General features: G+C 40.4%; 2 protein-coding genes across 3 annotated transcripts; one reads left to right on the top strand and one right to left on the bottom strand.

Annotated features, from left to right (window-relative positions):
• Window positions 1-26,528: 26,528 nt before the first annotated feature.
• On the bottom strand, window positions 26,529-104,633 carry heatr5b (HEAT repeat containing 5B). Of its 2 annotated transcripts, none has more exons than XM_052090189.1 (36): window positions 104,267-104,521; window positions 103,991-104,118; window positions 97,039-97,250; window positions 93,780-93,888; window positions 93,549-93,698; window positions 93,209-93,380; window positions 73,198-73,352; window positions 71,735-71,984; window positions 71,031-71,186; window positions 69,766-70,016; window positions 62,649-62,760; window positions 62,343-62,495; window positions 62,147-62,246; window positions 60,263-60,372; window positions 60,011-60,174; window positions 59,673-59,848; window positions 59,098-59,203; window positions 58,807-58,997; window positions 55,977-56,136; window positions 55,705-55,894; window positions 54,632-54,801; window positions 53,524-53,671; window positions 52,091-52,270; window positions 47,898-48,158; window positions 45,606-45,787; window positions 45,076-45,144; window positions 44,524-44,703; window positions 42,696-42,927; window positions 42,385-42,612; window positions 42,173-42,300; window positions 41,923-42,067; window positions 38,995-39,252; window positions 38,672-38,896; window positions 35,793-35,950; window positions 34,675-34,888; window positions 26,529-27,830 (listed from the first exon to the last, which is right to left on the bottom strand). In XM_052090189.1, exons 2-36 carry the CDS (start codon window positions 104,114-104,116, stop codon window positions 27,523-27,525), a joined length of 6,129 nt encoding a protein of 2,042 aa, XP_051946149.1. In that variant the 5' UTR covers window positions 104,117-104,118; window positions 104,267-104,521; the 3' UTR covers window positions 26,529-27,522. The 2 variants fall into 2 exon arrangements, with proteins under 2 accessions (XP_051946149.1, XP_051946148.1); XM_052090188.1 differs by lacking the exon at window positions 104,267-104,521 and adding an exon at window positions 104,566-104,633 and having other exon boundaries at window positions 26,530-27,830.
• Window positions 104,634-113,866: 9,233 nt separating this feature from the next.
• fbxo28 (F-box protein 28) lies at window positions 113,867-132,740 on the top strand. Its single transcript, XM_052089983.1, has 5 exons — window positions 113,867-114,079; window positions 114,602-114,711; window positions 122,097-122,235; window positions 127,075-127,270; window positions 131,430-132,740. Exons 1-5 carry the CDS (start codon window positions 113,891-113,893, stop codon window positions 131,894-131,896), a joined length of 1,101 nt encoding a protein of 366 aa, XP_051945943.1. The 5' UTR covers window positions 113,867-113,890; the 3' UTR covers window positions 131,897-132,740.
• Window positions 132,741-144,179: the final 11,439 nt, after the last annotated feature.

Here is a 144,179-nt window from a genome sequence, read left to right as displayed (position 1 = left end):
ACGCATCCGAATGCTAGTGGAGGTCAAAGAGAAAGAGAAGCCGATATTGTTTTGGCTGCGGGTAGTACAGTGAGCAACACACACAGTTTAGTTCCGGCTGTAGAGTCCCTGCAGCAGAGCATTTGGGTGACGTCTCGGTAGCATAATTGCTCAGCAAATCAACACCACTCTCTTGTTCCTCTTAGGGTTTTCAATCGATTCTCCCCACTCAGTGATGCACCCACTGAGAATCATGTTGAAAGAGCCCTAATAATTGGTGATACTTTTGTAAGGAACTTTTTTAAATGCATTTCGGTTGCCAGAGCGTGTGACATCAGATCAAATTTGCAAGTGCTGGCTAATGCTAAAAGTACATTTTCTAAAATTGTTATTTATTTCGGCACTAACGATGTCCAGCTTCGCCAGTTGGAGATCACTGAGATAATATTATAGAGGTGTGTGAACTTGCAAAAACTATGTCAGACACTGTAATATGCTCTGGCCCCTTCCTGCTCATCGTGATGATGAGGTTATAGTCGATTAGTGTCACTGAATGGCTGGATGTCTGAGTGGTGTCTGAAGAATAGCATAGGATTTATAGACAATTGGAAGAGTTTTTGGGGTAGACCTGACCTGCTAAAAAGAGACAGACGCCATCCCTCCAGGGAAGGTGATGCTCTCCTCTCTAGTAATTTGGTTCATAGTCTTAATAATGATAATATTTGACTAACTGGGGCCCAGATAAGGAAGCAGACAAACTGGTTAATCCGAACGTCTACTAGCTGCCTTAAAACATCACACAGGTCACATAAACTACAACACATACAGACAGTATCACCTAGATATCACATAGAGACTGTGTTTGTTCCCCGAACTACCAAACACAAAACTCTCACTAAATCATTTAGAAAAAATGTCAAAAGGTCAAACTTGGAAAAAAAACCAGAAGATAAATATCATATAAAGGTAGGGAAACTAAACATTAGAACTCATTCTACCAAAGCACTAAACACAAATGATTACAGATCATAGTTTGGATGCACTCTGTTTGACTGAAACCTGGCTTAAACCAGATGAATATATTAGTTTAAATGAATCTACTCCCCAAGGTTATTGTTATAAACCCGAACCTCATCTGAAGTGTTGAGGGGGTGTTGCTACATTTTACAGGGACGTTTTTGGTGTTACTCAGAGGACAGGATATAAGCTTAAGACTTTTGAACTAATAATGCTTAATATGACACCGTTAGATGTAAATAAAAAATATATCTGTCATCATTTGCCCTTGCTACAGTATATAGATCAGTATATAGGTGAATTTGCTAATTTTCTATCAGATCTAGTAATTCATATAGATAGAGCTTTAATTGTTGGTGACTTCAACATTCACATAGATTGAATGACACATTGGAATTAGCATTTATCTATATTCTCAACTCTCTTGGAGTCAGACAAAATGTTGATGTTGATACTATAGAAATTCTGCCACAGAGCGATGACATCTCAGATCAATACCTCGTCATCAGCAAATGTCACTCAATCTACACCATGCTATCGTTCAGGTAGAACGTCTAAGTTACATATGTAACCTCAGTTTCCTGATGGAGGGAACGAGATGTTGTGTCGAAGAAGCAACACTAGCGCAGAATATGCGCAGAATATGCCTCTGATCTATGAAAAAAAGGCCAATGAGAATTAGGCAGACAGTATTTGCATACCCCGCCCCCGGACATACAGGTATAAAAGCAGAGAAATACGTCGAGTTCATTCAGGAGTTTTCTGAGGAGCCGGAAATGGTCCGGCCACCACAGTGGCTCGGCTCAGCAACGTGGCCGGAAGGACACAACGTCTCGTTCCCTCCATCAGGGAACAGAGGTTACATACGTAACCTAGACGTTCCCCGTCTGTCGCTCACTTCAACGTTGTGTCGAAGAAGCGACACTAGGGGTCCAATTTAAATCACACCATGTGCTGAGCCATGTACTACTGACACAAGAGCAGGCAAGTACTTCACGTGCAAAGGCGACCAGTTGTGTCAGACTGCACGTACCCTTCCCCAATGCCCCATAAAAGTTGCCGGAATCCTTCTGGTTACCCTAAACAGGGGAACAAGGTGATGCTTGCCAACCTGGGAACGGGCCGAGCCTAGCCAGGCCTCTTTTCTCTATATATTTCTCGCATAGAGCCAAACGACTGGGGCCCTTACACGCATCGTGGGAAGGGGGTCTTACCCAGTTTCCTATTCTTTCAGGGGGAAAAGACCCTGCGGAGACCACACCTGCCCAGGGACAGGGAGGTAAAAGTGGCGAAAAACATCACATGGGCCACTCAGGTCACATGTGGAAAAAATGGCGCAGTGGTAGATCCAGCCTCAAGGAGGGGGGAGTTGCTACAGCATGGCGACTAGAGGGCAGCTGGAACTGCCTAAGGGAGACGCGGGTCCACTCGTAAAAGGACCGTACCACGGAAAATACACACAGGAGGAGTCCGACCTGTGGAGCACCTATTCCAGTACAGGGTAGATTTGAGTACCCGCAGTGGATTGGGTCGGTGAATTCCTCCACTGAATTGCAGACCCATAGGGCTAGGGAGGAGTCATCCAGGGATCCGAATATACGGAATCTCCTGGGAGAGAAAGAGCACCATTTTACCTTGGCCGAGGGAAAGGGCACTCCTGGCCGCATGCAGACGTCAGCTCATCATGCACTTCCAGGAAAAACGGGACCGTGGGGGCGCAGCTGTGAGCGGCGCGGAGCCCCCAGGAACCAGTCATCCAACTGCGATGGCTGTGGGGAGGACGGAGGGTTCCAGTCCAGCCCCACGCTATCGGCGGCCCAGGCAAGCATATCGGACATCTGCGTGTCAGCCTCAGCCTGGGCGTGCTGGCCTGAAGGCGGCAGCCCAGGGTAGTCATCAGCGTCAGACGCTGCGCTCTCCGATGCAGCGGCGAGCTCATCCACCTCGAGCTCTAGAGGATAGGCAGGCTGGCTATAAGGCGAGCCTTATAGCCAGCGGACGGGAGTCAACGAGCGTGCCGGGGGGGCGGGTGGTCCGAGGGGGCATACCCGGCAGAGCTGCACCCGCTGCCGTCCCCAGATCGCCTCCATCGCCAGCCGCATCGTCCTCAATCCCGTGGGAAGTAGGAGCAATTCTGGAGTGGCGTGCTTTCTATTGAAAGCGAGCCGCGACCACAACATTGCCATGGTAATATGGCATAAACATTGCCATAACTCCGAAGTATTTCCTTTAATTTTTCACTTCTTACAAATGGTGGAACGTTTGTAACGCTAATAAACAATCTTCCACCGAGACAGAGGCATCAGTCATAACTTTACAACCATGCCAAAAGTCAGCCAAAAACCCACAACAAACCCACTCCAAAAGTACAACTTTTATCTAACTCAATAATACTAAAGAAAAAATATATATAAGAAAGTAGAAACTCACTCAGACACGCTCTCACGCACACCAACTTCGCTGTTCTCGCACATGCGCACACACATAGAGAGAGAGAGAGAGGGGGAGAGAGAGCGAGGGAGGGAGAGAGAGAGAGGGAGGGAGAGCAATAGTCCTATATGGCTTTGAAATCTGGGGCCCCAAATATAAATTAAATTATGAATCTTTTCCACCTAGAATTCTGCAAACATATCCTGGGAATTCACAGAAATTAGGTTCCCTCTCCTCACTGAAATCCAGAAGAGAGCAGCTAAATTCTGGTTCCATTTGTCCGACACACCTCCAGATAACTACCATCACTGTGCCTTTACACACAGGACAGGACACCCAGAGAGTGACCCTATGCACTATTTAGTCGAAATATATATATTATCTGAATTCATCCATCCAGTTCAGATTGGCAAAACTGAAACAGACAGAAAGAATAACGCAGGAAGAATACATTCATGATTGGCAGCACAAAGTCACACAAGTACATAAATTAAACTACTTCCACAGAATCAAGACTGATTATAAATTGGCACCATATTTGATCCATATTAAAGATTATGCTACTGTCAAAGTATCATCTGAGTGAGCACAGTCTGTCTGTAGAGACGGGTCAACACAGACAGAACCGGAGACCCAGAGAGGACAGACTGTGTTCACACTGCACTGAACGAGTCTATAGAGACGGGTCGACACAGACAGAACCGGAGACCCAGAGAGGACAGACCGTGTTCACACTGCACTGAAAGAGTCTGTAGAGACGGGTCGACACAGACAGAACCGGAGACCCAGAGAGGACAGACTGTGTTCACACTGCACTGAAGGAGTCTGTAGAGATGGGTCGACACAGATAGAACCGTACTGAGTTCAGACTGGGTCTCTGGTTCTGCCTGCACTGAAGGAGTCTGTAGAGACGGGTCGACACAGACAGAACCGGAGACCCAGAGAGGACAAACTTTGTTCACACTGCACTGAAGGAGTCTGTAGAGATGCGTCGACACAGATAGAACTGTACTGAGTTCAGACTGGGTCTCTGGTTCTGCCTGCACTGAAGGAGTCTGTAGAGATGGGTCGACACAGACAGAACCGGAGAACCAGAGAGGACAGACCGTGTTCACGCTGCACTGAAGGAGTCTGTAGAGACGGGTGGACACAGACAGAACCGGAGAACCAGAGAGGACAGACTGTGTTCACGCTGCACTGAAGGAGTCTGTAGAGACGGGTCGACACAGACAGAACCGGAGAACCAGAGAGGACAGACCGTGTTCACGCTGCACTGAAGGAGTCTGTAGAGACGGGTCGACACAGACAGAACCGGAGACCCAGAGAGGACAGACTGTGTTCACGCTGCACTGAAGGAGTCTGTAGAGACGGGTCGACACAGACAGAACCGGACTGTGTTTAGACTGGGTCTCTGGTTCTGCCTGCACTGAAGGAGTCTGTAGAGATGGGTCGACACAGACAGAACCAGAGACCCAGAGAGGACAGACCATGTTCACACTGCACTGAAGGAGTCTGTAGAGACGGGTCGACACAGACAGAACATTGGAACTCCACAAAGTCTCATTTCCCGACCTGATATTTAGATTTTTTATTCAATAAATAGATTTGTTTGACAGGGAAGCTGTGCGCAAACAGGAATGTATATATATTCATTTATTATATATATATAAAAAAGCACCCCACTTTCTCTCGAGGAAGAAAAAGGGCAGGTGCTCAAGCCCCCTTTGATGTCTATGTGTGCACGTGCCTGCTTGAATACTGATACTGCTGTTAAAAACTTTAACATCTGTTAACAAAAGCACTGTTTTCTTAATTTTGTATTTTTTGTTTGATTACTTTTATTTTATTTCAATTCATTGCTGTATTGTTATTTTATTATCTACTGTTTAGTAGTCTTGAATAATTATTTGAATACAATTCTTACATTACAAATGAGTTAGTGTCATAATTTGCTGTGAAAATCTTGTTTCAAGAATTGTCAAATTTCACTAACAACTACAGAAATATTTGTTTTGTGACTATGTACATATTGTGCATGGTAGATCTTGCTGCAAATTGCAATAACATGAAAAAGTAGATCTAAAGAAGTGGAGATGATCTTTATTTGACGACCATATGACAATAGTCTCCTCTCCTACCCAGCACAGTTTACATTCCTGTCACAGATTATTAAGTTCTTGCATAAGTGTACTTTCAGCAGGGCCGTTGCTGTGGATATGGGGGACCAAAGTGAAATCCTATTTGGAGGGCACCACCAATAATATTATCTAAAAATTGGACATTGGGGAGTCCAGCTATACAACCCTTATTACACAAATGCCTGTTTTCCCCATTCTCCAATTAACCCTTAATATTAATACTTAAACTGAAATAAAAACTAAATGTACTAAAAAACTATACTAAAAGAAGTCATTAAAAAAATGTAACCACTCCACAGATTTCATATTAGCAATCTATAGTTTTGGCAAGTAGTTTAGGACATCTACTTTGTGCTTGACACAAGTAATATTTCCAATAATTGTTTACAGACAGATTGTTTCACTTTTAATTGACTATATCACAATTCCAGTGGGTCAGAAGTTTACATATATTTATATTTATGCATTTGGCAGACGCTTTTATCCAAAGCGACTTACAGTGCAATTATTACAGGGATAATCCCCCCAGAACAACCTGGAGTTAAGTGTCTTACTCAAGGACACAATGGTGGTGGCCGTGGGGTTCGAACCAGTGACCTTCTGATTAACAGCCCTGTGCTTTAGCCACTACACCACCACATACACCACCACCACTCCCCTACATACACCTCCCTACATACACTTAGTTCCCCGTCTGTCACTCACACAACGTTGTGTCGATGAGTTGACACTAGGGGTCGCTCCTGCGGAGCCCAGACATCTCTGATTTTGAGAAAAGGCCAATGAGAATTGGCGTGTGGAATTTGCATGCCACTCCCCCGGACATACGGGTATAAAAGGAGTGATGCTGCAAATACACATCAGATATCTTCTTCGGAGCCGAGAGACCAGTTACAGAGCTGAATTCCTCTGCCGTTCATTCATCTCTACAAGCTGTTGGTTTTAAGGTGCTTTCCAGCGGTCCTCCCCCTCGCACACTACGTTGTGCTGAGCACACACCCCTGTGCGCTTCAGCAGCAGAAAAAGAGCTCACGGAGCAAATAACTTCGTTTATATATACAGTCAGGTCCATAAATATTGGGACATCGACACAATTCTAATCTTTTTGGCTCTATACACCACCACAATGGATTTTAAATGAAACTAACAATATGTGCTTTAACTGCAAACTTTCAGCTTTAATTTGAGGGTATTTACATCCAAATCAGGTGAACGGTGTAGGAATTACAACAGTTTGTATATGTGCCTCCCACTTTTTAAGGGACCAAATGTAATGGGACAGATTAACAATCATAAATCAAACTTTCACTTTTTAATACTTGGTTGCAAATCCTTTGCAGTCAATTACAGCCTGAATTCTGGAACGCATAGACATCACCAGACGCTGGGTTTCATCCCTGGTGATGCTCTGCCAGGCCTCTACTGCAACTGTCTTCAGTTCCTGCTTGTTCTTGGGGCATTTTCCCTTCAGTTTTGTCTTCAGCAAGTGAAATGCATGCTCAATCGGATTCAGGTCAGGTGATTGACTTGGCCATTGCATAACATTCCACTTCTTTAACTTAAAAAACTCTTTGGTTGCTTTTGTAGTATGCTTCGGGTCATTGTCCATCTGTACTGTGAAGCGCGTCCAATGAGTTCTGAAGCATTTGGCTGAATATGAGCAGATAATATTGCCCGAAACACTTCAGAATTCATCCTGCTGATTTTGTCAGCAGTCACATCATCAATAAATACAAGAGAACCAGTTCCATTGGCAGCCATACATGCCCATGCCATGACACTACCACCACCATGCTTCACTGATGAGGTGGTATGCTTTGGATCGTGAGCAGTTCCTTTCCTTCTCCATACTCTTCTCTTCCCATCACTCTGGTACAAGTTGATCTTTGTCTCATCTGTCCATTGGATGTTGTTCCCGAACTGTGAAGGCTTTTTTAGATGTTGTTTGGCAAACTCTAATCTGGCCTTCCTGTTTTTGAGGCTCACCAATGGTTTACATCTTGTGGTGAACCCTCTGTATTCACTCTGGTGAAGTCTTCTCTTGATTGTTGACTTTGACACACATACACCTACCTCCTGGAGAGTGTTCTTGATCTGGCCAACTGTTGTGAAGGGTGTTTTCTTCACCAGGGAAAGAATTCTTCGGTCATTCACCACAGTTGTTTTCCGTGGTCTTCCGGGTCTTTTGGTGTTGCTGAGCTCACCGGTGCGTTCTTTCTTTTTAAGAATGTTCCAAACAGTTGATTTGGCCACACCTAATGTTTTTGCTATCTCTCTGATGGGTTTGTTTTGATTTTTTAGCCTAATGATGGCTTGCTTCCCTGATAGTGACGGCTCTTTGGATCTCATATTGAGAGTTGACAGCAACAGATTCCAAATGCAAATAGCACACTTGAAATGAACTCTGGACATTTTATCTGCTCCTTGTAAATGGGATAATGAGGGAATAACACACACCTGGCCATGGAACAGCTGAGCAGCCAATTGTCCCATTACTTTTGGTCCCTTAAAAAGTGGGAGGCACATATACAAACTGTTGTAATTCCTACACCGTTCACCTGATTTGGATGTAAATACCTTCAAATTAAAGCTGAAAGTCTGCACATCTTGTTCGTTTCATTTCAAATCCATTGTGGTGGTGTATAGAGCCAAAAAGATTAGAATTGTGTCGATGTCCCAATATTTATGGACCTGACTGTATATATAAAAACACCAATAAAAGAGTATATTTCTCTAAAACAGTGGCGCAAACTGTGAAGCGTCTTTTTCAAGATGTCTATCCATTTGTGTGTATTTCCTGGTTGCGGTCTTTCTCTCTCCCCGTCTCATGGCCACGATCACTGCCTCTTGTGTCTGGGTGCTACCCACGCAGAGTCAGCATTTGTGGATGGTTCATGCCCTCACTGCGAGAGCATGGCCATGGCTACGTTGCGGTCGCGGCTCGCCCTCGTAAGAGCGCGAGCCACCCCAGCCGCTCCCCGACTCGTTCCTTCTACCTACGGGTATGAGGCAGTGTCAGTTAGCGCTGGGGGCGATATGGGGACCTCAGTGGGAGCCTCTCTGCCGGGTATATCCCCACGGATCTCCCACTTCCCGCCACGCTCGTATGCTCCAACCGAGTGCTGGTGCGCGGTTGCAGGTTCGCTTCACAGCGGACCTGTGATGTCGTTCGGAGCGCCTGACGACAATGAGATCTCGATCGTGACATCGGAGAGCGGGTTTGTCATGTCTGACGCTGAGGACTCGGCTGGACTCCCACCCTCGGGTGCGGCGGCTCAGTCGCAGGATGACGCGGAGCTGATGCTCGACGATTGGTTCTTGGGGCCAGAGCGGCGCTTACGGCCACGCTCCGCCCCCGTTCCTTTGTTCCCGGAGGTGCATGAGGAGCTTACGGGCTCGTGACAGGCACCTTTTACTGCCCACATGCGAGCGGTGAGCTCCTACGCTCTCACTACCCTCGACGGCGGGGCGGCAAAGGGGCTACACGGCGATTCCCTAGGTGGACCAAGCAGTCGCGTGCACTTATGCCCGCAAAACCCCCAAAACAGAGGCTTCCGTCCAGGGCCTGTGGGCTGACGTCATCTCTGACGGCTAAAGCCTACAGCACCACTGGGCACGCCGCCTCCGCCTTGCATGCCATGGCACTCCTGCAGGTGCACCAAGCCAAGGCACTTAGAGAACTACACGAGGGTAGTCCTGACCCGGGTCTAATGCAGGAGCTGAGTTCGGTGACCGACTTCGCCCTCCGGGCAACAAAGGCTCTCGGGCAGGCGATGTCCACCTTTCTGGCTCAACCTGTTCGAGTCGCGAGAGGCTGACAAGGTACATTTCCTTGACACCCCATCTCCCAGGTTGGGCTGTTTGGCGACACTGTTGGAGACTTCGCCCGGCAGTTCTCAGTGGTGAGGAAGCAGACAGAGGCTATACAGCACATTCTGCCCAGGTGGAGCCACAGACCCCGCACCCCATCTGCTCGTCACCCAGCGCGTCCCCCTGCGGTACCAACACCAGCCCCGACACAGCCCACCCCTCAGGGCCGGTCCCGACGTGGAGCTACCAACAGGATGGCGATGCCCCCCGCCTCACGGCCGGCCGCCAAGAACTCTAAGAAGGCTTCGAAGCGCCCCTGAGATGGGCAGCCCTGGGACTCAGGAAACTGCACTTCGGGAGCTGGTAAGCAGACCACTCCCTCCCCCGCTGGAGGGGCGGGTGGAGAATCCTTTTGAAATTTATAGAATCTTTTAGAGTGTCTTATCCAGCCTCTCCAGGCATCTGCTGGGATGTCATCACACACTGCATCCATGGCAGCCAGAAGGGTCATCTGTGTATGTGGCTGGCGATCATATACTTTCCATCTCCATGCTGAGAAAAATTCCTCATTGGGGTTAAGGAATGGGGAGTAGGGTGAGAGGAACTCCATCAGCATCCTGTTGTGGGCCGCAATGGGAATATGCAATGGGAATATGCGTTAGCACACCATTCTCAGAGATAGCACCACCCATGGTTATGTTCCTGTCCTGTTGGCATGGCACATCAATTGTAGCTCTGTGGCCGATGATATTCTGACCATGCCTTCTGCGTTTCATTAGGTTGAAGCCAGCCTCATCCATGTAGATGAAGCTGTGCGGTGGTTCACTTGCTTCCAGTTCCATTATATGCTATATCCAGAAGACACAAAATGAGTTTTATTAATTACAAGCATTTTCATTTTGGGCAAGATACAGTAACATCAAATGTATACAGCACATATTGCATCTTCTTTTCTATAGCCATAGCAAATGTGTAAAGGTCACACTTACTGTACTGTATATCACTATATGATGTTGTGCTGTTTACTGTGAGGTACAGTTGCTGCATGCTCATACATGTTTTACCTGTACATACTGGTAGCACAGCTTTTCTTTCAAATGTAACAGTGTACAGCTGCTTCATATTCATTTGGTGTCTTTTCAGCAGCCTGTCAATGGTTGAGATGCTGACTGTTTGGATGTTTTCAAAGATGTTGTTGTCCTCTATAATGGCACTCTTTATCTCCCTTAGTCTTATGGCATTGTATTCTACAAACATGGTGCAAATAGCCTCCTCCTGTTCAGGTGTGAAAAGGGGCCCTCTGCCACCCCTGTGAAGTTGTCTTGCAGTCCTACGTGGAAAAAATATAGTAATGCAAAACACAAAATTGAGTAAGATAAAATGTCACTGTTTACATGTAAAGTATACTTACTGTATATTGTAAAATGCAAGTGGAATACTGTAATATTGTATGAAGCATTACAGAAAGTATACAGTATTACAGTACAGTGCCTATTATTAGATTACATACCTGTTCTGTCGACAAAAAGTCTGAATGATTGAGGACACAGTTGTTCTCCCAACATTTGGCTGCACCCTTCAACCAGCCTCAGCCATTGTAAGCCCATGATTGAGAACATGGTCTACAAGTGTGGCTCTTATCTCATCAGGAACGCGCATATGTCCTCGGCCTCTTCCTCTGTTTTGCCTCCCAACTCCTCTGCCACGCAGCCTCACTCCTCTTCCTCTTCTTCTTCTCTCTGGCTGTTGACCCCGTCCAATTCCTTGTCCTTCCATTGTCAGACATTGTAACATTGTGTTGCGCTCCGGCCAGGGGCGAAAATTTCATAAAAATGTTGGGGGGGACAATAACCATAACAATTCTCAAGAACAATTTTTGAAGGGGACACAAAGTTTTTTTTTGTTGTTGCCCCGTTTGCATTTGTATTATTATATTTCTTAAACAATTATTTTAAGAATATATCATTATATTATTTACAATACAAATATTTTAATGATATTTTAGGGGGGGACATCCGCCTATGGCTCCGGCTATATATATACTTGCCAGTTGATGGTTCATGAGATGTACCTTCATTAGAGAAAGTCAAGATTCAACCGGGAGCCATTTACCAATTCAGGACAGATTTAGAAAAAAGGACAACTTATTCAACCATTTTGCCTGTAAAGACTTATGCTATGAACTAATGCCTAAATGTTGTGGGGGGTGAGACTATTCAACAGAGACCATTATAATACATTTTGATCAACATGACATAAGCGATTGATAATGTAGGAAACAGCAGAGAATTGTACATAATCATTTGCATGGATGTACCAAAGCATTTGCAACTTGTTCAGAGAAATGAGAAACTGCTTTTTTGATGTGCACAAGTGACACAATGATGTGAAGAATGAACAGGTAGTTTTGAGAATTTCAATTCTGATCTGAGAAATGTACCAAAGCGACTGAGAAAAACTGTAATATGAAGTGGGGCAGCTATCTGACCTTTTTGGAAGGCTCTCGTGCAGGGGAGAGGGATTTATAGTTTAAATGTGCGTGATTATTTTTGTTATTTTAGACAGACAGACAGACAGACAGACAGACAGACAGATAGATAGAAAAGACAGACAGACAGACAGATAGATAGATAGATAGATAGATAGATAAACAGACAGACAGACAGACAGACAGACAGATAGATAGATAGATAGAAAAGACAGACAGACAGACAGACAGACAGACAGACAGACAGATAGATAGATAGATAGATAGATAGATAGATAGATAGATAGATAGATAGATAGATAGATAGATAGATAGATAGATAGATAGATAGAAAAGACAGATAAATAGATAGACAGACAGACAGATAGACAGACAGACAGACAGACAGACAGACAGACAGACAGATAGATAGATAGATAGAAAAGACAGATAGATAGACAGACAGACAGACAGACAGACTGATAGATAGATAGATAGATAGATAGATAGATAGACAGACAGACAGACAGACAGACAGACAGACAGATAGATAGATAGATAGATAAAAAGTGTTAATCGGAAAATCATTTTTGTTAATTGTCACAACTGATGAGATTTGGATCACAAATGTTGATGTCTACAGGTGTCAACGTTGGTTCCATATAACAAAATTCCTTGTGTCACAAAGAGTTATGTGACCTGTATCAATAACAATTCTCAATATTAACAGTTAACAGTTCAGTCAAAACATACAATCTTTTCACGGATATCACATTATCCTCAATAATAACACAATAAGTGTTGATTGGGTGTTAAATTGGTTTATAGGAGACCTATTAGCTATGCCCCTTTTTACAAGATGTTACATACAGTGCATACGGAAAATATTCACAGCACTTCACTTTTCCACATTTTGTGATGTTACAGCCTTATTCCAAAATGGATTAAATTCATTATTTTCCTAAATTCTATAAACAATACCCCATAATGACAACGTGAAAGAAATTAGTTTGAAATCTTTGCAAATTTATTAAAAATAAAAAAAATCTGACTTCCGCTTTTGGCCGAATGGAGTGAGCAGAGAAGTTAGGCAGCTCCGCAAAAGTTTCAAGAATTTAATTATCCTGGGTCAACGAACATCGCCCTCTATCAGCAATTCACCTATAAAAATAATTTAGAACAATATTTGATATGAAGGGCACTCGGAAATACACACAAAAAACTTTACAAGCTACACCTGCACCGGTTAGCACTGCTCCGGTTAACGAAGTCTCGGCTAACAAGGCCTCAACTGGCACGGCGAATACTATTGAAGAACAGGCTAACAAAGCCCCGACTGACACCGCTCCAGCTAGTGAAGCCCGAGCCTGCTCACAAGACGAAAGCGCAATGGCGGAAGAAGAAACACCTCTCTCTGTGGGAATATTTCGAAGCGAGCTACGTGCATACCACGAAAATTTTAAGAATGATATTAAAGCGGAAATCGAGATTATGCATCAAGATATACGCAAAGACATCACATCGCTAAGGGAAGAAGCTAATGCAGACATTAACACGCTCCGAAACGAACTTTCACAGAAAATAGAAACACTACATAGAGCCCACACTGAAACGGCAGACACACAGAAAGAGATGGAAAGATCTCTCTGTGATGTTTCGGACAAAATATCCGCCATGGACAAAGCACACGCAACCTTACAGAAAGATTACAATAAACTGCAGGAAAAATAGATGGACCTGGAGAACAGAAGTCGCAGGCAAAACCTACGTGTGGTGGGAATTAGCGAAGATATAGAGGCAGGGAACCCAAGCCACTTCATAGCAGAGTTTTTTTCAGAAGTGCTCGGTGAAGAAAACTTTGAATCACCAATTCTTTTTTTTATATATATATATTTTTATTGAACAGATTTTTAAAAGACAATATGTGCATGACATATACGAAAAACATCACAACCTGCTTTTTTACATCCATAGAAATAAATAAAGAAAGATTATACAAATATAGAGAACACTTTTTACTCTACCCAACCTAAAACATCCCACAGAAAAAAAGAGAGAAAAAAAAAAGAAATAATAATAATAATAAAAAATAATAATAAAAACAAATAAATCAAATCAAATCTCCAATGAAGGTATAGTCTCAACAAAGGAAAGGATAGGATTCCACATTTTATAAAATGAATTAACAGATGGAGTGTTTAATTTTTTCCAGGTGTAGAAAGGACATTAAGTTCTTCAGCCAAGAAAAATTAGAAGGGGGGCATGAGGATTTCCAATGCAACAGTATTCATCTTCTGGCTATCAATGAAAGCAAAAGCAATAATATCAGCATGACGCTTGTTGTACAAGCCATCAACAGGTGTTATTCCAAAAATTGCAATTATTGGGCAGGGTTTCACAGAGACACTGAGAGCCTTTGACAGTGTATCAAAAAAAGAAGTCCAGAATGAGTACAATTTAGGACAGGTATAAAATGTATGAGTATGATCTGCTGGGGAAAGCGAACATCTATTGCACCTATCATCTTCTGTTAAAGAAAGTTTCTTCAATTTTGCTTTGGTGAAATGAATTCTGTGAACAACTTTAAACTGAATAAGATTCAAGCGAGCACAGATGCAAACAGATTTAATTTTAGCAAGAGCATTATTCCACAGCTCCTCGTCAAGCTCCAGTCCTAGCTCTCTCTCCCAGGTTCCCTTGAGTGCAAAAAGAGGAGGGAACTGCGAAGATCGTAACAGGCCATAAATTGAAGAGATATGGCTATGTGATTTCGGGAGTTGAATCACCAATTCTAATAGATCGAGCTCACAGAACCCTGGCCCCTAAGCCCCGAGCAGGAGAATGCCCAAGAGCGATGATAGCTCGCCTACATTACCACACCGACAGGGAGAAGATTCTGCAGCTGTCCAGGAGTAAAGGCAACCTATTCTACAAAGGATCACCGGTACATATCTTTCCGGATATGAGTCCAGAGGTCAGCAAGCTGCGAGCCTCTTTCAACCCGGTTAAGGTGAAACTACGCAACGCTGGAATACCCTACAGTCTGTACTACCCGGAAAAGTTGATCATAACGATAGACAACACCAAACATTCGTTCACTGACCCACGGGCAGCTGAAAACTTTATCAAATCCCAGGCCCCAACTGCACAATTAGTAGAGGATTAAAGGTATTTGAGTATTTCTTTCAACATACAATTGGGATGCCACCAAGGAAAACATATTAAAAGACACTTCTATTTTGCCTGTAACACATGGTTTTTAGTGGATATTGGAGAAAGGTTGATCTGACAGATAGAAAAGGAGGGGGAAGAAAAATTATGTGTTGACGGGTGGATTAGCTGGAGGTGTGGGTGTATATGCATAGTAGGTATGTAGGTATATGTATAAGTATATTTATTTTATTCTGTTTTATTTATTTCTTCTCCTACCCCTCAGGTTTTCTTTATAACAAGGTTGGTTAATTATTATTATTTATTTATTTATTTATTTTTTACGCATATTGGACAACAATCTGATTTAAATTTCATGTTTAGGGAAGGGGGTAAGGAGTTAAATTTAATTACTATACTAGATTTGATTTGACTTTTATTCAATAAGTGTGGGCCACAAATACAAGTGATCTGACCCAGGAATATATGGTATACAACTTTAGGAGTTAAGTGGTAAGTCAAGTGTCCATGGACTTAGGGTTTAGGAACTTATTGATCTTTATGAAGATCATTTTTGTTCTTTGTTTTTACCCTAGCACGTTTAGTTTAGGGATGTTGAGAAAGTTCAATTGTTCAGTCTTTGTTCTACTTCAGAGGATATCGTACAAGATAGATTTCACTGCCATGCATTAATTAAATATGACCAAGGATAACACCATGTTGGCTAAAACAATTCCACACAACTTAGTCAAATTTGTGACTTGGAATTGCAAAGGGCTTAATGGAGCCATAAAACGGGGTAATATTTTAGCACATTTAAAAAAAACTAGATATGGATATCGGCTTTCTACAAGAAACACACTTGAAAAATCAAGATCACAACAGATTACGCAATAAATGGATTGGACAGATATTTCACTCTAACTTTGGTGCAAAGAGTAGGGGTACAGCAATAATAATTAAAAAAACAGTACCGTTTATCGCTTCAAAGATAATACCGGACTCTCAAGGCAGATTTATCATTGTCACTGGTAAACTTTATGATAATTTGATCACATTAGTTAACGTATATGTGCCCAACGTTGATGACGAACAATTTATCAACTCATTGTTATCAAAAATACCCGACATGGACTCTCATCAACTGATAATTGGGGGAGATTTTAATTTAGTGCTTGATTCTGACCTGGATAGGTCATCACGTAGACCGGTTAGTGTGAATAAAATGGCAAAAAGTGTTAAGAAATTCATGAATACTTATAAAATAATAGATCCATGGAGAACCCTGCACCCCAACACTCTGCAATATTCTTATTACTCCCCAGTTCATCAGACTTATACCAGAATAGATTACTTTTTAATAGATGGGAAATTCCTTCAACAAATGAAACATTGCAATTATGAAACACTAATGTTGTCAGATCACAGTCCTCTAACTATGCATTTAGCCTTTGGATATAATCAAACATCGAGGAGCTGGAGGTTTGATAACAGCATATTATCACATAAAGAAGGAATAGAAGAAATTAAAAAACACATACATTTGTATTTATCATTCAATGACACCCCAGACGTCACAAAATCAACACTCTGGGAGGCACTAAAGGCATATATTAGAGGCTAAGTAATTTCATGGAAAAGCCTGAAAAATAAGCAACAAAGGGAAAGAGAAACTCAACTAAAATAAGAAATAACAGAAACGGATAGACAACATTCACCTAGTCCCTCAGTAATTCTGCATAAAAAAAATTTGGCTCTGCAGACAGAACTGGAATTAATATACACTATATATAAGAACGGTTAAAATGTTGACCAAAGCAAGGCAAAGATATTATGAACAAGAGGAAAGAATGGGCAAGATTTTGGCTCAACAAATTAAAAAACAAGCTGCAGCAAGGATGATTACGGAAATCCGCACGGATTCAGGCCAAGTTACAAGAGACCAACAGGAGATAAATGATACATTTAAAATTTTTTATAAAAAACTATACACTTCAGAATCTAAGAAGAACCCCACACTCATAGTTATGTTTTTTGATAAAATGTCTATTCCAACAATTAGTTTAGAAAATCTAGAACAACTGGAAAAACCCATAACAAAACAGGAAATTGAACAAGCTATAAACAGTATGCAAAATTCTAAAGCGCCTGGTCCAGACGGCTACACTTCAGAATTTTATAAAGCCTTTAAAGAGCAGATCTCGATGTTGCTGTTAGATGTATTCAATGAAGCCTTACATAGGGGCTCTCTACCTCCAACACTTTACCATGCAAGCATTTCTCTTATTCATAAAAAAGATAAACACCCCTTAGACCCCGCGACTTATAGACCGGTGAACTTACTCAATGTGGACAATAAACTACTTGCAAAAATTGTAGCTACACGACTGGAAACAATCTTGCCGACAATCATTTCACAGGACCAAACTGGGTTTATCAAAAACAGACAGTTGTTTTTTAATATTAGAAGATTACTAAATATAATTCACACTCAGGACAAAAAGAATCTACATCCTGAAATTTTACTCTCCTTGGATGCGGAAAAAGCTTTTGACAGGGTCGAATGGGATTATCTCTTTTCGACCCTGTCAAAGTTCAGATTTGTATCTTTGGTAAAATTATTATATGCCCAGCCCCAGGCTTCAATGCGGACTAACAATGTGCAATCAAATTATTTCCCTCTCAGCCGATCGACTAGACAGGGCTGCCCGCTCTCACCATTACTTTTTGCAATAGCCATTGAACCCCTGGCTCTTGTATTACGGGCAACGGAAGAGTACATTGGGATTAAAAGAGGAAAAACGGAACATAAAGTTTCTTTGTACGCGGACGATCTGTTACTTTTTATTTCAAACCCTGTTAAATCTGTTCCTGTGATAATGGAAATGCTGAAGGAATTTGGGGCAATATCAGGTTACAAATTGAACTTATCAAAAAGTGAACTTATCACCTTATTCCCAATTAATTCTAAAGCCCGTATGAATACTAATATGTTTAATATCTTTCCCTTTTCAATCTCAACTGAATTTAAATATCTTGGGATAAATATTACACAGGAATATTTTGGCCTCTTTAAGCACAACTATTTGAAATTATATGATCAAACAAAAAAGGATATAGATACGTGGATGAACCTACCAATTTCATTAGCAGGTCGAATAAATATTATTAGAATGAATGTTCTGCCCAAGTTTCTGTTCTTGTTCCAGTGTGTTCCTATTTGGATAGCCAAGGCATTTTTTAATAAACTAGATTCCCTCATGTCATATTTTATATGGAATGGAAAAACTCCAAGAATCAAGAAAGTGTTCTTACAAAGACCAACTTATCTGCGAGGTATGGGATTACCCTGTTTTCGACGTTATTACTGGTCATGTAATATCCGCTCAATGTCTGTGTGGTTGTCCACTCAGGGGGCTGATTGGAGTAGGATGGAGAATGAAAGCTGTTATCCCTCCTCGTTAAAAGCATTAATTTATTCAGCTTTGCCTATTTCAAAACAAAAACTTGAGAATCCAGTAGTTTCTCATTCAGTTAAAATCTGGTCCCAGATTAGAATGCATTACGGATGGAGAGGCGCATCTGCTTTAAGTCCATTGACAAATAATCACACATTTCCTCCATCAGTCTTAAACACAACATTTCTTCAGTGGGAACATAAGGGTATTCGATGTATAAAAGATTTATTTATTGAAAATATATTTCCCACATTCAAACAATTACAGAGCAAATACAAATTAGAAAGTAAAGATTTCTTCAAATACCTACAGATCCGAAGTTTTGTTAAGGGCTTATTTCCGTCTTTTCCTAATCGGCCCCCAGACTCCGCAATGAAAACAGTGTTTTTGCCTGATCCATTTAAAAAAGGGCTAATTGCTAAAATCCACAATGTGCTAACACAGGAAGAAACAACACCTACATTGGACCATTTGAAAAATGCCTGGCAGGATGACCTAGGGGTGACTATTACAGACAATCAATGGTCAAAAGCCCAAAGAAATGTTCATTCTACCTCTGTATGTATTAGACATGGTCTTTTGCAGTTCAAGGTGCTACACAGATTGCATTTATCCAAATTGAAATTGTCAAAGATGTTTCCTTCCATTAGTCCTTCTTGTGATAGATGTTTACAAGGGCCGGCCTCTCTTGCACATATGTTTTGGAATTGTCCTCGCATTACGACCTATTGGAACACTATATTTCAAACCCTTTCCAAGATCTTGAAAAAACAGCTTAAGCCAGAACCAATCTGGGCTCTTTTTGGTGTGAAGCCAGTCAATGTACAACTTTCGGACACCCAAAACAGCATGGTTTGTTTTATGACCTTGATGGCGCGGAGATTGATTCTCTTGTGTTGGAAACAGAAAATGCCCCCTGCTAACTCAGCCTTAATGAAAGACATAATGGATCATTTGAAATTGGAGAAAATTAAATATTTGTTAAGGGGGAAGTCTGAAATATTTTGTTCAACGTGGCAAACTTTCATAGATTACTTTGGTGAGAATGTATAATTGATTTGTTTAGCACGGCAATGGCAATGATGTCCTCTGATGTCTGTTGTTTGTTATTGTGGTTTTTTTTTTTTGTCTTTCTGTATTTTATATGCAAAAACCTCAATAAAGAGAAGGGAAAAAAAAAAATCACATGTACATAAGTATTCTTTGGCACCAATTACAGCCTCAAGTCTTTTTGTGTATGATGCTACAAGCTTGGCACACCTATTTTTGGGCAGTTTCTCCCATTCTTCTTTGCAGGACCTCTCAAGCTCCATCAGGTTGGATGGGGAGCGTCGGTGCACAGCCATTTTCAGATCTCTCCAGAGATGTTCAATCGGGTTCAAGTCTGGGCTGTGGCTGGGCCACTCAAGGACATTCACAGAGTTGCCCCGTAGCCACTCCTTTGTTATCTTGGCTGTGTGCTTAGGGTCATTGTCCTGTTGGAAGATGAACCTTCGCCCCAGTATGAGGTCCAAAGCGCTGTGGAGCAGGTTTTCATCAAGGATGTCTCTGTACATTGCATCACCCTCGATCCTGACTAGTCTCGCATTTCCTGCCGCTGAAAAACATCCCCACAGCATGATGCTCCCACCACCATGCTTCACTGTAGGGATGTATTGGCCAGGTGATGAGCGCTGCCTGATTTGCTCCAGACATGACGCTTGCCATTCAGGGCTGTCATTTGCCTTTTACTGAGGAGTGGCTTCTTTCTGGCCACTCTACCATACAGGCCTGATTGGTGGAGTGCTGCAGAGGTGATTGTTCTTCTGGAAGGTTCTCCTCTCTCCACAGAGAAACGCATCGGATTCTTGCTCACCTACCTGACTAAGGCCCTTCTCCCCTGATCGCTCAGTTTGGCCGGGCGGCCAGCTCTAGGAAGAGTCCTGGTGGTTCCAAACTTCTTCCATTTACAGATGATGGGAGCCACTGTGCTCATTGGGACCTTCAATGCTGCAGATATTTTTCTGTACCCTTCCCAAGATCTGTGCCTCAATACAATCCTGTCTCGGAGGTCTACAGGCAATTCCTTGGACATCATGGCTCGGTTTGTGCTCTGACATGCACTGTTAACTGTGGGACCTTATATAGACAGGTGTGTGCCTTTCCCAATCAAGTCCAATCAACTGAATTTACCACAGGTGAACTCCAATCAAGTTGTAGAAACATCTCAAGGATGATCAGTGGAAACAGGATGCACCTGAGCTCAATTTTGAGTGTCATGGCAAAGGCTGTGAATACTTATGTACATGTGATTTTTTTATATTTTTATTTTTAATAAATTTGCAAAGATTTCAAACAAACTTATTTTATGTTGTCATTATGCAGTATTGTTTGTAGAATTTTGAGGAAAATGTATTTAATCCATTTTGGAATAAAGCTGTAACATAACAAAATGTGGAAAAAGTGAAGTGCTGTGAATACTTTCCAGATGCACTCTAAGTCTCAGATGTCCCCAGAATGTGTCTGTGAAGTTTCAGCTCAAAATACCCTACAGATAATTTATTATATCATGTTGTAAATGCCTCTTTTTGGGTGGAATCAAAAACACGCTGTTTTCTTGTGTGTCTCTTTAAATGCAAATGAGCTGTTGCTAAAGAAAACACTTATCTACTTAAAAAATGACCTCAGGACGCTTTCTTTCGAAGTGTCCACCACATTTCGGACTGTGTGTAGCTCACTCAGGGGAGGATCTATGATAATAGGGTGGAGTCGGTCACCAGTCATGGGCGTGGCCTCCTCTAATGTGATGTCATTTTAGAGCAGAAATGAAAACCATTCATTTTGACACACTGTTTTTGATGAATATAAATATAAGAAAGAGGAGCGGGTGGACTTTTAACATTGTAGGGTGGTTGTGTACACACACTGCCGACTCACATTTACAGTCAGGTCCATAAATATTGGGACATCGACACAATTCTAATCTTTTTGGCTCTATACACCACCACAATGGATTTGAAATGAAACTAACAAGATGTGCTTTAACTGCAGACTTTCAGCTTTAATTTGAGGGTATTTACATCCAAATCAGGTGAACGGTGTAGGAATTACAACAGTTTGTATATGTGCCTCCCACTTTTTAAGGGACCAAAAGTAATGGGACAGATTAACAATCATAAATCAAACTGTGACTTTTTAATACTTGGTTGCAAATCCTTTGCAGTCAATTACAGCCTGAAGTCTGGAATGCATAGACATCACCAGACGCTGGGTTTCATCCCTGGTGATGCTCTGCCAGGCCTCTACTGCAACTGTCTTCAGTTCCTGCTTGTTCTTGGGGCATATTCCCTTCAGTTTTTTCTTCAGCAAGTGAAATGCATGCTCAATCGGATTCAGGTCAGGTGATTGACTTGGCCATTGCATAACATTCCACTTCTTTAACTTAAAAAATTCTTTGGTTGCTTTTGTAGTATGCTTCGGTTCATTGTCCCTCTGTACTGTGAAGCGCCGTCCAATGAGTTCTAAAGCATTTGGCTGAATATGAGCAGATAATATTGCCCGAAACACTTCAGAATTCATCCTGCTGCTTTTGTCAGCAGTCACATGATCAATAAATACAAGAGAACCAGTTCCATTGGCAGCCATACATGCCCACGCCATGACACTACCACCACCATGCTTCACTGATGAGGTGGTATGCTTTGAATCGTGAGCAGTTCCTTTCCTTCTCCATACTCTTCTCTTCCCATCACTCTGGTACAAGTTGATCTTTGTCTCATCTGTCCATAGGATGTTGTTCCCGAACTGTGAAGGCTTTTTTAGATGTTGTTTGGCAAACTCTAATCTGGCCTTCCTGTTTTTGAGGCTCACCAATGGTTTACATCTTGTGGTGAACCCTCTGTATTCACTCTGGTGAAGTCTTCTCTTGATTGTTGACTTTGACACACATACACCTACCTCCTGGAGTGTGTTCTTGATCTGGCCAACTGTTGTGAAGGGTGTTTTCTTCACCAGGGAAAGAATTCTTCGGTCATCCACCACAGTTGTTTTCCGTGGTCTTCCGGGTCTTTTGGTGTTGCTGAGCTCACCGGTGCGTTCTTTCTTTTTAAGAATGTTCTAAACAGTTGATTTGGCCACACCTAATGTTTTTGCTATCTCTCTGATGGGTTTGTTTTGATTTTTCAGCCTAATGATGGCTTGCTTCCCTGATAGTGACGGCTCTTTGGATCTCATATTGAGAGTTGACAGCAACAGATTCCAAATGCAAATAGCACACTTGAAATTAACTCTGGACCTTTTATCTGCTCCTTGTAAATGGGATAATGAGGGAATAACACACACCTGGCCATGGAACAGCTGAGCAGCCAATTGTCCCATTACTTTTGGTCCCTTAAAAAGCGGGAGGCACATATACAAACTGTTGTAATTCCTACACCGTTCACCTGATTTGGATGTAAATACCTTCAAATTAAAGCTGAAAGTCTGCAGTTAAAGCACATCTTGTTCGTTTCATTTAAAATCCATTGTGGTGGTGTATAGAGCCAAAAAGATTAGAATTGTGTCGATGTCCCAATATTTATGGACCTGACTGTATGTACAAACACCATGTAAAAGTGAATTTTGCATAAGAGGTCCACTTTAAAGTCAGACTTTAAACATACTATCGATAATGAGCTAATGATTTCACTTGAAACTTTTTGGTAATGGCTGGAAGTTATAATAAAGATGGTCTAAAGACCCCAAGTAGGGTAACACTAAACACTATAATGGTGACTTTGAACAAGAAACATTTATTGTAAATATATACCATTTTATTGTCAAGTCATTTTTATTTGTATTTATTTGTCACAACACACATTTTCAAAGCAGCTTTACAGAAAATCATGCATTAACAAAAATGTAATATCTATAAAGTCTTAGAGCGATCATTGTGTATGTGATTAAATATGAGTGTAAATTGTGTATTAAATAATTCAATAATAATGGGTTAGAACCCCTGTGAGCAAGCTGAAATATAGAGCTAAATCTTCAGCCTCTAACATTTATGCATTTGCCATTATCAAAAGAAAGTAACTTTACATTCCAGGAACATATTTTACCAGCTGTTGCCGGGATTCAAACCAGTTACCTCTAAGAAGAATCGTTAGTGCAATCATTAGCTGTTGTTGTCTTTAACTTTGCCCAAGCATCCCAAGGGAAATCTGATTATTTCTGTTTTTACATATAATAATTATATAATTTTTATATAATTGTGTTAGAAAATAAATATCATAGCAATATTAAACAGTATGTCAACAATAATAGTTTAAAATATTAGTTTACAGGTTAGTTCTGTGTTATCCCAACATTTAACCAAACATCCCTTATTCAGTGCTGGTGCTACTATTTTGTTTTCAAATAAATATTTCTTTTTCTAAGACTTTGCCATAAATTCTACAGTACAATAAACTTTCAAGACTGGACGCCATCTCTCAGAATTCATAGCAAAATACAATAACAGACTGTTTATAGAATACAGAATATTATTGTAAAAGTTACCGTGTACACTTTCATCGTTTACTAATGTTTGTAACTTATTAATAAATGGTTAAAATGGGTTCACTTTACATTAGGGCATACTTTCATAGTTCACTGATGTCAGTAACTCAATAAATAGTTTACTTGTGTTGACTTTACATCAGGGGTGGGGAACCTGTTTCCCATTAAGGGCCATTATTTAGTATTTACGAAATTAGTTGCGTTTTTTCCACTTTTTGCTTTTCAGATTATTTCTCAAATGGCCTCGCATACGGCCCTGATGCCTCACATTCCCCACCCCTGCTTTACATTTAGGAACACTTTCAAAGGTTATTGATGGTAATGGTTAATGTGTAACTCATTATTAGTTATGGTTTGCATTTTGGCACCCTTTTTTATGTCTATGACTTAGATAAAACATGCAAATTACATTAAATCATTGCAAGGTACAATTAATGATAGTTCAGGTATATAGCCCATAACATGAAGGCTTTGTGGGAAATCAATATATTTTTGATATAGCGAGAATCAGAATGATTATACATTGCTATAGAAGAGCATCAAGATCATAAGTAGCACAATCATTTTGACATGAAATAGACAAAAAACACAACTCCTTTTAATCTCACTCCTAGTACTCTATTTTTGCTGCATCATGACATAAATCGTGAATTATGACATTTCATGATTTTGATTCAAATAAGTATTCATAAGAACCTTTATTAAGCATTTATAACATGTGAGAGTTTAAATTGGCTCACTATTTGGCAAGTATCACATCCTCATTATTTGTGTTTTTATAACTGCATATCAATGATTTACAATGCATTTGTAGATTAGCTATTAGTCATTAATGAACCCCTTTATAAACCCTTAAAAAAAAACTTAATGTAAAGTGTTACCCATATGTTTTAGGACCCCTGTGGGCAAGACACGTATCTTTCGATTCCCACCACCAAGTTTACTCCTCGCGATAGACACTTGTAATTGCAACCTATCAACTATAACATTGGCGTCGCTTTGCTTTTTTATTTATTTTTTTACGTTTCCCTACAAGGACATCTACGCTGTAGCCGTTAGCAGACGGAAAAACAGCATCAGATAATGTCTCAGAAGACTGAGACCTCTGGGATGTTGACGAAATATGTTTGTCTTGACCAACAGTTTTTGAGATTTCAGTCTTTCCTCATTCAAGTGGATAAGAGCTGCTCTTGTATGTCATTTGTTAAGTTAGAAAAATAGCTGCCCAGACAAGTTCCAAAGATGGCCGCTGAGTGAACTGACTTGCTAAAGAGACTTTGTTACTGCTCTGATTGTCTGCCATTTCTTGTCCTTGTTTTTTTAATTGGATTCCAGGGGGGAAATGCTATTTACCTCTGAATGAATTCTTCAAGGTGAGTTTTGGAGTCAAAAGAAAGTCTTCACCTGCTCAAATGAGCGTTTGTGTGATGACTGATGCTAAGAGACATCGCCTGTGGATGTTAAATTACTAAAAAAGATTTTGAAAGAATAAACGTCATTTTTTATTAAAATGACCCGATCTGCCTGTTTGTTGAAACACGTTTTATCCTACCACATGAGAGGACGTTTTATAATTTTAAACATTTAAAAGCAACATAACATATATACAAACTTTAATAAAACAATCAATAAAATAAGACGGGACTGCCTAATAAATAACAGATTTGTTAAATCTGTATATTGGTAGTGTTTTTTATTTTGCTAAATTAAATAAATAAAAAAACCTTTATGCTGTTTTACAGTATCCTTGTACATGTGCGTCCTAACGGGATAGAACTAAACATTTATTCAATAATAACAGTGAATCATGTACATCTGAGAGGAAACAGATGTTTATGGGCTTTTCTTGTTTTGAAAAAATACAAAAGTACAATTTTACCTCTGGATAAGATGTCTTTGTGTGCAAGTTCAAAGACTCTGTCTGTGGGGGTATGAGACACCATACATACCCTAAAGTAACAACTACCTAGACGTCTCACACACTCTCTTTGATACACCTTCACCCCTGTAAGACAGAACTCAACACTCTCAGGGCTTGAATGTAGTTAGTGGCAGGTGTGAAAACTGAAGAGGATGAGACGATCATCATTCAATCACACTGAACAAAAATATTGATTTTATATGAAGTTATTCACTGGGTACACTTTTACCTTCTGTAAAGCTGCTTTGAAACAATGTGGATTGTGAATAATAACTTGACATTTTTGCATGTGAATGCATGAATGAATTATAGCTACAATTACATTTTCACTAGATACCTTTTTTTTTTTTTTTTATCAGGATCTGAGAGGAGCAGAGACTCAAAGAATATATAAATCAATACCCCACTCAGAAGCAGAGCAAAAATAAATGTTCTTTTCTGGCTTTCAATTAAATTCAGCTTTATAAAGAATAACGTCTGTGAATAAGGAACATTCTAGTTTAAACACCACTTAAATTACCGTTGGTATGCTGATAATTTAAAAGGAGAAATGAGAGGCTTGTATTTTTGATGGCGCACTTCTGAATCATTAAAGCATATAAATGTATCTGACAGATTTTGAATAAACACTGTCATAAAGGATCAGGATCATCAGTGGTAACAACACGTCTTTAATTGAAGTTAAATGCATTTATCTTTGGATAATTTAATGTAAACTAAGTTATGAACCATTTGCAAATACCAGTTGTGTCATTTATACTGTAAAATTCAAGAAAAGTAATACACGTCTGATTCAGAAGATTTTGAAATAGACAACAATATGATTTCTGGACTAAAATTTCAACATTTTAATTTAATTTATGAAAAACAGGCCTACAATCAAGTGCTTAAAAGCTCAGACTATATGACAAAACACCATCATAAAGTTGTTTCAGCTTTCATATTGAGCTTCTCTAAAATGTACAAATACTCTCACAGACTGCCATAACACCTCAGACCATTATTTAGCTAAAAGTTTGGACATCTGTATACAATGACATTCACAGCATAAATGAACAGCAGTCATCAAAAACAAACCAACATTAAAACCCACAAATAAACCATTTACCTTCGATGTGTTGAATTATGACCAATGCCGGGCTGGGGCCTCATCATTGAAAAAATGAACAAACAAAACAGCTAACTAAAACTAGTGTAAATCATACAAGATCAGTTTAAAGAAAACATTGATTTATCAAGATAAATAGATCATAACACATACTATTAAACAGCAGTTAAAAAAATAAAACATGGGTGAAAAACATGTGAATATATTCATGGGAATATTTAGGTGAAATTGATCTGTTCACCTTTGTTGTGCCCTCTGAAACTTAAATATTTAAGTTGCCTTTAAAAGTGCAAAAGAAAAGTAAAACTACACAAGGCAACTAGAAGACAAACAATAATGCTGTTATACTGTATAATACAACCACATTGTTTTACAGACCTGAAAGCTTTATAATGACTTCTCCATTTCCCTTAAACATTTATTGGCTTCATATGGGAATTCAGTAAAAAAGTAACATTCAGGCTTAAATAATTCCATGCTGTGGATTGATAACCGTGTTTGACCTAATGAGTGAAACTGTGTGTGATCTAGAAGAAACTGGTCTTGAGTTTGATGGTGGGTGATGCTTGCACCGTCTGCTGTGGCGGTCTCGCTGTAGTCTTGGCTTTACTGTGGGCTTGACTGGACCTGATCGCCGCCTCAAGGCGAGTCTTCAGCTCTGGTGCCGCTCCGATAACAGTCTTGAAGGCAACAGGGTACAAAGGACCGATGTGCATGAGGTTCTGAAGAGCAAACTCATGCAGGCCTTTAGAGCTGGTGGATGCAGAGGACATCACCGGCTCATCCAACAGGTATGAAATGAGTGTGGGGACCAGCAGAGCCAATAACTGAACTCCTGTTTGAGACACGTGAGTTTAGAAAATGAACAGAAGGGTTAATGCTTGGTTGTCAATACTTATTGTAAGTTAATACTTATTGTATCTTGATTACTTTGTTTCCAGTTAAATCACAGGGATTGTTTTTAATCAGGATATTTGAGGCCGATACCGATCACAGATTTTGAACATATAGATTTGTTAACACCGATCTGATCACCCATTTTTAACACAGAGATCGGCAAATACCAATCACCGATTTTTTACACTGAGATAGACCAATACCTACCCAATCACCAATTTTTAAACATGAGATCAGCCAAAACCAATCAAACAACTGATTTTTTTTTACTAAGATCGGCCAATACCGATCCAAATACTGCCTTTAACTGAGATCCAATACCAATCCGATCTCCGATTTTTAACACCGAGATACTGATCACCGATTTTTAAGCTTGATATCGGCCAATACCGATCCGATCACTGATTTTAAAGCATGATATCGGCCAATACAGATCTGATCACTGACTTTTTCCGATCACCCATTTTATACCATATATACAGTACTGTGCAAAAGTTAAGCACTAGTGAAAATCTTTCAAAGTGAGGATTTCTTAAAAAAAATAATGACATACAGTTTTCATTAATCAATTAATATCAAAGTCCAGTAAAAAGAAAAAGAGCTAAATCAAAATTTGGTGTGAACACATTTGCCTTCAAAATAGTACCAATTCTCCTACTTACACCTGGACACAGTTTTTCTTGGTTGCTGGCAGATAGGATGTTCCAAGCTTCTTGGAGAATTCACCGCAGTTCTTTAATTTATTAAGGCTGTCTCAATTACTTCTTTCTCTTGTGTAATCACAGACTGACCCAATGTTCAGTGGGGTGGGTGGACTTTGAGGGCCATGCCATCTGCTGCAGGGCTCCCTGTTCTTCTATTCTATTCTATTTGCAAAATGAATGTTTGGGAGTATAAAATTTGTATTCCCTATTGACACACTATAGCTGAAGATATAAATAACCATCTTATGACAAATGTTTTTGTGAAACATCTTATGTGCCTTTTGCACAGTACTGTACATGGAACCAACATTTAACATTCTTAGATAAATTTGTTTCTTTATGTTTTTGTTCCCATGATTGATCCCCACCACTCAAAACATAGAGTCTGAGGCAAAACTAAATCCGAGTGCCCAACACATCACACACAACATTCTGAACCTTCATCCAAAACCCCTGGATCTCAACACACCACCAAAAAACATGGGCCATAACTCTATCCTCTGATTGGCATTGCCAGCAGGTGGGTATGTCTTTAAGACCGAACCTATTCAATCTAGAGGGGGTCCAATCGATGTATCATCTTAAATTGCATAAGCGCACCCTTGCATCTCTATTGCACTTGATATTTCTAGTCCTAGCCCACACTTCTTCCTCTATTACCAAGTTTAAATCTTTCGGGGTGTATGTTACTCCCAAAAATAGTACAGAGCAGGTGGTGCAGCAGTAAATGCCTAAAAAACTGAGATCTAGGAATAACAGAATGTTGAACCAAATCTTCAAAAGATCTCAACACTCTGCTCTCATACAGGTAACAGAATGTAGAACCCAATCACAATCCATTCTGACCAGCATTATCAATGCATACTTTAGGGTTCAGACATATGCTTGAGGCAACACTTGAATAAATGTCTGAATTAAACACTCTGGACACTTTTGTCCATACTGAGTGCAAATGCAACATAACGAGGGGTAACTTAACTTTGATAGAAAGGGTTGCAATGGCGAAATAGGGGCAAGAACTTCCCGTTCAATACAAACCCAGGGAGGGGCTCTCTCAGGTGGAAATGACCAATGAGACAAATGTCTAAGACCGATTGCATAATAATAAAACAACATTTTGGGTAGGCCAAGCAGACCTTTGTAGATCGGCCTATGCAATTTATTAAAATGTAATATAGGATATTTACAATTCCAAATTAAGGACTTCGCTATGCTATCGCGTCGAAAGGAGTCAGTTGAGGTGGTTTGGGCATCTGGTAAGGATGCCCCCTGGCTGCCTCCCTAGGGAGGTGTTTCAGGCACGTCCAGCTGGGAGGAGGCCTCGGGGAAGACCCAGGACTAGGTGGAGAGATTACATCTCCACACTGGCCTGGGAACGCCTCGGGGTCCCCCATTCAGAGCTGGTTAATGTGGCTCGGGATAGGGAAGTTTGGGGCCCCCTGCTGGAGCAGCTGCCCCCGCGACCCGACTTCGGATAAGCGGTTGAAGATGGATGGATGGATGGCTATGCTATGAAACTGCTTGAAATAAGAGAGGAACTAACTGATAGGGAGTGACCGTATCAGTTAGTTGAATTTTGGAATACAATTCATTATTATAACATTAACCTTCCCAATCATCGATTAATGTAATGAAGCCCACTTGTCCACATCGCTCAAAAACTTTTTTATTAAAGGGTCAAAACTAAATCAGACAGATTTGCTGGGAATAAAATACCAAAATACTTAATGCCCTGTTTGGGCAACTAGAAGGCACCTGGCTGGAAGACCGTTACTGAACAGTAGGCTGTCAGAGCCAAAGCTTTGGATTCAGACCAATTTACTTTGTATCCTGAGAACTTTGAAAAGTAATTAATAATTCTGTGGAGGCAAGGCATAGATCTAGTAGGGTCAGACACAAATAATACAATATAATCTGTGTAAAGTAGAAGCTTATGTGCCACACCTCCCGCCATCACCCCTGGAAAATCATCCTCCTTATCGCGGCTGCTAATGGTTCCAGGGCAAGACAGAACCATAATGGGGAAAGAGGGCAACCCTACCGAGTGCCCCTATTCAGAGTAAAATAATCTGAATCTGCTAATGGTTCCAGGGCAAGACAGAACCATAATGGGGAAAGAGGGCAACCCTGCCGAGTGCCCCTATTCAGAGTAAAATAATCTGAAATTAATCAATTTGTTTTTACCGCTGCTACAGGGTGTCTATAAAGTAAATTATTCAAACCAATAAATGTACTCCCGTGCCAATTCTGTAGCATAAGATCTAAAAAGCAGCAAAACTGGAGCCTTGCCTGTAGGTAAGGCCTTAATAACCTCATCAAGCTCCTCCAAGGATATCTCAGAATCAAGAGAATTTTTTTGCTCAACAATTTGGGGAGTTCTAATGGTTCCACAAATGTTTTAATAGCTTCATCAGTAGACGAAGACGTGGAACTATAGAGACCAATATATAAATCTTATAGCCATTGTTAATATCAATGGTCGAGGTAAAAATTGGAATGGTAGAAAAAGACTCTCTCTGTTTTATATATCTAGCCAAAAGTTTCCCTGCTTTATCCCCCGACTCAAAGTATGACTGTCTTGTCTGAATAATCGGGTCAATTCTCTGAGGCCATCAGACGACATTCGATGCTTCTGCTCTGCCCTTTTAATATTCCCTTCCAACTCCACGAGTACTCATGCTTTGGATTTTTTGGTAAATGAGGCAGTGTATGCTCTGACCCCTAAGAACCGCCTTAAGTGCCTCCCAAGCCACGCCCACAGAAGATACTGAGGACCAGGTGGCCTCCATAAAAATATAGATTTCAGTCTTTAACATTTGTTGGAAATCAGGATTTTGACAGAGGGATACATTAAAGCGCCAACTATACGATTTCTTTTTCTCCGTATGTGGCAACATCTCTAAACTCACCAGGGCGTGATCTGAGACCAAGATGTTTACAATTGAGCAATCAACAACAGATGAAATTAGGGACTAAGATTAAAAAAAATATATTCTAGAATAAATCTTATGGAGTTCATAAAAATCTCATTTTTTTTATAGTCCGTACCAGATGGATTCAAACGTTGCCAAATATCTACAAGACCAAGATTTTTACACATCCTGTGAATGTGTAAACCAATGTTGCTCTAGGGGGCTTACACATTTTTGCTTCACTATGATCAATGACTGAGTCCATCAAAAGATTAAAGTCTCCTCCCAATATTACATAATGTGGGTTGCCAGCGGCTTGCATGTTAGCCAAAACTAACCTTTGCCCCTGAATTTCTGCTAAAACAATAATGATTCACCCTAATTTATCTTTAAACTGTTTGAGAGATTTTAATTGTATATGTTTATTTATCAATGTAATGACTCCCCTGCTCTTACTTGAGCCAGCAGTAAAGAAAACATGCCCACCCCATACCTTCACAAATGTTTTAGCTACGTTCGAGGAAAGATGTGTTCCTTGAAGAAACACAATCACATTTCTTATGCTTAAGAAAATAAACAACCTTCCTTCTTTTTATGGGGTGCCCCAACCCATTCACATTCCACATGGAGAGAGACAATCCACTCATATTACATTTTGACATATTGATATAATAAATAATAATTAAAAAAAAATGATTGTGTCAAAAACAAGATTATACAGACAACCTTCCAACATTAGTACAATAATCAAACCCTGAACCTCACCCCCAAACCAAACAAACAGAAAAAAGAAAAACGTGCACATTAACACCGTGCACGACAGGGTGTCAATCCCTCTAAACTCAAAAAGGTCTGTGTATGCCTACGAGAGCCCCCACGACAACTTTGCCAGTCTAGTGCTTCTGCACAAATTTTGTGAGGCAAAATTACATAATAGAAAATACTTTTGAAAACAAACCCCAGCCAATAGGCAGAATAAACACAAAGAATGTGTAGATACATTCACATTCACAGTCTCGAAGATGTCTTCCTCCACAAAACAAATTCCAGCCGATATAAAGCCGTTAAGTTTCCTCAGACAGACAAACAAGTGTTCAGTGAGCCGGCTGTTTATGAGTGCAGCAGATGACGTAATCACTCCAAAGTCCCACAAAAATACTCCACAAATCAAACTCCAGCCAACAGGAGGCATAAGCACAAGGAATGAACAGATTCATCTACAACTGTTCCGAAGCAGTGTTATTCCAAAAAACAAACTCCAGACGCTAGGCGGAACCATCACAAAAAGAAGCAAAACATTCATCCCGGTTCCTCGGATGGTCAAGAGTAAAATTACCTCGGAGGCTAAATAAAAAAAAATAAACCATGACTTACTCAGTCTGTCAACTTTATAAAAGACATCCTTTGTGTGGGCATGTAGATATTTTGCAGCCATCCCCAGCATCCAATTTCAATTCAGATCCACTGGTCGGGAACACCAGTGCAAAAGCGATCCTTTGTCAATGCAAATGTTTCTTGAAGGAGTGTTATTCCACAAAACAAAGTCCAGCCACATGGAAACAACACAAACAAAAATGGTGCCCAGCTTTCTCAGACAGTCGAGTTTATGTTCAGCAAGTCAATCCACTCACATGAGAAACACCAAATGGCTTACTCACTCCAATGTATTTATGAAGGACAATGCTTGCTTGGGACACGTAAATACCCAGCGGCCATCCTTCATTTCTATTCTCAATTTGGCCAGAAATATCAGTGCAAAAGCGATATTCCGTTGATGCAAGAGTTTCTTACACTCCTTGAATCAATCGCATTTCTCTCAGGGAACAAGAAAATGTTGTGATTCTTCAGAGAAAGATTTCCTTTGCTCCTCGCCTTGCGTAACACAAGATCTTTCTCGGATGATCTCAAAAATGTGTCAAGAATCAATCATGGCCGTTTCCCTCAGCAGATCCGTGAGCCGGGACACTGAGCATGCTCACTCATCAAGCAGACTCCGGAGGAGCTCATCTAGGAATTTCACTATATCTCTGCCTTCATGCTCAGTAATTCCAACAATCCGTAAGTTGTTTCTTCGGCTGCTATTTTTGAGATCTTCCAGTTTTTCCAAACATTTTCCCACATCTATTTTGGTCACGAGCGGATTAGCAGATAATTCACTTTCAAATGACTCCAGATAATCAATCCATTTCTCAACATCTGCCACTCTTGTAACAAACTCAGAGAATTTTATTTCCATCGCCGTAATCGATTGACGTATTACAGTGAGATCAGTAGCAACAGCCTTCGTCAGCATCACTGACATGTTGGACAGTAGACGGCCTGCAGGCCCACCAGATGTTTCAGCTTGAGCACGTAAGTGTCTTTTTATATCTCCAGAGCCCGAGGATTTTTACTTCTTTGCCATGTTTACCTCACAGAACAAATGGGACTGGGTGCATCGAATCTCACCTGATGATAACATGAAGTGTGCAGAGCTCATCGCTCACATGTCTGCTCCTCGCATGGCGTCACATACAAGCCTGTTCACCGATTTTTAACACTGAGATCGGCCAATGGCGATCAGATCACAGATTTTTAAGCATAAGATCGGCCAATACCGATCCGATCACAAATTTTTAATACCGTGATCAGCCAATACCGATCACCGATTTGAAACACTGGAGATCGTCTTGAGATGGATGAGATCCATCCACTGCGGCATCCACCCTCAACTCACCACGTGCCCCACTGAGAATTAACCACATTATAGGGACCACGAGGACATTACCCCATGTGACTCTACCCAAGCAACCGGGCCAATTTGGTTGCTTAGGAGACCTGGATGGAAGTCACTCAGCACACCCTGGGATTCGAACTAGTGAACTCCAGGGGTTGTAGTCAGTGTCTTTACCACTGAGCTACCCATTTTTGGTGGTATTCTTGATCAATTAAATGCTACCATGGTAAATAGAATCATAAGCTTCTTTTACATTGTCTCAGGGATTCCAAACATTTGAACAGAATTTGAAGTATATTTAAAGGCATCTTAATCTGATCTCCAAATTAAGCATATTTGATTCTTTCAAAGTACTGTTTTATTAAGTCAGATTAAATCACCAAAATAATGGGCAGATCATTGGATTACCAAAATAATCAATAGTAATGAAAACACTTGAAGAACGCTTACGAGTGTGTTCCTCTCCCATGGCCACAAGGCTCTCCAACACTTTCACTCCTTCTTGTACAGCTTGTAGTTCAGCGGGTGTGTTTGGTCGACTGTGCTCAACATTCTTGAGCTTCTCCACCAGCACAGGAGCCAGCGTGTGGATATAGGGTGTGGAGAGACTGCGACATGAATGCTGAAAGACGGACAGCAGCAGCTGATAACAGCGAGCCTGAATCTGCGTAAACACACACACACACACACACACACACACACACACACACACACACACACACACACACACATTTTCAGGAATACAGTGTCTACAGTCTTAAGAAGTCATCTAACATCTTTTTAAACTTTTTTTTATATTTTGATGTGTTACACATAAAACCAGGAGAACATGTGGAAAGATTATTTTCTTTGGTACAGTAACAGTACATGTCATGCCAACTGCCCATGTGCTATTTGGCTAAAGTTCTCTATAAAATATTAACCCTTGTGATGTGTTCCTCATTAAAACCTCCTACAGTGAGCATTAGTGTATGAAATTCCCACTGACACGCATAAATAAAATAAACAGAAGTGTCTTTGTCACGTTTTCCCTTATTACTTCCCGTAACATACATATAACATAGACAATGTCATATTATAACGTACAGCAGATTATCCCAATTCAAACAAGCCCAAATACAACATAATATGAAAAGTAGATCTTGAAATATTCCTCAAAGAGTGTACATGGAAATGCTCAACACAGGTTTTTTTTTTTTGTGTGTGTGTGTGTGTAAACATGTCTGAGGACTTTCACACATCTACATATTTGCAAATCTAAAGGATTGGGATTATCCTGAACACTTAATATTTCTGTATTTTGAAGTCTAATCCATTCATTTCCAATGGCCGGCCATTTTTGACTGGGAACACAAGTGTAACAAAATGAAATAAAACCAATAAAATATAAAGAAAATGGTCCACATTTTTTGGTTTTCAGATACCATACGTGAAAAAAAAGTCATGGAAATTTACTCGTATAAAAAAAAAAAAACGAAGAAACATAAATGAAACCATCTGAACTATATCTAAATCAGTTTTCTTATTTAAACATCTGAGAAACTCAAATGTATGCTGGTAAAACTCACCCAAGGATCAGCAGAATTAAGTCCATGTCTGAAGCGCTCAATGCAGCCACTCTGCAGAACAGGGACGCCGATCAGCTCGCTGCTGGCCGACAGCAAAAACAGAGTGACGGCTGTCAGCAAACTGACCTCATCCACACTGCACTCAGATCCAGACACATCTAGGAGGGGAGAGAGTGGTTATGTCAAAGGAAGTCTCAGCCTCAGACGGCACATCCACAGTGCAAAAAAGCTAGACAAATGTCCCTTTCACACTAAGAGCTGTGAATGGCTGTCATCTGCAAATTCCTATCGGTACAGTAGGTGGTGCAATGCCGACCCGACTGCAAGTTCAAGACAAGACAAATATCCCGACTTTGACTCAAATCAGCATTAAAAATAACCTGTTCTAAGACTCGAGATTGAAAAGGGTTGTACTACATCAAAGTCACAGCAATAACTGTGAAGAAACCATTAAGAACAAAAAACACTGGTGTCTGTTCAATAAACATTCAGCAAACAGATAATCAGTACGCTCATTTACGGACAATTTATTTATGAATGAACACTGATAGGACATTTGCGTTTTTTGTATGGTGGAATATTATTTTCAGCAAATGTTAAGGTGAGGAGCAGGAGATTTTATATAATTTTATTATTCCGTATTATTTAATAATTGCAGATTTCTATTTATTTTGAGGAATATAGATTTTGTTCTTTGTGCGATTAAAAAAGTACAAGTAAAAAGTACAGTTGCATAAGTGTACTTCTATTTGATCATGTCATTGTGTGCATACAGTGGAAGTCAGAAGTTTACATACACCTTAGCCAAATACATTTAAACTCAGTTTTTCACAATTCCTGACATTTAATCGTTGAAAACATTCCCTGTCTTAGGTCAGTTAGGATCACTACTTTATTTTAAGAATGTGAAATGTCAGAATAATAGTAGAGAGAATGATTCATTTCAGCTTTTATTTCTTTCATCACATTCCCAGTGGGTCAGAAGTTTACACACACTTAGTTAGTATTTGGTATCACTGCCTTTAAATTGATTATCTTGGGTCAAATATTTTGGGTAGCCTTCCACAAGCTTCTCACAATAAGTTGCTGGAATTTTGTCCCATTCCTCCAGACAGAACTGGTGTAACTGATTCAGGTTTGTAGTCCTCCATGCTCACACATGCTTTTTCAGTTCTGCCCACAAATTCGGGTTGAGGTCAGTGCTTTGTGATGGCCACTACAATACCTTGACTTTTGTTGTCCCTTAAGACATTTTGTCACAATTTTGGAGGTGTGCTTGTGGTCATTGTCCATTAGGATGACACCTTTTCGACCGAGCTTTAACTTCATGGCTGATGCCTTGAGATGTTGCTTCAATATATCCACATAATTTTCCTTCCACATGATGCCATCTATTTTGAGAAGTGCACCAGTCCCTCCTGCAGCAAAGCACCCCCACAACATGATGCTACCACCCCCATTTTTCACGGTTGGGATGGTGTTGATTTCTTTTGATTTTCCAATGATGTCAAGTAAAGAGGCACTCTTTACAATAACAATGATGTCATTAATCTGGCCCAGTATGTTTTTTATTCTAAGAACCGACTCATAGGAGACATTTGTTCGCAAAAAAAATAAAAAAAACACAGTTCGAGCAGCATGTTTCTTGCTGTAAATTCAGCAACGGCGCTGAATAAAAAAAGCTGAATAGTGATTCCAGAAACACTTTGGGGGAATTAAAAAAAAGTAGTGGAACTAATGAGCACGGTATGTCAGCGCAAATACCTGCGTCTTATTCACTAACCACCCACAACCGGTTTTAGCATGCGCAATCAGTACTGAAATTGTGCTGTGTCTTCAATATTTAAGTCATAGACATTCCTTTCTGCGCAAACATGCCTCTTTCTATGTAAATTAGGCTCATTGTAAGTTGTGCTTCATTGATAAAAATTGCCCGGCACAATTTACATCACGCGATGAGCCACAATAAGGCGGTAAACCAAATTTTTTTAAAAGAGATGTTTGTGTAAATTCATTATCGAATATTTCAGAAGTAATTCATCAAATAATGATCAAATGATGGAGAAGAGCATTATAATCTGTCGTGTATCCAGATGTGTGGTGCAGCGGAGCGCACATTTGGTATGTTAAAGAGATGATACGTGTGTCTGGATTACAATAGTGGATTGATGCTGTTCAGTCCCGGCAGAGTGCGTCTTCTGCTGTATAGCGCTCATAATAGGCCTGCAAGATCAGCAGCATGTGTTGGGGGGGGTCTGCGCTGTTGTTGTTGTTTAATCTGCAGAATTCCTCTAGTGAATGGGGCGCAAACCCAGCACAGAGAGAGCGTGCTAATAAATAGTGCTTTTACCGGTATGTCTTTCTGTAACAGGACTGTATTCATGATTTTACGAAAAGAAATACATTTGTTTTTTAATGATTTCCGCAACGTACTTAAAGTTTTTTACAATTCACACACTTTTTAAGCACCTCTTGGTAAAAAAATGGTAATTTGAAAGGTCTTAAATGAAAAGAAAGGCAAATTCAATACTTCAAGCACCTTGTACGAACCTGTATTTTAATCGTTTGACAGTCCTAGATTTATTTAATAAAAACATTAGTTGGTGGAAAAGAGAAAAGATGTGGTGAAAGAACGCTAGAGGGAGCTGATGTACCTGTAAATAAACATCCAGTAGACACAAAGGAATATTAATGGGGGTTGAATTGAATTTCAAATCAATCAATTTTATCAAATGTAATTAATTAAGTCAAATCTATATTGCAATGAGTAATCATTGAAAGAAATCGATTTGGGTATGAAAGGGCCTTTTTTTGCAAATTTGAACTGCAGAGCTGAACAGACCACCTGAGATAAACATAGAAACATGGCATCATCTCACCCGGCTGAGAGAACTCTAGTACAGTGGCCAAACTACTCCTGACCAGAGCGCTCCACTGCGTCTCCGTCTTCCGAGCGCGTGCGAGTGGCGAGCTGAGGATGGCTTTGATGCCCTGCAGGGCTGCAGACACAGGTGGAGGAACAGAGCTATCTGACATTTTCACCGCAGTCTCTCTCAGCACACCAGTTATCAGGAACAGCACCGTGGGCAAAATGGTCATACCTCCTACAGCAATAATACACAAGCTGGACTTAATAGAATGAAAGACAGAAATAAACGGTGTGGGTTGAATCCAGGTCACATTCATGCGAGTGTGTGTGTACCTGCAGGTGAGCAGAGTGAATGCAGCTCAGAGAGGACCGTGACTGTGGCTGCCACCATTCGGTTGCTGTCATCAGTCAACTGTTGTGGTTTTCGTCTGATGGTATCAGTGTCCTTTGCGTTCAACTGAGGTAGGTGGCGAACCAGGATAAACACCAACAGCTCCATCGCGGCGAACACCAGCGATTTCCCTGGAAGAAGCTCCCCGGTGTCACCTCCTTCCCCAAACACTGACACCTCGTCTTCACCATCCTCCTCAGCTGTGACAACAATACCACACCACTCAAATCACACAGCCACACTAATGCTCAACACAGCCTAGAAAACAATTCACTGAATTATAAATCATTTCATATAAGAGAAAACATAAATGACATTTAAGGATAAACGTTTTTCTGAAAGTCAACTTTCTTTCTAGAATCTACGATACATCAAAATCACAAAGGGTCGCACAAGGTTCTTACGGTGTATATTTGGACTCTCGAAATCCGATTTTGACATTTCTATTTTTAACATTATTTGTACCTTTGGTTTGTTGGACAAGCAAAACTAGTTTCACACCATGTGACCCACAATGGGTCAAATTCAACAATTCACTCATGGAGCCACACCGAGACCCCTATTTCTCTGGGATTTAACCACATCGGGCCTTTAAAAATAACTTCTGGAGTTATAGACTCTCTAAACAAGTGTTTTTTTTATTATATATATATATATATATATATATATATATATATATATACACACATTTTTGGATTCTTGACATCAAGAATGAAGTCAAATGATTTTAGTAATAGACCTACAGATCTCAGTGTAAAAATACATTTATTTTGTTGGCCTGCAGTTTTGCTTCAAAATAATAGGCAACAATTGTCATTTTGACCCCCTTCTACAAAAAAAATTGATTGCTCTACATTTAATATTTTGGCTTTCGTCATCATCATCGGTTTACTGCACATCCCTCGTTATAAGCTAACATCAAAGGGTGGCAGTGCTATTAGCACTACTGCTCCCACATTATGGATCTATCCCACAATCCCTCCATGACCTCAACACCATATATGATTTCAAAACCCACTTCAAAACAGATATATTTGCCTTAAATGATCTGCTCTTCTGCTTTCTTATTTTTGTATTATTTGCTTTCTACTTGTAAAGTGACCTTGAGTTTGTAGAAAGGTGCTATATAAAATAAACTGATTATTATGATTTATCATTTATGCATTTCTTCACCAGATCAAAAATCGAAATTGAGCCAGAGACCAGCTACAGGTAATCGGTCACTATTTATCTAATTTATTTAACTCTAGGTCAAAACCAAGGACCCCCAAATATATGATGATATCCTAAAACATAAAAGCAGCTTTATATTTTCATGTAAATAGACCCAATTTTACTGAGAAAAAGAAAAACATTGTGATATTATAAAGATACATCCATCCATCCATCTATCCATCTTCAACCGCTTATCCGAAGTTGGGTCGCGGGGGCAGCTGCTCCAGCAGGGGGCCCCAAACTTCCCTATCCCGAGCCACATTAACCAGCTCTGACTGGGGGACCCCAAGGCGTTCCCAGGCCAGTGTGGAGATGTAATCTCTCCACCTAGTCCTGGGTCTTCCCCGAGGCCTCCTCCCAGCTGGACGTGCCTGAAACGCCTCCCTAGGGAGGCGCCCAGGGAGCATCCTTACCAGATGCCCAAACCACCTCAACTGACTCCTTTCGACGCAAAGGAGCAGCGACTCTACTCCGAGCTCCTCACGGATGACTGAGCTCCTCACCCTATCTCTAAGGGAGAAGCCCGCCACCCTTCTGAGGAAGCCCATTTCGGCCGCTTGTACTCGCGACCTAGTTCTTTCGGTCATGACCCAGCCTTCATGACCATAGGTGAGAGTAGGAACAAAAATTGACCGGTAGATCGAGAGCATTGCCTTTCGGCTCAGCTCTCTTTTCGTGACAACGGTGCGATACAGCGCGTGCAATACCGCTCCCAATGCCCCGATTCTCCGGCCAACCTCCCGCTCCATTGTCCCCTCACTCGTGAACAAGACCCAGAGGTACTTGAACTCCTTCACTTGGGGCAATACCTCCTTCCCTAAAGATAACATGTTTGCAAAATTTAAATTTCATAAAAAAGCCAAAATATTTACACTGCCTTTTTTCTTCTCATCTTATTTTCACTGTTAATGTTTGAACATAAACCCAAAGAGACTTTTTTTTTTTTTTTTGCAAAGCACTTTCACAATAAATATTGTTCCAAAGCTGCTTTACTGAAAATATGGCCATAAATATTAATGATAATGACTAAAAAAATAAACATTTTTGGCAGATGCCGTTTACACCCCAGTGTAAATAGTGACAGATATTATTTACCCATATTTAAAATACTGACATACAGTATATGGGCATCACTGCAGTGTGTTTATTTAGAGTCCCACCCCAAGTAACACCATGGTTAACTGCATTAAAACTATGGATTCTGCAAAAAAAAAAATATATATTAGTAATACAGTAATGCAATCAACACAAGTGATGCCGAGCCACGGGAATGAGTGTGATCAAAAGACCACGCCTCCGGATCAAACCCTTCTCACACTCCCCGACATTCACCGTGACCAAATCACAGCGATGAAACCACCATTTATATTCTAGATCAAATCTATTATTTTTAGTAGTATTAAAGGAAATATTAAGAGTGGAAACAGGAAATCCTATGGGAAAAAGAGCGGGACAAAATGTGGATTAGAACCGCGGTTGCTAGGACAACACAACACATTCTTTACACCCCACGCCACTGCAGCGACACCTATTGTTTAGTTTGTCATATAATTCTGGGGTTTCACCAGACTATTGGGGTGCAAATAGACACTGAATATTTTTTGGACCAGTGAAGCCTATGAAGAAAAGGGCCCCCGAGGCTGTTGTTCACTCACTCTTGCTGCTCCTGATGTGGTCCAGGTGCTCTTGAGCCGCACGGATGGTTTTCTGCACAACAGTCGTCACCTGCAGCTGCACGCTAGGTGGGTCACGTGTTAATAACAGCCGGTGAAGCACGTTGAGCAGCTCCACAGCCAGCAGCTACCACATACATGCATGTAAACAGTGTTACAACAGAATGATTTACACTTAGCTATGATTAAGTATGAAAAGGTGAACCAGAAGTCCATCCAAAAGATGTCTGACCTGATCCTCGGCGATATGTGTCCGAGCACTAGGTGAGTCAAGCAGTGTGCAGAGCGCATGCAGACATGACATGACATCTTCAATGGGCTCTTCGGCCCGTGGAAAACATAAGAATTCAATGCTGATGCCTGAAACAAGGTGAGAAAACTCCCTTTTATTTGCAGTCTGAAAAAAACTAAAATAATCACGCCTTGTAGATTGCAACAATTTACCTAAAAGAAGGTGCAATCTGTCTTTCACGACATCATCTGGGATTTTGCTGGGGGTGGGAGCCAATGCAGGGCCTTTGATGGGGGCACCTTTGCCTTCAACAGAGTCTTCAGCTGTCCCAAAGCCAGTGCTACTGAGCCACAGAACCTCCGCATGCAGGATAGACGCCCATGAGTTACGGTAATGAAGCCGCGCGGTGTCTATAGTCTCGGGAGTATAGAAGGCCCCTCCTGAGGTTTTAAAGAGAAACAGAACTTAAATAATGACTCTTAAAAAGTTAAGTGATAAGCCGAAATTTAACTTGGTGGACTACCTTCAGGTGGCAGCTGACTGGAGAACTCAGCGGGCAGAGTAAGTAAAGCGTAGTCCCTCAACACCGCCAGCCACAGGCGGCTCAGGGAAGGAAGCTCCGGCTGCACTAAAGTCATCAGACTATCTGGAGGAAGAACATCTACTTCATCTCTCACTTCCTCATGCTCACACTGCACAGGACGAGCTGGCCTGGACTGAGATTCTTTCTTTATCTTCATTGCCACTACAAAAACCTAACAAGAGAGCAAATAATGCATGACAGAGTGATGTCGTTTTGTTTTCAAATGCTATTATAATTTGGTTAGTCCATGTCACATCAATCAAAATTCTGAAATTTCCCGGCTCAAAGTTTTAAATGTTTTCAAATGTATTCTGAAGATAAACAGAAATGAGGGATGTTTATGGAGTAATCCATTATTTTGTAGATGGGGTGAAAATGACAAACTTCACTTATGATTTTAGAGCAACAAAGGTTAAAAAAAGTTAACACTCTTTCTTGTGTTAAATGCCAATGGTGAGAATCCAAAAATGAAAAGAAAAAACAAAACCGGTGTTTCTAACTTCAGAAGTATTAAATATATCTTAATATCCATTTAGATTCTGGTCCAGAACAACCAAAAGAGAATAATATGAAAATCTGTACAAATACAATTGGGTTTCAGCATCTTTGATGCTTGTACTCCTAATGATGCAATCTACACAAGTGATGCCGGGCCACGGGAATGAGTACGATCAAAAGAGCTTTGCAGATGTTCATTTCTGAAATCCAAAAAACAAGATATTGCACTAACTGATGAGCCACATGTGTCATTTCTTTTAATATCACTATCACTGTTGGAGACATTTCAATGGTGACTATTGTGGGCGCTGTGGGTAGCCATGGTAACCTATATAAGTGTAGGACTAATTGTTACAGGTGTGGCGCACAGCGAGGTCTATTGTTTTTGACCGTGAGCAGGATAAAGGCAGTGTGTTTATTTTGAGGAGATAGCCAATTTGTTTGTTATAATTTGAAAATAAATGTATTGGCATATACATACATTTTTGGCCTTTTGAAAGTTTTTTGGGCACACCATCTACACCGGAGCGCACATTGCTGGACCGAAAAACAAATGGTGCGTCAACAATCGCCTACTAAAAACCACTATTTTGACTTTTTATTTTTTTTAGAATAAATAAAAGGTACATTTCTAATTTCAACAGAATTGTACTTTAGATCTTTGTGTTATTGGATAAGGAAAACTAACTCCATGCCATGTGACCAACATTTTTGGTCAAAAATGGGTCACATTCAATAATTTACACATGGAGCCACACTGAGAGCCCCATATCTCTGAGATTTTATCATATAGGGCCTTAAAAACAAAGATACAACAAGTAAAGTTTTTTCTGAACCCGAATCTAAAAAGAAATCAATATGTCATGAATACTTTTTTATAGGCATTCAAACTTGGGAATAACAACACAAAGTCTGTTTTCCCATTTTTGGACTCACACAATTGGCATGCAACAAGCGGTGTGGAATTCAACTGATTTTGGTAAAAGACCTACCGATCTCTGTGTAAAAACAAAATAATGATGCTGCCACTTTCTAAGATAATTCTTTGACCTGTTTTACTCCAAAATCATGGGCAAAAATTGTCATTTGACCCCCCTCTACAAAATAAGACTACTACTCTTATTTTGGCTTTCAAAATCACTTATGTTTATCTTTCACCAGTAACAATAAAATATAAAAACCAAAATGTTGGTTGAGTTGTCTGAGTCAACAGAATTCTGCTTTGTAATATGTTTTTATTATCCTGTTGTCTAGCCATGTCAAGGTTTACCTCCGCCCAAGCTTTTAGCACAGCTAGTTTTTCCATGGTAGTGGCGCTCTCACTGTAAAGTTGGCTGGAGGAACTCTTGCCAGCCTGAACTTTGTCCAGAGAGGATACTAACAGGTTGTGGACACGGCGCAGGTCATTAAGGTCGCTGACAACGCCACTTCCTATCCATGCACTGCACACCTGTACACAAACAAGAGAAGCAACCCTTGTAAAGTGTGTGTCACTGAAGAACACTCTGCAAGAGGCACAAAAAGAGCGGTCACTTCTGATGAAAATGAAGTACAATTTAGCATGAGTCAAGTCATTTTTATTTGAAAAGTGCTTTTCACAACACATTGTTTTATCACAGATTTATCTTTGATTTGATCCTGCCTGTCTATTTAATAACTTGATATTTGATTATTGCCATCACTGCTTTCATGTTGAACTTTGTGCACATGGATTCTCACTCTGTAGCATGAAATGACAGAAGCAGGATCTCACTGCTTGGGTTGAGTTTTTACTACTTGAATAAGGATAAACTCCTTTAGAATGATGGATTTAAAAGGTTACCTGGCAAGCTTTGGCTGTGATGTCTGATGGGGTGTCTGGGGAAAAGGCTGGCCGGAGAGCAGCACCAACCTGTGGCAAATAATATATATTAAAAATAATAACAATAAAAGTTCAAATACACTGATCCAATATAGTACATGAAAAAATCACAAGGGGCGATGTGTAAGTGATAACTTCTGTGGATATATTTCATGTAATATACAGCACTGCACCAAATTGTGCTTACATCCAAAGCAGCAGAATGTCATTACGCTCAAGGAATGTAACCCAGATGAATTGCTGTGCTGAATAACACTGGGAAATGAGTACATTTATTTATGTAACCAATGATTTCATTTTAAAATGAAGTGCTGTATTTGTAGCCTATCGTTCATGAAAATCAATGTGAACAGATACTTCCTTTAATTGATGGCAATTCCATGTATGTGTGGGTATCTTGACCGAGGTCTTTTAATGTTGTACTTTAACATGCTGAATTCATCAATGGAGCACTATTTTCACACTACAACAGGTGCACAAAGTAGACTCACATTGGCCTGGTACTGCTCCAGTATCACATGACCAGGGAACTCGGGTTCAGGCACAGTGGCAAACTTTTTAATGATGTCCTCAAGAGCCTGGAGACCGACCATGCGCAGCTGGTTGCTGTGGTCAGTTGCAGCCATGAAGGCCATGCGAATCAGATCACACAAGTGCAACACCAGAAAGTCACCTGGGTGAGAAACATCAAATTAGAAAATATGACAATAATTTTAATTTATTAAGAAAATGAATGGTCCATTTCTCCAGGCAGATGTCTTGTTCAGGTTAAAAGTTTCAAACAGTGCCATTAGAGTGCAACAGTGCCGCCCACTTTTTCAGCCATCTTGGTTCCGAAAGTATTTTTTCCATAGGGATTTCAGAAAATCCTCCATGAACCAAACCAACCAGCTGCGAGGTGAATCACAACATTGCAAATGGAATGCATAGACTAACAATTGCCAACAAAAGCCTTCATCAGCCAATTAACAAGGACAGTTGCATCTATGTGAACTTCTGCAGTTAATCTAGATGGACTTCAAAGACTGTGGTCATTAATCTTACAGTTCAAACACAATCGATGTTTAAACACTGACCCTTAACACTTACTTAGTTTAATAATTTTAAACCATGACTTTAACTATACATAAATAATATTTACATTATATTCATGATGTTAGCCAGAGGGGAACTGTCCCCCACAGTGAGTCTGGTTTCTCCCAAGGTTATTTTTCTCCATTAATCAACATTTATGGAGTTTTGTGTTCCTTGTCACAGTCGCCTACAGCTTGCTCACTGGGGTTATTAATACAATTATTATTTAATTACTTATTTTAAACACGATTAACAATTGTATTTTATCTAATTACACAATGATGATTCATCGACATTATAGACATTACAGTTTTATCTTCTGTTAATGCTGATCTTCTGCTTTGAAACGATGTGTGTTGTGAAAGGCGCTATACAAATAAAAATTACTTGACTGACTTGGCTTTAATTGTTTTTACTTAGTGAAACAACTACATATTCGGCAGAATATTCATTGAATATCAAGCTGACACATTTCATGTATAAAGAGGATGTTTAAAATATTTTTGTTATTATTATTAAATCAAGGACACATTTCAGTTGTGCATATGTCTGCATTTATTGTCTGTGTAAATTTGTCATGAATTGAACTGTACCGAATCTCCTGCGCACACTCTATTTCTGCTAAATTTTTCTAATTCAGGAGAGTGACAATATTAAACTATTTAGATTTGTAATAATAATGTATAATTAAGTATTCACTTATATCACAGTTTCACTTATATCATCTGACAGTATATATAGTTACTCTCCAAGATTGCGTCATTTACAGTGCATCATGGGAGTGGGCGGTCACTGCAAACTCTTTTTGCACGCTTTGACACGACTCTGGATCTTTCTCTTCTGGATCATGGGTAATTACACAATTAAAGCACACATAAAAAAGCTGAAATAACTTGGACTGATGGCTTTAACAGAAGCATATACCATCGATTAGCAACTTCAGAGCAGTATGTCTGTCATTAGAGGTTTACAAGTTATTGTTAAAAATCAATTCATCAATGGAGAAAATGAATGGGATTTTTACTTCAGGAACCCAACTGTTGTTCTCTATTGGACTGAGATCAAAGCACTGGTCACTGTAGAATTCATCATTTCCTTTTGAGTCATTCAAATGTCAATGTGGCAATATGTTTGGCACCGCAGTCGAGTTAAAAGATGAACTTTCTATTAGCAGACAGAAATAGATTTTTTTGGTGTTTTCCCCAGTGTTCTGCACCATTTTTCCATTGATCTGACCAGATGTCCAGCACCTGCTCATGAAAAACAGTTAACTTCTACCACATTTCACTAATTTTGAAGTATGGGAATAATCAAGAGCTGTTTTGAAATTTGACCCAAAATATCTACAGTATTAGAAAGAGCATTTGAATGGTTATTCTTTGACTCCAGAGACCACTACATTTAGATACGTCCTTGACTCGTGCTATCTACACGGCTGTCCTCTATTGTGCAATCCATTATTTGGCTGGGTGGCTGTAAAACACATCACCACACAGCACAACATAATTTTATGGTTGAAATCAACAGGTCAACAGTTGAACTCTAGGATGGCCTGTGTATCAGTGTACAAAAATAAAAAAAGTCCAAGTAAATATTAGTATGCAAACAGGACATATCATTAATGATTAAATTAACACAGATCTCCTTAATACTGTAGTAGGACTGTGAACTACCTGGAACTACTGTGCAGAATTAGTCTTTGATGTTACCTTCAGGGTTTTTAGCCTTGGCAACACGGGCAGCCGCCAGGTCAAAGTGGGCCTTATCAGCATTTTCACACAGATGAATGATGCGGCAAAGACAGTCGGCAGCAAACACTCGAGTAACCCAGCGAGGTGCCACGGAAGGTTTGGACTTGTCATCCTGACCCAGTGACGTGAACATAATGTCATCATCCATCTCATCCTTCTTCTCAGAGTCTTCATCCTCTTCCTTCCTTCTGCCACCAGACGCAACAGTCCCACCAACCTCTGCAATGCAAGACACTGTAAGGTTTCTTCATTATCGATCAAATACTTTCTCAGCATTAAAGCTTTTTCCACCAGAAAACCACATACAAGAACACAAGGAACATCCATTCTTTCCTTTCCAATTTGCAGTGTACTCTATAAGTACAGATGGATTTATTATTGCATGGAAAAAGTGAGATAGTTACAGTGAGGAAAATAAGTATTTGAACACCCTGCTATTTTGCAAGTTCTCCCACTTAGAAATCATGGAGGGGTCTGAAATTGTCATCGTAGGTGCATGTCCACTGTGAGAGACATAATCTAAAAAAAAAATCCAGAAATCACAATGTATGATTTTTTTTAACTATTTATTTGTATGATACAGCTGCAAATAAGTATTTGAACACCTGAGAAAATCAATGTTAATATTTGGTACAGTAGCCTTTGTTTGCAATTACAGAGGTCAAACGTTTCCTGTAGTTTTTCACCAGGTTTGCATACACTGCAGGAGGGATTTTGGCCCACTCCTCCACACAGATCTTCTCTAGATCAGTCAGGTTTCTGGGCTGTCGCTGAGAAACACGGAGTTTGAGCTCCCTCCAAAGATTCTCTATTGGGTTCAGGTCTGGAGACTGGCTAGGCCACGCCAGAACCTTGAAATGCTTCTTACAGAGCCACTCCTTGGTTATCCTGGCTGTGTGCTTCGGGTCATTGTCATGTTGGAAGACCCAGCCTCGACCCATCTTCAATGCTCTAACTGAGGGAAGGAGGTTGTTCCCCAAAATCTCGCAATACATGGCCCCGGTCATCCTCTCCTTAATACAGTGCAGTCAGCCCTGTCCCATGTGCAGAAAAACACCCCCAAAGCATGATGCTACCACCCCCATGCTTCACAGTAGGGATGGTGTTCTTGGGATGGTACTCATCATTCTTCTTCCTCAAAACACGGTTAGTGGAATTATGACCAAAAAGTTATATTTTGGTCTCATCTGACCACATGACTTTCTCCCATGACTCCTCTGGATCATCCAAATGGTCATTGGCAAACTTAAGACGGGCCTTGACATGTGCTGGTTTAAGCAGGGGAACCTTCCGTGCCATGCATGATTTCAAACCATGACGTCTTAGTGTATTACCAACAGTAACCTTGGAAACTGTGGTCCCAGCTCTTTTCAGGTCATTGACCAGCTCCTCCCGTGTAGTTCTGGGCTGATTTCTCACCTTTCTTAGGATCATTGAGACCCCATGAGGTGAGATCTTGCATGGAGCCCCAGTCCGAGGGAGATTGACAGTCATGTTTAGCTTCTTCCATTTTCTAATGATTGCTCCAACAGTGGACCTTTTTTCACCAAGGTGCTTGTCAATTTTCCCCGTAGCCCTTTTCAGCCTTGTGGAGGTGTACAATTTTGACTCTAGTGTCTTTGGACAGCTCTTTGGTCTTGGCCATGTTAGTAGTTGGATTCTTACTGATTGTATGGGGTGGACAGGTGTCTTTATGCAGCTAACGACCTCAAACAAGTGCATATAATTTAGGATAATAAATGGAGTGGAGGTGGACATTTTAAAGGCAGACTAACAGGTTTTTGAGGGTCAGAATTCTAGCTGATAGACAGGTGTTCAAATACTTATTTGCAGCTGTATCATACAAATAAATAGTTAAAAAAAATCATACATTGTAATTTCTGGATTTTTTTTTAGATTAGGTCTCTCACAGTGGACATGCACATACGATGACAATTTCAGACCCCTCCATGATTTCCAAGTGGGAGAACTTGCAAAATAGCAGGGTGTTCAAATACTTATTTTCCTCACTGTAAGTAATGAAGGAAACATGTAATGAAGAAACATACTCTTATTATCATCATGTAGAGAATGCAATTGGTCACTGGTCTATCATTGGATTAAATGGTCTGATGTACAGTACAGAGCAGCTCGTGGACTAAAAGTCAAGAGGGTTCTGAACAAATGTACACTCTTGTGTGACATACACGTTCTCTGGCATTTATTTATTTATTTAAATTATTGGCATTTAAAAACATCTGAGGGACATATTGCAGAGGTTTAAACCTCTAGGGGTCGACGGACGCGCCGGCGCGTCCTGCTAGATATTTACGGCATTACAGCGGAAACAACATAAAATTCTCCGTCATTTTTGGGTATACAGATAAGTGTAACACATCATTAGAGACTATAAAGGGTCTACTTTTATTTGTGTACACTCACAATAACAACAAAACCTTGTGCTTTTGTAAAATAAAGAAAATAAAAAGGGTGAGCTATCAGCAGTCTCTGTCTCCACCAGCATATTTCAGAAACACGTCACAAAAATTAACTGAAACTCCGCGAATATTTATCACACAAACATGAAACATGTGTCTAAAGAAAGCATAAAATAAAATATTCTCCTGCAATGCGATCTGTTTGAAACAAAGCGATGTACAGTTTTTACAGGTCTATCTAATTATCTGTAATGTGATCCCACCCACCAGCAGAGTGCGCCATTCATACGGTAATATGCTGAGACGATCAATGCAAATGTACACGCCCCCGACTGTGAGGTTGTAAACACATTTCATAAATTTTTCTGCGCGTTTGCAACAATACACAGGCGAGAAAGCTCCAGGATATTATGGAAGAGTTAATATTTTCCTCAGAAGAAGAGCGGGACTCCGATGAACGTTTGTATTTTGAAGAGAGACTTGATCCAGCCGAGGATACAATTTCAGACGAGTAAGTCAATTAGTTTTCATTAGTTGACATGCTATTTTATATATACATGTACATGTAAATTGTATGCTGTATGAAATAAATATGATATGTAATATGATAATGTTTAGATTATATTCTATCTAGTGTTTATGCTGCCTCATTATCAACAACAAAGCTTGTGCTTGCAAATATGTGTTCAGGTTAAATGAGTAAAATGCACTTTAAATATGCCCATATTACAAAATCAGCATATTATAATGATTTCTGAAGGATCATGTGACACTGAAGACTACACTAATGATGCTGAAAATTCAGCTTTGATCACAAATTGCATTTTACAATATATTTAAATAGAAAACGGTTCTTTTAAACTGTAAAAAGAGTTCAGAATATCAATGGTATTTCTGTATTTTGGATCAAATAAATCCAGTCTTGGTGAGCAGAAGAGACTTCTTTTAAATGGTAGTGTAGGTCTAAAATTAAGTAAAGAAAATATATAGTCAGATTACTTAACTTAAAACTTGATTTTGATCATTAAGTCTCCTCACATTCATTCTCTATCCCTCATAGAAGCCCAGGGGAGGGTCTTTGTATCCTCAGGTGTGAAAAACATCCATATTCAAGATAGGTAATATGCGAGGAGGCGTTGAACTATCAACACTAAAATTGTCTTACAAAAGTTAAATGACTATATTGTTTTTATGAATAAGTGATCAGGATGGTTCTCACATCATTTTGTATCAAAAACTCTAGGCTACAAGAGTTCTCAAAAGTCTTGTGGACAAATGTTTAGTATGTGATATATGACCTTATTTCAGTTTCAAAATTTTTGTTTTTTCAAAAACCACACATAAACATTATTTCTCAAAAATACAAAACTGTACATGCATGTTGCTCACATATTATTGTAGCCCAGTTTGTGCTGAATACAGTGTAATTAGAGTTTACCATTAATATGTTTTTAAGCAACTGAAAAAAGCACAAATGTCAAGGCATGTCAAAACTTCTCCAGGGCCCAAAATACCCTCAGACCCCAGAGGGTTAAAAAAAGGCAAAAAACATGGAACTAATAGAATCTTATAAAGCATAAGATTCATTTCATTTTTTTAGATGAAAATTCTGTAATGAGATGATTTAAATTACTCTACAGCTACAACCCATCCTTCCAGCAGGACTAGCAGTTAACTGTAAAAAAACAAATGATTCACTTCAGTTCAAATACATTGTCAATGGACAAAGGTCACCTGTAGTAGCTGCCAGAACATCTTTGCAGAGTTTGAGCCAGTGAGGAAGTTTCCCCACAGCCAGGGAGGAGAGCATGTGACCCAGTGTGTCATGAATATCTGAACACAACTTCCTGTCTGTCTCACGGTCCAGCATTCCAAACAGAACCCCTTCCAACCCAGTCTCTGTGATGTTCAGATCTGAGAAAGATAACATCACACAATTGCATAACAAAACTAGATTTGTAAATTTTCTTTAGTAATCGTTAGTGGTGTTTGTCTGTACAAATCTCGCTACCATGATACTAAGGTGTTGTTAGGCAGCTTCTAGGGTGTTCTGAGTGGTGCTAGGGCATCGTCTCTATGATATAGTGATCATTAGATATGTCTTGGTTCCATTCTTCAGTGTAAGCCCATGGGATATTCACATGTTTTATAGATAAGTAATAGCACAACTTGCTTTAATAAGTCACAGAGTTACAGCATATAGGTGCAGGAGTTATGCACTGATGTAAAATATTGAAGGTTCCGGGTTTGTTCAAATCACCAACCATAGCTATGAGCAATAGGAATAGTGATGCTTGCCTTCACACCACTAATAATTGTGTACAATGTAGCCCTGTAGAGGACCATCCACACAATTCACAGTTTGCAGTTTATAGATGGGTGATTCTTCAACTTCGGGCATGAACTGTGGGACAGTCGAAATTTAAAAAAAAAGTGATAGAATTCATTTTCAAACAACAAACATTGAAATATTTTATTTCATTCTTTGTTTAGATTATTATTGTCATATTTATTCTGTTGGTTCATGTTTTTTCATGTCTTTTATTTTCAAGTTCCTGTTAAGTGATTTCCTGTTCCCTCATGTGATCTTGTCATTTGTTTCTCTTGTTCATGTGTCTTGTTTTCATTGGTTGATTAATTTGTTATTAGTCTTGTCTTTTCATTGGTTTAAATGCATTTGTCTTGTTAACCTTGTCCTTGTATTTAAGCCCACATGTTTGCCATTGTGTTTTGTCAGGTATTGTTAATGTAACCTTGTTTGTTAGTCAAGCCAAGTCTAGTTCATGTTTATTTCATGTGTGGATTCACGGATGTTGGATATCACTTTGGTTAATAAACTGCATTTGTGTTCTCACTATGTCATTGTCAGCACTAGCAGCTACGTTACAATTATAGTATTAAAAATGTAATCATTTGTATTTTTATAATGGATTTTCACATTTTAAGATTAAATGTCTGGGTCTGAGACAAGGCGAAAACACTAAAATCGAAACATAAAAAGGCATTGGAACATTTAAAAAAAAGTTGAAATGTTTCAGTATGTCAATTTTAACGTGACCTTCATACAACAAAAATAAAAAAAGTTGAAATCTGTTTCTTCCACCCAGAGACATAAAATGGCGCCAAAGTTGAAGAAACATCCAGACATAATGTGGCACATTACATACTAAAGGTGTTGTTGTCTTTGCCGTCTCCAGCCCTCCTTGCAAGACTCATGGCGTATTCACACACCTCTGCCGCTTCTCGCTGCGCCAGCTGCCTGAGGCACGCGACAGCGGCACGACGTAACAACAGGTGAGAACTGCACAAATGCACCTGTCCAAATACACACAAAAGCATAATGATTATCTCAACCCTTTTTTTTTTTTTTTCATAAAGTAAAAGGAAATGGGAACAAAATCGCTTTTAATAGTTCAAGAGTTATTTTAAATGGCTTGTAACTGGTAAATAACACTAATTTATTTCCAGTCATTTTTCAAGAAGGCCAAGCTATAGAAAAGTGTTCTCTTTCTGATATCAGTCATGGGGCTCACTAGTTGCAACGATTGTGCACTACTTACATTTTTACGCTAGCGCAAAGAGCAAGTGTGAGCGGGTTGGAGTGTTTGCATTTTCTGTTGGTGTGTGCGTGCAAACTGAGGGTGTATTGTATGTTAATGAGGTGGCGCAGAACACAATTTGCTATTTTCCTGAGAAATAGGTAATTGTGCAAAGATGTTTGAGAAGCAAATCTAATCTCGGCACAAAGTCTAAAATCAGTTCTTGCATTTGCAGTTTGGGGATTCCACCAGCAGATCATATCAAACAGTCAGTAGATCAAAATAATAATAATTCTTCTTATTATTATAATTTTGTATAGAGCCTTTCCAAAAGTCAATGATGCTGTACAGAAATTTCACAAAACATTAAACAGAGAAACATATTACAATCACAGCATTAAAGCATGTTTCAAGCGTTCTGTAACACTGTCAAGAACACAGGCCGATAGAGAGCATGCACAGTCCAGAGGCAGGAAGAACCACAAACATCCTCTGTACTATTTCACCGCTAAACACCATAGCACTGGAACGATGGCAGACAAAACGGGAGTTCACAGCAAGGACGTAATTATTGCGCAAAAGAACGTAAGTCACAAATGGTCCAAATTTGTTTTAAATCCCTGCCATTGACACAAACATGGAAAAATGAGTTCTATTGAACTATTTATTATATGTAGGCCAAACAAGATATATAGTTCTAAATCCAAACCCCTAGATGAAAAGTTTATAGTCTTACACAAAGGCTAGGCACGAGGCTGGACAGGTTGACGTGCCGCGGGGCGAACATATGCAGCTGCTGCAGACAGGAGATGGCCGCTGCCTGAACCAGCGAATCAGAGTGATCCTGCATGATAGCGCAGCCCACGAGACATGACGACCGGATCGTAGAGATACTGCCACTGTTACCTAGAGTAAATAAACCAGAATGAGAAGAGTTAATAATAATAATAAAAATAAATGTTCAAACAGATGTCTTTGCATTGCATCTCACTGTTTTTATCAGTATCTAGCTCCATGAATGATACATTTGTAAGACATGTGTTTATAATTTTAACCGTTTTAGCCGTTTAACACAAGAACATCCAAATCCAAGTTTCACCTATTTATATATTTTCAATGCGTCTCAATCAGCTCCCTAGTTCAGTAGACAAGGCACTATCCAGGGAGTCAGCTATTTCTAGGGCTGTCCCATTTGTGAAATTGTTCCAGTGCACTGAAACATCCACTCCCTAAAAATTCCCAGAAAGAATGCATCATGAAAACCAGAGAGCATCATTGTTCCTATCATATGTTCCCTTACTGAAAATGTTGTAATGTCTTCTCAAGTCTCTCAAGTCACTAGAAGATGAGCTCAAATGTAAATGTGATGTCAAACTCTCGTTTTCTCTTTAAAAAAGATTGTTTGTTTTTAACCTTCATCCAGAATGCACAAGAAAGGGAAACAATCTTTTAAATGTGACCATTTTAAGAAGATAAAAAATGCACTCCTTTGTATTTTTATTTGTTCATTGAAGCAATTTATCTTTCATAATAGCACTTCATCTTTAAATATTTACAATGAAAAGGCAGGATAGTGTCTGTAATACGGTGATGCGTTAGTTGAACTTCAGATGCACTTGTATATGCGTCCTTGTTATCATGTGACAGGTAATTGAGTCATCAGTGTCCCGATGTTCATTGGACAGTGTTTCCCATTACTTACCTAGACTGTGGCAGGCCGCAATAGTTTCATAATGAACAGAAATATTTTTAGATCTCTTAACGCTGCAAATATTCTGCAAATGCATGCAGTGAGTTCATGATAGTTACCCTGTAGCTCTGGACCCACTGTAGTGATGAGCGCTCCGAGACAGCGGCCCAAACACTGATGCACCTCTGTGTGTGAGGGGGGGACAGTCAGCAGTAGCGTCAGCACCAGAGAGAGAGTAGGCTCAACATAACCCCGGTACATGGGCCCGCTGGAGTCCACAATGAGAGCTAGAGAGTGCAGCGCCCATGTCTAAAAGAGAACAAGGGAACACTTCAGACATCTACAGACACACAGCCGAATTAACTTCAGCTGGCGGCCACAGAGCACTCACCTGCACCTCATGACATGTGCCGTCTTGAGCCAGAGCGAGCAGTATACTGACACTGGTCTTCAGGTGCTGACCCGATCCGATGCCACCCACATACCGATGCAGACAGCCTAGAGCCAGAGAATGACCTGTCCTGGACACAACGTCACGTGCTGACTTCAATCTGTGACCAGATCAGAAACAGACAAACATGAGTTAAACAGATACCAAAGAGATCAACAAAACAGAACATACTGGGAGGGACATTTTTTTTTTTTTTTTTTAAGGTGTTATGACACTAGGAATCAAATTTTCCTTGATTTTATTGATCACTGAACTTCAAAAACTTACCGTAAGTTTCAGAACTCAAAACTACATCCCCATGTGCTAAAAGAGCATTTATTGAAGCCAAGGTCCAAAAATCAACTCAAATTAATTTCCCTACTTTGTGACATCACATGGATAAACACATCAGTGCATGACTGCCTCAACAGCAAGACATCAACACCTCTTTGATCCGCACACTGGTGCTCAGTTGGTAAACTGAAGAGGAGAGAGCAGGACAGATACTATTTCTGGTTTACCTCGGACACATTCTTGCACTATTGTTTTGTAGTTTTTATATGTAAATAACATACACTAGACAGACGTATATGCGTTTAGTGCCATTACCGCAACGTGTTAAGTTATTACTTTTAAAAAAAGACCCCCAATTTATTTCACTCTACCACTCTGCGACTTACAAGAACGCCTATTATATGTGTCCTTCACATCATGGACATGTTCATGGACCAACCTGCACCATTTTTTTTCTTGGCACTAGATGGACATTTTTGACCACTGTGATGTGTGTCATGCAATAGCCTGGATTGATGCTGACTTCCACCCTTGGAGTCGCGAGTTCGAATCCAGGGCATGCTGAGTCTCCTTAGCAGGTCTCCTTAGCAACCAAATTGTCCAGGTTGCAAGGGAGGTTAGAGTCACATGGGGTAACCTCCTCGTGGTTGCTATAATGTGTGGTTCTCGCTCTCAGTGGGATGCGTGGTGAGTTGTGCGTGGACGCTGCAGAGAATAGCGTGCACCTACACACACACTATGTCTCCATGGTAATGCTAGCCACGTGAAAAGATGTGCGGATTGATGTCTCAGACGTGGAGGCAACGGAGATTCATCCTCCGCCACCCGGACTGAGACGAGTCACTACACCACCATGAATAAAGAGCTCATTGGGCATTCCAAATTGGGGTGAAAAAGGGAGAAAAAAATTTGCACACAAAAAAAAAGACATCAAGGTAAAACAAATTTAACTTTAAAAAAACAGTCTGCTACACTCCTCTGCTGAATCTGGCTTCAAGGACCATGCCGTGTCTTGTGACATGGAAGATGTCAGATGTCTTGGAAGTTTGCAAAATATTGCATTGCTCTAAAAAGCATCTGCCGTGGCCTCTGTCGAACCATCCTAACATTAGGAAAGAGCGGTTGACATTTCGTGTCAGTCCAGAATTGTATGTGTGTTCGGCACATTTGAGAGTGGACTGCTTGTGAACCAGATACAATATGATGCAGGCTTTGTAAAAAAGAAACTGATTTGCTGCTTGCTATTGCTAGTCAGAAGCAGGTGGTGTTGGAAACCATCCCTGAGGGCTGATATGCCATAAGTTCCTTCTGGAATGAATTTCCTAAGGGTTTTTACAAGGTCAAGTGTAAACATTATTTGGAGACTTTCACGTTTTGTTTTACAACATAAACTACATGAGTCATTCCTCAAATGTAAATTATAAAGTCAATGTGTTATTTCTGCTGTATGTCAAACACAGTATTAGTATGGTGTTCCTAATAATCCTTTAGGTGAGTGTATATATATATTTTATCTGGTGGTGGCACTCTAGTGTCCTAGAGACTGCAAATATGGTATGGGGGCTATTCGTGCCCAGAAAGTACTCTTCATTTTAAAGACTTGAACGGCAGGAGAAATCAATCGCTCTTGCAACATTTAATAACATGACATATGAATTTAAGACTTGTTGCTCCGATTTAAGACCTTTTTAAAGCCTTAATTTGGAAAAGAGCAATTTAAGAATTTTTTCAGACCTGCAGAAACCCTGAACAAGTATCAAAGAGTCTAACAGATGAACTTTAACCAAATATTCTGAAAAATTACTTATTACATTTAATCATACATATTTAACATAATAGCATATAATGAATATGATGAAGAATAAGCTACTTTTTGCTTATATTAAGTTACTAAGTTGTGAACTCAAATTTAGGCAGTTAAGGATATTGCGTTACGTTTAGTGGATTTTCAAAGCAAGTTTCCAATTCTGACAGGCGCATGACTTGGTTCAAGTTCATTGTCGGTGCAGATGTTAGTTGTGATGGGATGTTTATGTTGTGGATATATATTAGATTAATGTCACATTTACAGCATGTGTTTGAATGAATTAACGTGTTAGTAAAAGTTAATTGTACAGGTGTTCGGCTATTTCAGGGATATCCCCAAAATACTATGACTGGATTATGACAATTAATTCTTTCTAGATTTTTCTTTCTTCAAAAAAATGAATGAAGAGTTAGTGCATGTTAATCGTCATGACGCACCTTTTCATCTCATCTTCGTTATCATTGACAAAAAAAAACTGTCAATTAATATTTCGTCAGTAACTAAAAACTGGACAGCTCTATAGAAACCAGAGTGTCCGACAAAATGTCTTAAAATTCAATGCTGTTGATGGACGTTGTGATGAGAGTTGAGATGAAGTTATCATTTAATGCTTTGTGACATTGTGTCTGGTTAGGACACTGTTAGAAAAGCCATTTTATTGCTTCACTGCTGAAGTGTATGTTTGCATACTTGTCAAAGCTGTGCTGTGCCATCCTGGCGATGAACGAGGCTTCTCCTACAACTTGTGCCATCCTGCCAAGTGCCTCGCCAGCAGCACAGCGCAGGATGGGGTTTGGGTTGTCCAGTGCACCCATCACGAGTGCCAAAGCGGACTTGCGCACCTCCTCTGGGCCGAGACTGCTCTTGTTCTCTGCCAGACCCTAAATCAAGAGCCCGTAAGCCAATAAACAACCATCATCCTTTGATTGAACAATTTTATGAACACAGGTTTATTTCAAGTATAGTTGCAGAAGATCAGACCTTGAGTGCGCTCAGCACTGCAGTGAATATGTTTAACTGGACGGCTTGCTGACGGACTCCTTTAGCTTGTTTAATGCATTCTGCAAAGTGATCCAGCATTTGCAACCTGAAACAAACAACAGAACATAAATCAACCATAGTGGGATCTCTTAGGTTTGAAATACTTAAAGTAGCAAAAATGATTGTTGGGCACCAGACAGGTTAAAACCTATCAATTTACATTTCCCAACTAACAAATAATCCACCAACTACACAAAACATAGGAATGCCAACATCAAATTCACAAGTTCATGTGCTAATTCACAAAATGTATTAACAGGAAATGTCATGTACTTTGCAACGCAAAATAGATTCACGTTTAGAAGTCCATTCTTAGGCCCAAAGAATATCAGAACATGTCCATCAACAAAATCAGTTCAATTGAACCCAAAATCAAACAAATAAAAATGGTTGGAGGGAGAGAAGGATTGAGGTTGATGAGAAACGGCAGTGAAAATTGTACATTTTTGGGTGAACTATCCCTTTAAAGTCAGACAGAAGCCTTGGAGTAGAAAAGTGTTTGTGTGATCTCTGACCTGTGTTTGAAAGAGACGTGAGGAAAGACCACTCCAAACAGAGCCACAGATGCATCTATCACCGACACTCCCAGCGGCAGGGGTCCAGGGACAGCCTCACCTACAGGAACTCGCAGGTATATGGAGGATGGGTCGTGCTCAAGAGCTCCACTGCCTGACGCGCTGTTGGGCTGCAGCTGTTCAAAACAAGCATGTCAAATGAACATGAACAAATCAAAGCTGCAGGCAAGAAATGACACACCTCATCTTTAAATAAAAATCGGCAAATACAACAAATTAAATCAGAAAGATTTGATTCAGAGAATGACATTTTGTATGTCTTTGTTGAAAGTTCTTACCTGATCTTCAATGGACTTATGATCAGTTTCCTGTAACCAAGAGCCCATTAACACGCTGTCGTCATAGTGACAGAGCGAGCGCAGTAGAGACGTGGTTGTGTTTGCGGAGTTATCCGTCAGTGTGAACTCTGCCACCAGCTCTCTCAACAGAGCGTTAAAACTGCCTGTCAATCATCAGCAAATCAGGAATCATAATCAGCATTCATTTAAACAGAGTTCACAGTGGCAGTACATGTCCAATGAGAGACTTACCTTCATATGTCTTGGGTGGCAGTAGAGCCAGTATGTCATAGAGTCGCAGTCGAACCATTGCAGCACTGGCCTTCAGATGAGCTCCATGAACCTTAATCACTGCAGGAACACTAAACAGCAAAACAATGCTTTAACAACTCACCCAATTATCAATGCACTACAATAAACACCAAACAAACACGCAGTTTTAATTTTAAAACTTTATTTGTTGGTGAGATTTGGCAGAATGCTGAAAAGCGTACATTGGCCTTGGACACTTAATGTATAAATGGGTTCAGGGCCATAGCAAGGAATTCTGGGTCCCCTGACTGTTTATTGCTCTGAGCCCATTATCTTAAATATGTAAAAAAATAAATAAAAAAAATACAGTATTAAAATTGTGGTGGGACCCCCTGGACTTTAGGGCCTCAAGAATCGTTACCACCTTTCACCCCACAAGCTATGGCCCTGAATGGGTTATTCTATGTCAAATCAAGAAAATTCAGCTGAAATTTGTAATTTTGTAAATACAAAAGTACACTAATGATAAATGATGATAAAAGCCAAAAAATACCATAAATCAATAGTCCATAAAGTGGAGAAAAATACTTTTGTTGTAATGATTAGACCAAATATAACTCCAGAAATATTCAAGATATCTTAAAAACCTTTTACATTCTGGTTCAGAACAAACTTCCCCATTTGTATCCTCATATAGAAGTCCCTGTGGGGCCTCTTAGTGTTGCTCCATGACTAAATTGTTCAAACGATACACATTTTCTATGGTCAAAAACCAAATGTGGGCCAAATAGTATGAAGCTTGTTTTGCTTGTCCAACAACCCAAAGGAACAAATAATATAGAAACTAGAAATGTACCTTGATTTATTCACATAAGAACAAAGTCAAAATGGTGATTTTCGAGAGCCCAAAAAAACACTACTCTTAAAAATAAGCGACACATGTGGCTCTTCAGTGCAATATCTATATGTCGCTTTTGGATTTCAGAAATGAACATCTGCAAAGCTCTGGGATGCATCATTAGGAGTCCAAACATTAAAGATGCTGAAACCTAATTGTATTCATACAGATTTTCTAAATCTTCTAAAAGTGTCTACACAGGTCAGAGACCATACATCTTGGTCCAAGTTCTTTTCCACCACTGAGCCGCCACAGTTCTGAGCAGGGAGAGGAAAGCTTCCAGTAGCATTTCCTCTTGAGCACGGTTGGGTACAGTTCAATTAGAAACCATTTCCGACCCGGCATTCTCAACATGGTTAGATAACTGTTCTGGTGAAACACCTGTAGTGACATGGCAACTCGTGGTTGGTCACTTGCCCAGATCCGTATTGGAAAAATAAATGAAAAATAAACCATAACCACGCAAACAACCCTGGATCCGTACAAAACGGCATGGTATCGTTACGAGAACCGTTTAGCCAGATGGCGAAAATACACCTTTAGAGATCCCAAATTTGGTCAGATGGTCTAGAGATGCTCCTGACACAAAAAGTGTTTTTCTCCAATTTATGGGCACAAACCATTGATATTTAATGCAACAAAGTGTGCTGAAGTCAACTGATTGTAGTAACAGACCTACCAATCTCTATGTAAAAATTAAATAATGACACTAAAGTTATTTTTGACCTGGAGTTTTGCTCATAAATCATAGGCGAAAATTGTCACGTAGAACATGTGGTTACTGATCTTTACTAAAAATCAAATGTTAAGTTCTTTACAGTTGCTTCAAAATCATTAAAAATGCCTCAGAAAAGTGAAGATAGTTCTGAGAAATCTCCAGCCCTGGCAGTAACTGAAGTAAACCTTTGGTGGATGGCAAGATTAACAAAAGAATGGCAGTCATTTCAGATAACATTATTCTTAATTGTCAAATACATAGTACTCACTGAGACATCATGGTCATGGCACACTCGATTGGCGTCATCAGTCTACGGATCACGTCCTCTGTCAGCAGTTCTGGACAATGAGCCACAAAACTGCGCATGGCTGTAAAAACCACATGACGAAATGTGACATTTTTATAGCACATATTTAACAATAAAGCCGCTAAAAAACATCAAGGATTTATCGGAGGTGTTTTACCGCACAGAGCGCCGGCTCGTCCCTCCAGCATCACCTGCCAGCTAAACGAGTCTCCTCGCGCTTTCTCTGCCTCCAGCTCCTTCTGAGAGCGCGGGAAAACGTTACGCCACAGTAGTAACATCTTGGGCAGGTGGTAGCGCACTAGTGAGGGTCCTGAGAAGATAAAACAACAATCGTGTGAAGTATGTACAATGGGACCAACTGAAATGCGTTGGCCAAACAATCCCTCTACGTACTCTTGGACTAAATAGTCTGGAAGCACTGATGTTTTTGGAGGCTGTAGTGGTTGTTGTTTCATGGACTCACCTAAAGTCATGAGGGCTCCTAACAGCAGCCAGCCGGCTTGAGTGCGCTGCAGTGACAGACGACTGTTCTGAGCTGCTGAACGCAGCAAATCTTCAGCGATACTCACCACCATCTGAAACAAACCAATTTTTCATCAGCTCTGACTTTGCAATTGAAGACATAAATCCATTTAGTTTTCCATGACCATTTTCCACCAAACAGGCTGCTGTATTTATTATTATTATATTTTATGCTCTTTTATGTTATCATTTTATGTCTCAAAGCAATCCTGTTTTTGTGGTAATGCCTGCTCTGTCTTCCTGAGTTGTAAGTTCTGTTCTCACTTCATTCGCAAAAGTTAAAGTTTTCCACAACCCTTTCTTGGGCTTTTGTCAAAACTGAGAAGTGAACGACTGCTGCTGAATTAGGGGGTTTCGTGATTCTTTAAAATGCTCTGGTTAACTTGACCCACAGATTTCCTTTAAGTGCATACTGAGTTTTTTTTGTAACCGTTTAGCCAGATTTAGCTAAGAAACTGAATCTGGAAAGCAATCCAGTTGTTCGCCACACTTGGGTCAATTGTCCATGACAAGCGTTCATTGAAAAACATCCAATAACATTTTTTGTCCATAAAAGTGATCAACTGAGAAATATTGATATATTCTCCATTGTTTACATGAGATCTCGCCTGAAAGAATTACCCTTCGTCATCGTTCTTCAACAAACTATGCAATCCGAGCAGCATTCATGTTGTAAAGCTGTATATTATCTTATATATTAGAGTCTAATAAACAAAATGAGCCTGTCTCCAAAATCTATTTTTAAAAATGCGGCGTAGTTTTATTCATAATAGCTAAGCAGTGCAGTCAGATTTTGTGTCGTCTTGAAAGGCAGAGCCTTAATTTTGCTCTGTACGCTTCCAGCGATTTTACAGAGAAAAATAGCTTGCAGGAACCTCATTTTATATTAGATCATCTTCAAATTTTAAACGTAACTTCTTTAGACTTGTGGCTTTGAGGACATTGTATTTCTGGGTTGTCTTGGCACATTTATTATTGTTTTTTTAGATTATAAAAACATGTTCAGCACAAAATATTTCCATTACTATAAACTTCAGCTTCTCTAACTTTACAAAAATAACAACACTTTGGAAATAAACCCCATTAGGAAGATATGGGCGACGCACTGCCAAAAGGGAAAAGGAAGGGATTTTTTTTCTAACCAATTCTATCACGGCAACAGTCGTTATATCAGTGTTCTAAATCTAGACATCCGATTTGCCACTAAATGTCCAATCAGGCTAAAATGTGCTTAAAATGGACCCGCCCCTTTTGGGGCGATTTCAGTCCCAGAAGTCTCTCATAAACTCTCATGTAAAATAATTTTTTTTTAAATATCAGAGCTTTCAATACAATCTCTATGGGTTCCGGGAGGGCTTGCACTTACAGGCTTTCATCATAGGTAACGTAACCATGAACATAACTAAGAAAAGAGCGGGTAGCAGCGTCAATCAATTCATGTACTAATGTCAAGATGGCTAGCGTTCAGTGCAACTCGATTGTCTCTTTAAAAGAAGTTACTTTTAGTCGGCGAACGAATCAAGATAAATTGTCAACGAAACAATTAGGACCTCCCAGACCAAATTTAATCATTCAACAGGTGAAATTAGGGGGAAAGTCCTACACCCGAGGATTTTCAAAAAATTGGTACGAACAAAAGACCTGGCTAGCAGGCTGCGACGTAGCCAATGCAGTCTTCTGCTACCCCTGCCTACTCTTTCACCCTGAAGGCGGCACGGCAGACAGCACTGTTTGGACAGCGACTGGTGTAACAGACATGCACCATCTTTCAGAAAAGATAAAGAAACATGAGCTGTCAAAGACCCACATGGATAGCTGTTTGAGATTGTCTGCTTTGGGGAGAGTGAACATTGCCACGCAACTGGATGAGGGATACAGGCTAGCTGTCCATCGCCACAATGATGAGGTTAGCAAGAACCGCCACATCCTCAACCGGCTAATCCAGTGTGTGAAGTGTTTGAGTTAGCTTTGCGAGGCAAAGATGAAAATGAGGGCTGCACCAACCCTAGAATTTTTCTTGGACTGGTCAACTTTGTGGCACAGTTAGACGAGGTGTTTGATGAGCATCTTAAAAATGCTGAAGTTTTCAAGGGCACATCAAAGACAATTCAAAACGAGCTACTGGAGTGTATGCTAGCAGTCATGAGGGAACATTTACATTTATGCATTTGGCAGACGCTTTTATCCAAAGCGACTTACAGAGCCCTTATTACAGGGACAATCTCCCTGGAGCAACCTGGAGTTAAGTGCCTTGCTCAAGGACGCAATGGTGATGGTTGTGGGGCTTGAAGCAGCGTCCTTCTGATAACCAGATTCCCAGTTATGTGCTTAGACCACTACACCACCACCACTCCTGGAACATATTGTGGAGGAGGTGAAGTTGACGTTTCTACATGCTGAGGTACATCTTCGATGCTGAGGTACATCGATAGCAACTATAACGTGCAGGAACGCTTTGAGTTTCTTCCCATCTCGGAATCAACCTCAATCTCAATTGCCAGTGTGTTTTTGGAAAGACTGAACGTTTTTTTTTGCAGATGACGAGAAAGTCAAACTCATTGCGCAAGCTTACGATAGAGCCAGTATGATGAGGGGAGAGAAGGGTGGTGTGCAGCAAAAGGTGCGTGAGCATTTCAAGAATGCCCATTATGTGCATTGCTATGCGCATCAGCTGAATTTGTTCATGCACCAAGCTACTTCTCGCATCAAATAAGTGATTATTTTCTTTTCCGATCTGAGAGGAATTGCAACTTTTTTTTCCCGGTCACCCAAACGGACCAGCATTCTTGACCAGACTGTTACACGAAGACTGCCCAGAGCTTCATCCACATAGTGGAACTTCAACAGCAGAGTCGTGAACACGGTCTATGAGAATCGAGACGACCTCATACAATGTTTTGAAGCCATCAGAACGGGTTCATTGGGTTAATTTGACCAGGCAAGATCAAACAATATCATTCGGGCTGCTGTGGTGCACTGGCACTGTACCAGGTTCTCATGAGCTCCAACCTCCAGGAGACATTCTCTGAGACTGTGACAACAGCTGAAGCTGAGAGATGTTTCTCAACTTTGACATGAGTTAAGACATCTGAAGCTGAGAGAATTTTCTCAACTTTGACATGAGTTAAGACATTCCTGCGAAATTCAATGGGCCAGGAACCTGAATGCACTGGCCATGCTTTCCATGGAGAGGGAACTAGTCCTCAACATGCCTGATTTCAATGAGAAAGTCATTGACCGCTTTGCTGCATTGAAAGAGAGAAGAGCACAGTTTCTCTCTCTCTAACACACACACACACACACACACACACACACACACCAAATCAGTTCACAGTTGATGTTGTTTTAAATAGTTATTTTTCATTAATTCAAAAAAAAATTTAAAAAAAAAGAAATCTGTTCATGTTCATTTTTACAAATCTATACAATTGGCCAGAATATGGTTGTTCATTTTTACAAAGCCATACAAATAGCTTTGTTTACATTTCTAGAAATTATTTTCAAATGCTGTTTTCAGGCAAAATGTCTTCACTGTTCATATTCATTTTCACAAATCTATACAAGAGGGCAGAATATGGAAGTCTATACAAATTGCTTATTACCAATAACTTGCATCAATATTTTCAGTAGCCTCTATCAAAAGCTCCTGCTCGCTTGTTGTGAATTATACTCTGGTGCACATATTTCTAATTCAGCCATGAGGCCCAAGTAATTAATGTGTATATCAGAATTCTTTCTTTAAACTTGGCAGCACCTCATCATTCTGGTTTGGTTTTCAATGTGTAAAGCCAAGATGCACAGACCACACCAGGTCAAGCCTCACTTGTTCATTCACTTATTTAGGACAATGTTACTTTGCTTTTATTAAGTAGCACTTTGGTGATATCTTACATTCCAGAAAATGTAGTTCTAAAGATCCACTTCTCTCAACAATTTGTCTACTTGTATTTTAAGCTGATATTTCATTGTTTATGGAAATGCAGATTGTTTAAGCAGTGTTGAGGAATGTGAAAGAACATCCTTGATTATTTGTACTGTGATAACTTATTTTGCTTTTATAAGCCAATACTATTGAGATCAGTCAATAAATGCTTCTGGTATTGACTTATATGCTGCCCCCGTCTTTATGTTGTTGCTGGACATATCTTTTTACAAATGTGTACTGTTTAGCTATTTTACATCACACAACATTGAATTAATGTAAGTAATGAATAAGTGGAATAATTAATTGCGGAGCCATGTCATTTTTGCTTATGAAGGTTCCTGGATGCTAATTTCTTACATAGCTTTCCACCTGTAACTTATGTAGCTAGAGGGGAAATCTGTACCCATTGAATGGGTTACCTTAATCATTATCAGAAAAATTGCCTCCCCTGAGAATTTTTTTCAGGAGTCGCCACTGTTTGTGGTATAATATTGATAAGCACAAAAATTTATTTTGACTTGCGCCTCCTTTTCTTAAAAACAAAAAAAAAAGCCCAAATCGGTGTTACAGTGAGACACTTATAATGGTAGTGAATGGGGCAAATTTTTAATCGTTAAAATACTCACATTTTCAAAAGTCTAGCCACAAGACAAACAATATGCATGTTACCATGATTTTACTGTCATAACATCACTTACTAACCGCATCAGTGTGAAGTCATAGCCAATTTTACAACTTCATTACCATCAGAATCAGAATTTGTATTATTGCCAATTATTATTATATAATTATCTAATTATTGGCACGTTCACACAAGGAATTTATGACAAAGATGTAATGTCAGCAAACTCTAAAATGACTAAAAATGACAATTTAAAGAACTTTACAGTTCAAATAATACACAAGTTATAACAGAAGAATTCATGTAAATGCTTTTATAAAATAATAAGATTCATATTTCTACCTGTAAAACCCTCCAAAAATTGACCCCATTCACTTCCAGTTTAAGTGTCTCACTGGAAGCCAGATTTTTGCTTTTGTTTTTTAAAGAAAAGGAGGAACGAGTCAAAATTAGTTTTTGTGGTAATCAACATTATGCCACAAATGCTGCTGATTGAGCTGAACTTGTACTGAACCCGGAATATTCCTTTAATGCATTTTTGAGCAAGATGAGAATGGGAAGAGATGTTTGTTACACTGGTATTTAAAAAGAGTGTCTGTTATGTTGGAGTTCTAAGGGTTACCGTTGTGGTGAAGAATGGCGCTTGTGCTTAGGTTGAGGATGGACTTTCAGTTTCAAGTGATCCTTGATTTTAGTGCTGTTAGCTCTATTAGCAGCTTCTATTAAATTGACAGTGCAGAAGATTCACTGTCCTTACACTTGCTCACCTGGCATAAATTAAAGGGGAGTAAGATTTTAGGAAGGATTTAGCTCTCTTACTCGTTCTATCGGCCCCAGAATTAGTTTGCGGTTTTGTTACTTTTAATCTGTGTTTTTACCCGTCTCATATTACACACATCCCTATAATGGACATTCTTCTATCCAATCCTTTTTTTTATTTTATCCCCATTTTCTCGCAATTTGGAATGCCCAATTCCCGCTACTTACTAGGTCCTCGTGGTGGTGCGGTTACTCACCTCAATCCGGGTGGCGGAGGACAATTTTCAGTTGCCTCCGCCACTGAAATCGGCAATCCGCGCATCTTATCACGTGACTCGTTGTGCATGACACCGCGGAGACTCACTGCATGTTGAGGCCACGCCCCACTGAGAGCGAGAACCACTAATCACGACCACGAGGAGGTTACCCCATGTGACTCTACCCTCCCTAGCAACCAGGCCAATTTGGTTGCTTAGGAGACCTGGCTAGAGTCACTCAGCACGCCCTGGATTCAAACTCGTGACTCTAGTTGTGGTAATCAGCATCAATACTTGCTGAGCTAAACAGGCCCCCCTCTTCTATCCAATCCTAACGCATTTTCATGCTTTGTTGCACGCCGGACTGTGACCAGATATTCGCAACTTGTGAGCTCTCGGCTGGCTGAACACAGCTTTGTGCTTGGCATTTTATGTTGCGCTGCTTATCCGTGATCTGCGCTGAGAGAGCTGCAGGCCGTAGCTGTTTGTTTCATCACTCCAGCAGGGACCTCTTGTTTGGACATTTTACTCATTCTGTTTGAAATGTCTGGTTGATCACACTCCTGTTTATCAATACCATACCATCACTGGTACCACTGATGACATTGCCTGACACCGTATCACGTGTTGTCAACATGGCAGCGCCCATGAGCGGGCGACCTGCTCAATGTAAAATCGAATTGTTTTTATAGGGTTTCTTATATGACTGGAGTCTTCATCTCATTTTCAACATATTTCTAAAAAATGCTTTGTGTAAAACTTTTTTAATCAGCAAAAACTTAGTGCACCTTTAAGTTGGTCCAACATAGGAAAATTAATCAAATAAACCTTGGTAAATTGAGTTTGACGACCTAATGAAGGGGAGTTAAAACAAATAGAGTACATTAATTTGACCTAATCCAACTAAAATGATGTTGACTCAATGAGACTGACTTTTCCACCATTGACATAAAAGACTTTCTCCAATTCAATTCAGTGTAATGAATACATTTTTGGAATAATTCTGTCCTACAACACTCACAGGGCATTACTAAGTTGTCTGGTTAAGCCTTTGGGTCTAGCAAGACCTTTTAGGAGTTGTGTCATCTCACATTACATTAACTTTATATTTGGAATAGAGAAAATGTGAAAATAAAGTCAAACTGAAGCATTGTGTATGTTGTAATTGATCCGGACGTGAACTAAAGGAAATAGGATCAAAGCAGGCTTTTATTATTTATGATTGAAGCGTTCGATCCGGCATGATAAACGGTGCACACACCTCACAGTGCAGAATCAGCAATCGGCATCCGCACGCACATTACCCAGTTTCCCTTGCTTGTGATTCCTGTACATGCCCCATCTAAATACATTTAGGCTGCATGTCGGCACACTTCTTCAGTGCCATGTTTAAAGTGAAAAGATGGGTTTAGTTGTCCAATCGGACAACCTCATTTGATGTTTCAGTTGTCCCAATTTATAAAGTGTAGCCCTGTGTAAAGGCAGAAAGTCTGACCTTGCCCTTTGAATGAGGGATACCCAGCGGACACTGATGGACTCCTCCCAGCAGAGCCGCCATAGCAAAGCTGTATCCGCTCACGGCCTCCGGTGAGTTCTTCAGGTTGTTGATGCATTCAGTGCAGCGTTCCAGCAGAGGAGTGAGCTGGTAAGGTAAAGCCACAGCGACACTGCGCAGACACCACGCCGCAGCCAGACGCGCCGCCATGCTCGGGTGCAACAACACTGATGTCACCGTCTCTAAAAGACCTGTCAATATAGACGTTCAGAGAGTCAGCTAGGTTCCAGTGATGTCAGTTTGAGTGCAGGTTTAGTCGCCCAGTCAGCGTTGTGCTCTTGATCAAAGCAACTCAAAATCATGTTCATGAGGGAGGTTGTCTCTGGAATTTTAGTTTGCATGCATTGACATTTTCTAAACTTCAGGCACTTTTAACACTGGATTTAAAATATTTTCAGTACACGGATCACAGGAGATTTATGCAATTTTTCCCTCAAAGTCATGAAAATTCACACCACAATGTCATTTCCAGCACATCTCACATTCTGTATAGAATTCTGTGCTGAAAATTACGCAGAGGAAAATGATATTTTTAACGGTTTTGAAATGAAAAAAATGGCCAACTCCTTTGTTTTGCCAAGACTAATTTCAAAGCTTAACATTTGATGCTTCCTAAATGCACACAATCAAAGAATATATCCAAACTTTTTGCTTAATTTGGCAAAATTACATCCTGATCTGAATTACGGCCAATAAAATCCTCTTCTTTTTTTCTTCAAACATCGCTTGTCTCATATTTGATCACTTTTACACTCCTACAGCACATTTCCTTTTGAAAAAACAAAAACAAAAAAACTTATAAGGGGCAAAATAGTTTTATATGGTGGTTTGATTTTCATGTTTATTTCACTCATGGTTTAGATGATCATAGTTTTGAACACATAATAATTAGTATTTTCATAGATTAACACTGAAAGTCTTGATCTGAGAGAAGGCGAATACAATATAAACTACATAAAAAGGAATCCACCTCGAAGACATGAAAGTAAAAAAACAAAAGAAAAGAAACACCTGTGTGTGTGTGTGTGTGTGTGTGTGTGTGTGTGTGTGTGTGTGTGTGTGTGTGTGTGTGTGTGTGTATGTGATTATGTACGGTCTCAAATGAATATTATGTATGGTTTTGTGTGGAGTTTATATTTGTGGTCATGTGTTGTTATATGTAGTTCATTATAGTTTGGTTGTGTTGTTCTGTGAGTGTTTGGTACCGATAGATGCTTCCTGGATGAGAGGAGAGGCTGTAGCGCTCAGACTTTGTACCAGACTGCCCAGCTCTTTAAGCGCACACACCATCACATGCTGACTGGCCGACACATCAGCAGCACCGGTCCGATTCTCACCACTGGGGTCATTCACAACAGCCTCTGTGAAGGACATGAGAGACACTTAAACCACTGTGCCACAGACTGACCCACCCCTGTGCCAGTGAAATTACACCTCCACTGGTCAGCAGTCATTTAATGTCCTGCTTTATTTAAAGGATTGTTCCGGATTCAAAGCAAGTTAAGCTCAATTAACAGCATTTGTGGCATAAGTGATGATGACTACAAAGAAAATGTTCAGCTCATTTAAAAAAAAAAAAAAAAAGCAAAAATCTGGGTTCCAGTGAGACACTTGTAGTAGAAGTCAATGGGGTCACATTTTGGAGGGTTTAAAGGCAGAAAAGCTTATAATTTTTATATAAGCACTTACATTCATTGTTCTGTTAAAACTTGTGTATTATTTGAACTGTAAAGTTCTTTAACTCATTTTTACAGTCATATTAAAATTCATTTACATTACATCGTCATGGCAACAAAGTTGTAAAATTGGCTATAACTTTACACCGATGCCATTAGTAAGACGCATGAGTCAATATGTTTGATTATGAACTATGATTATCTGCTTTCATATAGTCGTATGTCCATCTTACCCACAGCTCTCATCTGTTTGCTGATGGCCAGGCAGATTTCCTTTGCAGCAGCGATCTGAGCTTTCTCTCCCAGCAGACCGCCCAGAGTTGCCCGCAAGGCGAAGGACACGCAGCGGCGCGAGTACACTGCCTCGACGTGAGTCTGTGTGGCGCGCGGGTGAGCCACCAGCTCCAGCAAATGAGATAAAAACACAGCGAAATTACGCTCCAACCACTGACCTCCCAGTGTGGTGACGAACACAACATACGCCTACATGGAGAGAGACAGAGATAAACATCAATTGAGTTACACCGCAACGGTTTCTTGATTCATCAGGGCAACTTTATAAGCAAACAACGCATGTGCTTTTACACTGGCAGCGTTTCTGCTGCACAAATTGCAGCGCTCTATACAGTATGTATAGAGGAGTGAATTATTGATAATTATTACAACTTGATCATTCTTCCATCAACATACAGTACGCTACCCCAGCGGCTTTCGCTGTTGCGTGCCATCTCTGTGATTCCCGTTGAACAGGTTTAGATGTGCTCTACAATATGGAACCTCACTCCAGTCCGGCCGGGCTGCTTACTGCCTCTTGACTGTGTGTTTCTCAGTTCCAAACGATGCATTACTCATTTATTTCTTATGCAAATTGTATTTTTTAGCCTGTTAATGTAAAACTGATGTATTGTTTTAAGTCAATATTTTAACAGTCAATATAGCACTACAGTGGAAATTGTCCCTCCGGTTGTCTTCAGCATAGTGTTGAAAATGACAGAGTAAATGACGTACAGTTTTTTTGGCTGGTCAGGTCGCAGAAATATGCCCATTTATTGTGAATGATTTTTCACACCGCATTGCACATATCTGTAATGTCCTGCATATGTCATTTCAAATAAAATATGTCAACATGAAATCTTTTATTTTCTTAATACACATTGCAGGTCTTGTGAATAATGCACATTATTCCAAAGAAAAAGATGTTTGTTTTTGTATTCTTTCATCCAAATGTAATAACTCACTCCGCTCTGAAATAACTTTCCTTTTCGCCTGATGTTACCAGCCCTTATTTTTCAACCCCTTCCTCCAAACACCTTTCACAAAGAGACTGTGGATGGGTAATCCACATGGAGAAAATCAAGTTAGGCTTAACCATGCTTTCTCATTTGAAAGTCCTGTTTCAATTTTATTACACTGGAACGTGGAGGGGGTGAACAGGGGGAATGGGATCAGGAAATGACCTCCTGCTTGTACTCACTTTCAGGTCACCCGTGATACTACCACACCATACCATATTTTGGAGCACTGCCCACATCAACTCTGATGACCAAATTAATTTTAACCTGCCATTTTCAATTTTGTTCATCAATGCTGAATTGCATATGACAGAATTTGAGAAAGCATCACAAGGTATCTTATCCAGCCATGACTTTAACTGCACAGAAAATGTACCCCTACAGTCACTGCGTTTCAGTCTTACCTGAGTTACACCGACCCGCACCTCTCGACTCACTGACACCCCCTTCAGCATCTCTCCTCCGCTCTTCAGGAAACCAGAACCTCCGCGCAGGAACCCAGTGGCCATCAGCTCCAGAACTTCCTCTAGAGTCGCCCGCTTCACGTTCTGACGCATCACTGAAACATCAGATCACTCATATCAGCTGTACATCACTCCACGTGAGGGCTGAACACAGCTAGTACAGAATACTGGCACCAGAAAACATTGTCATAACCGTTGCTTCGGAAAAAGTATTATACTATTAATAAATGCCTACTAGGGGTGGGCGATAGGAGCAAACATTGATATTTGTCGATAACAATAAGTCACGATATACACACTTTTATGGACAGTAATTGAAAAGCCTCAGAAAAAATTATGAAAGATCCTTTTTGGTTTCTACTGATATGCACAATAATACAGACCCATCACGTCCATTGCAATTAAACAATTCGACCAAAAAATATTATTACATTTACTTGTCAATTTAATAAAAAAAATTTGTTGAACAGTGTTTGCTTTGATTCTGAAACAGATTTATTTTGGATTTAGCCTTCAATTGGATACGGGAAACCATTTTATTGACTATATACTAGATACAGTATAAATTTAGTTTCAAAGGTCAAATTCAAAATGATCGCAATCACTTAGAACAGATGCCAGTATGAAAGTCTGACGGCTTCAGTAACAGGAAGTAAAGTGAGTGGGACTTCAGCAGAGGGTCAGTTCCACATCATGGAGTACACAGCTTTTTATTAACAAGCTCTTCTTCATTTTATCTCGGAAAGGAAAGTGCTTGAAACCAGAAATGGCACAAAAGCTGAAGTGTGTCATTGTAATGGAGAGCCTGTAAATTGGTCTCCATCATGGGATTTGAATGTGTCTATAGGACTTGTCTCTTGTTTTACTCATTTACAACATTTATTGGTTTTGTATTTAACTCTCGTTTTATCTCTCATTCTTATTTATTTAAGGTGACTTTTTGTACAAGAATGGGGAGGTGTGGGTTCATTTTAAAATAATGGTATAGTTAACATAGAAATGTGTAATTCACTCCTCTTACATACATTTCAAACGGTCATATCAATGTAATGTAATGTAGTATAAACTTAAAAATACAGAACAAACATAAATATCCAACATTTTTGCCAACCAATCATAGTTTCTGTAATTGTTACAGCCAGGGACTAAAAACGGTTCAATGAACGAAAACGAACAAACGTTTTAGCAGAATGTAACCGGAACAAAGTGATTTTCAATTGTTCCGGAGTTAAAACATTATTTTTAAATGCTGATAACTGGTTATAACTGGATCATTTTTGTTCCGATAATTTATTCATGAAACTAAAGGCCAAAATATTTATCACAGTAAATGTTTGGAACTACATCACTTCATGTTGCCTAAAATAATGAAAAATGTTCTTTGATCCTAAAGAAAACTGCTGCGTCACAAATTTCTTTGCCTAATTGCCCGTTGTGGATGTAGCGTTCTGTGAACAAACACCTGTAGAACTATGTATAATTACTACATATACAGTGAGGAAAATAAGTATTTGAACACCCTGCTATTTTGCAAGTTCTCCCACTTGGAAATCATGGAGGGGTCTGAAATTGTCACCGTATGTGCATGTCCACTGTGAGAGACATAATCTAAAAAAAAAAATCCAGAAATCACAATGTATGATTTTTTAACTATTTATTTGTATGATACAGCTGCAAACAAGTATTTGAACACCTGTCTATCAGCTAGAATTCTGACCCTCAAAAACCTGTTAGTCTGCCTTTAAAATGTCCACCTCCACTCCATTTATTATCCTAAATTAGATGCACCTGTTTGAGGTCGTTAGCTGCATAAAGACACCTGTCCACCCCATACAATCAGTAAGAATCCAACTACTAACATGGCCAAAACCAAAGAGCTGTCCATAGACACTAGAGACAAAATTGTACACCTCCACAAGGCTGGAAAGGGCTACGGGGAAATTGCCAAGCAGCTTGGTGAAAAAAGGTCCACTGTTGGAGCAATCATTAGAAAATGGAAGAATCTAAACATGACTGTCAATCTCCCTCGGACTGGGGCTCCATGCAAGATCTCACCTCATGGGGTCTCAATGATCCTAAGAAAGGTGAGAAATCAGCCCAGAACTACACGGGAGGAGCTGGTCAATGACCTGAAAAGAGCTGGGACCACAGTTTCCAAGGTTACTGTTGGTAATACACTAAGACGTCACGGTTTGAAATCATGCATGGCACGGAAGGTTCCCCTGCTTAAACCAGCACATGTAAGGCCCGTCTTAAGTTTGCCAATGACCATTTGGATGATCCAGAGGAGTCATGGGAGAAAGTCATGTGGTCAGATGAGACCAAAATAGAACTTTTTGGTCATAATTCCACTAACCGTGTTTTGAGGAAGAAGAATGATGAGTACCATCCCAAGAACACCATCCCTACTGTGAAGCATGGGGGTGGTAGCATCATGCTTTGGGGGTGTTTTTCTGCACATGAGACAGGGCGACTGCACTGTATTAAGGAGAGGATGACCGGGGCCATGTATTGCGAGATTTTGGGGAACAACCTCCTTCCCTCAGTTAGAGCATTGAAGATGGGTCGAGGCTGGGTCTTCCAACATGACAATGACCCGAAGCACACAGCCAGGATAACCAAGAAGTGGCTCTGTAAGAAGCATATCAAGGTTCTGGCGTGGCCTAGCCAGTCTCCAGACCTAAACCCAATAGAGAATCTTTGGAGGGAGCTCAAACTCCGTGTTTCTCAGCGACAGCCCAGAAACCTGACTGATCTAGAGAAGATCTGTGTGGAGGAGTGGGCCAAAATCCCTCCTGCAGTGTGTGCAAACCTGGTGAAAAACTACAGGAAACATTTGACCTCTGTAATCGCAAACAAAGGCTACTGTACCAAATATTAACATTGATTTTCTCAGGTGTTCAAATACTTATTTGCAGCTGTATCATACAAATAAATAGTTAAAAAATCATACATTGTGATTTCTGGATTTTTTTTTTTAGATTATGTCTCTCACATTGGACATGCACATACGGTGACAATTTCAGACCCCTCCATGATTTCCAAGTGGGAGAACTTGCAAAATAGCAGGGTGTTCAAATACTTATTTTCCTCACTGTACATGCACTGCTAATCCAGATACAAGGAAAACTTTATTAGAGGTAAAAAGTACATTTCTCAGTTGTTTCCTTTCTTTCTTTCTTTCATTTTTTACACCATGCCAGCTTCTATGGATATATTCATGGCAGGAGCCAGGTTTAATTATTTAAAATAGAGTAAAATAAGGTGTTTAAGATTAATTGTTCCTAAAAACCTTAAAATTACATTTGGATTCACTTGATTAAAAACCTTTTTGAAAGTATCAACTGAATAATACAGGTTCCTCAGATGTGTAGAAGTATGACAGTCCAGTAAAAGATGTTTAATAGATAGTGGGTTCTGACAAGATGAGCACTTTGTTGAATTTTCTCCTGACAGTGAAAATCGGTGTGTGAGTCTTGCATGTCCTATCGTGTGTAAATGACTTGATCCCAGCGATTATTAAAAGGGAACACATATCTTGTTCCAACAACAAGATTTGTTTCACGTATTTTGTTGTTTAAAGACTGATCCCACTCTGAATGCCATTTGTTTTTGATGTACACATTCAGAGCTGGTTTCAGATCTGTGGAAGGTATAGGGTATTTTACTGGTTCGGTAGACAGTGCTTCTCTGGCAGCTCTGTCTGCTTGAGTGTCCAGGTACCCAACTGTAACAAACTTAAGGCCAGGAGGGTAAGGAGAACACAGGAAACTGGTTCCTTCGTTTCACAGGTAGAGCCTTTAATTAATGATCTCCAGTACTTTACAGCTTCACAATAACATAATAGTTTTATATGAACAGACTCTCTCATATCATGCCAACACTAGACTGGCGCATGTTTCTCTTCTCTTTAACCGGAGGTTCTGTGGCCAACTTTATGCCGCTCTCCCCATGATCGCTGAAATTAGAGACAGGTGTTAGACATAATTTAGCTCAGGTGCAAGCGCCCTTACCGCTTTCTCTCCCGGACGGGCGAGATATCATCTACATATAAACTACAAAGGGCATCAGAACCAATGACTTTTGCGATGCTATTTATTTTTAATACTGAAGAGGGTTACTGATAGGATACTTCCTTGAGGTCCTTGTTTATGTAGATTAGTCAAGGTGTTTGCTATTTTAACTCTAAAAAGTCTTTAAATAACTTTCAATGAAGATTGGCAGTTGACCTCTGAAATTCATTTGGTACAAATCCTTTAAAATGCCATGTTTCCATGTAGTGTCATAGGCTTTCTCCAAATCGAAGAAGACAGATACAACGTGTTCTTTTCTAATAAAGGTGTCTGGAATATAGATTTCAAGACAAATAAGGTGATCTGTAGTGCTTCGACATTTCCTGAAACCACATTAGGCGTTACTTATGATTCCAGTTTCCAGACCAGGTGATTATTGACAGTCCTCTCCATTGTTTTGCATAAACAACTGGTTAAAGCTACAGGGCGGTAGTTTATAGGGTCGTTATGGTCTTTTCCTGGCTTTGGAATGGGGATTATTTCTGCTTCTTGCCAGGCCGGATGGGATATTTCCTGATATCCAGATGGAGCAAAAAATTCGAAGGGACATTTTCAGAGAAAGGTGGGGTAGATACTTTAAAAAGTGAAAGTGGATTTTATCAGGTCCAACAGCTGTGTCATAGGATTTTTTATTGGCTTGCTGCAGTTCTCCCATAGAAAAAGGTTGGTTGAATGGCCCTGTGTTACTGGAGCTGAAGTTATCTTTTCTTTTTTTTTGTTGAGCAAGAAAAGTTCGAACAATGTTTGCAATTTCTTGTTTTGAAGTCAAGAGTGTGCCGTTCTGTTTGATGAGGGTATTTGAGGACCATTGTTTTTTCCCTTCATTTTCTGTATCAGTTTCCATATTTTGTATGATGGAGTATTTCTTCTCCAGCTTTCCTTTTTTACTTTATTTATAATTCTTCTTGAGTTTGATAAGATTTTCAGTTGATGGATGTCTGAAGGACAGTCTTTAATTTTTTTTTCTTATCTTTTATAGCTTGCTTATATGTATCATCAAACCATGGAAGAAGTCTAAGTTTTATATTTAAAGATGTTCTTGTGACTGTATCATTAGCTATAGATATGAGCGTTTCAGTGAAATTCTGCATAGCATCTGGGCTGTCTTCTGGAAACCGTGTCAGTCTCTCATGACATGAGTGTTTGAAATTGATATCAATTAGTTTTTTTAATTTGCCATCTTTGTACATTTGTTTCTTTTTCCTCTCTGCCTTTGACGGTTACAATGATTGGGAAATGTAACTTCCACAGAGGTCATGCCAAACTTTCCATGATAGGTCTAAACATAATTCAAATTGTTAGGTCGATTGCAGAGTACGTTCCATATCCTGGATATAAATAGGTATTCGATCCTTTATTTAAAAGACATAAGGTTTCCTTTTGTGTTACAGTGATTACTGCCCCACAAAGCCTTATGACTATTAAAATTGCCCATGTGTATAGAAGGAGATGGGAGCTGAGCAATAAGGTGATCTAGGTCAATGTGTGTCAAGTTTAAATTTGGAGGAATGTAGAATGTGATGGTTTTCTGCAAAGTCTGTCGTAATGCTTTTGCCTGTAGGTTGCTATTAATATTTATATGACTATGGATCACATCTTTTCTTATTAAAATGGTTGTACCACCGGAGGCCCACTTGTCATTAGGACCGAAGGTGTTAAAACGTGTAAAAGTTTTAAAAGAGAGAGTACCGTCTGGTGGTAATTGTGTTTCTTGAAGACATATGGCTGAAGGGTTAATAATTGCAGTTAGACACTGCAGCTCCGTAAAATTTGCCCTGATACCACGACAGTTCCATTGGATGATAGAATTTCCCATGACCTATCAGGGAGGATAGGGACAGTTTTCTTGGTTCTGCCTTTAGGGGATGGACTTCTACTATGGTGTTCATTTTTTATTTGTTTTGTATTTGAGGTTTCGTCAAATACTTTTGATTGTGAAGAACTTTGGTTTGGCCTTTTGGTTTTCTGTTATTGAGCTCTGACATGAGGGAATGTCATTTAGGAGAGATTTGCTCTGGGTTCCTGTGTTCTTCATCTTTGTGGGAATATTACTATGGTTACCGGTTTGGGGTTTGTCTTTATGCATCCAGGTGATATCTGTCTGGCAGTCTATTGTTAGCTGAGGTAACTGATTCTCTTAGTACACCTGATCTTCTGTATTTCCTTTTCTTTGATCCACAGTGGACACTGTTTTGCAGCAGCTGAATGGTCACCTGAGCAATTACAACATTTTGATGGTTTTCACAGCTCCCTTTGTCGTGGCCTAGCTCCCCACAGTTACAGCATGTATGTTTGTTGTTGCAGCCATTAGATCCATGGCCATACTTTTGACAGTTGAAACACCACAGAGGGTTGGGTAAAAATAAGTCCACTAGAACACTTAATATGCAAATTCGAATAGTGGTTTATTAAAAGTAAGGATGTACGTACCAGTTTTAATCGTTCGCTCATCTCTATTGATTATTATTCTTTTGACGTTCATTACTCCTTGGGTCTTCAGCTCATGCTTTATTTCTTCTTCATCCACATCATCCAATGCTCTAGTTCGGATTAGTTATTTTCTGTAGTTCAAAGTTGGATGAGGAGATGTCTTTTTTGAACTCCAGCTAACATTACTGGCATGTAGTAGATTTTCAGCATTGGCCTTTTTACAGCATTCCACAAAAATCTATCTTAGTTTTTTCACTTCCTTTACTGTTTACCTTTTTGTATAGTGAAATTTGTAAGGAAAGCTTGATGACTGGAGAATCTGGAGCAGCAGCTTCAGTGATGATGAATTCTGGCCAGTCATCATTACTCGGCACAAGAGCACGTCTATTTTCTAAGGTATTGTCAGTATCCAGGTCCAAGAAACATTTTTTTATGATATACTCAAGCAAAATGAGCAACAAGTTGCTCAATTTACTTGATTAATCCTTAGCCAACGCCTCCTGTGAATTTGAGAGATATTTGATGTTCAGCTATCACAGAGTATTTCCAGGGCATGTCTTCGCCAGCAGATTGGTTGGATCGAGCCATTCCAACCTCCCACCTAGGTGAAGTAGGAGCCATAGTAGGAGTACCGTGTTGAAATAGTGGAAGCTGCAGCCAACCACATTTCTCAGAGACCAAGATCTCTTCCGACACGGGTCGTAACTCATGTCAAACGAGTCATCCTTTTCCTTATGATGGAAAAGGGATAATAAGGATCTATTATACTCCAGGTCTTTACAGAGTGATGGAAAAAACGTTTTGCTGTAACCCTAGCAAGGGGGGCTTGAGGTTTGTTCTCTCTTGCCCATGTAGAAGACCTTAGCACTACGGAGGGAAGGAGCATGCCACTGTTCCTTTCACAGGCTACCATCATCGTTTTAATTTCTATGCCGATAAATCCACCACACAGGAAACATTAATTGCTTATTTTGGTAAGGAAAGTGGCTTATTTTGGGCTTGTTTTTTCCAGAACAGGTTGCTTGTTTCTCTTGGGAGATTTGGCAACACTGCAATTGGTATTTCACCCACCCCTTATAGTTCAAAGAACTGTCATTTTAAAAATAACGTTATTAACCATTCTTTCATTTTGTTCTAACTGGTAACCTTTTGGAAAGGAGGCTGTGGATCTGTGAAAAAAAAAAAAACAGTTTTTGCTAATTTCTTTCAGGATGGCAATGTGTGAATTTAAACGCTTTCTAATCTGGGTTATTATAGTTTTGAAAATTTCACTAGTTTTTATTTTTACTGTGTTTTGGTTCTCTTACGAGAGGTTCTCTCGTATTGCGTAAGCTAGCTTATGCTACGGGAAAGATTCATCTTTTCTGAGATATTGAAGCCAAAAAATTATCCTTAATTTTGTATCATTTGTCAACGCAGTGCAGCAACTGCAGACCTTGAGCGGGCTAGCTAGCGAGCTCATTGGTTGCTCTGCGGCAACTGCTGCAGCCTATAGACGAACCTGCGTGAACTCGCGCCCAATGAGAGGCGCCCGCGCGCTCACTGTCCCAAAACCCGCCAGAATGGGCGTGGCTAGGGTGCATATAAGCGCAGTTCGTGAGGCTGGAACCCTGATTTTCATCTCTTCAGCGAAGCTCTTCGCATCTCTGAAACTGCAAGACAGCGTCGCCGTTCGAGGGGCATCAAGCAAGCTTGGACAGCGCTCGAAGAAGCCGGCCGCCGCCACCTTCAGCCATCCTGCGAGCTACGCCATCCGGCGACGTATCCTTTTTAAAGCAAACTAGTTCCTCAGTGAACTTCACAAAAGAGCATGAGCGTCTTTTTAAAGATGCCTCGCACCTGCGGTTCATGCCGCACCCCTCTCAGCGCCGGAGACCGCCACATCATCTGCGCTCTCTGCCTGGGACTGGGGCATGCAGAGCTCGCCTTCGCTGACGGCGGATGCGACCTCTGCGAGGAGCTTCCGATGTCGACCCTGCGGGCTTGACTCCAAGCGCTCAAGACCGAAGCCGCCGCGCCGCCTTCTGTTTCGCCGCGCCCAAAGGCTGCCGGAACCGGGTTTAGAAGCGACTGTCTCGCCGGAGCCTCTCCCTCGAGCATCGCGTTCACCCTCCCCGCCCCGGGCCAGCGCAGTTGCCGCCGGCGGCCGCACTGCTGCCACCTCGGAAGCGAGGCGGAGGACAAGGGCTGCTGTTCCATCATGGCTTCGGACAGCGAGGAGTGGTCACAAGCCTCCTCATCGGCCCAGGAATCCAGCAGGACCCGCGCCCGAGTCGAAGGGAACTGATACGCCTCCTCACACAGGCCGTCGACCGCCTCGGGCTCGAGTGGTCACCGCCCCTGAGCAGGCTCCCAACAGACTCAACGGCTGCTTTCTTCAAAGCCGTCACCGCGGCGCCAGCGGCCGGGCGCTCCTTCCTGCCGGAACTCCACGCCGAGCTCTCTAAATCGTGGAACGCGCCTCTCTCGGCCAGGATTCGATCTCACGTCTCCAACTCCAGCGCCGCCGAGAAGGGCTACTCTTCCATCCCCCCGGTCGAGGATTCGGTAGCAGCACACCTTTGCCCGCCCTCCGCAAGATGGCGGTCTAAGCCAGTGCTCCCGTCTAAGGCCTGCAGAACTACTTCCGCCTGTGTTGGCCGCGCCTATTCCGCCGCCGGCCAAGCCGCATCTGCTCTGCATTCCATGGCCGTCTTGCAGATCTTCCAAGCGGACCTTCTTCAGGAATGGGATGAGAAAGGCAGGCACCCAGAGGCTGTTACAGATCTAAGGAGCGCGACGGACCTCGCCCTTTGCGCCACCAAAGCTGCAGCTCAAGCCCTAGGGAAGTGCATGGCCTCGCTGACTATAACCGAGAGACACCTGTGGCTAACGCTAGCCGACATGGGAGAAGCTGAGTGCTCCACGTTCCTCAACGCGCCGCTCTCTCCGTCCGGTCTCTTCGGTTCCGCGGTAAGTGGCATTGTTGACCGTTTTTCGGAAGTCCAGAAAGCCACCCAAGCCACGAATCTCTTCCTGCCTCGCCGCGCTAGCTCCTCTGCAGGCCGCCCACGTAACCAGCCTCCTGCACGAGCATCTTCACAGTGCCCGCGTCGCCGTTCGAGGGGCTAACGCTAGCTGACATGGGAGAAGCTGAGTGCTCCACGTTCCTCAACGCGCCGCTCTCTCCGTCCGGTCTCTTCGGTTCCGCGGTAAGTGGCATTGTTGACCGTTTTTCGGAAGTCCAGAAAGCCACCCAAGCCACGAATCTCTTCCTGCCTCGCCGCGCTAGCTCCTCTGCAGGCCGCCCACGTAACCAGCCTCCTGCACGAGCATCTTCACAGTGCCCGCGTCGCCGTTCGAGGGGCATCAAGCAAGCTTGGACAGCGCTAGAAGATGCCAGCCGCCGCCACCTTCAGCCATCCTGCGAGCTACGCCATCTGGCGACGTATCCTTTTTAAAGCAAACTAGTTCCTCAGTGAACTTCACAAAAGAGCACGAGCGTCTTTTTAAAGATGCCTCGCACCTGCGGTTCATGCCGCACCCCTCTCAGCGCCGGAGACCTCCACGTTCCTCAACGCGCCGCTCTCTCCGTCCGGTCTCTACGTTTCCGCGGTAAGTGGCATTGTTGACCGTATTTCGGAAGTCCAGAAAGCCACCCAAGCCACGAATCTCTTCCTGCCTCGCCGCGCTAGCTCCTCTGCAAGCCGCCCACGTAACCAGCCTTCTGCACGAGCATCTTCACAGCGCCCGCGTCGCCGTTCGAGGGGCTAACGCTAGCCGACATGGGAGAAGCTGAGTGCTCCACGTTCCTCAACGCGCCGCTCTCTCCGTCCGGTCTCTTCGGTTCCGCGGTAAGTGGCATTGTTGACTGTTTTTCGGAAGTCCAGAAAGCCACCCAAGCCACGAATCTCTTCCTGCCTCACCGCGCTAGCTCCTCTGCAGGCCGCCCACGTAACCAACCTCCTGCACGAGCATCTTCACAGCACCCGTGTCGCCGTTCGAGGGGCATCAAGCAAGCTTGGACAGCGCTCGAAGAAGCCGGCCAGCTCAACAAAGCCAGACTTCCCAGCGTCGACAGGCCGGCCGCCCCAGATCGCGCTCAGACAGCCGCCGCAGGCCGCAGACCGCCGCCCCCCCGCGGGCCTCAGCCTAAGATTGTGCTGAAACCTGAACAACCGAAGTCCTCCTAGTTTTGTTGAAAAAACGAGGGCTCAGTCCCGCCGCGGCCGGACCACCGTCAAAGCTTCGCCCCCTGTCAGTCCCCTTCTCTCAGGCTACTACAGTGGTGAATTGAGCAGCCAACAAGCCGGTGTTACTACCCGCTTGCCTGCACTCAAACGCCGTTTTCACGGCGACACAAAAAGATCTTGTAAAGAGCAAACATGTCTTATGTGTAGAAAATGTGCCCACAATCCAGTGTTCACCCCTACACACAAGCATTACACTTCCCGTGTTCCTATCAGAGCACACTCACATAAAGCGGGCACAGCCCGCTCGAGTGTTAGAGTCAATAAACGCGCCCACGAGCCCGTGCCCGCATCCCCTCTCTGCCCGCTCTGTCACACGGCCAGCAAACACCTCTCTAAGTGTAAGTCCCGTGCCCGTGACTATGCTCACGCATCACTTAACAGATGTGACTCTTTCCCCATTCATCTCAATCGGGAAGTCACTCATAGAACAGCATGTCCCTGCTGTCTGCGAGCAGTCATGCATGAGCACAATAAGCGCGCTCACACATTCTGTTCAGCCCGCTGTGTACGGCAATCAGGGAGACTCGGCCATTCACCCTCTAGCGTTACGCTTCAAAGCGTGGGAAGCTATCCCAGGGATATGCAAATGGATGTTAAGCACAATAAAACAGGGCTATTTGCTACAGTTCGATCGCCGCCCTCCCGCTTCAGGGCGGCTCGAAACTACTGTGAACACGGAAGCAGCCTGCATGCTTCGTTCAGAAATAGCAAACCTTCTGTGCAAAAGGGCCATAGAGATAGTGCCGCCTTCACTGAGCGAGTCGGGGTTTTACAGCCGTTATTTTCTTGTCCCCAAGAAAGACGGCGGCCTCAGACCAATATTAGATCTCAGGGTTTTGAACAAGGTGCTTGCAAAAGGCCGTTCAAAATGCTTACAATCAGGAAACTCCTCGCGCATGTGCGCCAGGGGACTGGTTTATTTCTCTCGATCTGAAAGATGCCTATTTTCAGATTCAGATAAATCCCGTCACAGGCCATTCTTGAGATTCAGCCGGCGGTCAGGTTTATCAATACACCGTCCTTCCGTTCGGCCTGTCCTTAGCACCCGTACTTTCACGAAGTGCATGGATCGCGGCGCTCGCACCCCTGCGGAGTCAGGGCTTGCGAATTCTGAACTATTTGGACGATTGGCTGATTTTGGCACAGTCACATACGGAGCTTCTGTCTCACAGGACAGTTCTCCTCAGTCATCTGAACAGTCTGGGTCTTGCAGTCAATTGGACCAAGAGCTCACTACAGCCCAGTCAGGCAATTTCCTTCCTTGGAATAGAACTAGACTCTGTGGCAACTACACGGCACGCGCGTCTGTCATCTCGACAGACGCGTCCAACACGGGTTGGGGCGCGGTCTGCGAGGGCTCGCCGGTTTTCGGCCTATGGTCAGTTCAGGAAAAGCTCCTTCACATAAATTGTCTGGAAATGATAGCGGTCGAGTACGCGCTCGTGCGCTTCCTCACGGTCATTCAGGGTCACCACGTCCTGGTCCGTTCGGACAACAGATCTGTGGTATCCTATCTAAACCGTCAGGGCGGTGTCAGATCCAGGAACCTCTTCCATCTGACAAAACGCATACTAAGTTGGTCCCAGGGCCACCTGCGCTCGCTGAGGGTGGCGCTGCGTGCCAGGCCACCTGAACAACGGCCCAGACAGACTGTCCAGAGACAATGTTCCCCTAGGGGAATGGTCCCTGCACGCTCAAACAGTCCAGAAATTATGGCGAATATTCGGCAGAGCAGAGATAGACCTCTTCGGCGTCAGAAGAGAACTCTCACTGCCCAGTATTTTTCTCGAAGCGAGGACGCAGCTGGCCCAGGACTGGCCCAACCGCCCGCTTTACGCCTTCCCTCCCGTCTCGCTATTGCCACAGGTAATGCAGAGGATCAGGAAGCAGCGTCACTCGGTGCTCCTCATAGCCCTGCGCTGGGAGAATCAGACATGGTTCCCGGAGCTTACGCAGCTGTCACTGACAGCCCGTGGCCCATCCCAGTGAGAGGAGATCTCCTCTCTCAAGCTCGTGACACGATCTGGCATCCCCACCCAGAGGCTGGGCTGCACGCGTGGGTGATAAGCGACTACCTGTCGCTTTGCCAGAAGGAGTAATGAACACTATCATACACGCTAGAGCCCCTTCCACGAGAAGACTCTATGCGTCCAAATGGTCAGTGTTTTCAAAATGGTGCACCGACAGAGACCTGGACCCACGGACATGTGGGGTGTCGTCACTGCTCGTGTTTTTACAAGAGCTGTTGGATAAGGGCAGATCCCCATCCACGCTCAAAGTGTATGCGTGGCGGCCGTCGCGGCGTTCGCCGAACCCCTGCACGGCCAGTCACGGGAAAAACGAGCTGGTCATCCGGCTTCCTCAGGGAGCTAGAAGGATGAACCCCGCGCCCCCATCGGTTCCTATCTGGGATCTTTCTGTAGTTCTCGAAGCTATGAAAGCCCCCCCTTTCGAACCGCTTGAATCCGTGGATTTGAAATACCTTTCACTCAAAACCATTTTTCTGACTGCCCTGCCATCAGTTAAACGTGTGGGAGACCTTCACGCGCTGTCTGTCAGCGCTGCGTGTATGGAGTTTGGACCAAGTGACTCCAAGGTCATTTTAAAGCCTAGACACAGCTATGTCCCCAAGGTGATCGGTACTCCTTTCAGAGCACAGATTATTTCCCTATCGGCTCTGCCAGCATCCGATAGCGAACGTGACACAAATCTCCTTTGCCCAGTCAGAGCACTGAGATTGTATACTGCGCGCTCCACCTCTTTCAGGCCGCTGAGCAGCTTTTCGTTTCGCTCGAGGGCGCACCAAGGGTCTCGCCACCTCGAAACAGACACTGTCTAGATGGATAGTGGACGCTATTGCTGCCGCGTCGCGGCGTCGAAAGACCTGCCATGCCCGTTAGGCATTAGGGCTCACTCCACCAGAGGCATGGCCTCCTCGTGGGAATGGTCCAGCGGGATTTCCATTCAGGACATATGTGTGGCAGCGGGCTAGGCTTCCCCCTCCACCTTTGTCAGATTTTACAATCTGGAAGTGCCCGCTCTGCAGGCAAAACTACAAGCGGTTTAATACGCCACAGCTCCCCTGGTGAGCTGCACTAATGGGACACATTCCACACAGACCGGCACCGCCGCTCTGTTTTTCCCTTCCCACTATGTGCTTATGTATCACACACACACTGACCCGCACTCTTGCCGGCCAAATATTATTTCCCCACTCACAAGGGCTCCCCCGGATCCCCCCACCCCCCTGGGGCTCATGCAGTGGATGCTTGGCACGCACGGCGTTGACAATGGGTTCCCGTAGCGTAAGCTAGCTTACGCAATACGAGAGAACCTCTCATAAGAGAATGTCTCGGTTACCTACGTAACCTCGGTTCTCTCTAGATGAGGGAACGAGTATTGCGTAGCTGGCCGTGCTTCAGCGCCACGAGCGATTTTCGCTTCATTCAATGAAAACCAGGGTTCCAGCCTACGAACTGCGCTTATATGCACCCTAGCTACGCCCATTCTGGCGGGTTTTGGGACAGTGAGCGTGTGGGCGCCTCTCATTGGGCGCGATTTCACGCAAGTTCGTCTATAGGCTGCAGCAGTTGCCGCAGAGCAACCAATGAGCTTGCTAGCTAGCCCGCTCAAGGTCTGCAGTTGCTGCACTGCGTTGACAAATGATACAAAATTAAGGATAATTTTTTGGCTTCAATATCTCAGAAAAGATGAATCTTTCCCGTAGGGTAAGCTAGCTTACGCAATACTCGTTCCCTCATCTAGAGAGAACCGAGGTTACGTAGGTAACCGAGAAGTTTTCCATTTCCATTTCAGTTTCATTTTATTAATTTAGTTTTAGTGTAATTTTAGTTTTCATCAGTTATAACACAACAATGATCTGTACCACTTTACAATAAGGTTGTCTTTGTTCATATCAGGTAACTGAATTAGCTAATATCAACTAACAATTAACAACTCTTACAGAACTTATTGCATCTCAGTTAATGTTAATTCCAACAATTACAGCAAGTTTTTCATATATGTCTATACAATATATACAAACTGTTACTGTTAACATTGTTTAACCCTCTGGGGTCAACGGACGCGCCGGGGAATACTTATCACACAAACATGAAACATATGTCTAAAGAAAGCTTAAAATGTCTACTTTTACATAAAACAATTCAAATTTAAAACAAATATTCTCCTGCAATGTAATCAGTATGAAACAAAGCAATGTACAATTTTTACCAGTTCATCTAATTATAACTAATGTGATCACACCCACCAGCAGAGCACGCCATTCATACGCTAATGTGCTGAGACGATCAACAAAAATGGTGAACACCCCTGATAGTGAAGTTTGATGTAAACACAATTAATTCACTTTACTGCGCGTTTGTAATGATACACAAGTGAGGAAACTCCTGGATAGTAAGGAAGAGTTAACATTTTCCTTAGAAGAAGAGCTGGAGTCCAATGAAAGTTTGTATTTTGAAGAGAGACTTGATCCAGCTGAGGATATCAATTTCGGCTGAGTAAGTAATTCAGTTTTCTTTAGTTGACATGCTATTTTATATAAACATGTACATATTTTACTAGTGGGACTGTTTCCGAACTTGCCAGCCAGGATTCAGTGTATTGAAATTTGAACTATGACTCCTAATAAGCAAGTTTTAATTACATTTAAATGCTGTTTCAGCTAAAGCAGGTATTTAAATTGTATGCTGTATGATATAAATATGATATGTGATATAATATAAACATTATATGAATGTTTAGATTATATTTGATCTAGTGTTTATGCTGCCTCATTATCTGTTAATTAATACATTAATAATTTCAAAAAGGCAAATGTAAAATCTATGAACATTACCACTTTTATTATTAGTTTCTGTCTTTGCCTTTTCCTTTTATAGGCCCCAAATATAGCCCTCCATCTCACATCCATGACACATCAGCCTGCTGCATTTATTAACAAATCTTTAAAAGCATGCAATGCATTGAAGTTGCATTGAGGAAATTAAGCATATAACACAAATATTGAGTTGTGTTTTCATTTGGGGGGGGGTAAAACAAAGTGGATGAAGAAGGGGGGTGTTCCATAGGTGAACCAATGGTTTAATGCATTATGGACTACCATGAACTTCAATAAACAACTGAAAATAACTATTGACCAAGGTTAAACATTTCTATAAAAATGTTGTTACTTCACGATACAACTATTTATTAAGAATTATTTAAATGCCCCCATACAGCATGTTCCCTTTGACAAAGAAAAAATGCACAAGGCATTGTGGGTATTTGCAATAAAAAATATATATATACTGTATATTTGTCATATTCACATATGAGAGACATTATTTAAATAAGATCATCCAACAACAACTGAAAATTAAATTTTGCTCATATTGTAGTACACATTTAGAGTTAAGTTTATTTACTTTTTTTTTTTTTTTTACTTTTGTTTAAAGGGGTCATAACATGAGGACTCCTTGATCTTCTAATATACATTGATCAGCCACAACATTTAAACCACCTGCCTAATATTGTTTAGGTCCTCCTCGTGCCGCCAAAACAGCACCAACCCGTGTCTCAGAACAGCATTCAGAGATTATATTCTTCACAACACAACAGTACAGAGCGTTATCCGAGTTACCGTAGACTTTGCCAGTTTGAACCAGTCTGGCCATTCTTTGTTGACCTCTCTCATCAACAAGGTCTTTCCGTCCACATGTGACACCCAGGATTCGAACTTGTGATTCCAGGGGTGGTAGCCAGCATTAATAATCCCAGAGCTACCTAGGCTTCCCTGAAAAGTTCCACTTCTAAAGGCAGTCCTTTGGCAAAGCATCTGTTGTCAAAAAAGTTTGCTGGCCTTTCCTCAGATATGGAGGAGAAGAAGCAACTCCTTCAGTCCCTTCAACCAGCAGGCTTGGTCTCTACAGCAACTACAGGCTCCACTGAGGATGCTCAATAACATTTATCAAATGAAGAGAATACTGCCTCTCCTACTCCTGTTGGTCCTCATGTACTCAGATATGAGACAAAGGCAGGCCTATGCAGTCATAAAGCCTGACTGAGGCCTACATAGAGTCATAAATCCTGATAACAACAACCATGCCAATATCAAACAAAGAGAGTCCAAAACAGATTACAGATCCCATGAAGCCTTGCTCACTTTACACCTATGTGTACAATTCTGAAGGATCGAACTTCGAGATTTTTGTGGACGCTGCTTCATGCCTCATCTAGACGCAGCACTGCTGCTCCCATGTGCAGCCTCGTTGCCCAAGGAAGTAACATATGTACCAGAAACTTTGGCCATACGATCATCATCTCTCTGGACAAATTAAAATTAATCCAGTGTCCACTGAACATGCTAACGGAAGTGAAGGAGGCCGCCGAGCAATCCACATCTCACTCATTTGCCTGTAGAAGTGAAGAAAGATTTCTCATTCCTCTTCAACAAAGTCGACTTGGCTGTTTTCTCCACCGACCCACCAAGAATCAGCCACCATACTGCCCGACGACAGAGTGAGGAAATGGCCTCCCATCTTCACCCGGGTTCCGAGTTGGAGTCAAGCGACGGACATACACACATTCTACCTGCTTCCTCACACGACTCAAGTAAGAGGTTTACGTCTGGGCAGAGATAGATTATTATAGTGTGTTATTCTTGTGTATCAAGGTTATTGCTTGTACAGTTTACGGACCGCTGAGTCTCTCTCTCGTACTAACCACACACGACCCCTCACAAACATAAATACACACACATTTGGCGAACAGATAACTTGGCAATAGAGTCCAGCTTTGTCCCAAAGTTATTGTACCAGACGCCATTAACCAGTCTCTCCACCCAGATTCGCGGCTACCTTCTCTGGCCGGAAACCTCACGCGACATACTCTCCACAAGAACCACGTCTGTCATTTTGTGCACTCCACCCACCCACACATAATTAATTATTGCTAATAACCAAACTCACTCCTGAACGAAGCGCCCAACACTCCTTATAGCTCCCACCTTGTCACTATGTCCATGTGTGCTTCTAATACACAATTTCAGCAGCACCTTGGCTTTGAAACTCCCGGTCTGATGATCCGCAGGATGTGCCAGATGGATCCGACATGGGTGGCTCTGGAGGCTCATACCATTTTTCAGGGACTGTTCCACCTCCAGTGGATGACACATTAACAGTGCTTCAGATAGCAGTGGCTTGTCTCAGACTTGATGAGTGCCCTGCCCATCCTGTTCAGTCCAATGTGTTCTTTCGCAAGTCTCTACCTACAGATACTTTTACTTTTCCTGCAGGTAAAGACTTTGTGGCAGAATTTTGTAGTGCCATGAAAGGATCAGAGATGGCCAAGAGGCGATCAAAAACTGCACGCAACTTAGCTTCTATGGCCATTGGGGTGCAAAATGTGCCAGAAGTTGAACATTCAGTCGCGACCTTTGTTGGAGTCTCCAGTGCCCTAGTGCCCAGTGTGGCTGCACTGATTCTTTACTAAAGAAAACATACAAGTCTGTTACCTATATCACTAGTGCTGAAAACACTATCTGCAAATCTGATCCTTGTGGCCACTAGCTCTTTAGAGTCTGTTGAAGTGAACACCTCTGTCCCACAGTTCTTGCAGACAGCCTTGCTGGCCATGGGTCACGTGAGAACATGATAACTGGGCTCTCTCACTTCAATGCTTCTAACAGCTCACCATCCAGGGGACTGCAAAAAGACCTTGAGGGACCTACCCATCATTCCCAGATTTTCTTTGGTCCAAACGTTTTGTAAAGCATGCGAAGCTGTACGCGACCACCCAGCAACTAACAAAGGTGCAACGTGCCCCAAATTTCAGGGTGCCACCTACGCCTGCTCATCATCGTTACACGCCTACACAGCCACGCTCCCATTAAATTCCCACCAACTGACCTCACAACCAGCAAAGATCTCGTGGCTCTGACGATGTCCAAGTGCGTCATACCCTGGGTAGCCCAACTTCCCGCCATTCTCCAGGGGGACCACGTCAACACTCAATTTTACTCAACCTACCGCCGTGTTTCAAAATGATACAAGCACAACTTTGAAAAATGCGTCTCATTCTGCTGCTGCCACTGACTGGGAGAAACACATGCTTTTCTGTGTTGTAAACAAACACAGAAGATGTGAGATTTGAAGACTAGTGTCTCTGTTTTGGTCTGTTGAAGCCATTTGAAGCACCCAACATCACTAAGGATTGGATTATGTTTGCGTATTCAGAACATTTCAGCGTGGATGTATGTTTTTGCATCAGATCAGCATGGATTGCTTGTGAACCAGTCAATACATGATTCAAGCTTTGCAAAGGAACCGTTTTTGAATGAGCATTATTAAAGATGAGGCAGTTAAAAACTCTATTGGACCTGATGCAAAACCTTAAGTAAACAACTTAATTTACAAATATTTCAAATGTCATGACTGTTTTATAGTCTGGCTGCCATTGTGCTTAATGTATTCGGATGAAATGTATTGGGTGTATGTTATGTGGAAACCCAGAAATATAATTTTATAATGTTGTGGAGCTTGTTCATTTTCTTCCGATTGAGTTTCAAACATGTCTATATTTGAGGGGCTGCACAAAATTAGCCAATCATAGATGGCTTAAAACTGATCGTTTCAGACAGAGGGCCAGAGACAGGTTGGAAAATGAATAGATATTATTAAATTATGATTGTTACTGTATTATTAAATATTAAATTATACTGTTAGACTGTTTTGGTGCAAAAAAAAAACAACTTAACTGACATTATAAGTGTACCTCAGGGAAGATAATACAATTATACAACAAGAGTATGTAATGACCCATTTAAGATAATGAAACTAGCAATGAAAAAATATTTTTCGTCTTATAACATTGTTTCTAATTAGTGTTACATGTTTTCTCCAATGTTGGGGCAGTTCAATATGGTTTCTACTAGCTTATGCACATCATTGGGGTTTATAACTGAAATCTGTGCTGAATAAAAATTAAAAAATGTAAAAACGCGTCTCGCTGCGTTTACTACAAGACAGAGCTGCGCGAGCAGAGTGTGCTCGTCAGCACGCCGTATCTGAGACCGGTCCGCGAGCACTCGAACAATCCTCTAAACCTAGAGACACATGAGGGTTTCAGGGAGAGAAAACAAGCAATGCAACAGCACCCACTGAACCATTGCTCATAAATCTAAATCTGCTCGTCCACATAAACACACATGAAATTCACCTGTGGCCTGTTTCGGCATGAGCGCTGTGGCCATGGCCGTTCCTAACAGCGTGGAAACAGCGACGCGCACACCGTACGTAGAACCTTCCAGAGCTTTAAAACACAGCGTGGCCACGTTCTCCAATTCAGTCGTCCAGATGAACACAGCCTCATTCTGCAGCTCTAACAAGCACTGACCAGAGACAGGAACAATGGCATCAGAATCACATGATCGTTCATACTGTATTTCACACACTGAAATCAGGAAGTCACATTCATGTCTAATAAACATCAGTAACTTCTTTAAATCATCGATTATTTAACTATGAATACTAAATGTGTCTGTCAGCATGCAGTTTACCTTTGCGATGGCACATCGGACTGCCATGGATCTATCGGTGAGCAGTGAGCGAGCGTTCTTGTAAATATCTCTATGACAGGAGGCAGCGGCCCCTCCGAGCCCACTGAGAACCTTCTGCAGACTGAGAAGAATCTCCCCTCGACCCTGCGACTGACACAAACACATGGCAGCTTGAGAAAATCAACATGATTAAATGTGTCTGTGAAACAGAAAATGAGAGTGGTGCTGTACCTCTGCACTCTTCAGAGCTTTCAGCAGGTTATTGATGGTTTCAGGGAAAGAGCTGCCCAGCATTCGGCCCATCCGCTCGTAGAATGCCCCCACACATGCCACAGCAGCACTGACAGCACAACAACACACACCGCATACAATGTTTCTAAAATCATTTATACACTTTAATAGCATAAGTCACTTTCTTAATACACATGCATGTTATTCCAAAGAACAAAAATGTTTGTGTTCATAATCTTCCATCAAAAGGTATAATGCTTTACCTTTGGCAATGAGGGTTTAACTTACAGGTTAAAGTTAACCAAAGTTAATTAATTCATTCAATGAACACATAACTAGTATCACATATACTGTAGTATGTAACTTGATAATATTTAACAATTGTATGTTTATTATAATGTGAGACTTGCAGGAGGAGAGTGGGTTTTTCTCCCTCTTCTACCAAAACATATCTTTGTGTTTCTTTCCTTGCCTTTGGCTTGTTCACAAAGAACATTCAGACATGATTTTCTTTAAAGCTGCTTTGAAACAACATGTGATGAACAAAAAATATGCAAAAAACTGACTTGAGTTTGAAATATGACATTATACTGTGTGTGTGTGATATATATATATATATATATATATATATATATATATATATATATATACACATATAAACACACACATATACTGTATATACACTGGCAGCCAAATGTTTGGAATAATGTACAGATTTTGCTGTTTCAGAAGGAAATTTGTACTTTATTTCACCAAAGTGGCATTCAACTGATCACAAAGTAGTCAGGACATTATTTTTGTAAAAAACAGCACCATCACTATTTGAAAAAAATTATTTATCACATCTAGACAGGCCCATTTCCAGCAGCCATCTCTCCAACACCTTATCCTTGTGTAATCATGCTAAATTGGTACTAGAAAATCAAACACTGCTGAAAGCTATTTGGTTCATTCAATGAAGCTCAACATTGTCTTTGTGTTTCCACAGTATGCAATAGACTGATATATCTTAAAGTCAATATTAGGTTAAAAAAGAAACATCTTTCTCTAGAAACTCATCAGCCAATAATTTTACAATACAATGCTTGAAGATTTTATACAAAAGGTATTCACTACAGTCTTCAAAGTCAAAGGACAACTGACTCTAACAAGGACAGAAAGAGATGTGGAAGACCAGATGTACAACTAAATAAGAGGATAAGTACATCAGAGACTCGTTTGAGAAATAAACACCTCGCATGTCCTCAGCTCACAGCTTCATTGAATTCTACCCACTGAACACCAGTTCTCAGGGGTGCAGGCCTTATGGGAAGTATTGCAAAGAAAAAGCCAAATTTGAAACAGAAAATGAAAGGTTTAGAGTGGGCAAATAAACACAGACATTGGACAACAGATAATTGGAAAAGAGTGTTAAGGATCTTAACCCCATTGAGTTTTTGTGGGATCAGCTAGACTGTAAGGTGCATGAGAAGTGCCCGAAAAGACAGTCACATCTATGACAAGTGCTACAGGAAGTGTGGGGTGAAAGGTCACCTGAGTATCTGTACAAACTGACAGCTAGAATGCCAAGGATCTGCAAAGATGTCATTGCTGCACATGGAGGATTTTGTTTTATGAGAAATTTTTAAGTAGTTTAAGAACTTCTGAACATTTCTTTCAAATTGTAATAGTAATTTTTCATATTATTAATGTCCTGACTATATATTGTGATCAGTTGAATGCCACTTTGGTTAATAAAAGTACCAATTTCTTTCCATAAGAGCAAAATCGTGCGTGCGTGCTTGCAAAAATGTCTACTTGCCGCTTTATTTTCTTTTCAAAGTGTATGATCCAGATGCGTTATTAAATTAGAGATGAACCACGCAGCAAATGCTTACCAAACCGTGGGTGGTGAACCGTGCGGTTTGTTTTTTTTACCGAGAACCATTTAACCCCTGATATATAGATAGAAAGATACATTCACATTAATATTATGTATACATTTAATTTAACAAATAGCATAAAACATATTTACATACATAAAAGCTTATCCTCTATAATACACTTGAATAATGCCAATTCAAACAATTGGCATAATGTTAGTGGAAATTTCAGGTGAACAAAGCTGCTAAATCAGAGATACAAAAATATAAACAGAATTTAAAATAGAAGGTAATAATGTTACTTAACCAATCTGATGTGGATAATTTTCATCAGTGGACCCTCACAATGAAATTCATGCTGTTTTTAATTCAATCATTGGATTGGATCATAAGCAGAGAACATGAAACATAAGTATCGTTGCTCACATGTCGCATGTTTTAAAAATGCACTGTAATGCTCTAATTGCAAAATAGACTTCAGAAGATGAAAGTTGAGTTTTTAATCATTAATTTGATACCACGTTTTTGAACATTGCTGGAGTTTTTGATATAAAACAAAACATTTGTTTTATAGCCACATTCAAATGGCCCACCTGCTGGCCAGTGACAGTTAACTGCTTTAAAATGGGCGTTGTTTCACCTACAGTCACCAAAATTTGTACATATATAGTTCTCATCAAGCTGGACAACTTTCAGAATTATAATTATTAGCTCTGCCCAACAGGAAGTCATCCATTTTGGATTTTTTTTAATATTGCATTCTCTGAACTTTTAAATAGTCCTCCTAGGGGATTCATGAGACTGTCACCACATTTAGACAACATTATGACAAGATATTGAAGATGCTAAATTGCAAACAGATTTTGAAATATTGAACGGTGTTGCCATAGTGAGGCATTATATTAATGGAAAAAAAATTAGAAACAGCAGTGTCTCACATCTTCTGTGAGCAATGTGTGATTTAGATCAAAATTGAGATGTATGTTGGGGGCTAATCACATGGATTTGACTATTGTAGGTTACTGACATAGCGCCACCACCGGGCAGCAGGAAAGGAGACTTTAAAATAGTTCTCTTATATTTACCCAAATTGCTTCAAATGCCAAATGTATGTGTCATTGTAAAACATTGTTTTACGAAAGCCAAAGGGTGGAAAAGGACCCATGGTGCTTGGGCCCGTCATTGCTGCTCGCAGCTATATTTATTATTGTCTTTTCTCTCTTCAATATTATGAACATCATGAAGTGTCATTAATGGTTACATCCATTACAATCATTCTCTGATTATGACACATCAGCTTTAACATCTCAAAATACTGTTTAATATCCAGACTCAAGCCAGTACATTACATCAACAGCTTAATTTATCTTCTTTTAACAGCAGTGGAGTGCACTCACAGTTTGGTGGGCAAGTACGCCGGGGTGTCATCTTTGCTCTTGATGATGTCATTACACTTGTCGAGTGTCTGGAAGACGGTGAAGGTGTCTCCGATGCTGTAGAGCACGGCCAGGTTCTTGGCCAGCAGTTTTCTTGTGGGTGGTCCTGGAGAACTGCTGATCAAACCAGTCAACTGCTCCACCAGCTTCTTCTGTTTCTCCTTCACATCGACCTGTTGCCAGAAACATCGGTCAGTCGCGAGGATCATATAGACACGTGTACAGAAAAAACAAGAACAGAGGATTTAAATGACATCTTTTATTATTGCATGGCTCTCTGGAATACTTCGGAGCGGTCAATCGCAGCATTCAGTGGGCAAATATTTCGGAATAATGATCACACAACCGGGTTTGCAGGTAGTCTTTGGTTAACACAAATAAATGTGTCACGTTTATTTAGTTAGATACAGCAGATCAGAGATCAGATCTCCGATGCAAACTGAAGGTTGAACTCAGTAATTCTACTCTGCGGTATATTTCATTTTACATGATGACATTATTACAATGCAAATCAATATTTTATGTCTATTTTTATATTTATTTGATTAGTAGCTGTGTAATAAGTGGGATAATGTACAGTCAGCATTGGTTATCGGAAAATAAACCCCTACAGGCTGATACAATTGTCCTCTGCAACATGTCGGTGTCCTGATCACCTGTCAGGGTTTATTGTACAATAACAAATGACTGACTGCACATTATCCCTTACATTATTCTTTACGGTCTACTGACAGCCATTTTTAGGTCTCTCCAGACATGTTCGATCGGGTTCAGGTCCAGACTCTGGCTGGGCCACTCAAAGACATTCACAGAGTTGTCTCTAATCCATTCTTGTGTTGTCTTAGCTGTGTGCTTAGTGTCATTGTCCTGTTGGAAGTTGAACCTTCGACACAGTCTGAAGTCCTGAGCACTCTGGACAAGGTTTTCATTAAGGATATCTCTGTATATTACTGTGTTCAGCTTTCCTTCAACCTTGTCCAGTCCCCGCTGCTGAAAAACACCCCCACAGTATGATCCTACCACCACCATTCTTCAATGTTGGGATGATATTGCAAAGGTGAGCCCTTTTTTTTTGTCAAGAACCAAATCGTCCAAATGGGAAAATTTATCGGCCAATGCCAATAAAAAAAAAGTTCAGAATATCGGCTTTGGCAAAATATCGGTTGACCACTACTTTAAACCTTCCAAAATTCCATTGTAAGTGCCTCACTGTAGCTTATATATATATATATATATATATACAACAGTAAGTTCCAGTCTTTGAATCTGATTGGACAAGAGACATTCCATGAGTACTGATGACTCACACCATCAGCACTCGAACGCTTCACTGGGTGTGTCACTCCGCTTGTGTTGGTCCCATTCTAAACTAAAGTGCAAGAGCAGTGCAGATGTGTTAAAAGCCATCAGTCTCTTTACATTTAATATTGTGACATTACATTTTTTTAGCCAGCAGGTGGAGACAATTGACCTCTGTGTAATATGAGCCAGTTGGTGACGTGAAGCGAGTCAGCGTCAGTCAGTGTTTATATTCAAGAGCACTCTGTGATTGTTCATATTACTACTCAGGGCTCTACGCTAACTTTTTTCCCAAGGAGTACATGCTCTCCTAAATGAAAATATTTAGGAGCACACAAAGAAATTTAGGAGCACAGTGAAAATTAAATACAGAGTTTATTAACAAACTATTTATTACATATATATTTATACTGCGTGTATGAGTGTGTGTACGTGTACTAAGGGACACACATCTGTGGAACAGCACATACCTCCCAAATCACGCATTGAACCTATGCCTACTAAAATCAAAGGATATCAGTTGTCCAGCTGCTTTTGTATGTTGACCGTCTTGCATACTTAGAAGTCAGCCAGCGATCTCTCATTATGTCAGCAATTTGACCGATCATCTCCGCACATTGTCGTATGTGGGATTAATGTAAACTCTGTTTTTGTGGTGGAGTCTGATAAGCGGCCCAAATTTGATGAAAGGTTCTTCTTCTTTCACAATGAAGTATGCGATGTTTATCTTTATTTTCAGCTGCCTCCTCTTCTCCTCCTCAGACCGCAGAACTTGCCTCCTCAAGGCTGCTGACACAGAGCCTGATGGTTTCTCCTGTCTCATCCAGAGCACTGGATATGCACCGGGAGATGTTTCGCCACACTATCTCTTTTCAGATTAGCGATTGGCATTCCGGCTCTTTTCATAATTTATGTTAAAACAATACTAATTCAATTATTAAATGAAATTATACTCTACCTTAACCACAATTATTTAAAAATGCATTGATTTGTTAAGAAAAATAATACTATTAAACATTTGCATTTAAAGTATAACTTATTGTATATAAACAAAGTGCATATAAATCTCTAATTATTCAAAATTAATACAATCTGAACAGCATAATAGACAGGGCCACCGCTGGCCAAATTGATGCCCTACACGTGATATGAGCGTGAAGCGATCATCAGTGTTGCGCAACTGCTTTCGGGTCCTTGAATAACGTATAGCGAGCGCGTAAGGGCAGCCGGTGGACTTTCTGGTGCCATCCTAGGGTAAGATGGTGCCCCCCTAGGGAGTTGATGCCCTACGCAAACTGCGTAGTATGCATGTAGGTAGCGGCGGTACTGATAATAGAATAATGCACCATATCAAAGAAAAATAAATAATTTGCAAAACTGCAGCATCCCACAAATTGAAATAAATGTAAAAAAGAAGGATGTTATCTGTATGAGTTTCTTTCTTCTGTTGAACATATAAGAAGATATTTTGAAGAATGTTGCATATAAATGTAACAATTCAAATACAATCTGAACAACATAAATTGGCTCCGCCCTACCTCACGCATCTTTGGTTCATTGGTTGACACTGCATGTCTGATTGACAGGAACAACAGGTGAGGCTTTTAGTCTGAGCAGACAGTCAGAACTAATGTGTGCGCTTGAGCATTGAGGCCTATATTATTTTATTTGTTTTTTCGTTATTTTTAAATCTTTTGATTATTCGTATCTTAATTTGTTTTTAAATATTTTTATAAATAGATTCTGATATGCGAGCCTGCTCCCAGCGTTCACCTACAAGAGCCGACTCGTTCGCAAATAACCCATCACTATTTCAGATGTGGGTTTCCTGACACGAAGGACGAGATGCCCACCTGTTTCTGCCCTCTACAATATTTGCAGAACATGACATTGTTTTCGAACTCTTGCCATGGGAACATTTTGAGGCAATTCGCATTGAATCTATACGTTCTCCCTCCACCGGCTAAAGTGGACGTTGACGTGACAGCTGTGGTCACGGTAGCATCGCTAACGTTGTTCTCAGCATCCCTAACGTTAGCCGTCTCCGGTAAACCTTGTGAAGAGACTTCGTTAGTTGAACCTTGCGAATCCCCCTCACCAAATTCCTCTTTCTCCTCATCTCTTTTTCGCTTAAAATAAAATGCGATGTCGCCGATACCGATACGTTTGTAATCTTTATTCGCACACTGTGCTCGTAAATCATTTTTCCAGTTCGCACATATCTATTTTTAGGGGCAAATGTGCGTGAAATACTCGCACTGTAGAGCCCTGCTACTACACTTCTAAAGCTAGGAAATAGCTTTAAATGACTAACAACTTCACCATTAAAGCTCATCACAGCTGAGTACAGATAGATTCATTACACAAACTCAAGGAGCTTACCACTTACCGGAGTTTCAAAATTGGAGAGAAAATAACGTTCAAAATGGCGGAGAAGATTGTGGTTTCTATAGTGAAAGACTCTTGCACACCGGCTAGCGTGAAATAGGGAGGAATACTGAGAAAATAAGATGACTTTCACCAAAATGACATTATATTCAGAAAGCTGACTAACACACTACAGCATCATCAACAGGTGATCATGATCGCACATGCTCCATTTATCCATCTATCTATCTTTCTCTCTCACTCTCACACACACACACACACACATATCGTTGTTTCTCCAATAACATGTTTGAAACAGCCCAAGCCGTGATACTAGTAGTTCTAAAGTGATGTGTTTGGGAGGCTTGGACGCATCATTTGGTGTGAATCAGTAATAGCAGATTCTGAACCATCGCGTAAGAAGTTCCATGCACAAATGCGTTTTTTGTGACCGAACACAGTTTCTCCTCATTTTTTAAAATGTACTTGTTCATTGAACTGTTGTATATAAGCAATACCTCAATCATGGTATATGGCCCTAAATCACCACTGCTGTGATTACCTACAGCCTTGTGCCTGCGGTCGAATTACAGCAATGCTGATATAGGGCCATATCCCACTCTCGCTCATGTGATATTTCAGTAAAAAAAATAATAATAATAATAATTTATATATATATATATATATATATATATATATATATTAGGGATGCACCGAAATTTCGGTCGCCGAAAATGGCACTTTCGGTTTTTGGCCGAAAGACAAAAAAGGCCGAAAATATATACCTCCTCGCCCCGCCCCTCAGTGCTCAGATTTCACTCTGGGTCGATCTAGCCCTTATCACGGCGCTACCAAACAAAGGCCGATCATGTCAGTGGTGTGGAAATTCTTCAAAGTTTCTGATAAGGATATCAAATTTGCGATCTGCAGCGTTTGTTTAGCAGAAATTTCAAGATATATATATACACACACACACACACACACACACACACACAGAGTACAGCAAGAGATTCTACAGGAAAGTGCCCCGATCCACAGCAGTGCCACAACTAGTGCAACTACACCACAACTTGAGACGTATCTAGCCAGAAGCGACAATCCCCTTGACTAAGGTTGCATAAACAAAGACCGCTTTCCTTTGCTTGCGCGGATTGCACACAGGTATTTATCTGCCCAAGCACCAGCACAGAGAGTGAGAAACTGTTCAGTGCAGCATCTCATGTTCTTGATGAGCTTTCAGACAGGAGACTGTCAGAACGTTTAGCAACTTTTGTTCTTGAAGAGAAACCTGTCACTTGTACTTAAATAGAAAGCGGTCCAATATGATGTGTATAGCAATTACATTACACTTGTTCTTCACTTGAGGATACATCTGTCGTTTACAGTAGAGGTTGGATTTAGTTCAATTACTGCTGTTTTGCACAATAATTTTCACTTAAAGTGGACATACGTTTACATAAACAGAATAGTGCACTGCTCTACATATATAATTATAGTTTATATATATATATATATATATATATATATATATAGATCAGTGGAATAGAGGCCCTCTGCCATTCTGTGTTCTGCCTTTTGTTTTAATTAAAATTACTGTTGCATAGCTAGCATCTTTCAAAAAGTTTAAATAAGTTCATTACTTGACTGTTGTTCTGCATATAATAGTTTTCTAAAACTTTACATTATTTGGATAATTGTTAATAAAACCTGTAAAATTAGATTTTTACAGAACTGAATGAAGAATAATATTTAATATTGTTTTAATATATTCTTTGTCCAATTTTGGTGAGTTACTTTCAATAAAAGTGTGATTATTTTATTGGTTTGTAGTTTTTCAATTCAGATTCATTAAATTCATGAAAAAGTATTATATTAATAAAAAAAAAGGAAATTTCGGTTTCGGTTTTCAGCCAAGTGCGTCCTGGATTTTCGGTTTCGCCCAGAATTTAAATTTCGGTGCATCCCTAATATAATATATATATATATATATATATATATATATATATATATATATATGAGATTTATTATGAGGACTTGTTTAAGGACCCGTCAATGTACACCTGCATCAGACAGATACTTGTGTAGCGTCTCAGGTGTGTTAACAAAAAATGTTTAAGCCACTGTGTCAAGTTAAATATAGTTTAATACTTAGAAGACATCTTAAGATCTCTTCGTTCGTATTTGCGCTCCATCAAGTGTTTTGAACGCAAGAACGTAACGTGTTTTACATTTACATTTATGCATTTGGCAGATGCTTTTATCCAAAGCGACTTACAGAGCCCTTATTACAGGGACAATCCCCCCGGAGCAACCTGGAGTTAAGTGCCTTGCTCAAGGACACAATGGTGTGGTGGCCGTGGGTATCGAACCAGCGACCTTTTGATTAACAGTTATGTGCATTAGGCCACTACACCACCACTCCACAGTTTTCTTCACTGTATAAACTGCATGTTGCCACACAGCTAAGTTTCACTTACTGCCCTCTGGAGTAAACAGGTGGTACTAGAAGCTTGCATTTCTCAGGACTCTTTCTTTCAGTGCGATTAATTGCGTAAATTTTTTTAACACGTTATTTATTATAAACTTAATCGCACTGAATTAACGCATTATATCAACAGCCCTAATATATATATATATACATACTGTACATATAAGGATTTATTGTTTTGTGGTAATTAACATGAGAATACTTCTTTAAGCATATTTTACCCAATTTTATTATTCTGCATTCATATTTTTGAGTTTCCCATTGTGAGTTTCCCATAATTCCCATTTTCACAATACTGAAATATTATATTTTATTAAAATCTGCATTAATATAATTCAAGGCAGCAAAACAATACTTACTTTATATAGTACTTTATACAACACATTACAAGTTAAATAACATATCTTCACTTTTACCACACTGCAGTAAAGAGATTCAAGGAAATGTCATGTTACCTTGAATTGTCATGATAATTTGTATTATTATTTCCTTTTTTATTCCTCATATCTTCCTTTGCATTTTAGGGTGAAATATGACCTGGACATGTTCTTGAGATGTCTTGTAGGATTCACCCATATATGTTCAAATCTATGTTCCTCTGACACACCCGGAAACTACATTTACAGATGAGAATTCACGTTCCCTTTTAAAGGACAACTCTTGACAGGACGTATTGGAATACATTACACAGAATATGGACAGTTGGAAGAAGCAGACCCACATTACAGTGTATGTAAGGTGTCATATAGGTAGTTTTACCTTATTTGCTGCTATAAGAACTTTATCCAGAAACCTGAGCCACTCAAAGATGAAGACAGCTCTCTTTGCTTCAGTGATGTGAGACAGAGCCTCTTCATTCAGCAGTAAACTGTGTGCCAGCTCCATCCCTGACAGAAACAACAAGAAGCATTTACAATAATGCTCATGAGGTTTACACACAACATGCTGTCTACGTAGACAGCTCACTAGATTTTGAGACTAAGATGGACAAAAATGCTATCTAGATAAGCAACTGGATCCTTTTCTGACATTCACCTGCAACTGCAGCTGTTCAGGAAGAAAAAATTATCGCAGTTTTCCTCTGTAATTAAACACTCAAGTCTTGAGCTGTAGCCAAATTAATGCGTCAGACACTGAAGGAAGATTTCAAAGAACCGATCATCACAACACCTTGTTTTTTCTCATTGAATGACACAAGGCCTAAACTGAGCACATAACCAGGTACATGTCGTCATAACAAACTGAAGCTAACGAAAAATATAACAGCAGATTCCGACTAATGATGCACTGTGTTCATAAACTAGCTGTAGTTATTTAAGTACGCGTTATCTCACCTATTTTTGAGGAGAGATTTGACGTTTGTATTGGGATTGTTGGTGGAAGCGTCAAGTGTGAGTCACTTCCGGAATCGCAGCCAATGAACGAAGAGAACGCTGCTGAGCTCGTATTAAAAAGTGACAGTTCAATTCCTCCAGGGGGCGCTCAGCGGCCAAGAAAGACATTGAGACGATCTTTGCCTCATTGGAGAGACATTTGTACACTAAAACTTATTTCCTTTCAATCTTTTCACCGAATGGATTGGTACCTTCTATACAAATGAAAATCCACAATATCATTAAATAAAAATATCTTACCCTGTAATCACAAACTGTTATGATTGGCCCATCCTTAACAGCGCTGAGAAACGTAGCAGGCACAAGTGACACAAGTTACAGGTACATCCAATAGGTTATTTTCTGTTTTGAAAGCAGCTACAGAAAATCGTGCCAAAACTTTTTGGGAATAAATCGACTGATAAATCGACAGATTCCTCTGTCTTGCTAAGGCAAATTTCATAGCTAATGTTTTTATGTATCTTAAATACACACAATTACCTTTTCTCTGTGCATAATTAAAAACAATCGCTAATATTCTGTTCACAAGTGATACATTCCTTTACTTTTTATCAAACATCTCAAGCATGCTCTTAACTTACACTGTTTGGTTTCCTTGGTACACAAGTACAAATCTTTTTTATAATGTCACTTTAATTGGGGCAAAATTGTTCTTTGTCCTAAAAATGATGGCAAAACTTTGGGAAAACCATTGATTTTTGAAATATTTATATAAATAATTTTCACACAATCTGGGCCAGATTAACTTTACCGGTAATTGTGACAAAGAAATTGTGGTGTCTTATTTGGTTCTTGAGACACACACACACACACACAAAAGTGAATTGACCCCGGTCTCCTCTTAAATGTAATGATTGATGTAGACTACTTGTAGCAAAAAGTTCATAATATTTATTTACACCATAAATCTCACTTTTTCTGTTAAATTTAAATGGTCACAATCTTGTTTTAAATTTAAACAAAATTTGTTGATAATTCTCACTTTTTATTCAGAAAGTCTTCAAAGGGCCCATAATTCTGTTAATGTACTGCCTGATTTCACTTAGTAACACCACAAAGTTGCGTTTTCTATTAGTAGGTTTGCATTGATGTACATGAAATTTAGCCAAAATTATCCATGCATCCATCTTCAACCGCTTATCCGACGTCGGGTCGCAGGGCCAGCAGCTCCAGCAGGGGGCCCAAAACTTTCCTATCCCGAGCCACATTAACCAGCTCTGACTGGGGGACCCCGATGCATTCCCGGGCCAGTGTGTAGATGTAATCTCTCCACCTAGTCCTGGGTCTTCCCCAAGGACTCCTCCCAGCTGGATGTGTCTGAAACACCTCCCTAGGGAGGCGCCCCAGGGGCATCCTTACCAGATACACAAACCACCTCAACTGGCTCCTTTCGACGCAAACTAGCAGCGGCTCTACTCTGAGCTCCTCACAGATGACTGAGCTCCTCACCCTATCTCTAAGGGAGAAGCCCGCCACCCTTCTGAGGAAACCCATTTTGTCCGCTTGTACTCATGACCTAGTTCTTTCGGTCATAACCCAGCCTTCATGACCATAGGTGAGGGTAGGAACGAAAATTGACCGGTAGATAGAGAGATTTGCCTTCCGACTCAACTCTCTTTTCGTGACAACGGTGCGATAGAGCGAATGCAATACCGCCCCCGCTGCCCCGATTCTCCGGCCAACCTCCCGCTCCATTGTCCCCTCACTTGTGAACAAGACCCTGAGGTATTTGAACTCCTTCACTTGGGGCAATTCAACTCCTTCCCTACCCGTAGTATGCACTCCATGCTGAGAACCATAGCCTCAGATTTAGAGGTGCTAATCCTCATCCCAGCCACTTCACACTCAACTGCCAAACGATCCAGTGAGAGCTGAAGGTCATGGACCGATGATGACATGAAGACCACATCATTTGCAAAAAGCAGCGATGAGATCTCCAGCCCACCGATACACACCCCTTCCCCACCCCGACTACGCTTTGATATCCTGTCCATGAATATCACAAATGGGATTGGTGTCAAAGCGCAGCCCTGGCTGAGACCAACCCCCACATGGAACGAAAGTCGGGAGAGGAATATTGTTGCTCTCGATGTTTTGAAAAATGTTGTTTCTGTGTCCTATGCAATAAAAAATGCTATACAAACAGCAATAAAGAATACACTATTAGTTGCACCGAAATGGCCCAATCATTTCCGGAAATGGCCGAAATGGCCCATCATTTTCGGAAATGATGGAGATGCTGTGCAGCTCACCATGGGAAATATCACTGAGGAGGTAGTGCCAGAACTGACGCATTCAGTCATGAAGAACACCATTTTACAAGCCAGAGCACTGTCCATAAGATGCCTCTATGCACCGAAATGGAAGGTTTTCATTGATTGGTGTCTCACACATAGCAAGGACCTAGTAAATTTCCCTATATATGAAATTCTAATATTTCTTCAAGAGATATTAGACGCAGGACTCCCGTCAATGCTCAAAGTGTATGTGTCAACTATATCTACGTTTCAAGCACATGAAACTGCCGCCTCTATAGGCAAGCATGATTTAATCATAAAGTTCCTTAAAGGAGCAAGACGATTAAACCCACCTCAGCGGGCTACAGTCCCAACTTGGGACTTAACTTTAGTCCTAAAAGCTCTCACAGGGCCCCCCTTCGAGCCTTTGGACTCTGTTGATTTGTGCATGCTCTCCATTAAGACCACACTACTGCTGGCTCTGGCCTCAGTAAAACAGGTAGGTGACCTGCATTCACCATCAGTCGACAATTCATGTCTGGAGTTCGGCCCCGGTCTTTCAAGAGCAATTGTCAAACCCAGAAAAGGCTATGTACCCAAGGTACTGGCCACACCCTTCAAAGCGTAGGTGGTTCACCTTCAGGCCTTCTTCCCTCCTCCATTTAATTCAGATGAGGAACATGCCCTGTGGGGGCGCTACACACATACGTTGAGTATACACACCAGTTTAGACTGTCCGATCAGCTCTTTGTATGCTATGGAGGAGGAACAAAAGGAATGTCCGTCTCCAAGCAAAGACTTTCTCACTGGATTGTCAATGCAATTACCCTGGCTTATGAGTCGCAGGGTCAGACTTGCCCAATTGGTGTTAAAGCACACTAATCTAGAGGCATGGCCTCCTCATGGGCATGGACAAATGGTGTGTACTTACAACACATATGTTTTGCAGCAGGATGGTCCTCTCAAAACACATTTGCAAGGTTTGACAACCTAGACGTATCATCTCTTTCTTCACAAAGTCCTCTCTGTTTACAGCTCTTTTGTAAGTCGCTTTGGATAAAAGCATCTGCCAAATGAATAAATGTAAATGTAAATGTAGAGCACTTGCTATTCATTGGCCATATGAATACTTGTGCCCTTCTCTTTAAGTATGGACTCCCCATCATTACACAACCGCCTGCATTCAGGCTGTTATAATTACCATAAAGCCACAAGCACTTTCATTATAAATAAACTCCCTTCCCGACTGGGTTCATAAGGAGTTCATTATAATATATGACTATAGTTCATATTTTCATTATGAGCGTTCTCCTCCTGGCTATCACGAGGTTCACTCACTGTGGCATGCTCACGTCGGTCGTCGTCCCATAAGACTGTGCTGCCATTTTTCCTCTTGGGGAAGTTATGTCATGTAGTGCAGCGTGATGGGATTCTGTTCCCCTTATTCGTTAATAAACACAATGTCAAGTGGACAACGTCCACTGTGAACGTCTTGGTTATGTACGTAACCTTGGTTCCCTGAGACGAAGGGAACGAGACATTGCGAACGCTAGCCGCACTACAAGACTCAGAGTTCTTGAGGCACGAGCGATGCGCTCCTTGTTCTCAGTCAGAAGTCCTGAGGAAATAGTGTCTGTGCACCTGTTTTTATAGCGGTCAGTTTCAGGCCAAAACAGGAGGGGCTCAAACACCATAGCCAATATTAGAATATTAGCGTTATTATAGAGAAGTTTCAAATAGGTTGTTTATGAAGGCACTCCCCATATGCTGAGCTCAGTGGTTGAGGCTCAGGGTTACTGACCAGAAGGTCGGGGGTTCAAGCCCCAGCACCACCAAGATGCCACTGTAGGGCCCTTGAGCAAGGCACTTAACTCCAGGTTGCTCCAGGGGGATTGTCCCTGTAATAAGTGCACTGTAAGTCGCTTTGGATAAAAGCGTCTGCCAAATGCATAAATGTAAATGTAAATATGCATTACTAAACGCAAAGTCTCATTCCCTTCGAGTGAGAGAATTCTGATGGCAGTTGGCAGCAAAAAATATCAGCTCTTGCTGTAACCTTAATTTTTGCCAGAAATCTTTTTTATGACTCAAACAATACTTAAATTATTGGAAACTAAACTAAGATCAAAAGAAGCAGAAGATTTTTAAGGTATGAACTTAAAGATCACATAAAATATTACATATAACCTAAACATCAAGCTAACTGCTAGCCAAGCAAACATTCCATGGCAGTTAAAACAGTTGATCACAGCTCGGGCCTGTCTAAGGCAGTTGCATCTTTCAAAACTGAAGAGGAGCTGGAGATCATATATCCAGCAGAAGTTTTAACAAACAAAGATAAGAAGAAGATGAAAGAGATGATCCTTAGAGAGAATTCAGAGATGCTGCTGTCTGATTACAGTGGATCAGAACCCAACAGAGTCTGGTGTAACCTGTTCTTCTTCACTGATCACCCATCAGCCTGGCACAGCACCCTCATAACTGCCATGCGCTGCAGCAGAAAAGGTGGCATCGGTAAAGGTAGACAAATCACTCTAGAAGGAGAAAAGGAGATAAAGCTGACTGTCAACCTGTATCACAATGGTACAGTCATGGTCCAGGGGTCAGAACCCAGCCTTGATGAATTCCAGAAGAATTTCATGGACTTTAAAATAGAGGTTCAGAAGTTTAAGAAAGATCCTGAGGTGAAGAGCAGTGAAGAATCCTACAACATAACAGCCACAAACACTGACTTCAGCTCGAGCACCCCTGTAGCACACAGACACACTGTTTCTCCGGCATCTCCAAAGATCAAGGCCTTGAGAGACAACATCGCTGAGCTGGAGCAGGACTACTTCCTGTTTAAAGAGAAAACTACCAACAGCCTCAGCCAGCTCCAAATCCAGACCAGCCACCTTAGCACACAACAACTTCAACAGCTCTGCTCTGCTGTCAGACAGCTGGAGGAGAACAATCAGGAGCAGCAAGAGGAGCTGAAGAGGGTGAGAGAGGAGCTGATCAAGAGAGATCAACACAGCAATATTCTGGAGAAACAACTGGAGGAGATGAGACAACAGCTACATATAAACCCTGAACACATCACAACCACAGAACAACAGCAACAGTGTGCCAGCATAGAAACACTTAACACCTCTCCTCCTGAAGACATCACAAACACAACAAAACACCAGCAGTGTGTCAACACACAAACACACACCAGCCCATCCCCTGCAACCATGCAAGTTTCTCAGGTCTCTCAAGCTTCTCAGAACTCCAAGAGAAAAGACATCAGCACCAGACAGAGATATTTACAGACCACAACATCTATCAGCAGCAACAGAGAAGAGAAGAGACAACACATCATCATGCTCTGTGACTCCAAGGCCAACCACCTCGACCAGAGACAACTGTGAGGAAACTCTGGTGTCCCACCTCTCACTCTGCTTTGAAACGGCTGAGAAGGGGACTTGGGCGCACCCTCACACATTATACTGCACACTGGGACAAACGAACTCAGCACCAGGAGAGTGGACATCACCAAAGCTCTCATAAATGTGGTGAAACCAGCTAGAGGGATCTACCCCAGTGCCAGAGCCATCATCTCTAAACTTCTGCCTCGCAGAGATGTTCCACAAAACATCATCAATGCCATTAATGCAGAGATGAACATATGACAGCTAAACTCAACAAGATTGAGGAGGCTGTCAATGAAAACTACTTTTGGGATTTATGGAATAATTTAGATAAATAAAAAAAGTCAAATCCATTTCCATCTGTAACTCAAAAAGATTCTGTTTGGCATGATGGACTCTTCCTGAAACTCATCCAGAGTGGCATAGGAGGAAAGAGATATGATGTCATAAAAGACATGTACACAGACAATAAATGCTGTGTGAAGATTATGACCAAAGAACCAATTATTTCAATCAGACCAAGCCTCAGCCCAACTCTATTTAATATTTATTTGAATTGGCCACAACCCTTCAAAAGGTCATCTTGCCCTGGACTGATCTTAGATGGCAGGGAAATCAAACGCCTCCTTTACGCTGACAACCTCCTGCTGCTGTCCCCTAATGAAGAGGGACTACATCAAAGCCTCTCCATTTTAGAAACATATAGCAGTGATTGGGCCTTACCATTAAACATGGAAAAGTCCAAAGTCATGATTTTTCAGAAAACAAATTGCATTATGAGCAATAAATATATATTCAAAATCGGGGGAATAATCCTTAATCATGCCAACCACTATAATTATTTGGGTCTTACAATCTCTGCTTCAGGACAGTTTGATTTGGCAATAAAAGATCTGACTGACAAAGCCCGCAGGACATATTATTGTATAAGAAAATCATTATTTAAATTCAACCCCCCCTTAAACTGTGGCTGAAAGTCTTCGACAGCATCATCAAACCTATACTCCTATATGGCTGTGAAATCTGGGGCCCCAAATATAAATAAAATTATGAATCATGGGACAAAAGCCCTGTTGAAATTTTCCACCTAGAATTCTACAAAAATATCCTGGGAATTCACAGAAATGCTCAGAGTCTGGGTTGTAGAGCAGAACTGGGCCGGTTCCCTCTCCTCACTGAAATCCAGAAGAGAGCAGCTAAATTCTGGTTCCATTTGTCCGACACACCTCCAGATAACTACCATCACTGTGCTTTTACACACAGGACAGGACACCCAGAGAGTGACCCTATGCACTATTTAGTAGAAATATATATATCAACTGAATTCATCCATCCAGTTCAGATTGGCAAAACTGAAACAGACAGAAATAACGCAGGAAGAATACATTCATGATTGGCAGCACAAAGTCACACAAGCACATAAATTAAACTACTTCCACAGAATCAAGACTGATTATAAATTGGCACCATATTTGATCCATATTAAAGATTATGCTACTGTCAAAGTATCATCTGAGTGAGCACAGTCTGTCTGTAGAGACGGGTCAACACAGACAGAACCGGAGACCCAGAGAGGACAGACTGTGTTCACACTGCACTGAACGAGTCTATAGAGACGGGTCGACACAGACAGAACCGGAGACCCAGAGAGGACAGACTGTGTTCACGCTGCACTAAAGGAGTCCGTAGAGACGGGTTGACACAGACAGAACCGGACTGTGTTTAGACTGGGTCTCTGGTTCTGCCTGCACTGAAGGAGTCTGTAGAGACGGGTCGACACAGACAGAACCGGAGAACCAGAGAGGACAGACTGTGTTCACGCTGCACTGAAGGAGTTTGTAGAGACGGGTCGACACAGACAGAACATTGGAACTCCACAAAGTCTCATTTCCCGAACTGATATTTAGATTTTTTATTCAATAAATAGATTTGTTTGACAGGGAAGCTGTGCGCAAACAGGAATGTATATATATTCATTTATTTATATATATATATAAATAAGCACCCCAGAAAAAAAGGCCACTTTCTCTCGAGGAAGAAAAAGGGCAGGTGCTCAAGCCCCCTTTGATGTCTATGTGTGCACGTGCCTGCTTCCGATACTGATGTTGGATCAAAAACATCCATCCTCACACAAAAATATAGATTAAAAAAAAATTTGCAATCTAGGGATATCATTATTTGATTACCGTGAACATTTACATTTATGCATTTGGCAGACGCTTTTATCCAAAGCGACTTACAGTGCACTTATTACAGGGACAATCCCCCCGGAGCAACCTGGAGTTAAGTGCCTTGCTCAAGGGCCCAACAGTGGCATCTTGGTGGTGCTGGGGCTTGAACCCCTGACCTTCTGGTCAGTAACCCTGAGCCTCAACCACTGAGCCACCACTGCCCACTGAACAATAATCATAAGCTTCAATGTGAAATAAGGTTTAGCCTAATTCCCTAAAGATCACATTTTTATGACAAACTCTCATTGGGCTGGCATTACTTGTTCTTGTCACATAATATTTAGTGTGGATAATATGTGAATAAAGATTCAGGGCTTGTTTCTCCCCTCATCTGGGTGGACATGCAAGTTCCAGCTTTACAGTTCACATACAGATGTTGCTCTACAAATATTTGTTTGCTTTGTTCAGGTCCAAAAAAAAGTGGATGGATGGTCATCCTAGATCAAGGGTCAGGAACCTATGGGTCATGAGCCACAAGTGGCTCTTTGTTAAAAATCAAGTGGCTTGCCGGATGTAGAAAACAACTGCAGCTGAATATCACAAACATAAAAAAGCTGGTGGTGGATTTTGAGGAAACATCTGAGTCTGACTATCATTGAGGCACAGGACACAACAGTATATCAGAGCAGATGACTACAAATATGTAAAGGAAATTATCAGAAAAGACAGCTAGATTTGATATATATTTACTGAAGACAGATGTTAAAGCATCCTCTCCACAACTGCGATTTTATGGCCACTATGCTCTAGCAAGTGATAGTGGAGATGCCATCTCCTGTTAAGCCAAAATTACAGGAAGCAGATACAGTATTAACAGAAATGTATAGAATTGTTTCTAAAATAATTGGTTTCTGTCCTCATATAATTCATCATACTGTAATAATATCACCTGTAGTAAGTCCATCTATCCTCTGGGAAGTTACTACAACATTCTGAATGTGAAAATGTATTTTACTGTTTTGTTTTTTCATGTTTAACTTGCACGTCAATTGAATGAATGAGTGGACATCTCCTGTGTTTTAGCGTGGGTGGAGTTTTCTGACGGTCCCTTACATCTGCTAGGCAGTCAAAGTGCATTATTTCAGGCATAATTTTGCAGCCACAACAAGCGTTGACTGTTCTGAATCCAATTTGTATACCCATAGAGTATAGTTATACTCCTTTTACTAAACCAAGTGTGCTAATGACACCTTTATAAGATTCTCGACTGAAGAGAGCGCGGGTAAGAGAAACCGAATATCCAACGAATGTCGAACGTCAAACTAAATTTACCGCGGTCGCTGACCATGGGTGATCGATTCTACGCAGAACTACTTTCAGAAGTCATTTGTTTGCTATCATCCTCACTTCCGGCTGATCAGCCGTACGATTAGTCGTCACGTCCTGTGGTGTTGAGCTTGAGAAGATGGCGGCTGTTGTAGTGTTTGTTGATGGAGTCGCCGCGCCGCTGGATTCGGATTCAGACTCGCCGCGGTTACCGTCTCCAGCACCGGACCAGCCGCACCAGAACAACGCGCTGCTGGGACTTCCGATAGTGGCGATTGACACGATCCTGAATTTCCTGTCATACGATGAGATCAGTCTGCTGCGGCTGGTGAGGAAAAACAATGAGAGACCGCAGTCAGAGAGTGGTCTGTGTCTCCAAGCTGCGCTCACCGCACTACACTCACTGTCGAAAAGCGCTCTAAATCAGCTGCTATTAGGCGCGATAGTCTCGAAACCTAGTGAACTGCATAGTAAACATCAGTTTGTGGCCTCATATACGCGTGCCAAACGCGCGTTTCCTGTGATTACCTAAATACTGTCCGCTCCTGTGACTGTTCAACGTTTGTAGAAAGCTCACTATGTTTTGGGAATGTGATGGTCATTTCCCCCCCCCCCCCCGTTAGATTAACATATTTTTACACGTAATTTTAGTTGATTTGTCGTTACTCTGAACATTTTCCCACAGGATGAAAGACTGCAGAGTGTAGAATAGTTTGACTTAAATGTTTGAAAGCAACTTTAACAGATTTATTCTTCTGCTGTTTTAAACAACATTGCTGTTGCATGCTCACTTGAACACTAATTCTATAAAAGTGCAAATCCATTTTCTCCGACGTTGCATCTCTTTCAGGTGTGTAAACGTATGGATATGATTTGTCAGCGAATGCTCAATCAAGGCTTCCTGAAAGTGGAGCGCTATCACAGCCTGTGCCAGAAACAGGTCAAAGCTCAGCTGCCCAGGTGAGACCGTCTGTATAATGGGGGAAAATCTCACTCATTTATGGTCAGAGGATGTACTGCATTTGACAGAACATATTTCTCGGCTAGTAAAACAGTACATTCGTTAGGTATGCAGGTGAGTGGTATGAAAACATGCCCGGCAGAGGTGAGTAGAGTAACCAAAAACTGTACTCAAGTAAAAGCACAATTACTTAAAACAAAAAGTGACTCAAGTAAAAGTACTAACATAATTACTTAAAGTATCCAATTAAAGGAGTACTCAAGTAGTGAGTAACTCGTTACTTTAACAAATTACATAATAGATGTTTACTCCCCTACATTCCATTACATAATATATGGAGGCCCAAACCTGCAAAAATAATAAATCAATAAATGTAATAAAAAATAAATAAAGGAATAAATGTCTTGATAAAACAAATATAATTAATTTTTAATTAAATTTGTTACTGAATTTATTATTGTATGACTTTATTCCTTTATTATTTTCTATATTTATTTTAAACTTTTTTTATTTATTCATTTATTTTGCATTTTATTTTTATTTTTTATTTATGTGTTCATTTATTTTTTATATTTATTTATTTCCATATTTATATATTCACATATATATTTATTTATACATATGTATTACTTTTCTGTGTGCAACATGGAAATGAGGGAGGCGGTCCTTGCGTAGCTCCAGTGCATCATTGGTTGAGAGCTCAATAGTACTGCTCGAAAGCAAATAAGATGGACGTCCCACCTTAGCATGCTCCGACTCGCACAGATTTTGAATATGCAGGGAAACATTTTGCAGAGGTTTAACAATCCAGGATGTGCTTCGACCTTTATACCGGCCTACAGCTCTCCTAAAACATCAGTAAGCACCTCTAATCTAAATGAAACATAGTCATTTGATGTGTAGTTATCGACTTCATTCGCTAAATTGCGAAACTCTCTAGATATATGTGAAGCATCAGCTATGGATTATTTTTTATTGCAGAACGTATATATACATACACGATCAGGGAAATGAAGCATGGTTGTATCTTTTACAATGAACAATCATAACAACAGAAAACAATATTATGGATTTGCAGACATCAGCATATGAAGTTATATACACAGACAAAAAGAAAAGCATAAGGTTAAATCATATCATTTATGAAAATTGCTCATTTTGTGGTTTTGTTGAAACAGCTCCACATTTATTTTGTGATTGTAGTATAACCAATAAATCTTGGATTGACTGAAGCTCTTATGTTTTTAGCCCCACAAATAGCTTTAGTTTACACCATATTGCTATGACCTGACGTCACATCAAAACAAGTCAAGAGTAATCGAGCACACGCTTCAATCTATGATAAACCAATGGTAAGCAGGACCCGTCCACATCATTATCATACAAGAGACAGAAATGTAAGAATAAATATAAAAATAAATATATGTGGGAATATTTAAATATGGAAATGAATAGAGGTGGGAATAAATAAATGTAAAAATAAATGAATGCATAATGAAATAATAAGAAAAAGTTTTAAAGAATACAAATAAAAAGAGAAAATAATAAATAAAGGGAAAAAAGTCTACAAAAATAAATTCAGGAATAACTTTAATTAAAAACGAATTAGATTTGTTTTATCAAGACATTTATTCCTTTATTTATTTTCTTAATACATTTATTTATGTATTTATTATTTTTGCAGGTTTTGTCCTCCATAATAATATACATTGAACATGTATTACAGAATTATTATTATTAATGAAAATTCTGTCATCATTCACCATCATGTTGTTCCAAACCCGTATGACTTTCTTTCTTCCATGCAACACAATAAGATATTAGACAGAGTCACTTTACTTTCAGTGAATGTTTTACATATATATTAGTGCTGCACGCATAGGTGGAAATCATGGGGGTCGGGGTGGGGGGTTTTTGGGTCAGGACCACCTATCTGAGGGTTGTCCCCCCTAAAATATCATTAAAATATGTGTATTGTAAATAATATAATGATATATTCTAAAAATAATTGTTTAAGAAATAAAATAATACAAATGCAAACGGGGCAACAACAAAAAACCCCTTCAAAAATTGCTCTTGAGAATTGTTATGTTTATTGCCCCCCCCCCCCCAACATTTTGATGACATTTTCGCCCCTGGCTGCAATCGCGATGTCAGCCTGTGCGATTATATGACGGCAAATGCTGCGATTTATATTAAATAAATAAGTGCATGTGGGGACGTGACAGCCCATTCTCTCTGAGAGCTGTTTGCCCATTTTCTACACCGCTAATAAAAAGATGACCAGTCAGTCTCAGTTTACAGAGTGGCATGTGTGGTCATGTGAGTTTCCGGTGTTCAGCGTAGAGCGCAGTACAAATAAAGTATGTCTTTATTTCATCAATAATTTAAGTTAACATAATATGGGAGCGTGACATGTAAATAAGCTCAAACTCCAAAACTGGCATTCTCTGTGCGGTCAGAGCAGCTTCAACCAGTGGCGGAAGAGAACCAATCTGATCTGGAGTCGTGACCGGGAGATTTAAAGTTCCGCCGGCTGATGCGCACTCTTAACACGGAGACGCTCGTCTCTCACTCCCGCTGTCTGCAGCTCGAGTGTCTGACAATAACACAGATCACAGCTTTGCGATATAGCTTTATTTTATCCTTAAAGTTCATATAATATGGGAGTTTGCCATGTAAATAAACACAAACTCCAAAACTGTCATTCTTGTCCCTCACCCCAGCTGTCTGCAACTTGCAACGTTTAGCATCATTGATGAGATCATCATAAGATCAATCTTATGTGAAAAATAACATAAAAATTACAACAACAATAAAATGTGTGTATGTGTGTGTGTATATATATATATTACACAACAACAACAACAGTTTTAGTGGCTTGAGTGAACCACACTTTTATATCCAGTTTCCTTTTCAAAAGAGTTTATAGAAAGTACATGTTACATCCTGATTAAATGTCTCTTTGTTTGGGCAATATTATTTTCATGAAAGTTTTTATGTTCTTACAACATTAGGGTCAAGAAATGATGACAGAATATTAAATTATGGCGGAGCTTTCACTTTAAAGAGATGAAGACAAATTTAAATTCTCTCATAATTGTCTCACACTCATGCCCAGATGTGTATGACTTCCTTTGATCTGCAGAACACATTAAGATTTTTAAAAGAATATTTCAGCTCTGTAGGCCAAAATGTTTATGCTCCATAAAGCACATAAAGCCAGTATAAAAGTAACCCATAAGACTCCAGTGGTTTAATCCATGTCTTCAGAAGTGATATTGATAGGTGGTGGGTGAGAAACAGATCAATATTTGTCATTTTTTGCTAGACAGCAGGGGGCTATATGCAGAGAAGAATGTGAATCACCAAAAACACAAGAAGAATGTGAATGTTGTGGCAAAAACATTATTAACCAACCATTATCACTGCGTAAGAGACACTCTGAATCAAACAGTCTTTTATAAGAATTTGTTCTTGCAAGAAGGACCCAATCATTACACAGGAGTTAATCTGTGCCATGAGTGAGACGAGACGAGAAGGGGAGGGCTGACTTGTTTTTTTATACTATTTTATCCCAAGGTCTCTGACAGGAGCAGATCTTCCCCCTCTGCATTCCTCAGACACAGGGGCATTCCCTTGCAATGACTATCACTGATCAATGAGTATCAAAATTTCTACAACAGTGAAAGTGATTGTTTCTCGTCCACACCTATCACATTGCTTCTGAAGATACTGATTTAACGACTGGGATTTTATGGATTACTTTTATGCTGACTTATGTTTGTTTGTTTGTTTAGCTTTAAAATGTTGCCACCCATTCACTTGCCTTGTATGGACCTACAGAGCTGAGAAATTCTTCTAAAAATCTTCATTTGTGTTCAGCTGAAGAAAGTAAGTCATACACATCTGGGGTTGCATGAGGGTGAGTAAATAATATCCCTTTAAGGGCTCATGTCAGATGAATTTGCCAATAAGAAGAGAGGTTTGGAAACATTTCTAGTAATCATTACAGTGAAAACGTGAAAATGTCCCACAAGGACATTCTATATAATGCTGATATATAATGCCTTCTTATGCTATTTCATAGCTTTTAAAGTCCTGTGTGGATACTTATTTCAGTGTAGTTTCAGTGTCGTAAGTATTTAGATCATTAGTTCTGTACAGCAGTACCGCCGCGCTCTTAAAAAAAAAAAAAAAAAAAAGTTCAGTATTCTCTGTGTAATAGATAAAATATGTCATGGAACATTACAACATGAGACACCATCAAAACTGCTTTATATTCTAATGCAAGGATGAGAACATGGATCTGAATTGCCTGTAACAAGGGTTTTTCTTTTAACAAACATGTAACATTGAACAATCAAACACAGAACCTGTGGCTTAAAAGGCTTAAGTTAAATAATAATACAAAAATAAATATTATTTTATAAATAATATTAAAACTATTTCAATAAAGAAAATAGCAGTACTTTCCTGTCAACTGAAATGTCTGATATGCCTCATTTCAAGAGCAACATCTACATATTACACCTTCTGCAATCATGTTAAATAAAGTAATAATACATAATAAATAAAAAATCCACTGAAAATGGGACATTTCTGTAAACAATCTGTAGTGATATGTAACATTATTCCAGCATTTATCTTATTAAAAACAGTAAATAATATAATAAAAAGAAGAATAAAATTTTTTTAAACCAAATGTTACACCAAACATTCAACTAAATATTTCACATTCAACTAAAACCCTTATTTGCTGATAACCTGTATTTTTCACAAATGCTGCTACTATAAAATAAAGTGCAGTGGTCAGGAAAAGTGCACAAGAGAGAAAAGAGTACTACATTTTTTTGCCAAAAAATCAGCATGTCAACGTTTGCTGGTTTCAGATATGAATGCTGACATGTTGCTATATTGCCACCTGCACTACAATGCTCAGCATTGGAAAGTTAACACTGCACGTTCCACCAGGCCAAAGGATCTTCCTCCGTCTATAGTAGGAGTCATCAGGTAGCTGTTCAGCTCGGGAAACGGGAAAGTATGCCGTTTGCAGGCATCGACTCTTCAGCTGAAATTCATCATTAATGAAATGTACGGTGAGACTAGGTACGGCTCGGTCGTCCTGCTCGACCATAAATCCGTTGTTGAGGCATAAAACACCACATTTTCCTGTTCTGCTTTTTACACTCCATGTACATTTCTGGTATGGCAACCTGACTTGGTTGACCTTGGTTGACTCGGCTGGAGCAGAAGTACTGTCTTTAGACCTTTTGGCCATACTCTCCTTGTATAGCCGCTCGTGGTACTTTTTCAAATGTTTGACGTGTTGCCCTGTGATGTGGCAACTGCTGCACGACAGGCTTTGCATATTACCTTCTTTTGGTTTATATCTGAATTCTCAAAGCCGAAATAGCCCCAAATCACTGAAGTGCCGGTCATTTTTGGGACTAGGTCTGTAGGTTCAGTGGACGCCATTATCACACACATTTTCAACTAGCTTCATTTGTTGTTGTAAAATGTACACGCCCTGTGCCAACTCTGATTGGTGAGCAGGACCGTAACAGGAGGCGCTTGTGATTGGCGAGCAAGTCTGTCACATGAACGAGGATGACGACGGAATTAATTTGTAACTGCATGACCGTTTAAAACGGGTCAGATTCGCTGTAATAAAACCAGAATTTTTAATCGCACTCTTCACGATGAGCTAATCGCGTTCTTTCAAATCGTGCTTTCGATTTGAAAACGATTAATCGTTCAGACCTACCCACTATCCACTATATAGTTCACTGTTTCGAGTGTCCGTCATTTTGTTGGAGTGTCTGAATTCTGATTGAGCCACTCGTTCCCTAATTTTGTTCACTCATTCTTACCCACAATGTACTATAATTTCAAGCGTACATTTGTTGTACACTTGACAATGGTCAATTTACCACAATCAACCACGGGGAAGACGTAGCAGCTGGGAGTTTACTGCTTCCTTCACTCCTGCAATGTTTTATTTCATGCTGAATGTAGAAAATTACTTTTTGACATATCATTACTGGATTAAAATAACATATAGAGAGACAAAACATACAGATACATTTTAAAATGTACTCTTTATTTGATCAAATGTGTTTACTCTTTATATTAACACACAGTATATATTAAAATTGCATGATGAAACTATTCTTTTTTTTTTTTCACTGTGAAGCGAAGAAAGTTTTTCACTTTGAAGAGTTTGATGCTGCAGCTCTGATTGAGTGACCGTCTGTGAGAGCGTCTCACTCTCTCTGAACTTCTGCTCTCGTAAAAGTCCCATTCATTAATCTCTCAATAAATTACACATTAATTCAAATTAAACCCATTAATGTAATGAAAGTAACGCCACCATTGTAAAGAAGTAAAAGTTTTGAAGTTTACTTGAGTGAGAGTAAAAAGTACCAACTTTTAAACCTACTCTAAAAGTAATTTCCCCAGAAAAGGTACTCGAGTAAATGTAACACGTTACTGCCCACCTCTGATGCCCGGACATACACTTGGAGCATGGGCAAGGTCGAATAACACATATATATGAAGCAGTAACAACAACTGCAAATATAATTTACTCTGGTTTTGCTATTGAGCACAATTTAACCACAAGGAACCACTTTCTTGGTATATACAGAACTTATAGTTGAAAAGAGAGTCCAAAACGCAGGTGTCCTCCATTTTTCTTTATTTTATATTTTAAACGTGTTGTCTCCTCTGCTCCTGTTGCATCATGGGATAGTGCAGTGTCCAGTGGATGCGCACTTCTGAATTTCTCCAGATGTTGTAGGTCATCTGGGTATTTCTTGCCTAATGTTTTCTATATACTGAGGGTTCGGACATACTACGCCAAGGACATACTGTTTTTTGGCATACTATATAGTAGAGAAGTGTGCTTATTTGGACACAGCCACTCTTTACTCATTGAGTGGATCTTCAGGGTTCAACTTTTCACATCTCTTGGAAATGGGTGTCTACTGCTGTGCCATGTGCTTTCTGTAAGTGTAGAATGAGTGATATTTACCTTTTTTATACAGAATTCATTGTTGAACTTTATTCCAAAAGAGTTTCTCTTCTTAATCTTTCAAATAAAAAAATAATTCATCAAAATGTGACTGGTTACTCAGATGTTGAAACAACTTTCCATTTTGGCTGACATCACCAAGCCCTCTTAAACCAATTTTCCTTGCATTTTCATGTGCCAGATGAACATCAACAACAAATTAAAACATTAATTTTGAGCAGAATGTTTCTAGTGAAATGCTTGTCTGATGTCACCATCCACTGTTATTCATTAATGAATGAAACTTGTCACCAGATGTTTCAAACATCATCAAATGTTTTATTTGACAAATTATAATTTCTTCATCAGGAGGGAATCTGAGCGGAGGAACCACTCGCTTGCGCGTCATGCAGACATTCTGGCTGCGGTGGAAACACGTCTGTCCCTGCTGAACATGACGTTCATGAAATATGTGGATTCAAATCTGTGCTGCTTTATTCCTGGAAAGGTACGTTTTCATATTTGAAGTCATCTCTGAAGAGACTTGCTTAAGGTTTGTCTACTAAATATAATTAAAATGTAATCTTTATTTGTAATCAGGAAAATGGTTCTTTTGAATACAGCCCTGTTCCACAGCCACACTGAATTTAGTTGAAGCAATTTTACAAAATTTTGAAATATTTATGTCACTTCAGAATACGAACATCATATTGTGGTTGTAATGTTGTGTCTGATGATTGTTACAAAATGACTATAAACAGCCCACAGGTATCTGAGGAATCAGGATAAACAAACCTCTGTAATTTGACAAAACAGTAATAACTAAAATGTATGGTTTGTTATTTGTTATAGAAATGCATTGGAAGAGATTAGTGAGTTTATAGAGTTCATAGAGATCATATTGCAATATCAACTCTCGCTAGATCGGTGACTGTAACCTCTACAATGCAAGTGAAATCACTCTTGTGAGCCCAATTTCCATGCTATGTGACTAAAATGTCTGTGATGAGCCAGTGGCCGGTAAATTCAGAGTTTACTCACCAATGATTGAGTACTATAGTGATGAAGTTCAGCAACGAGATCCTTTCACTGCAGGTTGATAGTACCGTTTTAACACTTGTTCTACTAATCCATGTAAAAACTTGTAAATGGTACAAAATATTAATGTAAACAATATGTTTAATATACATGATATTAAATGTACACCGATCAGCCACAGCATTAAAACCACCTGCCTAATATTGTGTAAATGCTATTCTCACCACAATTGTTCAGAGCAGTTAACTGAGTTACTGTAGACTTTGTGAGTTTGAACCGATCTGGCCATTCTCTGTTGACCTCTCATCAACAAGGCATTTCCATCCACAGAACTGCCCTTCACTGGATGTTTTTAGGTTTTGGCACCATTCTGAGTAACTTTTAGAGACTGTTACGAGTAAAAATCCCAGAAATACTCAAGCCAGCTCATCTGGCACCAACAATCATTCATGCGATTATCTAATCAGCCAATCATGTGGCTGCAGTGCATAAAATCATGCAGATACGGGTCCGGAGCTTCAGTTAATGTTCACATCAACCATCAGAATGGGGGGGGGGGTGGAATTTGATCTCAGTGATTTGGAGCATGGCATGATTGTTGTTGCCGGATGGGCTGCTTTGAGTATTTCTGTAACTGCTGATCTCCTGGGATTTTCACTAAAAACATCCAGTGAGGGGCAGTTCTGTGGATGGAAACGCCTTGTTGATGAGCGAGGTCAACAGAGAATGGCCAGACTGGTTCACATGACCTCACATGGCTGTGACCTGGCAGCCTGTTTGGAAACATTTGAACTGAAATTGGCCGTATCCCCAAAGGTGTCCTCCGCCAATCAGAAGTGACTTTTCAGAGTCACATGGTCAACTGGGCTGTCTTTTCCAACAGTTGATTTATGGTCCTCTGTTTCAGATACTTACAAATCTCCTGCTCAAAAATAGTGCATATTTAATCATGAACTTTTATATCTTGAGAATGGTACAAGAGACATGATATTCATTGTCATCAGCTTTCTCTGCATACGCCAGCGAACGCTCATGGATGTTATACGGATGTTATGTTTTTGATGTTATTCAAAAAACATGAAAATCCCTGGTTCCAAATCATACTGGATAATTCCTTGGTTATACCACATGTACCTCTTTAAAACACATTTTAAAGAGGTACATCATGTCATCAGCTATAATCATTAATTTGTCAGTTATACAAGTTACCACTTTTCAAAGAAACCTTCAGAAATACCTAGCAATAGGGCTGGGTGATATGGCAAAAAATATTATCACGATATTCTTTTTCATATCATTCGATATCGATATTTATCACTATATACAATCACATTTGCTAATTTTTTTTAATTTCCAGAAAAAGAAGGGTGAACATAATCCTAAATAGTCTTTACAAAACTGGGTTGGGGGCGCAGACACAGCCAATGCAGTGGTGTCTTAGGGATTGACTGGCTGTATTTTAAGGCCTACCTTCAAACACAGTGCCTCTTCTCTTGATATCATGGGAAAATCTAAAGAAATCAGCCAAGACCTCCAAGTGTCTGGTTCATCCTTGGGAGCAATTTCCAAATGCCTGTACTACGTTCATCAGTACAAACAATAGTACGCAAGTATAAACTAAAGCTGCCCCCTAATAGTCGACCAAATTTTATTCGATAAGAAGAGTCTTGGTTGACCAAGTTTTGGTCGGTTGTTCGCAGAAAAACAAACTCCACAGGAAACCGATTGTGTTACCACTGGTTGAACGCAATTTGGTACTATGGGGTAATTTGCATTAAGCAGGGTTAGGATTAAGCCTACACAATAAAGTTAGACTCCTTGATTTCAAACTTTGAACTTTTTATTTTAACAAATTGTAATGAAACTGGAAAAAAATTAAGTGCAATTAAAATGTGTGTTAACTTTTTGAAAGATGGCTTTACAACAGTTGTGAAGGGCAACATTTCTTCAGAAACTAACCTATTTCATCCATGCATTCTCAAACGGTCGGGTATTTCGTTGTACGTGAAAATACATAATATAAATTTGTTTAGCTCCCTCCATCACAAGATTTATTTATATATATATATATATATATGTATATGTGTATATATATATATATATGTATATGTGTGTGTGTGTATGTATGTATATGTATGTATGTATATGTGTATGTGTGTGTAATGAAGTGTTTGTTGATTGTAACCATGCCAACATCCGGCCCTGAGACCGCAGCACAAGCACCACATGTACGGATGCTTCCACAGTAAGGGATTTTACAGTTTGCCTCGTCCTGTGTAAAACAACCTTAATCTAAAGCATATCCACTTGACAGTACAGGTAACCTGAATTGCAGATGTGTAACTATGCGGCACATCTATGCAGATGTGTTTGATCTGCTATTTAACCAGAGACTCTCCACTATGATGATACAAAAATATATATCTGAGATAGCTTCACAATAAAATAATATTGTATTAAAACATTTTGTAGAGCATGTCGCAGCAAAGAAGACATTCTTGTGGATATGCAAAAGCACAACAGATTATGCAAAAGTCCATTAAGCCTTGCGTGCTCAAAGGCCTGAAGCAGTAAATGCAAATCACAAGTACATGGATCAAGAAAACCTGTGGCAGAATTGATGGGATGCACTGCAGGCAGACATGTACAGTAGGAGAGTGACTAAAACAGATGCATTGATAAATATTGTGTAATGTAAAAACATGAAATGTAAAACTGAATAGCCAAAAACAATTCAGCATAACAATCCTCAACTTGTTACAGATAGACCAATATTTTGTCAGCATCACAATTTCTTTTTACAACGGGAAGTGGTGCCAAAAAGACAAGTGCAAAGGGTACTCATCTGTATAACAGCCAAGCTACCTGAAGCCCTATTCACAAAAACCTCTACTGCATGTCGCTAGTGGGCATACCTACTACTGCCAAAATTGTTGGTTGGCTGCCATTCATTCTAATTTGATAAGGAATCTGTTTTTTTTTTTTTTTTTTTTTGGTTTATTGAAGCTAATAATTAAGAATTTGGGAAAGTACTCTCTGATAAACTTTTTTTTTAATTTTCTTATTATATCCAAGTATGTGGTTGCAGACAAATGATAGAACAGTGAATTTCATTTCCATCTTGCCTGCACTCGACTCCTGTATCTCACAGGAGATGGATTATGTGATCTCCAATGTCTTCTCTCCCATTGCTGCCGAATGTCGCTCGTCATTTGCATAAAGCTCTGCCCATATCTAGTTACCAACGGTCAGTGTCCCTGGAAATTCGTAGCTCACATTAAAAATGAATGAGATTGTGTCTTTGTCACTGTGTGTCGCTGGCGGATTGAACAGGGCTTAACTTGGCTAGCTACTGAAAGCCGAGCAGTTGTCGTAGTAGCCCACACACATTTTCAACTCCAGTTGCGATATAAACTAAATTTAACTAACCATGTTGGTGCAGATTGCAGTTATTATGTAGGTGCGGTCCATTCAGAAGTGATCATCTCTATGCCATATTCCTTAAGTCTTAACCTCCATGTGAGTTTCTGGTGCATGGCGTGGGGCTCAAAAATACTGCCAATTTGGAACTCATTCTTATTGGAAATTCAGTTTTGAACCACCCTAAAGTCACCCATCATGTTTGTTTTTTCTTTGAAGTGCCCTGCGAAGGCATGTCTGTGTAAGCATTGGGATTGGTCTATTGGAGAAGGATTTGCATGTAGTCAAGCTCTATAGGTGACATCTTGCAACAGAAGTGACGTTGGATAACTTTGGCTTCAGTCACACAGCAGCAGAATACGGTTGTCTTTCTTGTCTGGATTGCTTAGTACAGCTCAGTTTATCCACCTTTTTCCTGGAGGTCCTACTGAAACTGGTATTAAGAGGCGTTTCTGATGATCCGATCGGAAATGGTCAGTGCTAATTAAACTGGGTGCAAAACATTTTGTGATTGGATTACAAAAAACAAACACAAACTTATTTGTCACTCTATTGTATAAACATCATGTGAAGCAATTCTGTTAAACTTCATATTTATACTGTAATTATACAAGCTATTTAGAACATGATACGGTGGTCAATTTCACGCGTTGACGGTTTGAACTCCACTTTTGACAAAGAAAACAACAATCGAACAAAGTGAATTGATTCATGTTTGCGTTTAAAGAAAGATAAAATATATTTTAATATTTTGTAGCATTTTTACAGTCAAATGAAGACTGCAGAGTTAAATTACTTTATTTTCTTTGGAAAATAGAATATATTTTTGACTTTCAAGTTTCACGTAATTTCATAATGTTTTTGTTCTCTTCCGTCTTGTCTCCTGTAGGTGATTGATGAAATTTATCGTGTTTTGCGGTATGTCAACTCCACACGTGCTCCACAGAGAGCTCATGAGGTGCTTCAGGAGCTGCGAGATATCTCTTCGATGGCCATGGAGTACTTCGATGAAAAGATTGTTCCTATCCTGAAGAAAAGGCTTCCAGGCGCAGATCTCTCGGGCCGTCTGATAGGATCTGCTCCGGGTAAGGCTAGTGTCATTTAAACCGTGCTGAGTTATACCTTTTTTTTTAAATGAGCTAAATTAATTTTCTGCTGCACTTCATATAAAACACTCTTCTGCAGAATGCAGAAAACTTTTACTGACAAACTTTTTACTGATCTCCTCTGTGATCAGATTTTTTGTATTTATGACCAGCTGTGCAGCTGACCAATAACATTACAGCGATCAGCAGTAGAATGCCCAAATAGCAACATACAGTACAGGGACTAACAACCTCAAATGGCTCAGTCGCTAACAATGTGAACTAGGGCTGGGTATTTATTGATTCACAAGCTTTCAATTAGATTGGTTCTGATTCATTTAGGTATATTTCAGTCATAAGGTCCATTTTGCTAACATATGAAAGACAATCTCTCTCAGCCAACACTGTTAATTACACATTATTTAACTGTGTGTGTGTGTGTGTGTGTGTGTGTATGTATGTATGTATGTATGTATGTATGTATATGTAACAGGATAAGTATAAAAAAAAAAAATACTAATTCCATTCCAATACGTATTCCAACAATAAATATTTTGTCATGTCTTGAAATATATCCATATACACAGATATAAAATTTACAGATTTGGCTGTTTTGGAAAGAAAATTGGTACTTTAATTAATCAAAGTTGCATTCAACTGATCACAAAGTAGTCAGGACATTATTTTTGTAAAAAACAGCACCATCACTATTTGAAAAAAGTAATTTTTGATCAAATCTAGACAGGCCCATTTCCAGCAGCATCACTCCAACACCTTATCCTTGAGTAATCATGCTAAATTACTTATTTGCTACAAGAAAATCACTTGCCATTAAATCAAATATTGCTGAAAGCTATTTGGTGCGTTAAAGCTTATCATTGTTTTTGTGTTTGAGTTGCCACAGTATGCAATAGACTAATATTTGTTAATATTAGGTCAAAAATGGCAAAAAAGAAACGTCTTTCTCTAGAAACTCGTCAGTCAATCATTGTTTTGAGGAATGAAGAGAATACAATGCTTGAAATTGCCAAAAAACTGAAGATTTTATACAAGTGTACACTACAGTCTTCAAAGAAAAAGGACAACCGTTTCTAACAAGGACAGAAAGAGATTTGGAAGACCAGATGTACAACTAAATAAGAGGATAAGTACATTAGAGTCTCTAGTTAGAGAAATAGATGCCTCACATGCCCTCAGCTGACAGCTTCATTGAATTATACCCACTCAACACTGTTTTCATGTACAACAGTAAAGAGAAGACTCAGGGGTGCAGGCCTTATGGGAAGAATTGCAAATAACGGGAATAATACAAAATAAGTAAATACAGAAGCACTCTTGTTGTGAAATAAGTGGAGCTGGAGTAAAACTTGCATGTTGAGCATCATGAAAGGAAACACCTCGGCGTTACATCTCTGAAATGCAGATGTAATTCACAAACCTCACGAAAATCCATTGTTTTCTTCCAGTTGAGCGCTGAAACGTGTATTCTATCAGCCAGAATCAAAACTTCAGGATTAGGATCAAAAGTTCCACTCCTTCACTAATCATGACGGTCTGACCTGTGACAATCCAAGCAGGCGATCCAAGCCATTTAAACTGTCGGGAGATTGCTGCTCATGCTGGATCTGCATGAGCGTGTCAGTGCAACTTCAAGGCTGTGTCTGAAATCAGGAAAATGCTGCCTCCGGAGGCTGTATACGGAGGTAGGATAAAAATAAGGTGCTTTTCAAACTTTTCGGAGACCAGTTTCCATAAGTGTTCCATTTATTCAAAACAGTTGTCAGTTAAGCCATTAACTGATTAGGCAGCAATGGAGCAAGTCATCTGCCTACGTTTTCGGATGCAGCCCCAGGTAAAAGCGATTCACGTGTGCTATAAGTACATGTTTTATTCACTATGCACTGTATGTACAATCAGTTTCATTCTGTATTTTTGGAGTAAATGCGATTTGCAAATGTGGACATTGCATCCATGTTTGCTGGATTACAGAGTGTACTGTTATTTCCTTTCTTATATATTAACAATTTCTTCATGCAAATAAATTACAAACATTTTATGACTAAACAGAAATCTGAAGAAACTATCTACCATATTAAAAATACAGTATTATTTGTTAGTTTTGTGTGAAATTGAGTAAATATAGTGCTAAATAACAGTTTACATGTTTTTTTTTCACAATTTTATGTTTGTTCTTTACCATATTAAATTGGGATGTATCGGCCAACCTGCTCCCTGGATGTCGGCATCGGCAATTGAAAAAACCCATATCGGTCGGCCACTAATAATAATACTAAAAATGTTCTATTTGTATTCAAGGCATAATTTTAAGTTTTAGAGAATAGATTGATTTAATGTACACTTTATTTACATTTGAGCCCTTGTGATAATCCAAAAGTAATGAAAGGTAATCTGATTACATTACTTTTGTATTGATGTAATTGGATTACATTGCTGATTACGTTTATTGTAAAGTAGTCAGTAATCTGTAATGAGTTACATTAAAAAGTACCCCTCCCAACCCTGTGTTTGTGCATGTGTTTATAGTTTGCATACATAAATTGTACAATTTAGAAGGATTTGCCTCAATGTGTTGAAGTGCTAAAATGGTTCTTTCTCATTAAGAATAGTGGCAGTTCTGCGAGTGTTTGGGGATTATTTTGTTAGAGTGCATATTAACGAGAGTGAAGTCTCATATCATCTTTACAGCAGCCCCAGTTTGAATGGGGCTTTATCAACCTAGTGACCCTTTGACAAATATTATATTTATTTTCTGTATATTTAAATGTTCATATTGCTTCTTAAAAGTTCAAGGTTCTTGATCTTTAAAGGGGTCATGACATGAGAAACCAAATTTGCCTTGATCTTTTGGTATATAAGAGGTCTTTGTATCATTAAGACGTCCTGCAAGTTTAATATTTTAAGACGTCCTCCCCATTCTAAACGAATCATTTATTTAATCAAGCTCAAAATACAGCTCGTTCTGGATTCATGGTTAGAAGTGACGTGACGGTTAGAAGTGACGTACCAGCGTTTGCATATGACCGCCTCCAGCACAAGATAACTACGCTTTAAGCGCAAGACAACTACACTCATTTCAGTATCGCCGTCGCCTCACAAGTGTTCAGTCGATGGACAGCGAGCTCTGACAGAGACTACTTGTGCACAGGAAAATTACGATGCCACACAGATGTGCTGTTCCTGGCTGTGGTCAAACAAAACCTCTGAATAAGCTGCCGAAAGATCCAGACGCCAGGGAAAAATGGATGCAGTTTGTTTTTTGCGGACGCTCCAGTCACGGCAGTGTTAACTTAAGCGCTTGTTCTGTACATTTTAAGGATGACTGTTTTGAGAACAAATCTCAATATGATGCTGGCTTTGCCAGAAAACTGTTGTTCAAAGATAAGTCCGTGCCGACTATTCTGGGAACAACGACGACGCAAACTGTAAGTAATCTATTTTAAACTTTAAACTACTTCTTAAAGCGCAATTTCATTCATTATGAATAATCACAGTGTTTTTACTTAGTTTACTTGCATATTGTTCTGGCTGGGGGCGTCAATAATTGATACATAGGCACTGACGTTAGCCAATCATAACTGAGCGTTAACACTGAAGTCTTAAATGGAAAACGCCCCCAAAACAGACTGTTTGAATCAGAGGATGAGAAACAGGGTGGGAAAAGGTCATAAATCACTAGATTTTAAAAGTTTTTCTTAAAAAAAAATATATTAATACTATAATTGCACCTAAGGGAACATAATAATACAATAAAAAAAAACATGTCATGACCCCTTTAAACAAATCTGAGTTGCAGCACAAAATGACATGAGATTAATAGTTTCTTTCCCATTTGGGGCTGCTATGGCTCAGTTGGTAGAGCGGGTCGGCCACTAAACCCAAGTTGCTCCCAATTGCAGGCTAGCACCTTGCATGGCCGTATGAATGTGTTCGTGTAAAGGGTGAATGAGTCACAATGTAAAGCGCTTTGAATACCGTTAAGGTTTAAAAGGCGCTATATAAGTGCAGACCATTTACCATTTGTCTGGCACCAAATTATCTGGCTACAGCTTCTTTCAGGAAATACAAATCAAGTTTTCCTTAAACAGTTTTATTGTACATATGTAGTCATTTTAAAACAAATTACTCTTTCATCTTGCAGTGGCTGGTCCCTCTACTTCTCTGTCCACCATGTCACTATTGGCCAAAAACACTCCATCACGCTCCGAGATGACAAAGGTCCAGCAGCAGGTGAAGGTGAATGGTGCGTCCATGACGGCGTTGCGGCGGGAGATGCAAGAGGTGCGCGTGAAGCAGCTGGAGCAGCAGAAGCAGCTGCAGGATCAGGAGCAGAAGCTGCTGGAGCAGTCGCAGGTGATCGGAGAGCAGAACGCACGGCTTGCTGAACTCGAGCACAAGCTCCGAGAACTGATGGGCAGTGCGGTGGCCACCGGAGTTCCTGCCGTCAACTCCGGCTCTTCCGCTCCCGCGGCAACCGCGAGCAACATCTCTGCTGTGGCCCAGCCACCCTCCGTGGTCATGGGCCCCGAAGGCGAGAATGGCCCGTCTGCCAAACGCAAGTCTTCGGACTTCCCGCGTCACTCCAAACGCCTGCGTAGCAAAAAATAGAGGAACATGTCTAATATATCATTTTTTTCAAGTTTTCATTTTGCTTTATTCAAGCTATATAATTTTTTTTTCCCTGTCCGATGATGACACGAGTATCACATGGGGAGGAAAAATTAATGGGAAATTGTAAATGTTCTATTTTTGTTGTTTTTATTAATTGTTGATTTCCCTAACATCAGACATGTATTATTACACTAATATGCTTGAGCCCCATTGCTTGACTTACATTTCTAAAGGTTTTGCATCTGCCTTGAGCAACGTTTGCCTTTAATGTTTACCCAAACTTCATGCCAGTCAGCTGTTAATTTACCCAAGGAAACATGTCAAAGGTCATTGAATGTACAAAAGCTTAACTTCTCAGATTTACAATCTCAAGTCAATCAACCACAAAAATGTTTGCAAGAACTCGGAGCTGTCTCCATACTAACGGTTCTGAAGACTGCAATATGGACATGTAGCTTCTTTTGAAATTGTAACTAATTGTGTACGACAATGTTTAAAAGTAAGAATTATATTCCCTCTTAAAATGGAGAACACAAAGTGTCTGATACCTGACTACTAAGTTATATTGTTATATAAATGGTAAATATCAGCTTTGTTTTATGTTCTAAGAGTGATCTATTTCATTGGAGATGTGCCTCGACAGTGTGAGTAAATGAATGCTTTGCAGACGTCTGCAGCTGTAGCATACATAATTATATTGTTTGTCTAAAAGAACATCCGTCACTGAGGATGGTGTCTTGTAGGTGTTAATGCCATGTTGTACCTGCTATGGTTTGTAGGTGTATAATTTACAAATAGATCTGTATCAGTGCAATAAAAAGTGTGGAAAGCCTTTTTCCTATGGGGGGGGAAAATATTGATGCTGTTCTACTTTATTTTCTTATATAATATATAACCAGTTTTCTGGTTCTGTCATAGAATTGTTATAGCAATTGTAATTCAGTACATCATGAATTATATGGGTAGTACACTTTAAGAAAGTAAAAGTAAAGGGACTCCTTTCATGTCAAAGAGAGATTTTATCACTGATATATCAGTGGATTTTAAGCTTATTATTTCTTCAGGATTTAACAGAAAGGAACACTGTTGGGTGGTTAGCAATGGCAATGCTAACCAATGACTGGTTGGTCAGAAACTAAATATTTATAAATAACAAATATCGCATTATAGAATTAGTTTTTTGCTTGGCTCATTAAAATGTGAAATAGATTTTTCCAATCTGCTGCCATTGAGGACTCCGCATAGGATTGTTACTACAGAAGGGCTTCAGACTGCACATGACTTGCAAAGGCCCCAGGGCCAGCAAACTGGATCGTGCAACCTTAAAGCCCTGGGCAGTTAAGGGCCCCTGGGCACTGGACCCATTGGCCTGGTCGGTAATCCATCCCTGCAATCAGAATGATGCCATTTTGCTGTGACTCCAGTGAGGTGCCTTGATCCTCCCACAGATTAAATAAAAAAGGTAATCCTGACTTTATTTCGTGCAAAAGTGAAACCGTTTTCATGCTTTTGCAGCATTGGAAAAAAACAAAACTGAGGTTGTCTAAAAAGCAACCCCTCCAGCTGCTAAAATTTTCACGAGACGCATAAATCATATACACACTATTTATTTGGAGTCCCACAGAAATGCTTCACCCACCCTTAACCTTAGTAACAGCAATTGAAACTCTGGCGAGACTGATTGTCAGATGGTTACCTTCTACACAGCACAGAACGTTCCTAGAGGAAAGAAGGCAGTGAGCAGCTCACGTATATGCTAACCGTGGTATTATGGAACTATGGTGTCAGCAAGTTCCCTTTCAAGTCAGTCACTGAAAGCTGCATCAGTTTGCTGATGCTATGAGGAGCTCCAAGCAGGAGGTGATCTCTGAAATCATTATCATGGTAGTTGTATTGGCAGATTGCACTCGGCGTCTCGCCCTCGACACGCACGTCAATGCAAGAGTAAAAGTTTTTGCTTTTCATGTATACCTTCACAGCAAGTGGCTTCATTTTCTAATTCCCTTTGGTGTTCCGAAGATTACCATTAAACCTCTTCTCTTCACTGTTGTGTCTGCATGTTTGAGCAGGTGGATTCCCTGCTTTGTGTTTATAAAGATGGTGTTTTGCAATTGTTTCCACTAGCACATATATATATATCCCTCTGTCTGATGGGAACGAGCACTGTTTACATAAGCAACACTCGTTGAGACCATTTGCTTTCTCTGTGAATGCTTGAAAATCAAGACAATTTGATCTCAGCAGAAGCCATTACCGTCTCCTCCCGCTAAACGACTCCTGCGGCTCCCGAGGAACCACAAGAGGAGGCGTGTGAGGAAGGGACAGAGCATGGAGATTTAAGGAGAATTTGTCGCCGGCATATCCTGCGTGCCTCTTCTCCTCCACATCAAGTGGCTTCGCCTAATCAGAAGTAGCACTTTGATTGCCTGGGTGAAGCCCACGCGGGCGCAGCGCTCATTGAGAGTGATTGCATTCATTGAGTGAACATGAAACTCGAACGTTTTGCTCCCGGCTCGCTTTCGTTCTGAAAGTCGAAGGTACGTGAGGTCGGGATGCGGAGCAAGATTTTCTGAAGTAATCATATTCACCAGCTTGATTTTATATTTTAATATCCTTAAAAGAATGAAAAAATTTGTGAAAAATATTATATTATGTTTATGCTTATAAAAGGAAAAGTGTGTTCTCTTTCAGCTGACTCTGCTTCAAGATTGAGATGTGCATGTGGGTCAGGACAGTGTGTGTGTGTGTGTGTGTGTGTCAGAAGAAGCACAAGCTGTGTTTTCTCCTTTCTTTGGTGTTGATATTGTCAAGGTCGCATGCAGCACAAACAAGAACTGGAGGAGCAGGCAGATGGGAGAGAGGCAGAAACACACACACTCATTGTTTCTTGAATTATTCTAGTTTAAGGCTTTGCTTCCATATAGGGCTGAAAAGGATGGTGTGATGGAAGGGTGGGTACAGAGAGATATAAAAATGTGTTGAAGTAAGGGCACTTCAGCTCTTCTGCTCACTTTGCTGTATTACTCCATTTCCTGCATTAAAGAATAAAAGAATCTACAACAGGATAAGGTAAAATGATACACATGTGAAAGTAACAGACAGAAGTTTAATACAGGTACAACCTATCCAGGGATGCCTGGACGGCCCGTTCAGTTGGGGCAACGACTGGAGTGGGGAAACACTCTAGAGGAAGAGGAAGCAGGAAAGACTTCCACGGCAGCCCTCAATTGGTTGAATGGTTTTACCCTAGTCTTACATGTTAGTTGTCTAAAATGTTGGTCTTAACTTTATCAGTCAGTTGCATAAAAACTTAGATTGTTCTAATTTAAGACCGAAGTGTAAGACAGCAGACCCCTAGGCTAAGTTTTGTTTACATTCAATGTTGCCATGGAAAACAAAATCCGCTGAGCTAGTGGGCGCTGCAGTTGAGGGATAGAAGGGCTTGAGTTGAGTCTCTTGACTTGAACAATTCCTGTTTATTATTATTTGGGATAAAATCACAAAATATGTACAGTACAATCAATTTTGAAGCATTGCAGTCTTCAAACTGGCAAATATTTTCAGCAAAGGAAAACCGTTTGAGTGCCCACTGTCTGCAATTGTTTAAGCTGTTTAGTGTCTTACTTTTCCCACAATGCAATATAAATTAGACTGTTTTACTAAAGACAACTGTGTGCTTGTTTTTTGCAAGAGCCTTTCTATGGCGTCTTTAGCTAGTCAGATAGTTGTTAGACAAAGTCTTAAGTTAATGGCTATGTTTATGCAACCGGCCCAGATTTGAGTACATTTTACATTTATGCATTTGGCAGACACTTTTATCCAAAGTGACTTACAGTGCACTTATTACAGGGACAATCCCCCTGGAGCAACCTGGAGTTAAGTGCCTTGCTTTAAGGACACAATGGTGGTGGCTGTGGGGTTCGAACCAACAACCTTCTGATTACCAGTTTACCAGTTATGTGGTTTAGACCACTACACCACCACCACACCTATAGAAGTTTCTCAATCTGCGGGGTCCCTCAAGGCTCCATTCTTTTCATTGCTCCGATTTTGTTTTCATTGTATATGCTTCCCTTAGGATCTATCTTTAAGTGTGTGTCTTTAGGTGTGTCTTTTGACTGTTATGCAGATGACACTAAAATCTACATGTCTTTGAAACAAAATGACAAAAAGGGTTTAGAATCTTTATTGGCCTGTTTATTCAAAATAAAATCTTGGATGTCTTAAAATGTTTTAAACCTAAATGAGAGTAAAACTGAGATCATTGTGTTGTGGGACTTCAGACGCTTCTGGCACTCATAAAAAGCACCTATTATGGTTTTTAAACATGCCTAATTTTGTTTTAAAGTTCTCATACAATAGATTTACATGCATCCAAGGTCAAAAAACCCTTTAATTTGCTCATAATTTAAATTGTAGCATTACCTATTTTTCCCAATATCAAAAAGGACTTGTTCAATGATCCGTTTTAAAGGATTCATTCTAAACTCCTTTCAGAAAGCCTACTCTGCTCTGATTGGTCAGATGTCCCAGTCTGTTGTGATTGGTCTAGCGCCTAGTATAGTGTTTGAGGGCAGGTCAAAGCTGTTGCCAATGAAGACCAGAGGTGGGTTTTTTGTTACCAAATTAAGTAGGTTAGTACAGGAAGTAAGTCCAGAATTACTAACAACTCGTTTCAGGTGTTCAGAATCGGTTCTTTCTTTTGGGAGTCAATAAATCCATTTGTCGTGCCCAGAATGTCACACAAATAATTCTGTGTAATTCTGTCATTCTTGAGCGTCCTGAGCGAACCTTTACCCAAAAATCTTGGATCTTAACACACCCCCAAAAGACATGGGTTGTGTCTCCAACTTCTGATTGGCATCATCAGCAGGTGGGTGTGTCTTTAAGACCAAGCCTATATAATCTAGAGGGGGTCCAAGAAAATCTTTGTAAAATCTTAAATTGCATAAGGCATGCATCTTGCATCTCTAGATGCAGACTTGACATTTTTCAGAATCTTAGTCCACACTCCATCCTCCAATATCAAATTTAAATCTTTCTCCCATAATCTCTTAATAGAAGTTAAAGCTCCATCCCCCAGACTCTGAGTCAGCAGGGAGTAATACACTGATGCCTCATGACCTTTTCCAAAAGCAGTAATCACCTCTCCCAAAGCATCTGCCATTTTAGGGGCGTGTGTGCTACTCCCAAAAACAGTACAGAGCATGAGGCGCAACTGTAAATACCTTAAGAACTGAGATCTGAAAATCACAAAATGATGACTCAAATTCTCATAATATAACACTCCACTCTCATACATGTCGCAGAGTGTATCAACCCCCCTCATTCTTTTGTAGATGGTTTTGGCACTTCATTTTTTAGATCTTATGCTACAGAAGTGGCTCCACTTTTGTTAGAAGTTTACACGGAATCATTAAATATAAGGATTCTGCTAACATGACTCAAGCCCAGATCAGTCTGATTCTTAAAAAGGACAAAGATCCAAGCAAGTGTAAGAGTTACCATCCAATTTTCCTGATCCAGCTAGATGTAAATATATTGTCAAAAATTGTGGCTAACCAATTAAGTAAAGTTATGTCATCTCATATACATATAGATCAGGTGGGGTTTATTCGGGGCCATAGCTCTTCTGATAACATTAGGCATTTTATCAATATCTTGTGGTCAGCGAATGATCAGTCTCCAGTCGCTGCCATCTCACTTGACGCCGAAAAGTCATTTGATATGGTAGAATGGGATTATCTTTTTAAGATTTTGGAAATACCCGGATTTGGGAATACTTTTGTTGGATGGATTAAGTTACTTTATAGACACCCGGTAGTGGCAGTACAAACAAATTGATTCATTTCAGATTATTTTACTCTTGATAGGGGCACCTGGCAGGGATGCCCTCTTTCCCCATTATTGTTCTGTCTTGCCCTAGAACCATTAGCAGGGAAGAAGGAAAGATGATTTTCCAGGGGTGATGGTGGGAGGTGTGGCGCATAAGCTTTTGCTTTACACAGATGTTATTTTATTATTCGTCTCTGACCCCACTAGATCCATGCCTTGCCTCCACAGAATAATTAATTCCTTTTCTAATTTCTCAGGAAACAGAGTCAATTGGTCTAAATCCGAAGCTTTGGCTCTGACAGCGTACTGTCCAGTAATGACTTTCCAGCCGGGCACCTTCCAGTGGCTCAAACAGGGCATTAAGTATTTGGCCATTGATTTAGTAAGAGATAATTTTGACCCCTTAATAAAAAGTTTTTCGAGCGATGTGGGCAGGTGAGCTTCATTACATTTATCTATGATTGGGAAGGTTAATGTTGCTAAAATTGTATTCCTGTACAACAACTACCTGTTACAATCTCTCCCTATAGATGTCCCCCTCTCTTACTTAATGTGAATAATTTATTCAATTTTTTATATTGTGTATGTTTTATGATTGGAATCTAATAATTTGTTAATAACAAAAAAGTATGCATCTGCAACACTACTTGCTGAAATGTTGTGTAAAGGCACTACTTCCGGATATCACTTTGCTTAGTCCACCAGAACCAACAGAAAGCGATGCCCACCTGCTGTCCGCTCTAATGGCCCGACGAGGTCAATACCAATTCTTTCGAAGGGGACCTCGATCAAAGAAAGTGGGCGCAAAGGCACTTTTGGGGTGGCTGGCGGTATTCACCAGCTGACATTCACGGCACGAGGCACACCATCTGTGAACATCCTTGCGAATGCCCGGCCAATAGAAACGGGCCCTTAGACTTCAGTTCAGTTTCTTTTCCTGCCCTAAGTGATCGAATTATAATGCGCCATCTGGAATAACATTTCTCGACAGCTCTTCGGTATCAACAACTTTGTTGTATCTTCTTTTGTCTAAGCATCCTGCATCACTCGATACAGCTGGTCATTTATAATAGGAAAGTACGGATATCCAAGTGCAATTTCTGGCTGAAGTCATTGACCATCAGTCCCTCTCATTTGGTTCAAGGCGTGCCTAACTGTACGTTCACACCAGAAGCGGCGAGAGCGTCAAAATTCGCTCTGGCAGCCCTGCCTTCGACGCTCAAGGACGCTCGTGGACGCTCTGACGTAGTTGAAATATGCGGCAACGTTTGTTCAGAATGCTTTGTTTTGTGAACTATATTTAAAGGGGCCGCAATTTAAACATCCAGACATGTCGACCATTTACTTTTTGCCGACCGATCACAAGTAGCGTATACCCTCATGAACTCTTTAAAATGTGAAAATAAGAAATCGATCGATGGCAAAAGTAATTAAAATTATAGTTGTTTGTTATCAAAATAAAATACATTTGTAATAATAACTGTGGTCTTGGTCATATATTACAGGGAAACCCGTCACGGCAATAATTCGTTTCTACATTTTATCTTCGGAACGAATGTTTGGTGGGAACCAAAGTTTACACGGTTGTGTTCTCGACATCGCTAGAGCGGAGCACTTCTATATTCCAATTGGTTGCCGCCGAACCGCGTCACAGCTCATTACCATAATGTTGACTGCGCTTGAACTTCCATCTGACGCCCACGCCGCCCAAGACTCGCCGCGCCGCTTCTCGCCGCAGAGAGACGCTGGCTGTCATTGAAAAAGAATGACTTCCGGTCGATTTGACGCTCTCGCCGCCTCTGGTGTGAACGTACGGTAAGAGTCTTGTCTCGTGTCTGCTCCAGAGGAAAATCTCCGTCAGGGAATCCTCTAAGGGCTAGGGAAGCCGAGACTTCATCCTAACCCTTCATCCAGCCCTTACATCATCCTAACACGGAACTGACGTAGATAGCCCCACCTCCACCTCCCCAGACAGCGCATCACAAATCCCACACGAGACGCTCTTTTACAGGACCCATCTGCACAAATTTCCCTTCATAATCTGGAGAACACTGGCCAATTCGAGCCCAAAATTAGCGATAGGTAAAACGGGAACTAACCGCAGCCTTAACACTATGTTTTTGTCCCCGAAGTTGAATCGTCACAGTCACTACAGGATAATCGTGGATATCCCCATGCACACACCTTACCTCCCTTTTGTGACTAGCACCCAAAGCCTTGTCTTGAACCAGGCATTGATGGATGGAGGTTTGGCTGCAACCTGAATCCACCAAGGCCTGGTATGTACTTTCTTCAGGTCGGCTTACATCAGGAGGTTCTCCATTGGTAACTGCTGTGCCACGAGTTGGGGTTCCCCAACAACTGTGATATTAATCGGACTGCCCACTGGGTGCTCAGCATCCACAGGCCCCGCCGTCCGCTCAAAGAGCTCCAGGAAGGTCTCTGGATCATCTTGGGGGCCCATCTTGACAAGCGGAACATGGGGCAGGTCAGTCAGGGATTCTGGGTTATGGTGGCAGCACCCTCCTGGTGTAGCAAGTTCTGGAGCACCTGCCAGTCCTCTGCTTGGGCTTGGAGGAGTGCAATAAACTTCTGCTCCTGTTCTGTGCATAGCTCGAGTAGGGCCTGATGTTGTGTGTGGTGGATGCTGCGAGGGTCTTGAAATCATCCTCCAGAGGTGAGGCATTCACGGAGTTCTTCCTCCCTTAATTCCGGGTTTGGCACCAGTGAAACAAAGTTCATAATGGGCTTACAAGGAGGAAGCGAGAGACGGCAAATCCAACTCAGACAGTATTTATTTTATAACACAAAATAGTTTTTTCAGCACTTCACTCAATAATCATGCTTTTCAGTGCACACAGCATGTCACAATCTTGGGGAGTGTTTGGGAGATCTCTCTCTCTCCCTCACTGGCAACCGATTTGCTCTTAAATCTGTCTCCAACTATCACTGCAATGACAAACATCTGTTAGAGACAATCCTTACCGTTCTCATCTCCTGATCTCGCTCTCCAGTCACAAGCCGGCTTTCAACCACGCCCCCACTACCACAGTTACCTACTTTAGTAACAGTCCCATAACCCAATATACATACAGTAGTCTGGGGCAGAATGTAATTTGTGTATCTAAAACCTCACAGTTCAAATTGTTATCCATAATTCTTGACACTTAGTGCAGAATCACAGAGCATGGGCTATGTAACTGACATCGCCAGCAGGTAGGTTTGTCTTTTAAACCAAGCCTAAACAATCTAGAGGGAGTCCAGTAGAAATTATGCAAAATCTTAAACTGAATAAGGCATGCCCTTGCATCCCTAGACATAGTTTAATTTTTTTTTTTTATTCTTTCCCAATCCCCATCGTCCAATACCAAGTTCAAATCTCTTTCCCATAACCTCTTAAGAGCTGTTAAGGCCCCATCACCAAGACTCTGAATCAAAGAGGAGTAATACACTGACATTTCATACCCCTTTCCAAAAGCTGTGAACACCATACAAAGAGAGTCTGCAGCTTTAGGGTGTTGTGTACTTCCACCAAAATTAGTAGAAAGTAGATGGAGCAACTGCAAATACCTGAAAAATTGAGACCTAGAATTCCCAAATTGCTGTGTTATATTTTCAAATGATCTCAATGCTCAGTTTTCATAAAGGTGACCAAGAGTAGCATCTCCATCCATTCTTTGTAGCAAAAGGGGGACCTGTTAATAAATAATTTGGGGTTCAGCCATATATGAGGACATTGAAATTTGAAATCAAAATTGAACACACAGGAAACCTTTGTCCATACTCAATTTAAGTGTGAAATAGTGGGATGCATTTTTACTGCTCTAGGCAATTTAATAGAAAGACTGAAATGGTGAAATTTGGGCATGGACCACTTGTTCAATGTTGCACCAGGGAGGGGCTCTCTCAGGTGGAAGAGACTAAGGAGCCAAGTGTCCAAGTTAAAAAGCATAGTAATAAAACAACATTTTGAGGAGGCCTATACCTCCTTTGTCAATTGGTCTATGTACAAGACTGTAATGTAACAGGTCATTTACCATTTTAAATAAAAACTTAGATATTCTATAAAACTGTCGTCAAGTCACATTTATTTGTATAGCGCTTTTCACAACAGGCATTGCTTCAAAAGCAGTTGTACATTAAATAATGCTATAACAGAAAAAAAATTTATATTATGCCAATATTAGTTATTTGTGTTTAGAATTATTAGTGGTTCAAATTAGTAAATTAAGTAAGTGTTATGGCCAATGGTTAAACAAAATTATTTTGTATGAACCATATGTTTTAATGTTAATGTTCTTGAAGTCATACCAAATTAACTGAGGAAATACATGTAGAAGCATTGTTCTTTGATTTTGGCCAATGAAGGCTTTTGTTAGTGGTTAATTCATTTTCTGTATAGTTTTTTTTAAGAGAGTGTTGTCCCTCCTTTGACCATGTTGATATAGGCATCATTCAGTGAGGAGCATCACAGTCTGGTTGGAAGCTTATGGCAGGTAATTTTGGTGAACTCCATTCTGAGCCCATGCTTGGACAATGGCTCATGAAGAATCTCATGTCTTTGAGTTTGCATCATCCTCTGTGAAGTCCGTCTTAGTAGACTGAAGTGATGTCTGGCTGCATATGCTGTAGTTGGTCACCATCACTCAGTAGAGTCAGACATCAGGCAGGACCAGAGATGGATCTGGCAGTCTCTGGTTGAAATGTTGTGCTGGCGCTGGCAAATGATGATGATGACGATGCCGACGATGACGATGACGTAAAGAGAACCCAAGTGCAGTTTATTTACAAAGTGCAGTAATCCAAACATGAGTTCAAGCAAAACATAAACGACTTGACGGAAACATGGCACAGATTTGGCATGAAACTGACTCTGTTGCACAAAACACATCCAATACTTGACAAGGGACAATGGAAAACATGAGGGCTTAAATACTTGGACATGGGAGAACAAACCAATTAACAAACAGAACCCTAAACAAGATAATTAAACAATAAACCAATGAAAACAAGACACATGAACATGGAGGGAAAACAGGATATCACATGACTAGGGAAACATGAACTAAATTTTACAAAATAAAAGACATGGAATACATGAACCAACACATTAAACATTAGACAGGGAAAGAAATAGAATAAAATTAGCGTAGATTCCATTCACTTTAAAGCAGGGATAAAGAATAAGAGAAGTGTCTCTGGTTCCAGTACATAACCAGGGGTGGAAAGAGTACTGAAAAATCATACTCAAGGAGCAGTAGTTACTTACCAAAAAATGTAGTGTGAGTAAAAGTAGCTGTACTAAAAACTACTCAAGTAAGAGTAAAAGAGTAGCTTATTTAAAAGTACACATGAGTAGTGAGTATTGAGTACCGAGTTGCAAAACATATGCCCCATTATAATGAACTCTGTATGCCAACTTTTAAAATACATCACTTATCTATGATAAACACTACATTAATCTGATTCCAAAAAATAAAAGGGAGACATGATAACAGAAATGAAAAGATGAAAAAGTTATTTTCAATGCACTGATCACATATTAAACTGTAATGTATGAAATAATTACATCAAAATCAGTAGGGTCTAAATTTCCCCTAATGCCGACAGAGCATTATTATTGTGCATAAAACATGTTCAAAACAAAGAAAGGAATGCAAAAAATGCTAAATATCCAGGATCACTTGGCACGTCATGTTCTGCACAATAGAGGAGGTAGAGCTGGCATGGGAAAGGTTGTTTGATACAGGGGCTACATCACGCTTAAAAAGGAATAATTCACCCAAAAATGAAAATTCTCTCAACATTTACTCACCCTAATGCCATCCTGGATGTGAATGACTTTCTTCCTTCTGCAGAACACAAATTAATATTTTTAGAGGAATATCTCTTTTGGTTCATACGATGAAAGTGAATCGGCGCTAAAATATTGAAGCTCCACAAATCACATAAATCAGCATAAAAGTAGTCTAATCCATGTGCATCCAGTGGTTTAATCCATGTCTTCAGAAGCGATATGATAGATGTGGTGAGAAACAGATCAATATTTAATTCCTTTTTTACTATTAATTCTCCCTGCTCCACCAAATCGCTGCCCCCTTTTGGCATATCGCGGCGCCATTTTGTGGCTCGTTCTGCATAAAGCGGCAGCTTATTTCAGCTTAATCCCGGTTCTCCTGATGGCCAGCCGCCACTGATCAGCCTCAAAGTACATTTGCCCACCGGGAAAATACTTGGTATGCCAGATTACCAATTCAGCCCTGATATTGAACCAACTGAAGTTTATTAAACCTGCAGGACATCCACCTAGTAATGCATTACAATAATCTAGTCTTGAGGTCTTGATCTATTTTTTTGGCATTAGAAACAGATGTAATTTAGCAATATTTCTGAGGTGGACCAATATACAAATATTAGAAATGTGTTTTTCAAAGGTTAGATTGCT

The sequence above is a fragment of the Xyrauchen texanus genome, chromosome 24 (genome assembly GCF_025860055.1).
Source record: "Xyrauchen texanus isolate HMW12.3.18 chromosome 24, RBS_HiC_50CHRs, whole genome shotgun sequence".
NCBI classification, from domain to species: Eukaryota; Metazoa; Chordata; class Actinopteri; order Cypriniformes; family Catostomidae; genus Xyrauchen; species Xyrauchen texanus.
The sequence above is the reverse complement of the archived record's forward strand: the minus strand, read 5'-3'. Positions and strand labels throughout refer to the sequence as shown.

Coding starts and splice junctions, on each gene's coding strand:
- heatr5b (XM_052090188.1), bottom strand. CDS start 104,116: ATGGAGCTGGCACACAGTTTACTGCTGAATGAAGAGGCTCTGTCTCAC. Junction 53,672..54,631: donor GCCTCGTGCCTAGCCTTTGT/GTAAGACTATAA, acceptor GTATTTGGACAG/GTGCATTTGTGCAGTTCTCA. Junction 38,897..38,994: donor TTCACTCTGCTCACCTGCAG/GTACACACACAC, acceptor TTATTGCTGTAG/GAGGTATGACCATTTTGCCC.
- fbxo28 (XM_052089983.1), top strand. CDS start 113,891: ATGGCGGCTGTTGTAGTGTTTGTTGATGGAGTCGCCGCGCCGCTGGAT. Junction 114,080..114,601: donor AGATCAGTCTGCTGCGGCTG/GTGAGGAAAAAC, acceptor CATCTCTTTCAG/GTGTGTAAACGTATGGATAT. Junction 122,236..127,074: donor GCTGCTTTATTCCTGGAAAG/GTACGTTTTCAT, acceptor TGTCTCCTGTAG/GTGATTGATGAAATTTATCG.